The sequence below is a fragment of the Anthonomus grandis genome, chromosome 18 (assembly GCF_022605725.1).
Source record: "Anthonomus grandis grandis chromosome 18, icAntGran1.3, whole genome shotgun sequence".
NCBI lineage: Eukaryota > Metazoa > Arthropoda > Insecta > Coleoptera > Curculionidae > Anthonomus > Anthonomus grandis.
Window position 1 is genome coordinate 7,702,760 of NC_065563.1, and position 121,896 is coordinate 7,824,655.

Below are 121,896 nucleotides of genomic sequence, written 5' to 3' on the forward strand. Positions count from 1 at the left end.
AAAACCTTGCCGCCAGGTGGTAGGCGATCTTCGAATTCCCGTTTTGTATTTTTGCCCTTAAATATGCAGCAGGGTGGGAAAAAAGTCCCTTCTGCGTTTACACAGGTTATAACGGAAATAGTTTCTCCTTTTTCAGCTCTTGTGATACAATTTACCATTTGAGCGCCTTTTGTTACCACAACTTTGCCTGAATTGTTATTCAATTGCAATCCTGTTTCATCTTTTGTGGGGTATTCAATAAATTATTTTCTCTAAGAACGTTTCCCAGTAATTCAAAATATTGTGTACATTCTTGTTTTGTCATGCCCTTGGCCCTGGCAGTAGACATACCTTGAGCCTTACGAACGGCCAGTACAGGGTGTCTTCTCATAAAGGCTAGAAACCAGTCTTGTCCTGCCATTTTCCGTTCAGTATTGAATTTATGTGGAATATTTTGTTGGACCACAAAAGAATAAGCAAGCTTTCTTATATCATGAGCCGTGAAATGCCATGTTTTGTATATATTTGGCTAAACTTGCTTCTTGTTCCATAGTAAGTGAGCCTTTGCGACCTAATGCCACCTTATCCAAATTTCCGGAACGCATTCTTCTCATTAAGGTTCTGACTGGAACATTATAAGTACGACTTATTTCCCGAACCGACCCTTTGCCTGCACGAATATCACTTACTGCATTTCGAAGATCTACTTCTGACCATTGGGCCCTTCTATTTTTCCGAATATAAGAACGTGGCATTGTGTTTATCTGGAATGATAAAAAAATACGAATCACCATGAGCTATACCTATCAAAAAAGTACTTGGGAATGAAAATGCAAGTGCGGCATATTACCCCACGGTGCAACACCAACGTTTCAACTGAAAAGCAAAAACCCGGTGTAAATACAGTCAGCGGCGAAGGTGTTAAATGTTAGGTTATGAATCTCACCTCGCCACAGCAACGTGGATTATTTCAATCGGATCACAAAAACTTTTAAAAACTCCTATCATATATTGTATAAAAATAATTTTTGGTGGGTACTGGTACCAGTTTTTGGGGTTTATCGGGCACTAAATGATGAAAATTATAGGAATTCAGTAAACAGGTTGTTAACTACGTTAATGTCGACAGGTTACTATGGTAGTGCGATGGTGTAACCGCCAGAGTGAGCTATGAGCGAACATATATTCCCCCGCTTTACTCTATTCGCCAAAAAAATCAAGAATTAATTTTTGTGCTTGCTGAACAAATCAATAGTAAGTATACAGATCACAGTAAATGCGGAGGAAATTTAGTATGCAAAAGAAATATTTGGGGGTCATTTTAAATTTAAATTTAAGTTTCATTGCACATGCAGATCATGTCATGAGGAAGTTTGCAAAGAAGGTCAGCTTCATATCAAGAATTGGAACTAACCTATCATTACATGTTTCAAATTTCTATTATACAATGCAATTGCACTGCCGCATTTACAATTCTGCTCGACTTTATTGTTCTCTCTACCTCAGTATAAAATAAATTAATTTCAAATGATCCAGAATAGAGCCATGAGAGTCATTCTAAAATGTAATCGTTATACACCAATTAAGACCATGTTAAATGTTTTATCTGTCAGACCGAAAATTATGTTTAAGGTCTATTTGTTTATACTTAAAACTACAAAGATACATCTTGTACCAGAAATTGTACAGATTTTATATTACAAAATAGAATTAATAGCATACAAATGTTTAAGCTCTATTTTTAACAAGGGTCTGTTGGAGTTTAATAGACTACCTGCCAACATTAAAAACTGTGAAAACCTAAACCAGTTAAAAAATCTATTGAGCGAATATGTTTTAACTGTTTTATTATATTTGTTTCTATTTTTTTGTATTTCTTTTAATCTTACTTTATTTTTTAGTTATGTTATTTTATTTATACATTTTTTATTATTTTTAAGCTACACCAGGTTAGTTTTATATTTAAGTTTATTTTATAATAATAATATCGTTTATTTAGCATAATAGCTACATACAAAAAAACTGATATCAAAAAGAATCTAAAATATACAAACTAGAAAATACCTAAGACTCTAAGGAAAAAAAATACAAAAACCTTAATGAAAATGACCCTAAAATGAGAGTGAAAATGGTACATATATAATGGCAATGACAAAATATTACAATAACACTGACGAACACAAGAATAAAATAAACATGACAATATTTTAACATTTATTTAAAACAAATCCTTTCAGGAGCCGCTTGAACTGGTTCCAATTATCACAACTTTCGACGTCATTAGGTAGCTTATTAAACTCAATTAGGCCCTTGAATAAACCAGTGTTGAGCATTTGACTGGTTAGACATCGATCTACCAGAATAAAATCTGTACGATTTCTTGTATTGTATTCATGTACATCTGCGAATACTCTTAATTTTTGGGTAGTAGGCGTTTCTTTATTTTAAAGATAAACAAGTACACATTAAACATAATTCTTTGTTTTACAGATAACATATTTAGGACATTTAACATAGACGCAACAGGAGTATAACGATCACGTTTCAATACTAATTTCATGGCTCTGTTTTGTATTATTTCTAGTTTGTCCACTACTGAGGCAAACCAAATAGCAGGGCATGCAACAAAATTATAAATGAGAAGTGCCAGGGCGTTGTATAGCTGTAATTTGGTTTGCATAGACAAATTTTTACAGATTTGTGTTAGAAATTCTACTTTTTTCGAAAATGTAAATAAATATTAAAATCTCTCCCAGATACTTAATCTCTTTTTCATATAAAATTTTTCCCCATTCACAATAATCCGCACATTATTCATGTCAGCTTGACAAGTTTTTGATTTCTTTGCAAACATGCAAAATGTAGACTTATTTGTATTTAAGCTTAATTTATTTATACAGAGCCACTGGAATAAATTATAAAGGTCACGGTTTATGTCTGCCTGCATCTCATGTAAGTTCCTTCCTACTACATATAACACAGTGTCATCTGCAAATAAACTTATTTTACCCTCTTTTATTGCATCGTTGATATAAAGGATAAACAATAGTGGACCTAAGACCGTTTCCTGGAGAATACCATATGCAACATTAAGAATTTCTGACATAACATTTTTATATTTGACTCGTTGGACCCTATTACGCAAATAAGATTTTAACCGGTCTAAAACACTCCCCTTAATTCCTCTTTTAACTTGTTAATTAACATATCTCTATCTATACTTTTAAAAGCTCTTCTGAAATCAAGAATATTTCACCAGTATCAATGGCCCTGAGAAAATCATAACTTAAACCAACAATAACTGACTCACATGAATGAGACTCCCGAAAACCCGATTGATTTGGTATTATCAATTTATTCTTAGTGCAAAAATCAAGAAGCTGCTCCTTTACACATGATTCTAGCAACTTTTCATAAATGGGTACTGTGTTTATTGGTCTAAACTCACCGTGATTTTTTGTGTTTGACACTTTGGGAACAGGAATCACTGTTGATAACTTCCATGATTCAGGAAAGATGCCAGTACTAAGAGATGTGTTAATCACATCTAAGAGATGATCACCAATAATATATGCGACGTCACATAGAACCTGTTTCGATATTCCACGCTCACAATCTCCAACATTTTTTAAACTTTTAAGAATCCTTTTCATTTTTGCCATTGTTGCCAATTCGTTGAAAATGTTTGTAGCTTCGATATGGAAAAATGATGACAATAAAACTGCCTAAAATTCGACAAAAAATTATCAAAATCGATGTAATACTGAAAAAGTTATTAAGGATTCAATTAGAACCAAATTTTCGTTTTCCGGTTAATTTTCCGGGCCAGTGTAGGTGTACGCCAATGAGAGTTTCATATTTTCCTAATCACGTCAAGAAGAAACTAAGAGTAGAGAAAGAGAGCGCGTGAGACGACGACGGCGGCGGCAGCAGGTTGCCATAAAAACCTGCGACATAGGGGGCTGACGCTGTCTCTCTCCCTCTCGCTACTCTCTCCGGGCGTCCAGGAGGAAACGAGGAAACCCAAAACCAAACAATCCCTGTGCCTAAAATGTGCCAGGATCGCTTTTACTTTTGAATAAAAAAAAAAAAGAAACGAGAAAATCTTTTAGGCGGCGCGCGGGGGCTGTAGAACCACCACCGCCGCCGCCGCCGTTACCGCCGCCGTTGCTGCCGCCGTCGATTCGATTTTTTATTTTGATATTTTTAATTGCGGATCTGTACTCGTTATATTCTGCGCATTTTCATCCGCGATAGGCGGGGTGGCCTCCCTCCTTTTTCCTGCTGCACGCACTATTTTTTAGTGCCGGCTTATTACAGCAGATGTCTCATGACTATGTCCCAATAAAGAATAACTCTGCCCCGGCCTGGGCCCCCGTCACTTTTTTGCGCGCTCCAAAATTTCAATATTACATATTCGCACGTTGCGGCGGCAGTTCGAGCGGGCCAACCAACCTCAATCTCCCGTGTGTGATTATCAACATCATCATCATCATCATCAGCGTATTTACCTTTTTTTTTTTCGATTAGTTTTTTTCTCGCCAAAGCGAATGGTTTAGTTTGTTTTTGTACGGAAGCACGGCGACACTCGTCGATTTTTATTTAATTTTTTTTTTTTGGTTTCGGCGTGTTTTTTTTTTTTGGTTTTTGGGAAATTTGAAGCGCGGAACTGTGACGTTTTGGTGCGCGTCCACACACATACACACACGCGTGATTTCTCCCGAGGAAATTCGTAAAAGAGCGGGAAAAGTAGTGGGTTCGGATCAGAATGGACTTGTCGCCGTCGTTGGTTGGACATAAATGACTTAAGGACGTATTTTGTACTTGAGCAGGTAATTTGTTGAGATTTTTCGAAAAAAAATGCTGGTTTAAGCAAGTTTTTTATAGGAAATTATTTTAAAGTTTTTTTTAAGGACTTTTGTTCTAATTAATTGAATTTTTTTATACCTAATAAAAAATATGAAAATTTAACAAAATGTAAAAGAAAAAATTATTTACTCTCATGATTCTTTTGCTTTTGGCCTTGATTTGTCAGTTTTCGAATTATTCGATTTTTTTAAAAATTAATTGAATCTCTTTGTGGCCAAATATAACAAAAAAAAATTATTATAGATACAAAAACAGTAAAAATTAATAGAATTTTATTTTCCTGAGAATTCACGTTTTTTTCGAGTATTTTTTTTTAAATTTAACTAAATGTCTATAGCCCAATATTGCAAAATCTTAGTAAAAATAATAAAAAAAATACTTTAGGAATAGAAATTTAACAAATAAATAAAAAAAGCATTTTCAAGAGAGTAAATTTTTAATTTAAGCCCTAATTTCTTATTTTTTCGGGAGGTTTTCTTCTATCTAATTGGATCCCCTTAAAAAATTAAATTATAAAAAAGTGCTAAAAATGTCCGAAAAATAATTTAGATTTTTCCTATTTAACTGAATTTATTTGTAACAAAATTTATAAAAATCCTAAAAAAAAAAATACTAAATATTTTAGAGCTAAAAATTATAAAAATAATTCAAAATCATGGCAATTATTGGAAAAAATTTTTTTGGAAAATTTATTATTTTTCACCTTAATTCATGATTTTATGAGGTGGTTTCTTTCTATTTAATTGAATCTTTTTGTGCCAAATTTAACAAAATTTCACAAAAAATATGAAAAAAATCATTTTAAATCTAATAATGAAAAAAAATAATTAAAAATCATTCACATAATTTCAATTATTTTTAACCCTAATTCATGCTTTTATCCTTTGCATTCCTCTTTAATTCTTTGTAGTCAAATATATGAAAATCTTAGAAATAATTTTAAAAAAATATATTTAGGATTAAAACTTATAAAAATAATTAAAAATCATTCACGTAATTTTAATTATTTTTAAGCTTTTCATGAGAAATTTCTTACTTAGGAAATTATAGTTTTTTTTAAGGACTTTTGTTCCAATTAATTGAATTCCTTTATACTCAATAAAAAATATAAAAATTTAACAAAATTTAAGAAAAAATTGTTTAGGCTCATAATTTTCTCGCTTTTGGCCTTAATTTGTGAGTTTTCCAATTATTCGTTTTTTTTTTTAAATAATTGAATATCTTTGTGGCCAAATATAACAAAAAAAAATTATTATAGATACAAAAACAGTAAAAATTAATAGAATTTATACCCATGAATATACTTATATTTACGCTTATTTTCCTGAGAATTCACGATTTTTTCGAGTATTTTTTTTTTAATTTAACTGAATGTCTATAGCCCAATATTGCAAAATCTTAGTAAAAATAATAAAAAAAATACTTTAGGAATAGAAATTTAACAAAAAAATAAAAAAAGCATTTTCAAGAGAGCAAATTTTTAATTTAAGCCCTAATTTCTTATTTTTTCGGGAGGTTTTCTTCTATCTAATTGAATCCCCTTAAAAAATTAAATTATAAAAAATTTATTTATGGCTAAAATTGCCAAAAAATTAATTTAGGTTTTTGCTATTTAATTGAATTTATTTATAGCAAAATATATAAAAATCATAGAAAAAAATTTAAACAAATGTTTTGGGGCTTGAAATGACAAAATAATTAAAAATCATGGCGATTATTGGAATTATTTAAAAAAAATTTTTTGGAAATTTCTTATTTTTTGCCCTAATTCATGATTTTATCAGGTGGTTTATTTCTATTTAGTTGTACCTTTTATTACCAAATTTAACAAAATTTCAAAAAAAATATGAAAAAATTATTAAAAATCATTCACGTAATTTAAATTATTTTTAAGTTTTTCATGAGAAATTTCTTACTTAGGAAATTATAGTTTTTTTTAAGGACTTTTGTTCTAATTAATTAAATTCCTTTATACTTAATAAAAAATGTGAAAATTTAAAAGAAAAAATTATTTCCGCTCAAAATTTTCTCGCTTTTGGCCTTACTTTGTGAGTTTTCCAATTATTCGGTTTTTTAAAAATTAATTGAATTTTTTCATGGCCAAATATAACAAAAAAAAGTTGTAGATACAAAATTAGTAACAATTAATAGAATTTATAGTCATGATTATACTTATTTTTACGCTTTTCCTGAGAAATTTGTTTTTTTTTTGGCCCTAATTCACGATTCATTCAAGTGTTTTTTTTATTTAATTAAATATCTATAACAAAATATTACAAAATCTTAGCAAAAATAATTTAAAAAAAATTTTAGGACTAAAAATTTATAAAATAAATAAAAGCCCATTTTCATGAGAAATTTAAATTTTAAGCCTTAATTCCTGATTTTTTCGGGTGTTTTTTTTCTATTTAATTGAATCTCCTTATAGCAAAATGTAACAATATCTTAGAGGAAGTATTAAAAAATTAATTTAGGGCTAAAGATGACAAAAAATAATTTATGTTTTTCCTATTAAATTGAATTTATTTATAGCAAAATATATGAAAATCCTAAAAAAAAAATTTTTTACAAATATTTAAGGGCTAAAAACGACTAAAAATCATGGCGATTATTTGAATTATTTTAAAATTTTTTTGGGAAATTTTTTATTTTTTGCTCTAATTCATGATTTTATCAGGTGGTTTCTTTCTATTTAATTGAATCTTTTATTGCCAAATTTAACAAAGTAATCTAATAGTGAAAAAAAAAACCTAATTTTAATTATTTTGAAATTATTATTTTTGGCCCTAATTCATGCTTTTATCAGGTAGTTTTTATTTAAATGATTCCTTTGTAGCCAGATATGTGAAAATCTTAATAATAAATTTAAAAAAATATTTAGGATTAAAAACCATGCCCGTAATTTTAATTATTTTTAAGCTTTTCATGAGAAGTTTCTTACTTAGGAAATTATAGTTTTTTTTAAGGACTTTTGTTTTAATTAATTGAATTCCTTTATACTCAATAAAAAGTATAAAAATTTAACAAAATGTAAGAAAAAATTATTTGCGCTTATAATTTTCTTGCTTTTGGCCTTAATTTGTGAGTTTTCCAATTATTCGTTTTTTTTTTAAATAATTGAATTTTTTCATGACCAAATATAACAAAAAAAAAAAAGTTGTAGATACAAAATTAGTAGAAATTAATAGAATTTATGCTAATAATTTTACTTATTTTTACGCGAAATTTCCTGAGAAATTTCTTCTTTTTGGCTCTAATTCATGATTTTTTCAAGTATTTTTTTTAGATTTGATCGAATGTCTATAGCAAAATATTACAAAATATTAGCAATAGTATTTAAAAAAAATACTTTAGGTTTAAAAAGTAAAGAAAAACCCATTTTCTGATGGTTTTTTTCTATTTAATTGAATCTCTTTATAGCAAAATGTAACAATATCTTAGAGAAAGTATTAACTTGGGGCTAAAAATGACAAAAAAATAATTTAGGTTTTTCCTATTTAATTGAATTTATTTGAAGCAAAATATTTAAAAATACTAAAAAAAAATTTAACAAATATTTAAGGGCTAAAAATGACTAAAAATCATGGCTATTATTTGAATTATTTAAAAAAAAAAATTGGGAAATTTCTTATTTTTCGCCCTAATTCATGATTTTATCAGGTGTTTTTTTTTCTATTTGATTGAATCTTTTATTGCGAAATTTAACAAAATTTCACAAAAAATATGAAAAAATTATTTTAAATCTAATATTGAAAAAAAAACCGTGATTTTAATTATTTTGAAATTATTATTTTTGGCCCTTATTCTTGCTTTTATCAGGTAGTTTTTATTTAAATGAAGTAGCCAAATATATGAAAATCTTACTTTTGTAAAAATCTTACAAAGATAATTGAAAACCTTGTCCGTAATTTTAATTATTTTTAAGCTTTTCATGAGAAATTTCTTACTTTTGGTCCTAAAACTTTTTTTTTCTACATAATTGAATTCTTTTTAGCCAAATATATTAAAGTCTCACAAATACAGAAATTTTTAATTTTAAGCCCTAATTCCTGATTTTTTCGGGTGTTTTTTTGTCTATTTAATTGAATCTCCTTATAGCAAAATGTAACAATATCTTAGAGAAAGTATTAAAACATTAATTTAGGGCTAAAAATTATAAATAATTAATTTCGGTTTTTTTCTGTTTAATTGTATTTATTTATAGCAAAATATATAAAAATAATAGTAAACAGATGCTTTAGGGCTAAAAATGACAAAAATAATTAAAAATCATGCACGTAATTTTAATTATTTTCAAGTTTTTCATAACAAATTTATAATTTTATATTATCAGGTAGTTTTTTTCTATTTAATTGAAAGCTTTGTAGCCTTCGAAAATATGAAAATCTTAGAAATGTACACATCAAAATGGTCTAAGGAACACTTAGAAAAATAGTTTTTTTCGCCTTATAAATTTTTATATATTTATATTTTCATACGGAATAGATACTACCTTTAATATTAAGATACCAACGAAGTAAAATAAATATTTGGGTACAAAAAATCATGCCAGAACAGCGTTTTTTGCTACTTGCACATTTTGTCGAAATAACGCAGATTATAATTTTTAAATTCTAACGCAATATCGCATTTTCTGTGGTTCCAACCGAACAATTGTGATTTAGTTTTTATTCAATAAAAATGGAAAGACGACATTTAACTCGAGAGGAAATGCTAAGAGCAGTCGGAATGCTTGAGGCAGGAACAAGTCAAAGAGACGTTGCAAGAGCTTTGGATACATCTCCCAGTGTAATTAACCGTTTGTGGACAAGATATAGAGAGACAAATGATATTAGAGAACGGCATCAAGGCCCGTCGCGAGTTACCACACTTGCCCAAGACCGTTTTATAACTTTGCAAGCTCAAAGAAATTCCACGGTAACAGCCTCTGTTTTGGTTCAGCAGCTCTCACGAGTGCATAACGTCGAGGTTTCAGGTCAAATTATTAGAAACCGTTTGCATGAGAGAGGACTTCATGCCAGAAGACCCCTAAGGGTTCCTCGGTTAACTTTAGGAAATCGAGGTGCAAGATTAACGTGGTGCCAAGAACATGTTAATTGGAATCAAGAAAGATGGGCCATAGTTCTTTTTACGGATGAGTCTCGATTTTAATTTGATCCTGATTTTGGTAGAATTCGTGTCTGGAGAGAGGAAGGAAATGAACGTCGTTTGCGTCATGCCCGGGAAGTAGTAAGGCAACGTGGTGGATCACTAATGTTTTGGGGTGGCAGTAAACTTGACGGAAAAACGAACCTCATTTTTGTGGAAAATACAATGACTGGAATAAGTTATAGGGATAATATACTACTGCCTGTAATTGTTCCATATTTACGCGAAATGGGCCCAAATTCGTTGTTGCAACGAGATAATGCCCCACCACATCGAGCACGGCTTGTACGAATCGCTATTGAGGAAAATCAAATCAATCTTCTACCCTGGCCCTCTACCTCACCGGACCTTAATCCAATTGAGCATGTTTGGGATTGGTTAAAAAGGCAACTTCTTCAACGATTTAACTTTTTTAAGTGTTCTGGAGCTTCGTCTTGCTGTGACACATGTTTGGGAGGAGTTGCCCCAAGAATTAATTAATAATTTAATTTTAAGTATGCCTAGGCGATGCCAAAGTGTTATTAATAATAGAGGTGGACCATCTGGCTACTAGTTTAATTTGTATTTGGTAAATTTTTATTTTTGTAATTTTTTTTAATAAACGGTAATAAATGGGATTTTCTTCTTTATTTTTATTTGGGCCCTAAATTATGAGTAAATTATAATCTAAAAAAAAAGTTAATAATTATATTGTTATTTTATTCGAATAATGTAAAAAAATTGCAATGATTAACTTTTTTCCAATCTTCTCAAAAATATTAACATATTTGTATGTGTTCCCTAGACCATTTTGGTGTGTGTAAATTTAAAAAAATATTTAGGACAAAAAATTACAAGAGTATTTAAAAACCATGCCCGTAATTTTAATTATGAAATATTTCTTATTTTCGGCTCTAATTCATGATTTTTTCTATTTAATTTAATCGTTTATAATCAAATATATAAGAATCAAAAAAAAAAATCACCAAATGTCAAAAATAAATAAAAAATTATGCTCATTATTTTCAAGCTTTTTCAATTCATGATTTTTCAAAGTGGTTTTTTTCTATGTAATTGAATCCTTTATAGCCAAATGTATTAAAATCTTAGGAATACATTAAAAACAAATACCTATTTTAGGTCTAACAATGTCAAATATAATTAAAAATCATGTCCGTAATGTTAATTATTTTCAAGTTTTTCATGAGAAATTTTTATATTTTTTGCTCTAATTCATGATTTATTAGTCGGTTTTTCTAATTAATTGAATCTCTTTTTGTAACCAAATATTTATTTATTTAAATAAAAGGCTCTCAAATATATCAAAATATAAAAAATATATATTTTAGAAGTATAAATGAAAAAAATTATTAAAAATTTTGCCTATAATTTTAATTTTTGGGTTTTCTAGGTATTGTTTCCTTAATAATTGAGTTCTTTTACAACCAAAAGCATGAAAATTTGACAAAGAGAAAATAATTTTAAGACTCAGAAATTACAAGAATAATTAATTATTCTTTATTTAGCAAATTGCTACATATAAATTACAAAGAGGTTAAAACGACAAAAATTAAATATAAAAAACAAAACATGGGCCTAATAATACAGTTTTATAATATCTACTCTTAATAACCGTTTAAAACTATTTATATTATTACAGATTTTTAAGTCATTAGGCAATTCATTAAATTCGAGCAAACCTTTATACTTAGAGCACGGAATTAAGCATTTGAACGGTGTTACACTTATGAGATAAAATAAAATCAGTACAATTCCTAGTATTATCATTATGGACATCACGAAATAGCACTAACTTATCACATATATAATTAGGTAAAAGACCTTTCTTCAACTTAAATATAAATACATTAACATTAAACATAATTCGTTGATGGACGGTCAACATATTTAAGACATTTAACATTATTTTAATAGGAGTATAGCGGTTACATCTCAATATTGTTCTCATTGCACTATTTTGAATTGTTTCCAATTGAGAGATTTTATATTGCGGTAAATTATATAAAAGAGTTGAACAAAATTGTAAATGCGAAAGAGCTATAGCATTAAATAACGTTATTTTTGTATTCATTGATAAGTTTTGTCCCACCCTATTAATGAACCCTACCTTTTTAGCAAACTTTCTCATGATATAATCCGCATGAGCCTGAAAAGTTAAGTTCGAGTCTAAAATTACTCCGAGATATTTAATTTGATCCTCGTCAACTAATTTTTGTCCATCCACACAAACACTTACACTTTCAATGTCAATATAAGATGTCTTCGACCGTCTACCAAATATACAAAATTTTGATTTTGTGGTATATAAGCTTAACTTATTGTTACAAAGCCAGTCAAACAAATTGCCAAGTTCTATGTTCATGTCGCAAACCATTTGCTGTAGATTTTGACCAACTATATAGAGCATATATAGTATCATCAGCAAATAAAATAATATTTGATTTTTGAGCCACCCTAACCATATCATTAATGTAAAATAAAAACAATAATAAATGAACCCAGAACAGTACCTTGGGGCACACCGACATCGACATTTACAGTTTCAGACATAGCATTATTAAACTTCACACGTTGTAACCTATAACACAAATAAGACTTTAACCACTTTAAAACGTTTAGCTTAATTCCTATGTGCTCTAACTTACCCAACAATATATCTCTATCAACAGTTTCAAACGCCCTTTTAAAATCCAAAAACACAGCCAACACATAATTACCTGAGTCAACTGCCTTTAAAAAATTATCACAGATATTCAGAAGTACAGATTCACATGAATGACCTTCACGAAAGCCAGACTGGTTAGAAACTATAATTTGGTTGTTATCACAGAACTGCAGTAATTGCTCTTTTACACATACTTCTAAGACCTTTTCATATATAGGAACAGTATTGATAGGACGAAATTCATTAGACAACTTGGTATTTGGCACCTTTGGGACAGGAATAACTGTTGATATCTTCCAGGACTCCGGGAAGACGCCATTTGAAAGTGAGGTGTTTAAGACGTCCAACAGCCTCTTTTCCAGCAGCATTTCCAGCAACATGAAAGACATCACAAAGAATCTGTTTGGAGATGCCATCATCACCCCCGCCTACATTTTTTAGATTATTTACGACTTGTCTCAATTTAGCCATTGATATTGGTTCAAAATTCTGGAGAATATTAGTTGAGGTTGGACTTCTTGGGGCATTGCTAACTATATTTTGTTGCGGTATATTTTGAATAATCTCACTGATACTATCTATAAAAAAATGATTAAATTGATTTGCTATTGCTGCCACGTCAGTCTCAATCTTTGTTCCAAAGAGAATTTCGCTCTGTATTGCTTCAGTTTTACCCGGGCAGAAGGGATTTGTCCATAGCTCCCTTGGATTTTTTCGATTTTCATCTATGGTTGCAGCAAAATAATTGTCTTTCTCATTCCTAATTTTACTCACGATAGCATTTCGTCTTGATTTATACTCTGCCCATATGTCTTCAATTTTATGTAAAATGGCTCTTTTATACAGACTATCCCTCTCACGCATTAGATTTTTAATTTCCCAGTTAATCCACTTCTTATCTTGATATTTTTGTTCTGTGACGGCTGGGATTATGGGACACATTTCGTTGAGGCTTGATGTAATAGAGAAGATGAAGGCTTCTGCTTGTGCCCATAATTTTAAATTATTTTGCCTTTATTCATCAGATATTTCTTGTTTTTGATTCATGATTTTTCTAGGCGGTTTTCTTCTATTTAATTGAATCTTTTTATAGCCTCAAAAAACGTAGAAATATTTTAAAACTAAAAATAATTAAAATTCATGCTTATAATATATAATTTTAATTATTTTCAAGTTTTTCATGATATATTTCTTATTTTTGGCTCTAACTCATCTAATTTTAAGTGGTTTTTTCTATATAATTGAAGCTGTTTATATTCTTAAAGCAATATTTAAAAAATATAGGATTAAAAATAACATAAATAGATAAAAGACAATCTTAAAAAGAATTATTTTACGGTCTAATAACGACAAAAATAATTAGAAATCATGCACATAATTTCAAGTTTTTCATGATAATTTTTTTTGATCCCAATTCATGTGTTTTTTTTATTTAATTGAATCTCTTTATAGTCCAATATTTAAAAACTTTAGAAACAAATAAAAAAAATATATTCTAGGAATACAAGAGATTATAAAAGTAATCAAAAATCATGGCCATAGTTTTAATTATTTTAGAAGTTTTTCATAAAAAATTGCCCAATATTGCACCCTAATTGGGAGTTTTCCAGATAGTTCATTATTAATTAAGATCCCTTATAATCAAAAATATGACAATTTAACAAACTGTTAAAAAAAATAATTTCAAACCTAAAAACAGACTAAAAATTACAAACCACAATTTTTTTTTAATTTGAATACCAGGGACGTACAGTGTATATTTTTAACCCAAAACCAACATTTCTCCAATTGATTCCTTCCTCTGAAGGCCACAAAATTCACATGGCTATGCAAAATTATACCCCCAGATGTGGTATTACATTACCATAACTATTCTACCATCTTTTGTCACCAATTCACAAGGATAATTATTGAAAGAGCTTTTCCAGAATAAATGGGAAATTCAGGAATATTTTTTTTATTATTCTAGTCGGTTAAGGTGGATTTAATTTTGTTTCAGTCATAAACTGATTTTTAGGAATTTAACTGCTTTTAAGATAAACGCTTTGAAGTTCCTGGAAAATATCAAACGATACTTCAACACAATTCCATAAAAATAGAACTTTATTTTTCGTCCTTCATAGTATTTGTTTTTTTTATTTGTTCTATTCAGTGTTTTCCTTTTCATCCTTGAATACATTTTTTTTATAAGTGGGTACTACAACGCAGTTTCTTTTAAGCTGTAGAGGTTTTTCCTACTATTTCAGATACTGGAAATCAATTTTAAGTAACCCCTAAAGTGTTTTGGATAATTTATTCCAGGCAGTTACATTATTTGGACTTGCAACAACTGCTTCTAAGAATCTAAAAATTCTTCTACAAATGTCTAAAAAAGATTAAATATTCCCTGGAATAAGTTAAAAAAAGCAGTTTTTATAGACTTTTCCTATTTTTCCAGCTAATAGAAACATACTTTTACAACACCCATATTTTTTAAAATTTATTCCAGGCATTTTTACATCTTTATGTGGCTACTGCCTCTATTGCATGATTTTTTTTTTGTAATTTATTTCAGGCATTTGTTGCACCTTTATGTGACTATTGTTTCTAAGATAATAATAATAATGTTTATTTATTTAGCATATTGCTACATACTGTAGCGTTTTATTTTTCTATTCCTTATGTTCACTAACGCTCCATTGATATTTCATTAATTTCAATAATTACATTAATAATTTCAGTCAACTTCTTTTATTCATATTTCTTTAAATTCACACTGTCAATGACACATTACTACTGTAACGCATCACTCTCCTGTTTTAATAATCCATGCTTTCTGTTGACGGTCCGTCACTTCTCTGATTGGTCATAATTAATATTTTCTCTGATTGGCTGATATTGACAGCTCAAGCGAGAGGTGGGGTCCTTATCGATTTAGTCGGTACTGAGTCCATTTTTCGAGGACTTGTTCCCGTGTCGCAGGTAGGAGCACATGTAAAAGGCCAGTTTTTTATTTCCGAAGTTTGTGAAGCAGGAAGTGGCCAATATGGTTTGTAATTTATAGTCCTTAATCTTGTTCCTTTAGGGAACCGTTTAATTCATAATTCTGGTGCAGGATGCCCAAGATTTTGATGGATAGAGAATGAAACTTAGCAAGGGTTTTACTTTTCCCTTGGTGGGTGTGTGGTGGAAAGTGGTGGAGCTGGAGCCAGAGTTAGAGCTAGAGCTAGTATTAGAGATTCCCAGTCCGGATAGCTAAGCTACAAATGGCATACATTCACAGCCTCGATTTTGAAGACTAGCCGTTCGTTTCATGGAGGAATATACAGGCCAGTTTATTCCATTTTGTTTATTCCGATTTGTCTCACTTATTTAATATATTTTTATTAATATACCTTTTATTTCAATTTAACGTTACAAAAATTTAATCAATGTCATAATTTAATACGTTAATTTCTTATCTATAATATTAGTTATTTTTTGTTCAGTATTTTTCAGTACCCTTTTTTGGTAATTAAGTAGATATAACACAGTTAAGGCAGATATGCCTTAGGTAAAAAGGTTCATGAACTTTCCCCTGCGTAATACAAATATATACAAGAAATTTTAATAATTGCAATATATTTTTTAAGTGCTGAAATCTACCTAGAAGCGAAATCATAAAATAAATGTTACTTTTATCAAATTTATTTTAATCATATCAACATTATTCATATTTTAATTCATAGCAAATTAATAACATTTATCAGATTAGAACATGAGGTGTGTACATATCTTTGATGTAAATATAATTTGGTTGTATTGTTGGGATTTTTTGCCTCTTTAAATTTACTTTATCCAGGGTCATTTAATTGTTAATTAAAACCTATATACCAAGTCTTTTTCTTAGTTTTCTTTCATTTAAAAAAAAAACTAAGTGGCGCCCTCTTATTTAATAGTTATAATCAAGATTATATTCTTTAATAGCCAGTCATAAGTGAACCTTCGAACAATCCCAAGCCTCCAATAATTCTGAGCTACCGTCTGCAAACTCTTGGCAAAATAATAACACTGTAAAGTTAACGCCACAATACAAGTACAATAATATATATTATAATTTTTCAAAACATATTTACAATATCTTGGTAAAACTAGTAAATATAAAAAGTAAGCGAATGAATAATAAGCGAAAGAGTAAAATACAACGTTAAACTACACAAATATTAAAATTCGATATACCCTCCTAACAACCGTTGAAATTCTCTTATATAACTACATTTCTTAATATTATTTGGTAACTTACTAAATTCGTTTAACTATTTATAAAGAATAGAATTCATAATTTCGCTAGAATAGCATCTATAATAATAATAATAATATGTTTATTTAGCATATTTGCTACATACATGGTAATAAGGCAAGATTCGAGAAACTACAAACTCATAATTAACAAAATAAAATTAAAAACTATACTGACAAAAAGTAAAAGGTAATAAGTAATTCTAAGATATCAAAAATGCTTTTAAAAATACCTATAAAAAAAAGAAATATTTCTTAAGAATTTGCTAGAAGAAGTGCAGAAATTACTTTATACAGCAACTATTTACATAATTGACTTGATTTTTCCAGATATTAAAGAACATCTAATTTGCAAGTATTTTCTATTAAGACACATAAGTTCTCATATAACTTATGTGTCGTTAATAAAACGAAAATTCCTCCACAAATGCCTGGAAAAAATGAAATATTCCTTGAAAATTCCCTAGAATAAGTGCAGAAATTGTTCCATGTAGCAACTTTTCCAGGCTGTGTCATAAAAGTGCCTGGAAGAAATAAAATAAGACTTTAACAGCCTTAAAGGCATAAGAGCTACTTTAAAATAGTTTCCTTCAGGCTGTAGACATTGTTAAGGAACTCTTATGTATTTTTTTTATCAATATTCAATGTATCTTGAAATATAGTTTGCAGGAGGTACATTTAAGCCTGAACCGCTTACCTGGATATTTTTCTTGATATCTCAACTGCTGTTAATCTAATGAAAAAAATTCTTAAATAATTAGTATTAAATTCTATTTAAAAACTCTTATTCAACTGTTACATAATACAAAATTCGTACTAATTTGCAATAAATATAACCTAGCGTGAAACACCATTCATATAGCAACTATTCCAGGATGTGCTTTAAAAAAATACTTTAACTGCCTTTAAAAAACAATGGCTACTGCAAATTAGTTTCTTTCAGAGTGCAGAAATTTTCCCAATTTTTCAGAGCTATTTTAAGCCCTTGTAGGTATTCTTTAAAAATTTCTCAAACAATTTTTGAGCTTCTAAGAAAACAAAAATCCCTCCACAAATGCCTGGAAGAGATGAGATATTTCTTGAAACTTCCCTGGAAAAACTGCCAACATTGCTTCATATAGCAACTATTCCAGACTGCCCTCTAAAAGCGCCTGGAAGAAAACAAACATTCCTCCACAAATGCCCGGAAGAAATGAAATATTCCTTAAAAATTCCCTAGAATAAGTGCAAAAAATTGCTTCATATAACAGTAAAATAGGACTTTAACTGCCTTTAACCCTTTCAGTCACGAATTATAAATGCTTTGTGAAACTTTTTTTTGTGGTTTTTTTAACTGTTGCTGTTTAAAACTATTTGCAGGTTTCTATGACCTTGGATAGTCAAGGCCAGAGATGTACACTACAGTGAACGCCATGACCAAGCACTGACAAAGTGTATATAAAAAATACTCTATAACTTACTTTATATCAGTTTATTTAGTATGAAAACCGTGAAAACAGTTTTTTCTCTACTAACGCAAAGAGATATATTACATTTAGAACATTTTATATATGTGCGGGACTTACACTAAGCTTCTTTGCACCTTCCTATTTTGTCACAAAATATAGGAAAATGGCCGATATTATCAAAACGTACATCTAAGACAAGTCTAATTTGTTTATTGGTTTGAGTAGGTATCAACGGAGTGTTTTGAGGACTTGCCGCACCTGAAGAAGTCGTTGGTCTTCCTCGTTTCTTTGTAGGTATTTTTCCACATAATATAAGCCAAATCGAGACGAAAATGAATTAGATCAATGAAATTTCTTTTAGGTACACCAAGCTTTTCAGCATTTTTCTTGTACTCTAACCATGAATTTACAACAGCCATATCTAAGGCATGTGAAATAAGTCCAACCGTCCATTTTCTTGATCTAATAAAGGACCTATAAAGGGAGATCAGAAAATCGCACTTATCCACACCTCCCATTCCATTATTGTAAAGTGACACTACTTTTGGTCTTCGAACTTCTATATATTTTTTTGTTTTTCTTGTTCCATATTTGACACATGTCATATACAGTGCATTTTTATATCTCGGGTCATAGGGTTTTACGTGTAATATTTTCAACCCCATGTCAGAACCTGTTCTATTTAATCGATAGGATTGAAACTTGGAACAAGTGAAGTTTAAGTTAACAGACTTTAAAAAATCCCATTATTTTGCAAAAAAATTTGCGAGAAACCTATCTGCACCTCGTAACCTTCATTACCTTTACACTTCAAAGCAGGTAGACATATATTTGAAAATCTCAAAAATATATTTTTAAAAATCAACAATAAACAAATAAAACCTTTCAAATAAATTGTTTAAAGTGACCTCCAAATTGAGCCAAACAAAAGCCCAGACAGTTGTAGAAATGTCTTCTAACATTTAGGAGCTGCCGGGGAGTAATGGTACGCGAAGTCTCGATAATTCTATTACGAAGTTCTTCGATATTGTTAGGTCTGCCTCTAACAATATCAAACACTTTCGATGATAGATAGCCCCAATAAAAGTTATCTAAAGGCGAAAGATCGGGGCTTCGCGCCGGCCATTTAGATGGCCCAAAACGTCCAATCCAGCGTCCTAGGAACGTGGCATTTAAAAACTCGGTAACAGTCGCTGCACTATGAGCGGGGGCTCCATCATGTTGAAAAATTATCCTGCCATTTAAAACAGCGTTTCCTAATGCGGTAATGACCTGCACCTGAAGTAATTATTGTAAACTAAAACTAAATATTTTGCAGTATTCAGGCTACCCTTTATGAAAAATGGTCCAATTATTCGATCTCCAAGAATTCCTGTCCACACGTTAAGTTTCTGTCTTGTTTGGGTATGCGTTTCCTGGATGACGTGAGGATTTTCTCGCGCCCATATTCGAGTATTTTGTTTGTTGACTATACCATTTGTACAGAAAGTACTTTCGTCTGAAAATAGTATTTTGTTTGTAATTGTGGGGTCGTTGTTAATTCGTTCCATCCACTGTTCACAAAACTGCATTCTAAGAAAATAATCATTAGGCAAGAGTTTTTGAATATTTCTAACTTTAAATGATTTGTATGTTTCTTTTCTGATTGCCTTATAGCAACTACTCCTACTTTTTCTGGTATCTTCAGCAAACTGAGTAAGACTATTTGTTGGATTTTCTTCAACGGTCAAGCATACCTCCATTTTAAATTCTTCGTCTACTACAGTTTCGGTTCTTTTTCATTTTAAGTGAGAACTGGCGATGCATCCAATCGTAATAAATTTTTCATGAAACCGTTGTACAGTTGATCTAGACGGGACGGGACGGTTAGGATAAGACACGGCAAAATTATCTACCACTTCTTGCGCCGACATTCCTCTAATGTAGTTTGAAACCATCTCAATACGTTCCTCCGTAGCGTAAATCGACATTTTAAAGAGTTTTTGAACAATTTCAATGGAGCAAATTAAAAATTATTTTGTGTCACTGTCAGATATTTGTCTATCTGATTTGAAGTGTAAAGGTAATGAAGGTTACGAGGTGCAGATAGGTTTCTCGCAAATTTTTTTGTAAAATAATGGGATTTTTTAAAGTATGTTAAGTTAAACTTCACTTGTTCCAAGTTTCAATCCTATCGATTAAATAGAATAAGTTCTAACATGGGGTTAAAAATATTACTCGTAAAACCCTATGACCCGAGATAAAAAAAATGCACTGTAGAGAAACTCCAACAAAATTGGAACCAAGTGTAACCACACTACTGTCGACCCATGTGGTCAAGGTAACACCGGAATTTTGACACATGAGATTTTCCATGAATCCTCTCTCTAATTTTTTCTTATTTTCCTGGCGGGGTCCGTAAATGGTGGCTTGGAAAATCGATCTTTTCGAATCGTCCCGGCTGCATAAATTTGCTTTTTTAGATAGCCACTCAAAAAGCCAATACGAGCTAAAAAAGTTTAGATTGTAATGGCATCCGTTCTGACAATTGCATAACAACAGCAGGTCCTTGGCCAAATAATTGGTATTCTGTTTTTAATTCTGTAGCGGCACCCTGATAAATGATAAAATCATAAATTGTTCCAGACTCTCCACATAATAAAAACAACTTTATGCCCCACTTTGTTGGCTTATTTTTAATCTGCGGAATTGTTGTCTTCCTCTGTAGTAAAATGCATGTTATTTCTTATCTCAAAAAATCAATTCACAGACATATTTTCAGATAACAGAGATACAGAAAATTTTGGCTCCCAGTACATGCGCACTCTTGGATAACTTCTAAAATTCCAAAAAATGTCTTCAGCGGTTGTGGCTGGAAAGTTAGCTACAACATTTGGTACCACGTAAAAATTTGTTTTCTCCAAACAGGACTCTAGCAATTTGTCAGTAAAATATTTGAAAAAATTTCCAAAGGTAATGGCAAATTTCTTACCTCGGATTGAGAGGGTTGAAAAAAGTGAATTGAAGGTGACATTTCATACATTCCTTTTACCCACCTTATATCTTTTTTTTTTATAAGATTTTGTGAATCAAAATACTGCTTGGCATATTCAGAGGCTGTCTGGCAAGAAGCAACTTCAGATTTTTCGGAGCTTACACTTGGGTCTGGGATGGCTTCATTGAATGAAGAATCTTCCAAGTCATTGAGACAAGGGCTAGTAGGACTCTCAAAAAGTTCATCTAAAATACAAGTAACTCGAAAAATAAAACTTTTTTTATGTTATTATACCTCTTGAGGATACATTAGGTATCTATTTCTTCCCAACCGTCGTCATCCTCTAACCCCTCTAACTCGGAATCATCCCTATTGATGAGTTCAAACAACTCGTTGTCCCCTAATGGTTTAGTCCAATATCTGTCAGTCATGACGTACACTATAGTACATAATTTTAATTAATAATCATATCTAATTATCTAATAATCTTTTTGCAAAATACTATTATTTTGTGCTTACCTGATCTAATAATTATTATAATAAAAATATCTAACGCCTTTTTGTAAAAAAAATAGCGTAAAAAACTTTGTAAACATTAAAGAAGCACGTGTCGAATGAGAATATGCCGGGCAACTGTTCACACAAACATCAATATTATCAAACGTTCATATTTGTACTTGTCGCGACATCTAGAGAATTAAAGTGACACTACAACACTTTCGTGTACAACGTTACCATCACCTATTCGAAACCAGCTACACGGATTAAATCTTATGAAAGTAGGCGTACACTGTAGTGTACACCATGACTTAAAGGGTTAAGGTAAAAATCGTTACTTCAACCTAGTTTCTTCTAGGATGTAATTTTTTTTATCAATATTCAATGTATCTTCTGAAATGATGAAATCTAGTTTGCAGGAGGTACATTTGAGCCTGAACCGCTTACCTGGATATTTTGCTTGATATCTCAACTGCTGTTAATGTAATGAAAAAAATTCTTGAACAAGAGTTAATTAGTATTAAATTCTGTTTAAAAACACTTATTCAACTGTAACGTAATGCAAAATTCATACTAATTTGCAATAAATATAACCTAGCGTGAAACACCATTCATATAGCAACTATTCCAGGATGTGCTTTAAAAAAATACTTTAACTGCTTTTAAAAAACTATGGTTGCTGCAAATTAATTTCTTTCTTTACAGAAAATTTGTCAATTTTTCACAGCTATTTTGATCCATTTTAGGTATTCTTTAAAAATGTCTCAAACAATTTTTGGGCTTTTAACCCTGGAATGCTACACTTATTTCCGACTCTGCATCTGCTACACAGGGGTACAACCGTACCCCAAATAAAACACGTCGTATTTTAGAAAAACGAAAAATTTATTCACTTATAGAAAAATAATAACTTAAACCGAGTCTCTAAGAACACTTTTAACGCACATCCATAATAAAATGTTCATGCGGCACACACTGAGCATATTTTTTTTTGATGTTGCAAACACACGAACTTTTTGCATACAGCACAGCTTACTCTCGATTTTCGATCCTCTCTCCTGGGACAAACCACTTCTTCTGAAGTGGTTATCTTGAGGACCCTACATATAGTTTCACGGAGTTCGCGCCTCAAAGTTGGAGCTTTCAAACGACTCATCATGTGCGGTCGGTCTGACCAGATCAAGGGCAAGCTTCTTGAGGTATTCTCTCCTGTGCTTTACAATTTCTTTATTCACTTCACCAGAGCCAAAAGAATCATTGAATTATATCCCAAAATATCCAACAATTTATAGAACAGACATAATGGCCAGCGACGGGTTTTTCTACCAGTAAAATAAGTGTGGCACAACTGGTCTAAAGTATCCACTCCTCCTTTTGTAGAATTATAAAATTGAATAATTTCTCGTAACTTGGTCGTAAATGGCTCATCATCTTTTTCGTGCATTGTCGAAAGCATAATTACTGCTTTTTTAGCACTCTTGGGTGGACAGTATGATAACAGTGTCAGATGTCCACTGTAGCAAAACATGGCAGAATTTTGATTCCTTTCTTTGAGTTCCAAAAACGACTCAGGAATTTCTTTTTTATTTCTTCTCACAGTACCAACAATGGTAATTTTCCTCTCCAAAAGATGTTTCGTGGTCTCAATAGAAGTAAACCAGTTATCCATGGTCCAGTTCCTATTTGTTCCTTGGACAGAACTGGTTAGCTTATTATAGTAATACTGAGCTACGGGAACATCAGTTGGTGTGGAACCTTTTCCTATATAAATTTTAGCATCAAGTGTAAAAGCTGTTTTGGCATCACAGGACAACACAATTTTGATTCCGTATTTATTGGGCTTTGAAGGGATGTACATTTTAAAAGGACATCGCCCTCTAAAGCCAACCAATAAAGTAAATTCCTAATTATTGTTCCTGTCACTCTACAAGTAATTACTATTTTTTGATTTCTATAAAACTAAATAAATTAATAAATATAAATTATGTTCCTATAACAAAAGAAAAATTCCTCCAAAAATTCCTGGAAAAAATTAAATATACTTTGATACCCTGGAATAAGTTCAGCGATTGCTTCATATAGTAAATACTTTAGGCTGTAAAATGTTCCCAATTGTTCCATATACTGAATAACATCTATGTTGAGTAATTACTATGTGCTCATATAACATGTGTGCCTCTAAGAAAACAAAAATTCCCCCACAAATGCCTGGAAAAGATCCTGGAAAAAAATCCTTATCCAGTACTTTTAAACTTCTTGTCAATTGTTGCATGGACTTTTGACAAATATCCTCCGTTTTAACTTTGTTGATTGTCAACTGTTAAAATCGCAAAAACTAGTGGATCAAAACTTGGAATTTTCTTGTAGAATTCAAAACTACACTAATGGCCAAAAGTAGATTGACAAATTCCATTTTTATGGATATATTTTATCTGAAGCAAAGGAAAAACCGGTTCAGGAATGTAAACAACATAGTTTGAAGAAACAAATTCCATAGATTTTTATTGCTTGCACTTTTTCTCAATATTTCTTTATCAAATTTCAATAATTTTGTTTGACTGCTAGATGGCCAAAATTGGATTGACAAACAACATATTTATTCAGTCTCTGAGTTTTATGCGTTGGTTTCTGGTGATTTGACTTTCCTTACTATTAGTTTTGAAAAATACTCACAATTCAAACCACGTGGTATAACTTTATCGATCGATATTAAGATGCGAATAGTCGACGATTACCGGAAAGGGGTTAAACAGGCGGATATTGCTCGAAAATTTTCTCTTTTGAGGGCAACAGTAAGTCAAATATCTCTGTGGAAGTGTTGTTCCTCTAAAAAAACTGACCGACCAAACAAGACCACTAGTCGTGTTGACAAATTAATTTAGAAAAAAAGCAAAACTTGACCCATTCGCAACTTCAAAAGAAATCAAGCTGCATTTGGAAGAAAAAGGTGTGGGTTCAGTTAGTTGTCGTCCTACTAGAAGGAGACTTCAATATAGTGATTTAAAAACAAGACGACCGGCAAAGAAACCACTGCTAAGTTTAAAAAACGTACGGGCGCGATTGAGCTTTGCTCGAGAACATAGTCACTGGACAGTCTCCGAATGGAAAAAGGTTGTGAACTAAAGTGTCCGCAGTCAAGCATGGAGGTGGTTCCGTGATGGTGCGGGGGTGTTTTTCGGGCTATGGGATGGGTCCACTACACTTGATAGAAGACACGATGGATCGTTTCATGTACAAAGACTGACTGCAGGATGTTATGGTACCTTACGCTGATGAAGTTATGCCACTCAACCACTACTTTCAACATGATAATGATCCGAAACACGCATCCAAGGTCGTTAAGCAATGGTTGACCCAAAAAAAAATTAATGTTATCACCGGACCTAAATCCGATCGAGAACATTTGGGATTACATTGATCGTCACATCCGATGTAAAAATTTCAAAAATAAACAAGAAATTTTTGAAGCTTTGAATGGATATCCATTGACACGTCCTATATTGACAATTTAATTAGGTCAATGCCCAAAAGGTTGGTGAAAGTGAGAAGAAATAGAGGCTATGCAACGCATTATTGAATAAAACCCTTTAAATTTTCTATACTTATTTTTATTTTAGTAAGCTTTGAATTTATCAATTTAATTTTGGCCACTTGGAAATTGTTTAGTTTTTTAATTTTTTTTTAATAAAATTGGGTATTACGAATAAATAGTTTAAATATAATTAAACATTACATATAGGCTCCGTTGTTTTTTAATCAGGTACTGTCCCACCTAATTCATCATTTCCTAAACCGTGGTATAAACAAATTTGAAAAATAAGTAGTTGTCAATCTACTTTTGGCCACCAGTGCATATAGGATGTAACAGTGTTTTAAAAAATATTATGGCATGACAAACAATAATAAATAACATGACTAAAGTGCTTATACAGTCATCAATTAGGCGAAACTATTCGTATATAAAATGATTAGCAAACCGTTGATTCGCCGAAATCTATGTCTAACCGAAAAAAAAACCCACAAAACACCGATAAAACTACAATTCTATTTATAACCGCCTCGACAACTTCATTAGAATAATAAAATAAAATCTATTATACGGGTTTTGAAATGCACTATAATGCCGCTAAATAACAACAAAGAAGTGTGGATTCTTTGTGGGTAGACCCGGCTAGACGTCGGCTAGACGACGACGACGGTCGACCGATTCTCTGTTTATTGCGATTAACGTACGTACATACGTACCGGTAGTTTCCTTGCAGCAAACAACGAACCGGAGGGGACTCTCAAGGTAGTTGAGATGGTTTGGTGCCCTCCTGAACGCCCGATCTGGGGCTTTGCTCTATTTGAAGACAAATATGTGTGTGTCTGGCCCTGACCGGGTATCGCACGGGTCATTCTCCGAGAAAAAAACGATCGGTTAATGAGATTTATGGCGGGTGTAAGGCATACAGAGGAAATGATCATAAGACAAATCGAAAATGGACTTTAAAGGCCAGAAAATTAAATTAGATTTTAGATTAGTCCAGGAATTAATTGACGAACACCTGGGGTATTGTCAGTTTTCAGCAAGAATTTTAAAAGTTATTAATATTTTCTAGTAATGTTTAAATTTTATTTTACATTCAATTTTAACATATATGCAAATGTTCGTCTGAGAACTTTCATTAGTATCACTTTCTTCATCGGTTAGGTGGATAATAAGCTCTGGAACTTCTTCGATTATGACTTCACGGTCATACCAATCTTGAATTAGTTTGTCGGTGTGACACACTTTCGCTTGCCACACTTCTGGCGTACATTTTTTTAAGGCTTTTTCCCACATTTCTAAAACGTTTTCTTCTGTATGCCCAACTTCACCAATATGTGTATTATAATGATGTTTTGTATCTGCCCAAATCATTTCAATAGCATTGAACTGACAATGGTAGGGTGGCAATCTTAAAACTTCAGTCCATTTGCTTGTAATAATTGATCTATTTTATATTTCTTCGGTTTTTTGTGTAACTTTCCTAAGCTCAACAATTCTGCTTATCAAATAGAATTTCATTTTTCTTGAGCCACTGAACAATCTCACCTCTTTTCCAAGAACATGATGGTTGCTTTTCCAACTCAACTAAATGATATGGAGCATTATCCATTACAATTAAAGATGGTTCTTCTAAATTTGGAATTAATTGACTGTCTACCCACTTTGTAAAGTTCTCACTATTCATTTCTCCATGATAATCCATCAGTTTCGATTTACTAGCAAAAACCAAACTGGCATTTTTTATAAAACCACCTTTGTGTCCAGCAAAGCGTTTTCCATCAAATCCACTCTTTACATTATCATCTTGCCATGATTTCATTTCGTTGCCCTTTGAGCAAATACATGTTTCATCGAGAAAAACTAGTTGACGTGTAAATTCTGAATGTTTATTTTCCATATATTTTCTGAAAAATGCTGCTCTCATTAAAGCTATATTAGGTGTCTCTTATTAGTGCTCTTCGGTTATCATCTTTCTTGTATTTAAACCCCAAATCACAAAGCAGGGTTCGTAGAGAACCATAGCTTATATCAACTATTTCTTTTTGGCATAGCTCTTCTTTAAGCCGTTGTATGGTTACATATTTCTCTGAAAGTATAATAACAATATACAATTTTTGCAATTTTTTTAAATCTATATACATATTATATAATACATTCCGAACCTCCATTTTAGTATCCTCATTCAGGTCGAGGGTTTTGGTTTTTCTTCGAGACCTATTTTTTCCAGGTGTTGAAGGCAGCTCATTTTGATCTTTGGATACTTTGATGCCGGTTACAGTTCTTAAGCTGATTTTCAGGGCGTGACACCTTGGCACTGTTGATAACTTCCATGATTCAGGAAAGATGCCAGTACTAAGAGATGTATTAATCACATCTAAGAGACACCAACAATATAATATGCGACGTCACATAGAACCTGTTTCGAGATTCCACTCTCACCACCTCCAACATTTTTTGAACTTTTAAGAATGCTTTTCATTTTTGCCATGGATAATATTTCAAATTTAGAAAAAACTCTATTGTCGTTGGAAACTCCCAATTTAGGATCTATCTAGCTGTTGCTGGCTGTGGAATATTTTGGATAATACTCGCGATATTACTAACAAAATATTCGTTAAATTTTTTCGCAATTTTTGCTTCTTACTTTACTGTTGCTACCTCAAACTTAATTTCATCTGGCATCGTTTGATTTTTTCTTGGTAAAAGAGTTTTTGAGGTTTTTCGATAGTTCTTTTGGGTTATTTCTATGTGCATCAACGCTCTCCTAATAATATTTCTTCTTCTCCCATCTGATTTTATTCACAATACTATTACTTTTGGTCTTATATTCATACCAGGTGTTCTTATTCTTATTAAATAATGGACAAACTCTTTGCGATGTTGTCACTATTCAGCAAAAAATTTAAAAGTACTAGAGGTTTGTTTTTTCAGAAAGTTGATGAATTATTGATTATTTTCCAGGCATTTATAGAAAAATTCTTGTTTTCTTATAGACACACAAGTTATATGAGAATGTACTTAACGTAGATCTTATTCAGTATCTGGAAAAGTTACTTAAGTAATTTTAATAGATTCAAGGCAGTTAAAATATTATTTTATTTCTTTTAAGCAGTTTTAGAGGATGGCCTGGAGTATTTGCTATATGAAGCAATTTCTGCACTTATTCCAGGGAATTTTAAGAAAATCATCTTTTTTTAACACCTCAAATCAGCAGCAAAATGACTAGCATAGTATTTATTGGGGATAAGCTATTGGCAATAACAAAAAAAAATTCATTACTTAAAATTTATTTTCCATCAACCTTAGGGTTTCTAAGTTTAATCTTCGGTACCTTAAAGTTGATGGAATTAATCAGACCGGTATAACTATATTTCAAGTTATTTATTACCTACATACCTGTACCTGTATATGGTAAATGTAGGTAAGTTGGGGTATGATCGGACAAGGGGCAAGTCCGAACGCAGCCTCCAAAAGTCATATTGTTATGGCAACAGCGCGGGAATCATTCTCCGCGTGAAACAAACAATAGCACGCAGTGCCCGACAAGACAACGTTTTGTTTTAAGGTGTTTCATGTAAACTACATACAGTTTTGTGTTTTTTTTTGGTTTATTTTGTGTATTCGAACTTACCCCCTTCGCCAAACTTTGCTTCAAAAGGTAAGTTATTAATATTATATAGGTAATCTCTGTTGTGAATGGTCTATCTTTATAAACTGTTTGGATTAGTAAATCATAACCTCAATTAGGAATGTTATTATGAGTTGGTTCGATCTTTCCCCGTATGTAGAAGTAAGGGGCAAGTTCGAATAACTTTTTCCGATCTTGCCCCAATACATCTACAGCATTGATTTTTTGTTACAGGTCTGACGATGGTTCGAAAATATGTAAGAAAATCCGACAGGGGGAAAAAGTACACCAAGGAGGACCTTGCGAGAGCCATTAATGAATTAGAAGGGGGATTAATAAGCCTCCACGGTGCATCAAAAAAATATCACATTCCAAAATCAATCACTGCATGATCATTCTAAAGGAACCCATGGCACTTAGCAATTTTCTTAGAACATGAAAGGATTTTGGTAAATGGTCTTAAAACACTTGAGAAATGGGGGTTTGGTCTCTCAAGAAAGGAAGTTTTGTTTATTGTAGCTGAGTATGTAACAAAAAATAACATTAAGACTTTTAAAAATAATGGGCCAGGTGCCGACTGGTTTATTAATTTTAAACAACGACATAAACTTTCGATTAAAAAGCCCCAGGCGGTGAAATATTCGAGAAAAAAAATGACCGATCCTTTTATAATCAACGACTATTTTAGCCTATTAGAGACAGTTTTAAATGACTTTATGAAAAATCAAATGATCTTCCACAGCAAATTTGGAATTTAGATGAGACGAGCTTGCCTATAGATCCATCTAAAACAAAGATAGTTGGTGCAAGAGGTGTAGCTTGTTCCCGTGTTACCAGTGGTCCCGGAAGAGAGAACGTTACAATTTTGTCTGCTGTGAATGCTGTTGGTGACAAAGCGCCCCCTTTAATTGTCTTTAAGGGCAAGAATGTATGGGACCAGTGGATGGCAGATCGAGACGGCGAAACAGATGTAGCATACGCTGCTAGCAGTAATGGTTGGATGGAGACAGACATTTTTGTCAACTTCATTAAGAAAACGTTATCTCCTGCACTGGGTGGGCTATATGATGGACACAGTACGCACGTAGACAATAGGGTAGTAACTCTTGCACAGGAAAATGGTATAACTATTTTAAAGCTTCCGCCGCATACCTCCCACCTTTTGCAGCCCCTTGACCTTGCTGTATTTAGGTCATTTAAAACAAGGAACTTGGGACCAAGAATTAGTTACTTGGCAAAGACAGAATCAAAGCGTTAAATTGCCAAAGAAAATATTTTCTGAAAAAGTGCGGAAAATATGGTATAACATAAGCCCAATTGGTATTCAAAATGGATTTAAGAAAAGTGGAATACATCCTTTTAATCCGACAGTTATTCCAAAAGAAAAATACCATCCTGAAACATTAAAAAAGTTTGAAAATATAAAGAATGCCGGTGTAGGCGTAACTGACAAAGCGAATGGTAATAATGACATTCTGGGCAGGGATATATTAGATGCAGAGTCAAGCAGTGCTTCACCTAAAATCACGACTGACGGAGAAATATCTGAGGGACAGTCTGGACCAACAAATGTTTCTTTTGAAGACCTTCTACTTGCAACCGTGAAACAGAATCCCATAAATGCTAAAATCAGAAAAAAAAGACGTGTTGCAACTGGTGATGTAGATCAGATGTTAGAATGCAGCACGAAGTGCCCAACACAAAGAACTAAGAAGCCTAGAAACCAGAAGTGTGGAAGTTCAGAAAGCACTAGCAGCAAAAGTAGTATAGAACCATTGTACGAAGAGTCTGATAACGATTTAGATTTCCTTGACGAAGAACAGAGAGATGAATTGGAAAACTTTAAATTAAATGCTTGGATATTAGCACAGATTTAACTAGCTACGCTCCAGATAACCACTCCAATGTATTTCATTTGTCCCCACTAAGAAAGCACCCGCTTGCTCGCGAACCAGCCGAAAACGGATATTTCGCTCCGATTGTGGCCCTGCGTTGCAAGTTTTAATTTTTGTCGGTAGGTATGTTCCGAGTCTTCGCTTCAATCATCGCATTGTAGCATCGCTTTCGGCGGCCACTGACGCACTTTTTTTCCTCGATGCGACGCCGATGCGACGGGGTTAATTTTATTGACTAAGTAGGTACTGTGACAATAATAAATGACGAATTTTTAAAGAGGTTTGTTTTACTTGAAAAATTTGTTTGCGATTTTTTTATTCGATAGTTTTATATTTTGCAACAAATTAAAAAAAAATTTAAAAGTATAAAAACGAGCGAAAAAGCTGTTCTTTTATTTTTTTTGCTTCTTTACTGTATAATCAATAAAAAGATTATAAATCATAAAAGTTTTTTTTATGTAAACAATAAAGTATATATCCGAAATATTTAAACTATAATAATGCAAGTTTTATGGTATATTAAAGATTTTTAAACGATAAATTCGAAAATAAAAATTTGATTTGATTCCCCCTGCCCCCAGTAGGTATTTCCCAAAAAAATCAAAATAGCTAATCGATGTATTTTAGCTCGGAAAATTCGAAAAGCGTAACAAAAAACCAATTGCATGAGAAACAAAAGACTTTTTGTGCAAGATTTTCTTCAAAATTTTTGTCTAATTTTAAAATTCTTTTACAATTTTTTTTTAATAAGTTTTATTTGACATTTATTTGAGAAGATAGGTATTAAAAAGTTAAGATAGGGAAGTGCAATTTGTTTTTCTTATTTTTAATAAAATAACCTGTAGGTCACCTTTAAAACAGTTGAATAAAAGTATAACATGTGTTATATCAAAGTTTTTAGAATTTTATGAGGAATATAGATAGAATAAAAAAATCTAAAAATGCGTTTTTTATGGGAGGCAATGCTACTCTTTCTAAAAATATATTCAAAACTACCTCTGCATATTTCACCTCGAGAGACTACCCCTAACTTTTTTTTTCAATTGGCTCCCTCAATTTTTTTTTATATTTTAATAGCGTTTTTCAGTTTTAGTAGGTACTACAGTGGAAATTTTTTTCTCATTAAAAAAATGAAAAAATATATTTTCATTTATTTTTTTTATAAAATTTTTATTTATTTCCTTTTATTTTTAATTATTATCAAATAAGTGCACAAATAAATGAAAATTTAATTCAAAAATATAATGAACATGTGCTTTTTCCTTCATTTTTTTAATGAATTTTTTTTTCATTGTACTCGAAAGAAAAATGCTGTCAAAATATTTAAAAATAAATTGAGGGTGCCATTTGAATTAAAAAATAGGGGTAGTTTCTCGGGGGTGAAATACGCAGGGGTAGTTTTGAATACATTTTTAGAAATAGCATTGTCTCCCATAAAAACCGCATTTTGGGTTTTTTTTTCTTCAAAAATGTCCAAGTTCTACGCTGTTAACGTTGTTGTGAGACACGCTGTATAGGAAACAATAAAACTTTTGTTGTAGAAAAATTTTGCATTACATTTTTGATACGTTAGAAAATAAATTGAGTGTAGGGCATCAGACATGCTCACCATTGGACATTGCTCACCATTCACCAAAAGAGAACTTTCTAAACGGAGGGAAAAAGAGACAGAGAGAGAGAGACAAAATCGGGGAAAAAGTTGCGCAATTTTTAGCTCAATAACATGCCATTTCAAATTTTTTTAAAATTCGAACGATTGTGAGGATAATCGAAAAAAACCGAATCTTTGAAAAATCTATTTTACTTTTTTCTGAGCCTATTTTAAAAATACCACCATGTAACACGGAAAAAATGGCAATGCAAAAGTGTGAATTATTATAAAATCGGAGCAAAAATAAGCTTAGAAAAAATACAGATGTTTTCTACTTAGAAAGTTGCTCCAAAATAGTTTTTACAAATTTTAAGTATTTTAAAAAATAAAGAAATTACATCACATTTTCGAAAATGGATGAATTTTGTTTTTTCAAAATATCTCAAATACCAAAAAAGATAAAATTCTACACTAAACGGGACTAAATTTCAAACAAAATTTTTAAAAACTTTCTCTATTTAACCATTTTTCTATCTCTAATGGTTTTCAAGATAGCAATATGCATGTATCACCAATTTCGGACACACTGTATAAGTATTGTATTTCTTTATTTTAGTGTAAAAACCTTTTACAAAAAGCGTTTCATAAAAAATATATTTACTAAAATTCTCTCATTAACACCTATTATTATTTTTTATATTCTCAAAAAGCTCTTTTTTTTTATCCATATAATAACATCGTATTTCTGATTTGAGCGGCTTACGATACGCAGGGTATTTCGTAAAGTTCATACCTACTCAAAAATAAAATTGTTCCATAACAACTTAACAAGTAGAGATTATTCTTTCTAAGCTTAGCTAAGCCCTTAAAATCCTCTTTACAAAAATATTATGAAACACTCTGTATCGTAAGCGACTCAAATTACATAGGTAAACATGATGTTATAATTAAAAATATAAATATTTTTCTGATATATCCACTTTTATGAAACGCTCTGTGTAAAAATGAATAACATCAACTTATTTAAAATAAAAAAGTGCTTCGATAATATTTTATACACAACTAATAACTAAAAAAATAAAAAAATCTAATTACCAGAATTTATTATCCATTGACTACAAATATTTGGATCTTTACTGGGAAACCTAAACATCCTGACCGTAGAGCTTCTATGCGAATTAGAACAATTAAAATATTAGCATTTGCTACCTCCTGGACGTTTTTTGTGATCCAAATTCATCATGTTCAGATTAAAAAATCAAAAGTAAAGCCACAAAACAAAAAGTAACACTGCAATTTACAAAATAATAGTCAAAATCAATTTAAATGAAGTATTACTGGATTAAAAGCCGATCAACGCATCGACTCAACATGCAAGCGACGAATGAACAAAAACAAATGAAAACATAAGGTGTGTGTGACCTAAAAATAAATGATGCCCATGTGCCAATAATAGTCAATAAAAAAAATAATAGGACGCCGACGATACAAGAGGCTCACCGCAACCCCTTAACGCCGTAATAAATTTATGGTCGCCCGAGGTGATCGGTATGGGCGCCCGGGTCTTATTATGTTTGGCAACAGCGCGCAACAAAACGTGCTGTTGGTCAACCGGCTTGAAAAGTCGGGCGACATTTCTGGTGACATTTCTGCCTATGCGAGTGTTTATCTGGAGCGTAGCTAGTTAAATCTGTGATATTAGTCAAATACTGTAGCAAGAAGACTGTAAAATATTATGCGGGAAAAATCGTAGAAATAAACAAAGTTCAGCGCGAATGTGTTGTGAAGTTTTTAAGATTTAAAGAAGAACTCAAAAAATTTGTTTGGCCTAAAACTGACGATATTGACCCTATAATCTATGAAAACATAGAAATATTCTTACCGAACCCTCTACAGAATAAGGAAAATCATTTCGTTTAATCAATTAACGTAGATCAATCAATTTAACGTAGATTTTAGCGCATTAAATATTGCTTAACCTTTGTATTTTTTCTAAAAATAAAGATTGCTACTGTATTTTAGTTTTTTAGGGCTGTTTTTATTTAAATACGGGGTAAGATCGAACACATACAAAAATTATACGACTATGTGTACAGTTTAAATAGGAAGAAATTTGCCAGGGGCTTGTTCGGAATTCGATGTTACCCCGAGGGTGTTCTTTACAGACTTGTATTATAACTTAACCAGTTGTCCGATCTTTCCCCTTCCCCCCGGGACAAATTCGAACTACTGTTTTTTTTTTATTTTATTTTTTTATAATTTTTCCTATTAACAAATATTAAGTTACACCCAGCGAACTCTTTGCTTACATATTAAAGTTGAAACCTGTAGATTGTGACTTATTTTTAAAATCATTTTACGATACTATGATCAGGTAAATTTTAACTAATCTATATTCCGTGCGATCTTGCCCCAACTTACTTATAGCTTATGTCTGTCTTCGTTTATTTAACGATGTTATCCAGTATCTGGAAAAATTTGAAAATTTCTACAACCTGGAAAAAACTACTTTGAAGTAATTTTAATGCTTTAAAGACAATTAAAGTATTAGTTTATTTCTTCCATGTTTTGCTAGAGGACAGCCTGGAGTATTTGATATATGAAGCAATTTCTACACTTATTCCAGGGTTATACAGGGTGTTACAGAATAAGATAAATTATCCTTAAGGGTGTTAATCCTTAAGGTAATTTTAAGAAGAAATTTCAAATGAAGCTAAATGACCTAAACTCTTTAGGACTTCTAGAATTAGAGTTGTTATACTATAATGGTAAAATAATGTACATATGTTTATGTTTTTACATAAGTTTATTAAATAAATAAATTTATTTTATTTTTAGTAATAAATTGACAATATATGAAAATGTCTTAATTTTTTTCCGTGGTGGTTGAAAAAAAGTCAAGAAATTAAATTTGCACTAAAATGAATGGGAATTATAAAAATTATTTTTATTTTACGGAAAAGCAGTGGGGTACATAATATTTATTAAAAATATTTAGTATTCGTTCCTGTACGGACGCCACTGGTTAAACTTTTAACAGTTCAAATAAGAATGATCGTAATAGGCGTTACACATGTAGCTGTCAGTCTTTGAACAACATCGACAGTTTCATAAAAAAAACAAGTATTTTCTCAAAAGCCTTTCCATTACATTAAACGAAAATCACTTCACGGAACACTATAAAGCTGGATTAATAAAATAATTGATGCGTTACGTAATGTACCATGGGGGATGATTGAGTCAGTAATAATTTGGGTAATTAGTAGTATAACGTAATACTTGATCGCTCCTACAGTTGGATATATTTATTATTAGACACAGGCCACAGTCTTGTAAGGTCAATATTCGATTTTTCGATCAGTTTTTTCTGTGATGATATAAAATCGAAATTTTTCGTTTTTTGTATAGCTTTTCTATGTAACCTTTATGTACGGCATCCATTGCAAAAACAAAAATTTCAGTACTTTTTGAGAAAATTGCCTTTTTTAGTATTACGGTTTACTTATGATGTTCTCCCATCGTAGACAAAATAAAATAAAAAATTGATTTTTGGAAGAATCGCTGTTATTATTTACTATTATAACTTTTATTTAAATCAAAACTTTCGTGGACGTACATAGTCCCAATAACTGCTTTTTGTTTTGTTTTTAATGAATTATTGTAAAATACTTTTTCTTTTACTCTCCCATTGCATAAATAAAAAAATGAAATTTCCAGTGCTTTTTAAGAAATATACCTTTTTTAGTTTTGAAGTTTTTCATGATCCACTGCATGTTTCTCCCACTGTATAGTAAATAAAATCTAAATTTATTTTTGTGACCTCTTATGGGAATTATGCCTTTTTTATTTTTTCCTGGTTCTCCTATGGGACATAGAGGCTTATACTATAGGATTTTTTAGTTGGTAAATTTAAAGATTTGGCCAAATTTTCAAAATTATGAAATTTTCTAATCAGTTTTGGTGATAAATCAAAAAAATGGCAATAATTTCTTTCTAGCTCATTTTTGGAGAAAAATCGGAAACAACCTTGTTTTATACTCCTAAAAAGAGTAAAACAAAAATTAAAATTTTGTGTAATTTTTAAGTAAATTGCCTCTTTTGATTTTAAAGTTTTTCTAGATCTTTTATATTTCTTTTCCCATTGTGGATCAAATAAAGTAATTTTTTTACTACAGATAGTTCTTATAGTTTTACATAACTTTACACATTTATAACATATTTTTAAAAAAATAAATAAGGTGATTTAAAAAAAATGGATAAAAATAAATTTTCTTCTAAGTAAACATATTTTTTTTAAGATTTTGCTATTAAAAATAGAGACTTTCTTTATAAAACCCAAATATTAATTTAATCAATAAAAAATATTAATTTACCGTACTTTTCCAAAAAATTACTTGTTCTTAATAACAAGTTTTTCGAGATTTTCTTCCATTGTATCGAATATAATATAAAAATTAATTTTCTTAATGATAGCTTTGCATTATCCATAAAATTTTTATAAAAACCAGATTTTTGACAGGTCCGTAGATTTTTAATCAAAAAATAAAACTTGAATGATCTTTGGAAATATTTGTGGCCAATTTTTCACCATGAATTGTGGGTGGCATTCTTTGAAATTTTTTTTTTCATGTTCAATATAATTTCCAAAAAATAGTTTTTAATCTGACTTTCGAAATTTAAAAATTGCTTTTTAAGGATATAACATTTTTGCCTTAAATAGACATTAAATTAGCATTTCCGTTCGCACGGATTAGTTGCGGCTTTTGTGACCACTAAATTCTCTATTATCACGCTATTTTTGGTCTTTGATAGCAAAACAAATATTTTGATTATTCTATAACTAAAATTGGTCACGTTTTTCTATGAGAAATTAAAAAGCAAGATACTTAGTACTAAAGGCTCTATCTCTCTTTCTCTCTCAAACATATTCAATTTTAAAAAGAAAAACTACAAAAAATTAAAACTCATCAGATAAGTGAAAACTCGCCATTTTCCGGTAGAACGACCCAATTTCCCAGCGCGCCGGTTCCTTTTCCTTTCGTTCTAGGACGCGCGTAACAGTGCGTCCGGATTTTTTCCATCTCCCGTTCTATTTTCCGTGTTCTTCTTTCTATTTTCCCCCCTCATAATTTCCTCCTGTCCCTCCCTTCTCTCCCCCTTAGCCCGGGCAGGGGGTTTCTCGTACCCTCCGCACGTCGCAGCCTCCCTTTTCCTCACGGGGCTGTGCGCGCCCCCCAACTCTGTCCAATCAAATTTTTTTATAATGAACATTTTTAATGATCGAACCCTGAAGGGAGGCACATTTAGGGCCTCGAGGGGAGAAGGGCGGTGATGTCACACGAAGGGAGGCTGCGGGGATTTTTTGAGGACCGTTAGGGGTCTAATAATAAAAAAAGGTTTTTTAGGGCGAGTTGCCGGTGAGGTTTTACGTCTGGTTATGTTTGCCGGATAATTTTGATAGATGTTACTGTTTGCCTGTGTGTTCTGGTTATTGCTGACTATTATGGGGCTTCTGGCTCGTTTTAGGGTGCTAAAGATGCCTTTTTGTACTTTATACATTAAACTAATTAGAAATTGTTTGTGGGCCCGTTAATGTATCTAATGCAAGGTGGCATATGAAATGTTTCATTTTTAAAGTGGGCACTCATTTTCATGAAACTACCCATATAATGTCCAAGAGAGTATGCCCTACAGATTTAATTTAAGGTTCTAAGGTTCTCAGCTGGGTCTTCAAATTTATGAATCACTTCAAACGCTAAAATCGCAGGAACTAATAAAAGTACATATATCCATGAAATAAAAAGCACGAGGATATTATAACCTATAAATTCTTGTTACAAAATACTTTTTAAAAGGTCCAATGAATACTTTCCTAAATATTAATTTTTTAATGTAGCGATGTGCAGGGAAGAGATTTGTCTTTCAAAGCAACCATTCACTTCAAAGTCGCAAATTTGAGCATCTAATAAAAGGATTTATATTCAATTCAACTGAATTTATTTAGTAAATAATTTAAATACAGAAGAAACATTTTAAGAAATTCATGGACTATATCTTTGTAAACTAACAATGTGTGAAGATACTTTAAATACAATATAAATATATAATGTATACTTAAATATTATAACTTTTTAATATACTTAACCTATATTAATAAACCAGTTTAAATTAGTGGCGATTTCAAAAGAAAAGAAAAGGGCATTGCCTAAGTCTCAAAAGGCTCTTTTGAGGCTTGTATGAGTTAGGCCTTACTAGAGGTGGAGGCGCATTATTGGCCATACGTTCACACCTGAGAACCGTGACTATTGATGTTAGTAACCTGTTGATAGTGTCTGCTTTAATTGATTTAGTAGGTTTTAAATGTTATATCAACGATCATCTTATAGTCCACGTTTTTGTGACTTATATTCCACCTCAACTTTCCAGTTTAGCCTTTGAACAATTTCTGGATCTGTTTTCGCACATGGTAAATGACTGCAAAAATGTCCCGGTAACGGGAGATTTTAATGTACCATTCTATGAATCTGAACGACCTAATACAGACCTAAGACAGTAAAGCTCATAACCTAAAATATTTTGCAGACCTCACAGGTCTTACGCAGCTCAATTCAATATTAAACATAAATAACCGTAAGTTGGATCTCATATTCACAAACATATCCGGGATTGTATCTCATGACACTGCACCTTTGTTGGTTGAGGATAATTATCATCCCGCACTTTTAATATCTTTTGATTGGCAAGTAGCTAAACTATCCAATTTTACAACAAATAATTTATGTAAGTCATATAACTTTAAGAGAGCTGATTTACCAAGTCTTTATACATCTTTGTATAATGTAGACTGGTCGTTTCTAAATAATTTAAATAACATTAATTTGGCCTGTCAACTATTTTATGATAGGCTTTACCAACTGCTTGATTTGCATGTTCCTTTATTTAAAATTAATAAAAAGAAGAGGTGGTTTCCATCCTGGTATTCTACTGAACTTAAACACAATATAAAACTTAAAGCAAAATATCACAAGGCATTTAAAAATTCAGGTAGTAACTTCCACTTTACTGAATTTGAAAGATTTAGAACTGTTGTTAAATCACAGATAAATACTTGTTATGCATCTTATATAAATGAAATTCAAAACAGTATATCTACTAATCCTGCTTTATTCTGGTCATATATACAGACAAAGAAGGGTTGTTCAAGAATAACAGGTAGAATGCATGACCATAACGGAGTGTATGAGGAATCGACTCACATAGTAAATGCATTTGCGTCCTATTTCCAAAGTGTTTATACCTCTACAAACAATGATGAAACTGACCATCTGTTATTCAATCCAAATGATAACCATGTAGTTTCAAATCTCTGTGTGCATATAGATGATATTTCTGAGTTGGAAATTGAGCAAACTTTGAAAAATATGAAGAGTAAGTCTAGTTCGGGCCATGATCTTATTCCCTGTTTTCTACTAAAAGATTGTAGTGCTATTTTCGCTGAGCCTCTTAAATATATTTTTAATTTGGCCTTAAAGACATGCACATTTCCGTCATGCTGGAATCTGGCTAGGGTATATCTGATATTGAAAAAGGGGGATGCTTCTGATATTGCCAATTACAGACCAATCGCGATTCTCAGTAGTGTTGGAAAGGTCTTTGAGAAAGTCATATAAAACCGTATGTTTCCAGCAGTTCATAGACTCATCGCCACGCAGCAACATGGATTTATGCCCCAACGTTCTACAATGTCTAATCTGTTTCAATTTACTCAATTTTTAAGTGATGCTATTGATGACGTCGGCCAGACTGATGTAGTTTACACAGACTTCTCAAAGGCCTCTGACTGCATTGATCATTTTACTGTACTTAAAAAACTATGCTCTTTTGGATTTAGTCCATCACTTGTCTCATATTTTAGATCATATCTTACTTCAAGGCAACAATTTGTTTCTTATAACGGCTTTAAGTCTGAGTTGTATTTGGCTTCATCTGGGGTGCCTCAAGGATCGAATTTGGGGCCTTTACTGTTCTTACTTTTCATCAATTACCTTTCCTGCGCCTTAACTTGTGAAAACTTACTGTTTGCCGACGATTTGAAAATATATAGCAGAATCAATAGTATTGACCACTGTGTATTTCTCCAACATCAACTTAATATTTTACACACCTGGTGTATAAAGAATAAACTTAAAGTAAATATATCTAAATGTAAAGTAATGATATTCACTCGGAAACGTAAACCATTAAATTACGTATAGAGTATCAGTTCTGAAGAATTTGAGCATTATGAAAATATACATGATTTGGGGGTTACATTTGATACCCAACTGACATTTATTCCCCACACTTAGTCAGTCCTTTCATCCGCAAATAGAGTTTTAGGTTTCATAATGAAAACTGTAAACAATTCACTAATATTACATCTCTTAAAACACTGTTTTACTCACTAGTTTGATCAAGACTTGAATATTGCTGCTTAGTGTGGTATCCAATATATCAGATTCATTTTACGGCTCTAGAGAATGTTCAAAGAAAATTCCTCAAATTTTTGCATTTGAAGAAAACTGCAGTCTATCCTCAAAGAGGATTTGTTAATGCGCTTTTACTGTATCAATTTAATATCGATTCTCTTGTCGAACGACATAAATGGGAACTATGACATTTTCTTGAAGAGCAAATCTGGTTAAATGCTTGTGAATCTCTGATACAAGTGAATGATCCATTTTTCTTTTATTTAAAATATTATTTTCAGGAAACTAAAGATTGTCCTTGTTCAACAGAATTTTTAAAACAGCATTTTGACAAGTAGATAGTTTTCTTTAATTAAAATCATATAAACTGCCCCATTGATTCCATTCCTTATTGATTCCATCTAGAATCCGTATAATACAGGGTCCGGCAAAATGATCTCCCACATTTTGATTTTTCATAAAAACGCCAATGTAAATGCTATTTATATTTTATTTTTATTAGCTAAAAATATATGGTATTCCATTTTGTTTTTATTAAGTTTTGAAAATTACAGAGTCCAAGTGGCGACCATTTCTTTCGACACACATTCGAAGCTGATTTCTGAAAGTTTCCATTACTCGAGCAGTAATTTGAGGCGATATTCCTGTAATTTCTTGGCGTATTGCTGCTTTCAATTCATCAATGGTTCGGGGATGATGTTAAAAAACCTTCTCTTTCAGGTAGCCCCAAAGGAAAAAGTCGCATGAGGCAAGATCGGGTGAACGCGCAGGACACCCAACGTCTCCACGTAACGAGATTACGCGTCCTGGAAACATTTCCCTTAACAGGTCCATTGTCCTTCTTGCCGTATGAGTTGTAGTCCCATCCTGTTGAAACCACACATCCGGATGTTCAAGTTTCCTAAGTTTTAGTTCCAAAAAATTACGTGGCATGTCGACATATCGATCAGCAGTTACCCCTCCTTCTTCAAAAAAATAGGGACCCCAAACACCAAAAGAACCAACAGCACACCAAACGGTAACACGTTGGCTATGAAGTAGCCTTTCATGGAGCTGCCGCGGATTTTCTGGTGCCCAGTAGCGAAAATTCTGCTTGTTCACACAGCCAGACAAATGGAAGTGAGCCTCGTCACTCGTTATTAAAAGCGCATTTTGTGGGACGTTTTGAAGAATATCATTGGAATATTCTCGGCGATTTTCCCAGTTCACTAAGTTCTGTCAATGATTTTGTATGGGTGGAACTTCAGATCGGTGTGCAAAATTCTTCTTACAAAACGATCTGACAAACGCAAAGCAGAGGCACGTTTAACAGCTGAACGTCTAGGAGATCGTTCAACTGCTTCTCTTACAGCTGCAATGTTTTCAGGTGTCCGAACACTTCTGGGTCTACCAGTTGATTTTCTTTTTAAGGCTGAACCTGTAGCTCTAAAATTTGAAACCCACAACAGTATTGTTTTGCGATATGGAACTGGATCATGTCTACCAAGCGCGAAGTGCAACGAAAACTTCTGCAAAGCTCTTCTGAAAACTGCGTTTGAATCTAAGCTTTTTTAAGAGGAAATAGTGCTGTTAATGCCTGTACGTTTTAAACTATAAAAGGATTTTTATTTAAAAGAAATATAAAATTATTAGTAATACAGTAATACTTTCAAATTAAACTACGAGACAGTTTTACCACTAATCAAAACACGTGTCGAGAGTAAAAAATGAAGAGTTCTGGTTAGTGGTAAAACTGTCTCGTAATTTAAGCATCACACCAAAGGTTCCAACCATAGGACTTCTTTTAAATTGTTGTCAATAAACTCAATTAAGACATCAATAACGATAAAGCATTTATTTCTGTAGAAACTATTAAAATTATAATTGACAGTAGAGCCCCTACAGTCGTCTAGCCTTTTTGGCTGTACGCGCCTTAATTTGCTTTGTTGTAAGACTTTGGCCATCGCACAATTCCTCGAAATGTTGCAAGTTGGAGTTTTGATAATTTGCATGTTTAACAGCAACTTGAGTGCTGAATGAGCTGTTCGACTGCCTTTTAACAACGTAGCTGCAATACCTGATGAAGAAAGTGCGAGTGCAATTCCATTTTGCGATCGAATCGCTGCCAAAATTAATGAGATTAAAAACGTTTTTCCAGTTCCACCAGGAGCATCTAAGAAAAACAGTCCCCCAGTTTCATCGTTGACTACTCTCATCAGCGTATCATAGGCATGTTTTTGTTGTTGATTTAATAGGGGAACGTTTCGGTGAACTATTTCCGTCAATGCCTCAGAATCATATTCGGTTTCGCGTCTTAACTCTTGATTAAATGCGTCGTGCATTAGGCGATTGGGACCTATCATTCCTTTTGTTGGTAAGCATCAAGCACATGTCCTCAATTAAAATTAATGCTTCATTTTTAATTTCTTCGTTCATTTGCAAATCTGCATTCGATGTCCTAAGTCGCATCTGATGCAATATATATTCGGCCATATGATAGTTATATTTGTTCCACAGATTGACGTTGATGGGAAGAATGTAGACAAAATTATAGAAAATAATGTTCGTATTTGCTTAGCATTTAATAAAACTACAGCATCTTCCAGAATGTGGTGCCAATGAGTATCATTTTCTAGCAATCCCATAAGTTGACAGGCTTCTCTGTATGTGCCGCATAATACACCATTAATAGTTCGCAGATGTTGGAATGATGTTGGTCCACGAACATTGATTAATAGTAAACGCAAATAAAAACACTCGTCTTGGTTGGGATGAATTGTGTAAAGACGTCCTAGTGCATCGGCTGACCTTTCTTCGTTGAAATTTCTTTAACGATTGATTCCAGGTATAATACCTTGGCATTTTGGAGTAAAGCAGCGTTCGGGCACATTTCAAAGAAGCTGGTCAGTGTTGTTAGTGGGGGCCTGTCAGCTTGTTGTAATACATTATGTGCTGTAAAATACACTCGTTGCCCATTTTCTAAATGTACCGCCAAGTGAACAACAGTGGGGTGTCTTTCATGCAAAGCAAATGAAAAGATTCGCCACATCGCTTCATTACTGCTAACATAGTGACCCATTTGAAATTAAGTGATTTCATCTCTTGCATTTTCGGCAGTAATTCCGAACACAGCCATGTCACTACCTTTGTTCACATATTTGCAGATGTATTTAATAGACTTTACAGAATGGCAATATTCTACATTTATGTGTGCTTTAAATGTTTTGGATAATAATGGCGAAAATGGAACAACCCAACGATTATCAACCTCCTGTTGTTTCTCGCAACCAATTCGTTGTGGTCTTCCACTAATGGTCTTTTCACCGAATTGTTGTATACACAACGCTGATTAACTTGTTGGGTTGAATCACCCATAAAATAAATTTGCAAAAATTGGTAGTCACTATCTGGCGTTGGCAATATTATTTGTCCCAACTGTAAAATTATTTAAGACCTCTAGTTGGGATATTCAGGATAGTTGGTTGGGACAAATTTCTATTTTTGCTCCAACTAAATTTCATTTTACATTAATAAATTTCTTTTTATGCACTTCATGCTTGTTTGTCCCAATTAAAGCATGTTTGGGAGAGGGCTCCCCCGCCAAACCCCTTCCCCCCAAGTGTCCGTCATTGGCAGTCACATTGCTGCAATTCTTCGAATGAATCTGCAAATTATCCTTGTGGGGTTGATCAGACATTATAGGGCAAAAAGTGAGAAAAAATGTTTTTGAACAATTAAGGTTAAGCAAATTATTTTCCAGCCAATCACGCACGCTAGTAAGATCCATTTCCGCTTTCTTGTATGTTTCTTCCCAAGTTTTTCCATGAAAAAGGAGAACAGTGTCATCCGCATATATGAAACTAATAAGAACGTATGTCCTATAAATATTGTTTAAGGTCTAAAATAGTTCAAGCACTATTTTTATAAATAGAATTTTTTTATATTGGTATTCGAGGAACAGGTTTGGCCTTTAAGTGATCACTGATTTCATAGTTCAAAATCTCAGAAACTAATAAAGGGATTTCCATGGAACGAAATATATGATATTAAGGAAAAAATCTCCTATTTCAAGTCCAAGGAATATTTTTAGAAAATTTCAAGCAATTTTTTCATGCAGTGGTGTCAGGGGAACAGGTTTGGCCTTTAAGAAGAATTTATCTAAATCTAAAAGTGTGATATTCAGAACAAAATGTACTAAAAGTCTTATTGAAAATCCAAATAGATTCAGGCACTATTTTCGGAAATAATAATTTTTTAAGCACCGGTGTCCGATGAAGAGGTTTGGCCTTCAAGGTGATCACTCACTTCAAAGTCCCAAATCTCATAGATTAATTGACAGATTTTTATGAAACCAAAAGTATGATATTAAGAAAATAATATAGTATAAGTCTTATTAAAAGACTATAGTGGTCTAAACAATATTACCAGAAATATTAATTTTTTCATACAGTGGTATACGAGGAAAAAGTTTGGCCTTTAAGATGTTTACTGATTTCAGTATTAAAAATCTCAAAAGCTAATGGAGGGATTTCCATGAAATGAAAAGTATAATATTAAGGTAAAAATGTGCTATAAATATTATTAAAAGTCCAAAATATTCAAATACTATTTTCAGAAATATTATTTTTTTTTATGTAGTAGTACCCGAGGAAAAGGTTTAGACTTCAAGGTTATCACTGACTTCAAAGTCCAAAATCTCGTTAATTAATAGGGAGATTTTTATAAAACCAAACGTGAAATATTAAGAAAAGTGCGTGCTATAGGTTTTATTAAAAATCTAAACTAGTTTAAGAAATATTTTCGGAAATAATAATGTTTTTATGCAGTGGTCTCCGATGAAGGGGCCTTCAAGGTGACCATTCACTTCAAAGTCTAAAATCTCAGGAACAAATTGAAGGACATTTATAAAACAAAAAACATAATATTCAGAAAAGTATTCTGTATACATTTTAATTAATGTCTAAAATTATCCAAGTAATAATTTACGATCTAGAACACTTTAAGGCTAATAGACCGTTAAAACTAAATAATCTCCTGATGAAATCATTTTTCAAGGAATAACTCTCGCCGGATGGGTTTTTTGACACTGCAATCGACTCTCTTTTTCTAAAACAACAACTATTTGTTTGTTTTAGTGTCTGAAGGTTACGTTTATTGGTAAATCATACACGTTGCATTTCAGTACTTAAAAAATAAATAAAAATTTGTTGTTAGAATGGTTTATGGCACTATACCGGATGTTCCTATAAAATCATTTTTTTTTTGTATAAACCTCACATAAATTTTTTTACTTGATTTCAGCATAAAAACCGACGACAATGGTGGACACTCAACATTTTTGTCTGCGCTGGAACAATTACCAGAGCAGCATCACTTCCGCTTTTGAGAACCTCCGTGACGACGAGGATTTCGTCGATGTGACGCTCGCGTGCGACGGTAAAAGCCTGAAGGCGCATCGCGTCGTTTTGTCGGCCTGTAGTCCCTACTTTCGAGAGTTACTTAAGGTAAGTCCGTTTCCCTAAAACTCAGAAAAACATCCGCAAGTTGGCAACGTCGAGAAACTACTCGGGCTCACGTAAAAACGAATTTCGGGGTTGCCAAAGTGCCAAAAATTTCCAAACGTATGACTCAGATTAATTAATTCGAGAGTAAGCGGGGCGAGCGTACGTCAAGCATGCGTTAGTGCGTATCAGTAAGAGGAGATGTTGTCTCTTAAAGCGTTTTTACTGTTAAATAACTTATTATAAAATTCGTTTTTACGGCAATTAATCCAAAAATTACAAAAACATTCTTACACTCACTTATTGCTTGCACAAGCTGGGAACGTCGTTGACAATCTTTGATGCATTCATGAAAATTTAAGATGCGCCTAAGTTATAAAACAAGATTAAAAATAGCACGCGACGTTGCCAGAGTGAAAACAATTTTTTAACATAAAATACAGGATGTCATTATATTAATTAAATTCATTAAAATTTTATCACTCTTACAATCAGGCAACGTCGATAATCGCCTAATACACAGATGCATCCAGGCTTGCCAAAGCAAGCTATAACATGTAATAAAGAACCGCGCGACATTGCCAATGTGCTTAAATTATAAGAGTTTTAACTACTTAATTAATGCAGTAGTATGGACTTCAGGGTGACCACTACAATATGATTTTTTTATGCATTGATGATCTGCTTTAAAGTTCAAAATCTCAGAAACTAGTGAAAGTATTTTCATAAAATAAAGAGTGTTATATTAAAAAACGCATGTACAACAAGTCTTATTATCTTAAATTGAAAGAACTCGTCCATTATCTCAAAGAGACCTACGTAACTAGAGAAAAAAAAATGGAGTTCTTTCAATTTGAAAATGCTTGTCAAGCCAAACTTGTCCGACTGTACAGATCCCACCTAATTACAAGAAAGAACCTTTTACTGAAAATTTGGTTCATGCAAAGTTGCCTGAAATCAGGTTTAACGCTGAAGCTCGTTAACATCAGATGCGGCTCACACACTCTATGTTTACAGAGAGCTTTAAACATGGGAAGACGGATATGGATTAAGGAGGAAATAAAACAACATTACAAAACACTTAACAGAATCAACTTTAAACTCAAGTACTTACATTTTACATTAACGTTAACGTTGTTCTTTGCGGAGTTTCTATCCTTGGATTCTAAATTGAGAGAAGATGTAGAAGATTTTGGTGCCAATACATACCGTAGGCTTAGTAAGAAATTGTACAACTTAAGAATTTCACAAAGACCAAAGAGTCGTGACCATATAGAGCAGAAGCGGGAGCTGGGTAGGAGCAATAGTAACTTATTTCATAAACGTTTTCTTAATTTATCTAAGGTTTCTTTTACCCCCGAAAAATTGAATTTAAAATTTAATTTTTCGCAACAAATAAATCGAAACACTAGAGAGGTCCTGGCAGTGGAGGCTGAGAACATCATTCAGTCTGTTAATATTCCTAACAAAAACATTTTACGATCAAAAATAATTAATAGTTTTTCTCAAAACTTAAGAATTCTCTAGATCGATGTCTTATAACTCTTATAACTAAATCTAACCTATACCCTATGAACCCACGTACTCCTGTGCTCTATGGCTTACCTAAGATTCATAAGGACGGGAACCCGATAAGACCAGTACTTCCCTTCGTAAACTCCTTGCTACAAATTATCCTCTTGGCTTAACAATACTTTAAGAGAAGTAACTGATTTTCGGAACGAATTCTCCATTCAAAACTCCATTGAATTTTCCAATTATCTAAAGCAAATAGATGTTCCAAACAATGCCATTTTGCTTTCCTTAGATGTAAAGAACTTGTTCCCTAGCATACCCTCGTCAGATTGTTTAACATTGGTTAAGATCCTGCTAAACATTGTACTTTGCCAAAACTGGTGGTAGATAATCTTATCCAACTTTTATCATTAGTTTTGGAACAAAATTTCTTCAAATTTAATGATCAATTCTTTAGGCAAAAATCTGGTCTCGCCATGGGTTCTTGTCTTTCACCATTTTTGAGCGAGGTCTTCATGAGTCACTTGGAGGAGAAAATCATGAAAAGTCGTTTTGCGGGCTTTTTGAGAGCTTATAAAAGGTACGTGGACGATGTCTGCGTGTTGTGGGTTGGTGACGAGAATGATTTATTAGATTTCTTGTCATTTATTAACTCCCTTCATAATCAGATCTCTTTTACGCCGGAAAGAGAGACAAACGGAAAATTATCCTTTTTAGATTTTCTTTTATACCGAAATAATAACAGTATTTCTTTTGAAGTATATCGCAAACCTTCTGCAACAGATAATATAATCCAATTTAACTCCAATTCCCCTTATCAACACAAATATGCAGCCTTTAATTCAATGTTCTACCGTTTATTTAAATTACCTCTGTCCAAAGACGCTTTTCAAAAAGAACATAATATTATAAAAATAATTTCTCACTTTACAGCTTGAACAAATTATATTACAAATTTTATAATAAATATAAACTGTCCTATCACATCGTCCACCCACCGAACAACATCACCAACAATAATAATTTTAGATGCCTTAGTTATTTCGGCGGCATTTCTCAACCAACTTGCAACATTTTTTAAGCCTTTCAGCCTTCCCATAGCTTTCAAAACGACTAACTCGCTAAGAAAGAACCTAGTAAAGACGTTGGATAAAAGTGACCCTCTATCTAAATCGGGTGTATATTGTCTTAATTGTAAGGATTGCCCTGCTGTTTATGTGAGACAATCAGGAAGGAGAGTATCCACAAGGATACGGGAACACCTAAGCCTCGTTAATTAGTTCAGGGACGGCGACACCACAGAAACTAAGTCAGCATTTGCTAACCATTTATTATCAACGTGTCATAGTTTTGCCGTCCCTCAAAATGTTTCCATTGTTTTCGAATGCCCTAAGGGTAGAAAGTTGGATCTCTTGGAGAAAATGGAAATCACCAAAGCCAAAAAGAGTCCAATTTTGACATGCGTTAATGATGTTTTCACCTTTGAGCCAGGACTTCTTTAATAATCTTATCTAACCTCTTGTTTCTGCTCACGATACGCATATATGCCTTTGACTCTAATATACGTAAGCAGGGCTGGCCGAGTGGTTAACGGTCTGGTGTTTCACCGAGATCAATCAGTGTGTTTTTCTGTTTATTGTAGGTCTCATGATGCTTTATTAGCGAAACATGTTACCTGATTAATACATAAAAAAATATTTTGAGACTGAGACTTAGAGTTTTCATTTTTTTCTTGTATTATCTTAAAGCCCATAATTGTCCAAACATTACTAAATATGATTTCTTTTTATCCACTGATATCGAAGCAATAAATTTACTTCAAAGTGGTGACTCATTTCAAAGTTCAATATCTCAAAAACTAGTGAAGGTATTGTCATGAAATAAAATATGCTGTATTTAGAAATGTATGAACCACAAGTCTTGTTAAGAGTTCAAAATAATCCAAGCAATACTTTCAGAAATATCAATTTTTTTATGCATTCCTGTCTGAGGAACAGGCTTTGACTTCAAACTGATGATTCATATCAAACTTTAAAATCTCTGAATCTAGTGATGGTATTTTCATGAAACAAGTATAATATTTAGAAAACTATATGTTACAAGTCTCTTATAAAGTCCAAAATTGTCCAAATAGTACTTTTAGAAAAATGACTGTTTTTATGCAGTGGTGTTCGAGGAATAGGTTTGGACTTCAAGGTTATGGCTCATTTCAATTTTTAAAATCTCAGAAACCAGTAAAAGTTTTTCCATGAAATAAAAATAAGTTTATTTAAAAAGTATGGACTGCAAGTCTTATTCAGAGTCCAAAATAGTATACAAGCAATACTTTTAGAAATATGATTTTTTATGGACTAGTGCCCGAGGAAGCGGTTTGCACCTTAAAGTAATGACTAAATTCAATGTTCAAAATCGTAGAAACTAATGGAAGTATTTGCATGAGATAAAAAGTAGTATATCGTCGCCCTAAAGTGTAAACCTGCCAAGTCACATTTTACCTATTTTACAGGAGAGTCAAAAAACCGCCTAAATCAACAACTATATTTTACCTAAATTATTCTATGTTTGCCTTGTTTTATTGGTTTTTATTAAATAAATAATAATATAATAGAAACAATATAAAATTGTGTATAACAAACTGTTTTAAGTTAATAAATAAAAATAGGCAGGTTTGCATTTTGTGCTGGACTTGGCAGGTTATCCCCATAATAATAATTAATACCTTAATATTAAATAAAACCAAAATACTAGTAATCGTTTAATATTTTATTACAAAAAAATACTAAAATTATTTGAATTAACAAAGTAAAAAATAAGTGAAAAATAATAGTATATTCTTAACATAATTTTATCCTAAATTACTTTGTTTTATGGGGCAAGTCATCATAAAATGTGTGCTAGTCCCGGGGCAAAGTTTGTTTTATAGCTTGTAGATCTTCATAGTTTCGGGAAGCTATTTTAATTCTCTCCAAGTAAAGTGGACTTAAATCTTCCCATAAATATGGTCTAGATATTCGGCTTTTCCCTTGTAAAAGAACTTCCCACGAGTCCGAAAAATGAATTTTATAGAAAATATCTTCTTCCGCCATGTATCTCTGTAACTTAATCTGTAACTTAATCAACTCTGTAATCAGTAAATATCAGTAACTTTCAGGTCTCCTTTAACATTACCAGGTCTGATTTTTTTATAATATTGCACACAATTAAAACTTTTAAAAAAGTCATAAGTAAGATAGTTTACATCATACGGCGCAGGAATTTTTCTTGCCTGTTGGCAAACAGAAATATAATCAGCAGGTATATTAATTACTCTATCTTAAAGCTTTTGCTCAATTTTAGCATGAACAGAATCAACTTCCATCTGCGTATGTCCAGGTTCAAGATATTTCTGCTCTATTATAATGTTATGGGCAATAGCAATGTTAAGTAAAAGATTCGACATAGTGCAGTTGCCATTTTGGTATGCATATCCATCAGAATATATAATAAGGGTGACTTTTTCATTAGGATCTTCTGGAGGTGTAATATTTGGCAATTTTTTTTTTCTAAAAAAAATAACCATATGCTTGCAAATTCTTCAGCATTAAGTTCACCTTCAGATTCATTCCATAGAAAGCAATAAGCGTCTGAATTCATTAAATTATAAAAACAAAGATTGTGCACTTGAAGTTTTGTTTTATAATATAAAGTAGACAATTTAGATACGGGACACATTAGCACAGCTTGCAAATCCACCGTAAATACATAATATTTTTGTGTATTTTTATCCTTTTCCTTTTCCTCCCGTGCCGCATTTTTCTTTTGTATGTGACTCTTGTATTCACCTTCCGAGATGTCGCCAACCTTGTAACTAACGCATTTTTCGCATTGATCTTTTTTCGGGTGAAAAATGGTATAATTTTGTTCTTCAAAAGCCTTGGAAAATGTTGCTATAGAAAGCGGCTCCACATTTTTTAATTCGCACCAATTATTGATGTAAAAATCATAAAGACTTTATTTAGATTGCCCCTCAGCTAAAAGGTTTTTTTTTCTGATGTTCATCTGCAGTAATGAGACTCCATGACTGGCAATGATTTTAAAAATTGCAGTAAACATTCACGACGCAATTCGAATGGCTTCTTTTGACCTTCCATTGACTTCTCTCTTTGAACATTAGGCGAACGGGAATGAAAAGACCGTTTTCAATGGAGTATCGTCCAGCGACCTATTCCTAAAGTGGTAATGAACATTGTCCTACAAACTCTAAGGTTTTCTTCTCCTACTCTTAAAAAATATTGAAGGATTTGTCCCCTTTTACTTTCATTTTCTTTTTGTCGGTTTCTGTGTATTTTAGGTGGCATAGAAAAGACAAGAGTGTTTACATAAACTTTTTTTTCCGCCCAAGTCATTTTCCATAAGTTGCCTTTGACCTTCATTTACTGCAGAGCATTTTAACATTCCTTTAGGGTTTAGTTTACATTTTCACCTTTCCTTCATTGTACGAGGTTTTTTTGGATTGTCATAGGTCTATTTTCCATTTTTATTTCAAGTAACTTTGACCCCTTTACTTAACTTTCTATTTTTTTCAGCAGACCACGTTGATTCTTGTACTTGAAAGCGCTTTTTACGTTTTTTACTTTTTGTCGGATAACTATAAGATGAGCCTGAGTCGGAATCCGAATATAGTACCAACCTGCTAGCTTCATCATCGGAAATATCAGAAATTGTAGATATTGGATTGTTTTTTAATATGATTGATTCCTGATGTAGAAGCACGAGGAGCTTCATTTAAGTTGTCCAGTAAAGGAATTTCATTCTGTACAATAACTTCTTCACAATTATCTAATTTTTGCCCCTTTTCGTCAATAAAATCAATTTGCACATTTTCGGCTATTTGGAAATTTTCAAAGGGTTGATTTTCTTTTATGGGAGAGTCTGATATATCCATTGATAACTCCAACGACAGGGGAATTGAGTGTACACCACTGCTTTCCTCAAAAGAATACTCCCAAGTATTATGCTCAGAGTCTTCTTCCGGCTCTGAGTCTTCGGTTTCATTTGCTGTTTGGCCGATACATAAATATTAATTTTTTTTGGCAAACAATTTATTGCTTATTGTGGTTAACACGCTTTTCTATAAAAGTAAATACCATAACAGTAACTTATTGCTGTACTAAAATATTATATTTTATTTAATTTGTCTAATTGTAAGAAAATTAATTAATAATAATATTTAATTTTGTTTTTTGTTTTAGTTTAATTTAGTTTAAGTTTTTTGTTAAGTAGAAAAACTGTTTTCTCCTCATGATATTTAAAAAAAAACATTTAAGAAATACTGGCAAGTCCTATTAAAATAATAAACGATAATTACCGCTGAATAAAAAATAATTGCTGCATGCAATTTGGATGACAATGTTTTAACAACTATTTCAAACGCCCAAAATACTAGACGTAACTTAAAATTAAGAATGTACATTAAACTCAATTGCGACACGTTCTCACAAGATCACCATTGAAAGTGTACATGGTGTTTACAAAGTGGATTTGAGTCGGCGGAAGTTAGCTGTCATTCTCATCGTATAAAATAAGGATTATTATTACACATTTGTAGTTGGCAGGTTAACTAATCAACGTAGAATATATAGTGCTGCCGGTTTTTCGAAAAAACGCATTTTAGCCAAAAATGGACTTAGCAGATTTACACTTTAAGGCGACGATATTGAAAAAAGGATGTGCTACGAGTTTTATTAAAAGTTCAAAGCAATACTTAATAATAATAAATATTTATTTTTTTAAAGAGGGGTTTTTTCATTTCCATAAACTGGAAAGTATAATATTAAGCAAAGTTTGCCGTATATCTCTTGTTAAAAGTCCAAAATAGTTCAGTAGTCGTAGAACGTAGTCGCGACGTTACCAATATGCCTAAAATTTCCAAACTTTCAACGGCTTTTTTCATAAATTAACGTTAAAAGGCTGCATTGCTTGATATTGTATTAGCAATGATAGCGTAATCGCAATTGCAATTTTAATTAAAGCCCGCATTTATAACCCATAAAAAAACTAAAGGTTATTTTTATCTATTACAAAATATGATTTTTTTTGCTCGCATTACCGCAACGATATCGAAACTTTTCAATTCGATATTTGAATAACCTAGAACAATATGTAATATGGGACGCGTGGCTTTAATCTTGCAAAGACGATTAACTTTTTTCTATTGAATAATAATTATAATATTTCTGGCACATAAATAGTTAAACAATAGATTTTTTAGATTATAAATAGCTTGCGAAATGGACCGTTTATTTATACCCAAATATAATGAATTTTTTTAGTCGACACCCTGTAAGCACCCTGTGATAGTACTCCAAGATGTTGCTTGGACCGACCTCCATGCCCTAGTGGAGTTCATTTACCATGGAGAAGTAAATGTCCATCAACGATCTCTGTCTTCTTTCCTTAAAACCGCCGAAGTCTTAAGGGTCAGCGGACTTACGCAGCAACATGGAGATGGAAGAGAACAGGTAAGAAATCCTCTTATTCTTCTTCTTCTCTTTTGTCATCTTTTTGTAATTTCCAGTTAGCACAAGTACAAAGCTTAATAAGATCTCAACAGCAACACCAAGCACCCCCCACTCCCCCGATCCCCAACCATCACACTTACACGGATAAATTAGTGGAGGATGCCCTATTTACGTCCCCCTCGTCCCCCCCACATGGAGCCACTGTCAATCAGCTTTTAAGGAGGGCGGCAATGCAGTACAGACGAGAACGATTTGACAGGTAAATGAATGACATAATCCTAGGCAGACAGTAAGTAACGTTTGGAAATGTTTTCCAGAAGGATATCGTCCGATCCGGAAACCGACCATAAGAGAGCCCGATCAGAACACATTATAGGAAATAACAACAATAACGAATTGAATTTATCACATAATCCGCCTCAGACTCAGCCCGCCGACTTCTCGCCCAGTGCCATGAAAAATAACGCCCTTAATTTGAATATAAATTCGTCTCCGTTGACTAAATCGGAAATCGTTGAAGGTACCACTCGGAATCGCTGTATATGAATTAAGAGTCTATAGTTGTCCTTTTCTATTGCAGGAAATGGCATTAGCAGTACGGACCGAGAGAACTCCCCATGCTCCCCCTCACCCACCCATCCCCTTTCACGGTGTCACAGCGATAGCAATGAGAATAACGTCAAAAATGAACCTATAGAGATGATGTGCAGCACTAACCAGCCAGATGAGAATAGGTAAGCGCAGGAAAAATGTGGCAGCAAAAACGTCGTGTGAATAAATGATAATCGGAAGAATTCGTTTCAAGAAGGAGCACAATAGATTTGTCTATAGATAAATGATAAATACACAACAGATTTTTTGTTTGAAAATTATGTGCCCTGATCGGTATGTAAATTAACTAATATTATTAATATGTGGTAAGCAAAAGAAATGCGCGACAACAGTGCTCTGTTGGTAAGCCTGTTTTTTTTTTAATGAATAAGGGCATATATAGGGGTTTTTGTTTTTTTATGATATATTAATCATTACCGACTAAAATCAGATCGGGGATGTTGGTATTTTATTTGTAATTATATTATTTATTATATGCTTAGATATACACTTCTTAGTAAATGTCGGCCTGAGAGTCCGTTTATTAGATATCTTAATTTTAAAATCTAGATACATTTTAACAAGTTAAAAAAATAAACGTAAATTGTTTTTTCTAAATTAATGCTAAGTTACTTATTATAATAAAAATCAAAGAATAATGACCCTAAATTATTTGTTCTACGTGATCTGCATTCATTTGTACACACATAAGAGCCTTCTTTATTACCAAAAATCTAAGGCTTTGAAAAATATTTGGTTTCAAACCGTAAACCACTTTAAATGATCCTCATTTAAAATCGGAACCATATACACAAAGTCTTTCATACATCCCCAGACTAAAAAATCCAAAGGTGTAAGGTCGGGCGAATGAGGTGACCACGGAACCGGAGCATCTTGACCCCGACCAATCCAGTGATTAGGAAATACTTGATGTAATTTGTTCCATAACATCTATAGCAAAATGAGCCGGAGCACCGTTGAGTTGAAACCAAAGATTTTGTCTTAAATTTAGAAGCAAATCGGGCAGTATTTTTTGGAGAATCAACTCAAATCAAATAACCTGGTAAAATGACAGGTCCTAAGAGAAAGTTATCCACAACACCTGCACCCACACATTGACTTTAAAATTTACTGAATGATGTGTCTCAACTATGGCCCTAGATTCTCTTCAGCCCATATGTGTGCGTTATGGATATTTGTCATGCCGTTTCTCGTGAACGTGGCTACGTCAGTAAACAGAATCGTCCTTATAAAATCCACATTTCTATTATTCATTTCACATATTAAGTCTTGCCTCGGGATCATCGGGTAAAAGATGGGTAAAGCTGTTGACTTCGTAAAATATTGTACACGTATGTTCAACGGCAGTATAGTAGTATAGTAGGATGAAAGTCATAGGATTGAAATGCCGATTTGGATAAGTACACGGATCATAAAGGACTAATAAAAAACGTCCTATGGCACAAGCTTTTATTTCCATAGGAAAACAAGTAGAAAATTAATATTCTATTTTTTTGCAAGAAATCTATGCATCCACGACATTCGGGTAAGATAAAAGTTGCTAGGAATAATCACAGCTATGCATGGAAAAAGAAGTTTTAACTTTATTTTCCATACACTGGGAGAAAATCATAAAAAACTCAAAACTAAAAATGGCAATTTTCTCAAAAAGTACTGAGAATTAATTTTTTTTTATTTTTGCAATGGATGCCCCTTTTAAAAGTCAAAAAAAAAGTCTTTTAGCATTTTTGTTTAAAAACGAACCAGAAAGAAATTATTGGCACTTTTTCGGTTTTTCACTAAAACTGGCTGGAAAGTTTACCAGTTGATCGAGTCAAAACATTTTTTTTCTACATACTGGGCATGAAATGCCAATAAAAAGTCTTATGACATAATAATATGCTCCTATTTCCTATCTAGGAGAACAGAGATAAAAAATTAAAAAAAACTCTGTGTGAAAATCATCCATATATCAAATGGCATTAGGCAAACTAAAAATTATGGAAAATTTAGGGCTAATATGAAAAATAGGCTAATTTTTGATGGGTTTTTATCATGTTGACAAATATTTCAACCAACCATTTTAAAAGACTTTGAGATTTATTTTAATGACGTTTCGTTTTTTTCTGACCATTTTTTAGTCTCACTTTGCAATTTATTGACTATAGTGAATCTTGAATTATTATATTAAATGTAATTGCAAAATTACCAAATTTTCGGTTCAGGTAAAACCAGACACCAGCCACCAGCAAATAATTTGTTATAAGGCTTTATGTGTCTCGGTTTACCCAATATTTCTCATCAACGTTAATCAAATTCAAAAAATATTTTATTTTGGAATGAAATCGGTTTGGGAATGTCTGGGCATATTTCTAGTTGAGAATTGAAAGGGAATTACTATTTACAATAATATTTAAAACTTACCAAACATCAAAACCATATCCGCCATTTCGGATAAGGGTACATTTCTTGGTCTATGTTAGAGTTTCACATTTTGAACAACTGTTAACTTATGTTCCACCAAGTGGCTTTTTTAAAAGTAGATATTTGTCGTAAAGACTTTGGGTATTTTTTTTTCACTAAATAAAGAATATTTTGTAATAAAAAATATAAAATAAAACGTTAATGTAATGCATTTATTATTTTAATTCCAAAAATCTCGAAAACGCTGGCTCGTAGCGACTTTGACCAAGATATCTCTTTTACGTGAAAAAGATAGATAATTTTTTTTTTTTTAAATATTTAACCAACCATAAGAAAATTATTACCCTTTAAAGTATAAAAAACCGTGTATGTAGTGAGAACCCTCGTCGTAACATTAAATTTGAATTTACCATATCAAGTTGTAAGAAAACACACCAAATACAAATATGTAATTAAAAAATGTAGATTTATTTTAGGGGTAATTGAGAAACTTGTTAAGAGCATTAGAAGCGTTTAAATTTGACAGTACGTAAATAGTTACTGGTGCCCGAGGTCAGCCAATTTGTTTAGAAAGAAGTATCTTCATTATTAAATTAAGATATTTAATAAAGAGATTGTCAGGCCGACATTTACTAAGAATACTTTTTTTACAAGAAAAGATTGGATAGTTAGAATTTTTTACTAGAACTTTATTATACAGTGGTACAAAAAAGTTTTGGTATTTTTAACACAAGCAATATACCGCAGGTAGCGCCCTTTGCAAGATATAACAAATCGGTGAACGGATTTTAATTTCTCGTTACAAAAAACCTCCTCACACCAAATTTTAATTTAATATCTTATAAAACACTCGACTTACTTCAAAAAAACAATTTTATATTTCTCATTTTGACGCCCTGTATATTGAATACCGAGCGCCCAATTAAAAAATGGCATAACGAAAGTCGCATTATTTTGGTCCACTTTATATATGGCCGGCGGATTGGCCTCCTTTTTCCGGACACCCTGTATGTGTGTGATACAGAATTTATGTAGGTGCCTTACGAAATTAAATAAAATCTATCAAAAAAAGAAAAAAAAATATTTTTTTAGCGGCTTGTTCCTTAGACAGGCCTAAATTTGTAGGGATTCTTTATGGGAGGTGAATTTATGTTTTTGGTTAGCACCATGAAGTATTTATTTTTTTCTCCTGTACAGGAGAACACAGGGAAACTATTGATCGATAATGGCTAGAGATTTGTATAGTCGGCGAAGGTCGGATGACTCGAAGCAGAGGCCCTTTGAATAATTTAATAGTAGGCCATTTAAACATAAGATCCTTAAATACAAGTTTCGAAGAATTTTCTTACTATCTATCTCAATGTCCTTTCGATTTTTTTACTATTACCGAGACATGGTTAGATGGCAACACAGAAACAAATCGCTTTAATCTGCCTGGCTATCGACTCTTAAGACGGGTAGACAGGGGCGCGAAGGAGAAATTGCTTTGTATTTAAAAAAGAACATTAATATTGTCAAAATAAATCATGAAGCAGACTTATTTGAGAGCCTTGGAATAGCTTTTAAAATTAAAAAACAATCATTCGCACTTGTTCAATTTATTGCCCTCCATCAAAGAGCATACCAACGTCTTTAAATGATTTAGAATAAAATGCTTGAATCCTTGTTTATAAACTATGACTACATATTTCTGGTGGGCGAATTTAATATTGACTTCTTGAAAATAAATTTGTATAGTAATAGGATAAGTTTTATTTTGGAAAGTTTTAATTTGACACAAAATATTGTTGAACCTACCAGAATAGACTTAAATGCAGGTAATGGTAGTCTTATTGATTTCATAATATCTAGAAAAACAATTAATATCCAAAAAAATCACAATCGATTCCAATTTCAGAGATAATATCCGATCATAATTTAATTTTTTTCTATTTTTGAATATGTTTCGAGATTACAATAATTTAAACTACAACAATTTTATCACGGATGGATTAGCCATTCCATGGAAACGTATTTATTATTTAAAAAATATAGACGATAAAATCAATTTTTCAATAAAAACATAACCATGCTTTTAGACAAGCATATTCCTGTTAAAACTAAAATAAGGAAAAATAAGCCATTCTGCCCATGCATCACCGACAATATTAAACTTTTAATAGAATTAAGAGACGGTGCGTATAAAAAATTTCAAAAATCAAAATCAAACCCAGATTTGCAGTATTACGACAATTAAGAAATTATACAAAACACGTAATAATTCGTGAAAAAAACGCATTTTTCAGGAAGGAAATTTCAGATTTAAGACCAATAAGTATACTGCCAGCTATATCTACGGTCATTGAGAAACATATTTATAATCAGATATTTAGTTTTTCCGCATCTTTTAATATAATTCCGGTTTGCCAATCTGGATTTAGGAAAAATTTTAGCACTTCGACGGCTTTATTAATATGTTTACTAAACCACATAAGAATTAACGAGGAACAAAATCGCCCTACTTGTATGGTTCGAATGGTTCTATATGTTTCGAATCGAATATGTACATTAAATTATTTTATAAATATGTAAACTTAATCATGAGGCAACACTGCTTGTGAAAAAATGATAATCGGAAGAATTCGTTCCAAAAAGGAGCGCAATAGATTTGTCTATAGATAAATGATAAAATGTAAGGCAATACCGCCTTCCCGATGAGCATGGAAGTATTGAAATAATTTCTCAACTACAGGGGTTAGCGTTGTTGCTATGTAATTGAAAAAAAAGCGGCAGTTTTTCAAACAACAAGCAACAGATTTGTTGTTTGAAAATTCGTTGCCCTGATCGGTATGTAAATTAACTAATATTATTAATATGTCGAAGAAAATATGTGGTAAACAAAAGAAATGCGTGACAACACTGCTCTGTTGGTAAGCCTGTTTTTATAAAGCATGCTAGTACAAGATAATTTTTAAAATTCGTGTAGTGGAGCAAGCGTTGTTGCCATATGATCCAAAAAAGATGACAAGGAATTGTTGTTTGAGAATACTTTGCCTTGATCGATATGTGAACTAAATCATATGATAAAATATGAGACGTGTGGCAAAACCGCCTTCCAGGCAAGGATGGAAAAGGTCTTTTAAACTTAAACTGACTAATTTTTGGAAAACCTTGCGAAATCTAAATATTTATGTTAAATAAAAAGCTTCAATGCTGATTTTTGCCCTGTTTTAAAGTTTTCTCAATATTACTGATCCTTCTAATAACAGTTTAATTAATAATAAACATCCAAATGTTTTTTATTCATTTAAATTTTCCAATATAACTAGTACTGATATTGATAAAATAATTTCTAAAATGAAAAAGTGCAGACCTGGGTTGATAATGTTGATTCTAAAATACTGTTCTTAGTAAAGCCATGACTAACTTATTACATACTTGATGAAGTTATTGTAAATTCCTAAACTGTTGGACGTTGTCTGATGATATTCTTATACTAAAAATAAATAATTCTAGAGGGTCTTGCCATTATCATCATCCAATATTCTTAACAGAGTTATATCTGATCAGATAAAGCCTTATCTTAAGCAAATAAAATTATTACCACGAACCCGAACTGGGCATAGCATTACCACTACTCTTCTGCATATATAAGATGATATTTTGAGGGTTTGTTATCAATAGTGTCTTATTATTTAAGTGTTAACTGTGGTATTTCCCCAAGGTTAATTTTAGGTCCACTTTTATTTGCTCTATACCCATTTGCAATTTTTATAGGCATTTAGAAAAATGTCGTTCTAATCAGTATGCGGATGATACCCAAATTAATTTGTCGTCTTCCTCTGAAGATATAGCTGGTTCTGTACACTATATATACTCTAAGGCTATGTAATGTCTAAGGCTCATAAAGTTGTTATTAATAGCTCAAAACCAAAATTTATACTATTTAGATCTCACTCTCTCAAGTATGGATTGATAAGGAACTAAACTTTGATAAACACGTATCTCATTAACTTCAGGGTGCTTATGCCAAAACTTAAACTTCTTTATATGCTTAACGGTAAATTATTTAGTTTTCATTAGCAAGATTCTGCTTTATATGTCAAGATTGTATTGTAATGTAATTTATTGGCAGTCACTTAAAAAAAATAATACAGCTTAGAGAAACTTTAACATTTTTGTCTCAAATTTTGCTGCAACGGTAAAAAATTTGAACGTCTTTATTTAAGGCATCCCTATGGTTGATTTTAGGAGAGATATACTAAATGCATCTCTCTACTCTAGCTTATAAGCCAGTTTTTTCAGAAAGTCCTGCATACCTTTAAAAAACTTGTTTCTCAGTTCATAGCAACACAGTTATTTTGAGGTGCACGTTATCTTAGTTAGATGGTTAGATAAAATAGCATTGCTCTCTTAAACTAATACCATGAGTTTACAATTTTTAAATAAAAACGGCATTTATTATTATTCATATAGTTGTTAATGTGATTGAAAGAAAACGGCACACAAATGTTTTATTTGAAAATTCATTAGCCATGTTGATCTGTAAATAAACTAATGGGCTTCACAAATTGACAATTTTTGAAATGACAGATTGACTGGACTACTAGGAGGATTCTTAAATATTTTTATTTTCTCACAGTGTAGCGAACTAAGTAACTAATGGCGCCTAGTTCGAAAAATAAATTTTACAGCATTAAATCCATTACACCATATTAATCAGGTTTACCAGCCATCAATTTGACCTGCTGGAGTTTGTATTAATAGATATCGTTTTCCAAAGATTGGTTCTGCTCGAAGTGGAAAGGCACATTTTTCCAGGGAAGCCTTGCACCAAAAAAATACGTAAATTCCTTTATTAGAAAATAGTATCTATATCGATTCAATAAATTTACCTCAATATTAAAAAGAAATAATTAAAAGGCCTAAAAATCGGACGTAAAAATAGAACTTTCCTTAAAGTGCCAACCGTTGGGTAGTTTGCCATATGTGATCTGGCAGTTACGTAATAAAATCGATATTGGCCTGATACTTCTTTATTACTGTGGTTATGTCCAGTCATGTTTGTCATATGTGTTGGGGTAACTGTTCTAGAAGTGGTGAAGTTCTTACAGCCCAGAGAAAAATAATTAGAACTATTTTATTTAAGCTTTATACATTTTCTTGTAGAACACTCTTTCCAGACTTGAAAATTATGGCATTTCCTTGCCTATTTATTTTCAACTCGGTCATGCATATAAAGCGTAACCTGTCTATTCTTTGTCTTGAGGTACCCACTAGGGTTAACTTAAATTTGGATTTATCCAAACATTAATTAATCAAACAGCCCATTAGTTTTACCAATTAACTTATACAATAATCTTCCCATTAAAATAAAAAAATTTGAATGGTTAATAATTTTAAAGCTTCATTGAAAAGAATTTTAATTAAAAATTCCTTTTATACGGTAACAGAATATTTAAATTGCAGCGTCTCGTCTTTACTCCCATAATTCGTATTTGTTTGTTTGTTAAAAGCTGTAGTTTTCTTATATTCTTAGTTTTTATTTAATTATAGATTTTTTATTGTTTTTTTTTAAAGTTGTACGTTTAGGTCTTATAGTTTAATTTTTTTGACATTGTCCGATACTTATTTGTATGAGTCTATGGAAGTAAATATTAGAGTTTTAAGTATTGAAATCTCCCATAACTTTTCCGGAAGATATGCTTTAGTTAAGCGTTGAGTTAGTTTAGTTTGTGTGTTTTCCAAAAAACGAATTCCCTAAAATAACTTTTAAATTTCAGTAATGACTCGGGAGAAAATGCACCGAATGAAAATGGTCCGAACAATTTACCCCACGGTCCCCACTCGGGGGGCAGTTCGGCGGGGGATCACGATGACCACGACAGCCCCATAGCCCCCTACCTCACCCCATCAGAGAGTAATAAACTATTCGCCACTGCTGCCGGGGGGTTTAATTTTAGTATGGCCGCCCTCGCGGCCGACCCCGCCGCCCTAGGAAGTAAGTTTGGTTAGTGTGACTTTTTTTTATTTTTTATTTTTTGTTTCTTTTTTATTACCGTTAAGATTATTGTTTTACAATTTTTCAGTTTTAGTCAAGATAGAGTTACATGAAAAACAAGAGTACCTTTTTTATTCAAAATTGAACTGCCTTTTTAGATTTTCTAGTCGTTTTAGCCATAACTGATTAGGCAAAAAAGATATGTTGTAATTTTCCTAAGTAACAGGGTGTTACTAACGCCCTGTATAAATAATGCTAAATTCACTACAAAAGTCACCAATTTTCAAGACGATACTGCTTAAAATCACATTAAGAAATTTCAAATTAAAATTCTAACTTTAAATACTCTGTATCTCGTAAACCTGCAATATTTGTATAAGACATGTTGATATATTATGACCGATTAGAACTGAAGCGAATATATTTCCATTGTGCAGCAATACACATTTTAGACTTCTTTTTGAGCTATCTATAAAAAGCCTCCAATATTCAGGCTTATATTCGGTAAGGCCCATATTAATTAATAGTTCGGAAACATTGTTACAAAATACTGGAAAGACTGTCTTCTTCGCTAAAGTAACGAAGAATGTCTTGCTCCCTGGACCTGATGTAATAGTAACACCAGGTTGAAGAGAGTGTTTTTGTGTTAGTCTGGAAGTAAGCACTTCGTCCGATTTTTTTGATAAATTCAAATCACGAATCAAGTCATTGACCTCCTTTTTAAAAATCCTTGTTTTGTAGAACTACTTACTTCGAACTCACTTGCACTGTCGATTGTCTGACAACATTTCAACGTCATCACAGTTTGTAGTAAATGATCCGGAAAACAGTGCAATTGGCAAATTATCGCTGTGCAATACTGCGGGTTTAGACGATTCCGCATTGGGATAAACCCAAGTACAAAGTCCAAAACCCAAATAAACAATCATTAAAATGATTAGTTGGCTCATTCCATATCATCGGTACTCAATATAAGCTCTTTATGTCCTCCTTGACTCCAGTATCGCAAAGATTCTACACAAGATTGGGCACCCAATATTTATTCTTCTGTGTAAGGTGTTTACCCCAAAGTATGCTTGATAGGTCTTTTCAGCAAACTCTGTAATATTTTTTCTTTGCCTCTGAAAATAATATTTGCCACATATATATAACAAAAACCGTTAGGTGATTAAGTTAAATTCAGTTATTAGTCAGTTATTCAGTTGGTTAAACTGAGCACTTCAAGGTTCAATAAAAATATGTGAACTGATTTATTTGTGAATACTTCCAATTATTTCTTATCTTGTCTCCTTTATCTCACGAACGAGAGCCAATACAAAAAAAAGTAAATGCATACTGTGTATGACCAATCTAAGTGTTAATAATTAACAAAATTAATGGCATGATTTTTTTAATTTTTTCCGCAGTGTTATTTTAGAATTCATGTCCCTAATCAGTCTGTAGAACAACTAGCATACATCTACAGGATTTTTCGGGAGGAACGCACCAAACTACAGAGGAGTATTTTACACCTGAAAATAAATTCAAAAAACTCATATGCTTTTATCCGATTCTCATTTGTCTTAAAATTATAGCGTAATTAAAATGTTTTAAATACCTCACTGCTTCTTATTAGAAATGCTGTAGGTACCGATTGTTTATTCGTTTGGTTGTTCTAATATTGTCAGTGTAAGTATATTTGACGCGTTTATTTTCAAGTAAGTACGGGTACGAGAAAAGTCAAATTCAGATTTTTGCGTATTTAAATTTAGAATAGGCAAATATGGTTTTTGTTTACGGCTTTTGTAATAGCTGCTGTTCAAGAATACCGTCGACGATTTCCACACCAGAGAAATACTGACAAAAACGTATTTATCAGAGTTTTTAACAAACTATATGAGACCGGAACTCTGCCTAGTACTAATGTAATACCTGAATAGATTCGACCAGGTTTAGAAAAAGTTAAAAGAAAATATTCTGAACGTGGTAAAAGGAAATGCAACGACCAGCTCACGAAGAATTGCTAGTCAATTGGTCCTTCGCCAAAAAAGAGTAATCAAGACAATCCACGAGCAAGGCTTATACCCATACCATTAGAGGAAGTTTCTCTAAATATCAGAATGCAAATGTACCATCAGCACGATGGAGAGTCCATACATTTCGCCCGTCAGGTCAAGTAATATTTGGAATAAGAGTTTCCAGGACTACAGATTGGTTGCGGTAGTCCTATTATAGTAGTTGGCCTCCAAGATCTCCAGATCTCAGACCACTGGACTATGGCCAGTTGTGCTGACTTAAAAATGGGAAGTACAAAGTAAAAATCGACACTCGGAAGACCCTAATTCGATGCATTAGAAATGTGTTTAGAGGTTAATGGCGGTATTTTTGAATATTAGTTAAAACATCGCTATAATTAAAACCCTGTTAATAAAGGAAATTTAGTTGGTTTGTAATTACGCTATATTTTGAAAACAAATAAAAATCGCATAAACACATATGGGGTTTTAAACAAAAATCAATTGTACAATACTCATTTGGAATTTAGTGCGCTCCTCCCAACTCACTCTGCATATTCAACAAAATATCGTTTTTTTTACATTTCTTAAAATACCACCTGGTGTGTTAATTATTATATCATATCAAAGCAATATGAAATGTTATTTGGTAAAAGTAGCTTTAGAAATATTTAGTCAAATATTCATTACCCTGTTCAATCTGCAAACTAAGGCAACTATATTGCATTAAAGTATTGAGAGTCAACAGAATTGATAAAATCACTGCTAAAATTAATATTTTAGTTACTTATTAATACGTCAATATTTCAGTAAATATCCATTTAGAAAATACTCATCTCATACGCTCAATTATTGAAAAGAAGAATAAAATACACGTATTTAGAAGAAACCTACTATTAAATCTTTAACGTAAGTCTAGTAATTCTTAAACACAATAATTTACTTAGGTACCGTAAACTTTTTGATATAAATCCAGAAGTTGGCTGAGGTTTTATCTATCAACTTCTGAGCCCGTTTCTGCTTTTTAATACCCCACCAAACTTTATTTTCTATTGAAATTGGCAAGGACGAAATTGTATTTGAAACCTATTTATTGAATTAAAAGAGCTAATTTGAACAAACGTATCGTTAGTTAAATCTACTACTGCTATCAAGGTAAATAAAATATATTTATCTTTTTTGTATCTCTTTGATGTTTCTCGGGACAATTAATCAAAGACTTTTTTTTTAATTGACACTTCTTTAACTTTGATAAACTGCTTCGAAAAGTAACAAAGAAAATACAAAAGTTACTTTTTTAATAGTTAAAGGGTGAGAGTCCTAATAAATGTTAATAAATTTTAACTATTTCTTGTTCTATAGTCTCTCTTTAGCAAAGAAATCCGTGTATTATTAAAATTAACCGAATAGCTGTGGATTTTTTTCATTTAACATTATGATTGCTTTAATTAGCGTAATTGGTTCCTTTGTTAAAATTGAGGAAGCAACTCAGTTTATTTTATAGTTATGATATTATTGTTAGTTACTCTTAGTCGCTACTGCCTCGATTATATAATATTAATTTTGCATATAACATAGACCCATTGGATACACAATTTCCTTGCTACTTACTGAAGTAGATCTAGATGGACATTTTTATTAGTTATAATAGTTCTTGTTAAATAATATATTGATTATTTTATGGTTTTAACATCCGTGAAAGTATTGAAAACTCTATTTTATATTTAACTAAATAAAAAATGGGAGAACCACTTAAAGCCCATCATCACCGAACATCTTTGGGATGTCTTAGATGATCGTACTGTTTAATATCATTAATCAAAATCTTTTATTTGTTTCAATTACAACTTTCCAGTATTAGCATCACAAAGAAAAATGTAATTAAATAGGTCAAAACGTTGAAGTTTTTACCTAAAAACATAGCCTACGAATGTTTGTAGTAATATAGATAAACGTATAAACGCAATAATTAATGAAAATTGAAAAATCCAAACGAAGCAATTTTTTTAACAATTAGTGAATTTTCAGGGGTTTATCAAAAAATTCTTACAATACGTAGGGACACAAAAATTAATTTGTTCTTTATCCTTATTTTAAATTTTTGAACTCGTTTTTGAGACTAGATTTTTTGAGTTTTAATTTTTTTTTATTCTTTCTTTACTTTATTTAGTTTTTACCTTGACATTTTTTTGGCTGCTTTAATAAAAAATGAGAAAACTACATGAACATGTCACGTTTTTCTCAAAATTTTTAGATTTTTAAATAAAATTTTCCACATTAACCTCGAGAGACTCCCTTAGACGTACATTTGTGAATGTTTTTATACTCTATTGAGTTTTTTCATTAGTTGCCTTAGGGTGTGATAACGGGAGGTTTAATTATATTTTAATAAAACAGCTTGTTTCTCTCATATCTAAAATAAGTATATCTTTTAATTTAATAATTTAGTACAAAGAATCCAAAATTGCTTAGTTAAACTATTACACATAAAACAATTATTAATAAACATATTTCTACATTATTTGACATAGTTCTGCATATTAACTGGCATGAACCCTGACTAAGCTATTGACTAGTCTATGTAATTATAGTAACATAAAATATTACATATGTACCTACTATATGCTAAAATATAAAATAATTTGATAAACTCAATTCTAAATAATATTATACAACTTAGAGCCTCTATTTTTATATTACAAGTGGAAAATAAATGTCAATTTTTGCTCAAAATGTTTGTAAATGTATTTTTTTCATAACCGCAGTCTTCTATTTCTAAATTTAAAAAAATGCTTCAATTACGTTTTAATATTTTTCTGTTACGGGCAAACTCGTTTTTGCCTGTTTAATAAATAAATAAAATAAAATTAAACGATTAAGTTTGATCGTAATTATATGAAAGCCTCGTTCTTCGAGATTACACATAACGTAGAAGTTTAGAGCTATCAAAAGGCATTTTTGTGTACTTTATTATTTATTACCGCCCAAGTATAATATATAACGAAAATTGAAAAAATAAACACACAACTTAACTCATTATTTAACATAATAAATTTAATTTAATATTAACAGACAACAGAAACTCTAACATTAATAATATTATAATAATATAATAACATGTATATGATTTTTCTTAAGGTTCTAACAAAAAACAAATTAACAACCCTCAAGAATTGACTGAACAAACTCCTGCTCATCAGGAATAATGGGTTTGTTATAAAACTTTGCAAAAACCAAGGAGGATTTTGTCCACCCGGCAGTTTTACGAATCAGATCTAAAGATATGGCATTTTTAAAAGCCTTAGAAGTGGCTGCATGCCTAGAACTATTTCCTTTAAATATTGAAGTATCAATACCACTTCGGAATAAAATGGACTTAATCCATTTACTAATAGTTTGAGCACCAACAGCTTTATGAGGTTTATTGAATGATATAAATAAGTTTTTAACATGTCCTCTAGAGTAGATGTACGTTCTAGATAATGTATTAAAATCTTAGCTGCGCATAGCTCAGATTTTTCTCAGAAAAAAAGGTAAAACTAATATAGGTTGGTCTCTTCCAGGCGCTGAGGTTTTTATCAGACTTGTGATCTCGATTTCAAATTTGGATGCATATATATTTATGTTATTTATAGCTATCAACAAGAACGTTTGAAATCTGTGGTTAGTTATAAGAGCTAACAAAATTACAGTTTTATCAGTTAGCTTTTTAAAAGATAATGTTTCTATTGGAAAATAGGACTTAACAAAATTTAAAACAATAGAAGTGTCCCTGTGTTCTTTTATATCTAGTTTTTGTTGGTCTCTTTCTATAAAGGCCTTTAAAAAATCTGGATACCAGTGGATCTTTCCCAACTTCTCGAGTAGACAATAAAGATACAGCTGATCTAGCAGTGTTTATCATGCTATATGAAGCTCCATTATTAAACAACCAGCTAAGAAATTCAAGTAAAATATTAACTGACACATTATAAGGGTTGAAACTCTTTTCCTCACAAAACTTCCACCACCGCCTTAGAGCTGCATCATACTGTTTTATAGTAGAATCTGATAATGATGCTATTTATACTTCTAAAGTTGAATCCGAAAGGTTTTTTAATAAATATGCTTCCCTGCAACTAGAATAAATTTGTCTGCCAGTGGGTGCCGCAGGTTCCTGCAAGAAGATATTAACAAGTTAGGAGAAGCCTTAAAAATAATTAGTTCTTTTATTAATAAAGATTTAAATAACGCGAACCAAGCTTGAGATTTCCAAAAAGGAACAAGCAATACACCTTCTGCCTTATCTAGGATTATTTTCTTTAAAACGCGCAAAATTAAGGAGAAGGGAGGGAATGCATAAAAATACAGATTCTCCCAGCAAACTGTAAAAGCATCTACTGAGAGAGCCTCTGGATCTCTTTTCCGGGAATAAAATAATTTACATTTCCTATTAACCCTAGAAGCAATTAAGTCAATTCTAGGGCAACCAAATTTTTTTATAATTTTTTGAAAAGCAAAATCTGCTCTCATTCCTTGTCAATATTATTTATACGTGATTGTTCATCTGCTTCTACATTAGCTTTTGAAGGAATATATGATGCAAACAACCAAATACGTCTACACTCACACCATTACCGTATCTGCCTAGCCAACTTAATTAATTCCGGAAATTGTATCCCTCCCATCTTATTAATATATGATATTGCCGTCGTATTATCAAGTTTAAGCAAAATTTCACAATCATTTAAGTTGCCTGCAAAACATTTTATGGCAAAAAATGCTGCAAGCGATTCCAAATGATTGATATGGAACTTCTTCTCTCTCCAACTCCAGAGTCCCGAAGTTTTTTGATTATTACAAAACGCACCCCAGCCGGTTAAAGAAGCATCACTTGAAATTTCACATAAGAATTTAAATTTACGAATAGGATTATAAGGTGTTGGTAACCTTAAAAAACCACCATTTTAAATCTAAAATTTCAATTGTTTCATCATAATTACCACTATTCTTAGCTAAAGCAATGAATTTTTGTCTTTCCAGTTGTTTACAATACATCCAACCATAAGCTACAGCAGGACAAATTGAAACTAATGAGCCAACTAAACTGGCAAATTCTCGAATTGTGCAGGTTTTAATATTTAAAAATTTGGTGATTGAAGTATTAAGATTATTTATTCTCTTTTTAGGTAAACTTAATGAATATTGCTAGGAATTTATAATGAAACCTAGAAATTTACATTTAGTTTGAGGTATTAAACTACTCTTTTTGTAATTAATAATAAATCCTAATTTTGTCAAAAGAGCAATAGTTATTTGAATATTTTGAAAACAGTTTTCATATGTATTTCCAAACATAAAATATCATCTAAATAAATTGTGGAAATATGACCTTTACTTCTAAGTTCATTAATTACAGGTCTTAGGATTTTAGTAAAAGCATAAGGACTAGTTAATAAACCAAAAGATAAACAACAAAACTGGTATTATTTACCATTAAGTTTAAATCTTAAATATGTTTTATAATTCTGATCTATTGGTACTAAGTAATAAGCATCTTGCAAATCAATAGATCCTAGAAAATCTCCAGGAGACAACAGTTTTGACGCAGTTCGAATGTCTTCCATTTTAAACTGATCCGTGTCAATAAATTTATTTAATTGTTTTAAAATCTTTTGCTACCATCTGGCTTAGGCACTAGAAAATATTTTGAGAGAAATTGATTCTCCTCAAAATTACAAAGTTCTATAGCACCACAACTAAATAAATTTTTAAGTGCTTGCTTAATATCAATAATTTCCTTTTTTGACCTTTTTGGTTCAATTGGAGAAAAATCTTGCTTAACAAGTCTGGTAAATGGAATTTTATAACCAGATATGCAAGAAATTACAAAAGAATCGGATGTTAATTCTCTCCAGTGAGAAACATAATTTTTAAGTACACCAGCTACGGTTTTTACCTTAACTAATTCTTCCGTTGGTCTGGACGTCTGCTCTGATAACGCATATGGGTGCTCCTTGGATAAGATGTGGTTCTCACTGGGAAGGGATATCTTGATGCTCCCTGACTTATCTGAGAGCGAACAAGATTTTTGGAGCCCACCTGCCGTGTGTTGTTGTAACGAACAGGTGGGCTTTTCCAGTTTAACTTCTTGTTACCCTGAGTCGATGGTTGGAATGGTTTCTTGATTGTTGACATAGGCTTTAAGGCTAAGCTAGTTTTCTGGATTGCCTTAGCCTCATCAATTTTTTGAGATAAGTCCTTTCCGAAAAGCAAACTGTCAACTTTGTTCTTTTCTAAGGGGGTTTAATGTTCTTATCCATTCCTGGTGAAATAAATGCTCGACGAGCTATTGATTGACGATAAAAAACTTCCGCCATCAGTTTCCCAGCATCATTTAATGTCTCCAATACATAGGCGTGGTCTACTCCCCCCTCCTTATTTTCAAAAAGGGTAGATATTACTGAACCCAATGCTGACATTGACTTTCCAAAGCAATTAAACTCTGGTTGGCTAAAAAGTGCTCATCACGTTTTTTAGCTGATTCAGCTAGACTAAGAAGGATTTCTGGATTTATTTTGGGGGGTTCCAAATTGCAATTCCCATTAATTGGATATTTTTCCAGTAAAACGTCTTTCATTGACGTTGGAATGCCTTCAGAAATCCAAACATTCCAGCGTGATGCTAAGTCCTCCTGTAACCTTAATAATTTATGGTTATTTGCTTTAGGATCAAGTCCAAGAAATCTAAGAATCTCATTATCTTGTTCTTCAAAATTTTCTTCAGGTGCGACATTCTCATTAGTGACCCCACTACAGTCCACTGAAATAAAAACCAAATATTTCAGAATAAAAAACTATACCATCTGATCTCATGTGTCAGCTTATTGTATAGATAATAAACCATAAATTTATGCTACTGCTAAAAATTAACAAAATTGATTTTTAAGGTTTGTCTCACCTTATAGAATTTATTATTTATTATTTCGATTATGTCTCGTCTTAAGATCAAGCTCAATCGAATATTTATTTTAATATTTCCTTGGCCAAAAAAGATAATACATATATGTAAACAACCAGACAAGTATAAAAAAAAACCAACAACTCTAAACGGTTTAAATACCCTAATCTAGAAAGAAAAATAGGAAATACATAAACACAAGAACTAACTTGTAAAATCTTCAACGTCTAAAATACTTTCACTTTTGGCCTCAAGCGACAAAACATTATCGGCTGTGCCCACTATCGTTCTCGGAACCCGAACCCGATGATAGTGGCCGTACTATCCGTCTACGACGCTGACGCTGTTGCTTATTACGCCTTGATAATAATTCTTTTTCTAAACGTTTGATACGTTTAAAAACATCACTAGAAATATGTTCTTCATTGGAAACTTTTCTCTTCCTATTACCCATTTTTTTTTAAATTAAAAAATCGATGTAGCGTCACCCGCACGAAAACAAGTTAATGCGGAAGATCGTAGGGCCAGGTCAGAGTGGTGGGATCGCATGCGTATTTCTTTTTAGTTTTTTTTTTGTAGGGCTTTGGAATTCGTGGCGTCACATGTATAAGTTACAAGGTACTACGTTATGTGTAATCTCGAAGAACGAGGCTTGAAATATAATTTAGCACAAGTACAAGCAATTTTGTGTATTATATTTTATTTTAATTCATTTTGATTAAAATGTTTAACTTTTTGATAGAAATCGTTGTGATTTAAAAACAGTTCCTATCCTGAAAATGTCAAATTTTTCAATTTTATCAGAAAAAACAAATGTTAAAAAATATTTGTGGCAAAAGGTGGTTGACTTAGTTTTATACGCGGATTATCAAAATCTTTAAATTATTCTTCCAAAAATTCTTTGAATAATTGTTTTGTAGTAAAACATTTTTAATAAGATCTTTTTCAGTTTGATTTTTACAAATAATGTTTGCACGGTCATTTAAACATTTTACCACTCATCTCTTTGGATGATTAAAATTAAAATTAAGATATTTATTAGTATGAGTTAGTTTACTGTAAAATCTAGTTTCAAAATTTTATATTTTTTACCTGCTTTTCGAGAGTGAATTTATTGGAGTTACTGTAATATACAAATTGAAGTCTACTTCGTTAAGGTGATATATTAAAAAAATATCATCAATATATCGCCACTATATTTTAGGTTTTTATCAAATGTATTAATAATTTCAGATTCAACATTTTTCATAAATATATTACTCAAATTTAGTGAAAGAGGAGAACCCATAGTTTTTAAATAAAATTCATTATTATATTGAAAAATAAATATATGTTACATTTTATAAATATTTATTTAAAATAAAAGCCATAGGCAGTTAACTGGAAAGTTAACTGCAATAATAACTGTAGACCTCTTCGTTCCAGGTCTGAATCAATCGCTGCAAGGTAACGACACGTTGGCCGGTACGTCACAAGGTAAGCTGCCTTACTAATTTTTTTTTTATTAATTATACTTTGCTAAGAAAAAAATATTTTTTTCTTAGCAAAGTAGAAAAGTAAAGAAACTTTTGGAACCCAATAAATGCTTTTGCCCATGTTTAATGTTTTGTTTGTTCACGTCCAAAAGTGTCTTTCGCTCATATTATTATGTGTTTTACTGTTTCTGTGTTGTTTTTCTGGTCTGGTTACTTTTTTTTTTGTTTTTGTTTTTTTTTCTGCGTGTGTGTTTTTTTCTTTTAAAAATATTTTTTTTTTGGGGAAAGCCAATCGGATGGAAAATTTAAAAATTAACCGTAAAATAAGTTAGAACTGTATAGGTGACAGTGGTACGAGATAGTTAGGTTATATGAATATTAACATTTAATTTGTTGTAAGAGCGTTGGTTTGTTGATGGAGGAAAATGTTGGAGAATAACAAAGGAAATTGATTGGAAAGAATAAAATTAAAAAAGAAAACTTAAGAAATTAAATCAGAAAACTATCATTTAAAATCGATATAAATTTCATTCTAATTCTAAACATTCATTCTTTGCTGCTGATTAACGTGATGAAAGCAGAACGCCATGCTTTGCACAAATTCACAAAAAAATCATTTTTCGAAATGTTTTTTTAAATAGGATACCTTGTATGGTATTACATATTTTTTCTTTAAATAACAAAAATGTATGCAAAAAAAATACGAGATTCTCATTTTTCTTACTGTTGATCGACTTGGCTTTAAAATATGAGAATTTTATTTTAAAACAAACTCCTTATGTATGTCTAGAACCTCTCTTTAGATATGGAAAAAATTGTACTGGCCACGCACAGGTCCATTTAGTACAATTTTAAATGCTCAAAGTACTTTCTTTTTATTGTACTGGAAATCACTTTGAAAATGTATGTATTTTCATTTTGGGAGAATCATTGGTATTATTGAAGTTCCGACTGTACCACTAAATTCCTAAAAAATAGTTAACTGAGAAGGAATACCATGTTGATGAATTTATTTAGATTTTTAATTATTTTTTGGCTTTGGAAGATTAGTTGGTAGTACTAATGTACAATTTTCACTGATTTTTAAAGAAGTTTTCACTGATTTTGAAAAAAATGGCTAGTACTATTGAAATTTTGACTTTTCCATTGAATGAATTCAAACATCAGCTGAAAAAGAATACTATGTCTTGGTATGATTGGTACTACTGTAATTTGCACTTTATTATTGAATTTCTGGGAAAAAAATTAACTGAAAAAGAGTAAATAGATCAGGTAATTTTGAATTTTGAAGAAGTTTATTGATTTTGTGAAAATAATTGGTACTATTTAAATTTCGCCTTTATCATTCAATTCCTGGGAAAAAAAACCCGGAAGCAGAATAGGGGAAGTGTGCCTGTGATGGACCCCTTAAGAAATTATTGTTACCATTTCTTTAGTTTTGTTGTTTTCATTTTTTTTATACAAAAATCAGTCTCATCACTGGATGTCAAATATAGGAAAGAGTGAATTTTGTATTAACATATATTTTTTTTAATAATGAACGCCTTTAAAAAATAAATATGAGGGGTCCATCAATGGCACATTATGTGCCCATGTTGGCCCCTGTTGTAAATAAATATTATTTTATCTTATTAACTTCTTTTTTAAGCTAAGCTTTAATAAAAAAAAATAATTTGTGGGGTACAAAAATATACACATAATCTCAAAAAATTAAGTACATAATTCACAAATAAATGATTTGCAACGGTAACTAACACCCGCACACTCAATGTGGCACCACGATTTACATACTAAACTTTATAGCGAATCCACTTTTCTTTGATACGTGAGTGAGAGAATAACTCGTTGCAGTAAATGCAACTGGCATCATATGTGTCTTCTTTACCTTTTTTAAGGAATTCCTTCATCTTCTCCATCTTCGTCAGAACTGTAATTTTCAATGACAAGTTGCCGTTTTACTGCCCTACCTTGTTGTTTTCTTAGTTTCGTTTCCTTTTCAATAACTTTTTCTTTGAGTTCTTGAATTTCTGGAGTGGAATTTAAATGACCAGTTTTTGCACTTGAGGTGGAGGTAAAATTTCTTTCAGTGACACATTTAAAACTGAAAATGAAGAGGTGTTAAGACCAGAAGTACTTGGTTGATTTTGAGTGTCTAACTCGATGGTACTGAGTTGAGACTCCAATGGAATCTGCCTATCCGTTGCTAAAGCTAGTGCAAACTCCCAATCTTCAAAAATATTGGGATTAAAAGAATAAATTCCCGTCTTTTTGAATGAATTTATTGCGTTAGATGGAATAGCACTCTTCAAAAAGGCTCGATTAAGAAGGCTTGCTATTTTATACTGTGTGACTGCCTTTCGTGGGTTTTGACGCAGCCATAATTGGCCTTTTTCTTGCACAAAAGCTATGCTACCAGCGGGAGCACTATTCATAAGCTCATCATTCATTCTTTGACGAGGATAAATAAGAGCAGGTGGAATATAAGTACCTATGGCATTCAGTGCGCACACTACAGTGACGTGTTGCCCCCGCTATGCACTGCTTTTGCAGCGTAAACTTTCTGACACTTTTTTTGGACTGTGGTCAAACCTGACTCATCCATATTATATATGTTTTCCGGAAGAAAGTTAAACTGCTCTAGAGTATTAGATAGTGCTTGAAAATAGGCTTGGATATTTGGCTTGTTAATAGCCTGGGCTCTGGCCAATGACGTGCTTTCTGGGCATCGCAAAGATACTCGTGGATTACGTCTTAAAAATCCCCTAACCGAAATCCAACCTGCCATTTTTGTTTCCCGATTAAAATCATGTTTTATATTATTCCTCTCGGCTACTTCAAATACCGTCCGTCGCAAATCTTTAGAAGTTAGTCCAAAAAATCGTTTTTCTATTTCAATAATATGTTCGGCAATCTCCTCTTCGATGGCTTTAGAGAACGTTGCTTTTCGTCCTCCCAAATATCCTTTAGAACAGTTCCGCTTAGCCAAACGTCTTCTTAAAGTTGTCTTCGGTACATTGAAGGTTTTGGCTGCTAACTTAAAGCCCATATTGCTATTTCTTACATTCTCAATAGTCTGCCGCATGTCATCCTCATCCCACTGTTGCCTTTTTTTGGATGCCATATTTAAACCTAAATAGAAAAAAATATATCTATAGAATAATTAAATTTGTATATTGTTGCAAACACGAGTACATATAAACAACTAAAGAAAAGCTTTAATCAACCTAACCAATGCGACGAAAATGTATTTGGCGCGGTAAATTTAAATATTTAACTAGTGGTCCATCATGGGCAGGGATCCATCATAGGCATATTTTCCCTACCATATCAATAGTGTTATTTTGATTTTTGAATACACTAATTTTTACTTTATTATTGAATTTCTGAAATAAAACTAGCTGAAAAAGAGTACCATGCTGATAAGGTAATTTTCATTTTTGAAGAAGTTTTTTGATATTGAAAGAATGGTTGTAACTATTAAAATTTTGATTTTACCATTGAATTCCTGGGAAAAAATCATCTGAAAAAGAGTACCGTGTCAATAGCGTTATTTTGATTTTTTGCCCCTTTTTTTAATTTTGACAATTATTGATACTAATAAAATTTTGATTTTGCCATTAAATTCCTGGGAAAAAAAAATTATTGGAAAAGAGTACTATGTCAATGGAATTATTTTAATTATTAAAGAGTTTTTTGATTTTGAGGAAATGGCTGGTACTAGCTTTGCAATTTCTGGGAGAAAAACAACTGAATAACAGTGTCATATCAATAAATTTATTTTAATTTTTAAACTGTTCTTATGTGCTCCTTGTAGTACACAAGACCTATTCACTTTATAGTAGTTACTTCTTAAAGTTTGATGCTTACTTAAGGTTACACAAAAGGATTGGTTTCAAAAAACTCATTCTCATCAAAGCGTCCAAAATGCGGCACCAAAGTCTTCAAATACCTGGTGACATTTGCGTTTTAGTGCACTTTTAATGCACAATATACATTTTTTAAATTGTACTAGAAATGTCTTGTGCGTGGACAGAGGCCTTACATCACTAAGAGTTCATGAGTATGGAATTTAACTCTTTTAAGCCTAAATATTTTTTTTTCCAAAAAAAAGATATTTTTTTAAATAATATAATAAGGTATGCTTAAAAATATAAAAAATAGTGTTTTTTTTGAAAACGGATTTTTTTAGGAAAAAAAAATGAGTCCATTTGGAGTCAGTAGGCGAAAATTAAATATATATACATTAGCATATAAGAATTTATATTATTTTACTTTTAACTTTTTTTAACATATAAGAGATTTACATTCAAGTTAACCTACTAATTATGGAACGTAATAAAACAATGTTTATCTTTTGATAAACATAAAGGCATTGAGTGAAAAAATCCATTAAATCTATTGAACTGTGAACAACGGATAGTTTACATGGAGGCTATTCAATTTCTGGCTTACGATACAAATACTATAAGATAATACATCAATCTTAAATATTAACGTTTAACACCAATTATTATTCGGCACAAGGATACGAGCATATCATTCAAATTAACGCCGCTCATATATCTATTTATTAAACAGCATTTATTGCAAAGCAATTTCTCCAATGGAGACCATCTCTTTATATTTTGTAAAGGCTGCGATCCTGTATAACTATTTGTTACCCTAATAATTAATTACCCTTTCTTTCGAATTCTGAATCACTTTTTAATTGACATCCAGGCTGTTTTGCAATTCTTACAGTTCCACAAACGAGTATTCCCAACCTCTTTAGTTCACCACTGACTTCAGTTTCTACTTCTTAGTGGTTACTGCAGTGGCCATCAAGATCGCTCGATCATAATCCCCTTGATATTTATTTATGGGGGTAGGTACATGAAAAATTTAGTCTATACGCAAGTTTCAATTACAAGGGAAGATTTATTGGAGCATATTCAGTAGGCTGATAAATAAATACAATAAAACAGGGACCAAATACATCATTTAATGGCTTAGAGGCACAAGGCTGAATTCAACAGGAAGGTGGACATTTTGAAATTTTTATCAACTGACCTTATTTTTTAAATAAAATCATTGTTTATTGATTTTATGAATTTTTTATACAACATACATGGGAGTGTAACTTTAAAATAATCAAAAATGCAAATACAAGTTTTTTGCGTTCATTTAACTTAAATAGAAGTGTACTTGACCCTCCCAAAATGTGAACATACCTCTTATTTTTTGAATGGATCAATACAAAATGTTGAAACTTGAGGTAATACAATTGATGAATGAATACTATGTTTTAAAGCGAAATTGACAGATGAAAATTTCAAGATGTCTGCTGGGCGCCATCTTGGAAAAAAAATTAAATGGAAAGGGTGGTCTTGTTGCACATAATTTTGAAGCTCCTGACGAATACTTTATAACCCTAGAATATTCTATATCTTTACCTACTACAAAATGATGGTACATTTAATAATTACCTGAATACACTAACATTTAACTTGTTATATCGAATAAATACATTTAGTTCAATTGAGAAGATGCTGGTTGAACTTCTTGACACAAGAACAGTCGATCCGAAATTTCACACCGAACGTTTTCATATACACTAACATCGATATTTCTACAGATATTCGTTATTTTCTGTCGCAAATCCAATACTGAAGCAGGTTCAGTTTCGTACACCTTTTGCGTCAAATAGCCCCATAAAAAAAAAGTCTAGAGGTGTCAAATCCGGCGAGCGAGCTGGCCATTCCACAGATCCGCGACGGCCAATCCATCGATTGTTAGTTAAATAGTTCCGAATTTGTAGTGTAGTGGAGCTCCATCTCGATGGAATACAATATCTATATCGAATTCATTAGGATTCGTTTCGACAATTTCGGTGATTCCAAATACAGTTCCTTTGCTAAATTTTGTCCGATGAATAGAGACCCCACAATATGGTTTCCCAATATCCCTGCCAAACGTTTATTTTTTTCCGGATATTGAGTATGAGTCTCACGTCTTCCGGGAAAGACGTGAGGATTTTTTGGAACGACAATTTTGTACATTCATCACAAAAAAAAATATTATGGAGATAAGTAGGATGCCGTGCAATGGCAGAATTCTGTTCTTTTATCAGGGTCATCTTCAGTTAACTGATGTACCATTTGGATTTAGTGCGGATGATACTTGTTCCTTTTCAAAAGTGTCCATATAGTAGAAGGACAAACCTCAGGCTCATTCGCGACGGAGGAAGTTGATTGTTGGGGATTAACTATCACCTCACCAATTATTTAACATAAATGAAAAGTACTGTATAAGTTCATAGATATGTTTGTTCCTAGAGATTGAGAGATTTCTGTGCGTGTAGTATTGCAACATATTCCAGTTTGTTGTGTCGAATACAAATCTGTGTCATCAGTAATATTCTGGATTAAACTGTCGTTAAAAATTTACTTAAAATATTTGAGAGGGGTTAAATTATTTTTCTTATTATTTGTGAATAATATTCTTTTCTTACTTGTTATATTCCACTTGCTTTTTTCCATTTTGGAGAAACGTGTACAGTCAATAAAGGGTTTTGGTTTCGAAATGGTTTTTTCCTGCAATTGCTCTTCACCTTTATCAGAATTTGCGGCGTGGTCTACCTATAAATTTGAACTAAATAAAACCGACTCTTCTATTGGAGGTTCTGCAGGATCAGGATCATATTCCTGTAAGCTGTAAGCGAAGGAACATTCTTTAATCAAACTAGTCTTCATCGATGTCGCTTACACCTCCAATATCCGGCTGGTCTCCTTCCAATTACAGTAGAAGGTTTTTCCCTGCTTGTTCACATAGTTCTATGGTTTGTATATGAAATTAAAAGTTTAATAAAAATGTATATATCTAAATAGTAATATTTTATTTAATCTAAAATTGCAGTCAATGAATGCGCATTGATGTCAAACGGAATCAATATAGTAACGATGCTATTTGGAATCATAATTTTCTAAGCACATATTGTCACGTTATGTTATTTACTAAAAACCCATAAAACAAAAACTTACCACGTAAGCACTGTAAACATGAAAATCTAACCTAAAAATCCTAATTAAGGATGTGCAATACGATACGATTTTCTCGAGTACCGGTATTTTTTCTTCCGATACTCGATATTTTGTACCGGTACTTTAACGTACGATACGGTCCGATCCGTTTGAGTTTTATGCAGTACCTATCGTATCCCGTATCGAAGAATGCTATGAAATAAATTTAATTTAATCAAAAAGATACCACATAAATTAATTTGAATGAAGCAGTGAAGTACGGATTTACTCCTGTTTCCTTCTGTCTTTCTGTTTATGTTTATCCGTAGTGTTGGCAGATGCAACCCATTTTCTGAACGCCTATTTTCAAAGGCTGATGCGATAATGGATGAATGCCGTAACAGACTTCTTGGAGATAGACTTTCAAGGCTATTATTTTTAAATTCGTTAGAATTAAGTTACTGGAATTTGTAATTATTTTTCAATTTCTAGAATAATTATTTTTGTCTTACGTTTTAATGTTTTCTGTTGTTCGGTTGTAATTTAAGTGACGACAAATGTCAAATTATCATTTGTAGTTATTTCGAAATAAATGCTGTTAATAAATCATATTTTAATAAATAATACTAAAAATATCATTATTGACCATACCAGTCCGCGCTAATTTAACATTTTTAAAAAATATATATATTTAGTTAAATCGTACCAGTACTTGGAATATCGGTACTGAACTTGTCGATATTGTAACCAACCGGTACTTTTAAAACGATACGATACGATCCGAAATACCGGTACTTTCCTCAGTATCGCACATCCCTAATCCTAATGTCACTCGATAGCGAGTTCTGCTTTGACTTTTTAAAATATATTCTAATTGGAGTCACTACTGGCTTGGAAAGGGTTAATATAAATAAATTTCTTAGTGGTGCGTTTACTACTAAGTTCTCGCCACGAACAAGTCGTTTTAGTATAATTCTAAATGTAAAACGTACCTTTTTTCAAATGTGCTAAAAATGCCTTATCGCATCACTACAGCAGACCGCACACCTACGATACAAATGTTGCGCCACAAATGTATCGGACAGAATTTAACGCGCGCATGTTATTTAATTTGGATCCACACACCTAAGATGCATTTGCTACCAAACGGCATTTGAAGCCACACCGCATTTGTGTTTACTCCCCGGATAATCAACCTGTCCGATATTTGTTGCGGCGTGTCGTGTCACGTTTTAAAATACACATGAAGAACGATATTACACAAACCATTTTATTTATTCAGGAAGTAAAGAAAATATTATATGATCACACTTTGCAGGTAACATTCTATAGGAAGCTTGAGATTCATCATCATGATTTAATAATAGCTTTGATACTTCAAAATTTCCCTTTTTGGAACAACCCAGTAATGACGTTTTCTTCGGTTTTGACTTAATAATTGCCACATCATAAAATCATCGTCATCAGAAGACAACGACATGGCTACAAATGCGGAACAGAACTAAGCCCTGATGTGCGTGCTTGTACCGCATTTGTGGCAAATGTACAAAATGTTGAACGAAATTATGTCGAAAGACAAATGTGGCGCCACATTTGTAACTTAGGTGTGCGGCCGGCTTAAGAGTTTTTATTCTATGGGCATTTAAATCTAAAATATCAATTATTATAGAGTTTCTTTTGGTGCGTAACCTCTGTCTACGCACAGGTCGTATTAATACAATTTTAAATAAACAATGTAACTTTTTTCAAATTGTACTGAAAATTACTTATACGCGGTCAAAGGCCTCGCATCACTAACAATTTTTAATCTGTCTGCATTTAAATCTAAGATATTTCGTTTTATTCCAAATTTCTTAGTAGTTCGTAGCCTATAACCACGTAACGATTATTTTAGTACAATTTTAAATGCACAATGTACTGTTTTTAAATCGTACTGGAAATTACTTATACGCGGTCAAAGGCCTCGCATCACTAACAATTTTTAATCTGTCTGCATTTAAATCTAAGATATTTCGTTTTATTCCAAATTTCTTAGTAGTTCGTAGCCTATAACCATGAACACTTATTTTAGTACAATTTTAAATGCACAATGTACTGTTTTTAAATTGTACTGGAAATTACTTATACGCGGTCAAAGGCCTCGCATCACTAATACTTTTTAATCTGTCTGCATTTAAATCTAAGATATTTCGTTTTATTCCAAATTTCTTAGTAGTTCGTAGCCTATAACCACGAACGATTATTTTAGTACAATTTTTCATGCACAATGTACTTTTTTTTAATTGCACTGAAAATGACTTTACGCGGTCAAAGGCCTCGCATCACTAACAATTTTTAATCTGTCTGCATTTAAATCTAAGATATTTCGTTTTATTTCAAATTTCTTAGTAGTTCGTAGCCTATAACCATGAACAATTATTTTAGTGCAATTTTAAATAAACAATGTACCTTTTTTCAAATTGTACTGGAAATTACTTATACGCGGTCAAAGGCCTCGCATCACTAACAATTTTTAATCTGTCTGCATTTAAATCTAAGATATTTCGTTTTATTCCAAATTTCTTAGTAGTTCGTAGCCTATAACCACGTAACGATAATTTTAGTACAATTTTAAATGCTCAATGTACTTTTTTTTATTGTACTAGAAGAAAATGTGTGGCCATAGGCCTCGGATCCCTAAGAATTTTTATATTTAAGATCATTCAACTTATTCCAAATTTCTAAGTGGTAAACTCTGCCAAGAACACAGATCGTTTTAGTACAATTTTAATAGACAATCAATTTTTTTTAAATTGTACTGGAAATGACTTATGCGTGGTCAGAAACCTCGTAACGCCAAGAATTTATATTATGTCTGCATTTAAATCTAAGTTACTTGAATTTCCGAGTCAATTTCTTCTAAATTTCTTATTGGTAAGCCTTTGACCAGGCACCAGTCGGCTTAGTACAATTTTAAATGTAATCGTTTTTTTTTCAAAAATTTGACTATAATTATACAACTTGTGCATGGCCAGATGCCTCAAAAATCATTTCCTAGTAAAAAAAAATTGCGTGCTGTTTTGGCATTTTAAATCACACTTGATCTCACATTTTCATAAGTTCTTTACTTTCTAGTCGAGAAAAAAACGCATGTAACACTTATTAATTAGAAAATAATTTTCTATGGATTGGAGCAATATTATACAAGGTGTCCCATTTAAAAAAGCAACATTTTTTTCTATTAAACTTGAGCCGTTCAATCGTTCTACCGTATTTACTACGATAATCAGCAAAAGAAATGCGTCAATTTTTCTTACTTAACCATCCTCGTATCTTCAAGATTAAGGGGGTAACTTGATACAACCTGAATAGTAAATTATTTAGTTAAATTATCAATTGGTCATAATTATCCTTAAAAAGCGCTGTGAACAATTTTACAATTCATGACTCAAATCGGTCTAAATAATGACTAATTGAATGTATAAATTTTTTTAGTAAGTAAAGTAATAAATCACCCCAATATGTAATCCGGAACCAAAGATTAAAACCTCAATTAAACATGGATGTCCAATAAATTTTTCCAACATTTTCCGACACTTTAACCCAAACCAAACCGAAACCGGGTGGTCCAAAACCACGTAACTAACTCGGCTGTACATAGTAGCTTAATTTGAATTAAATTAAATTTAAAAAAAAACAACCAAAATGGCACACAACGAGTGAGTGTAAACTGGGGCTTTTGCCCATAGGTATGGAAGATTTCCGCTGTCAGCCGTGCAACAAGAGCCTAAGCTCCCTGACGAGACTTAAAAGACACATTCAAAATGTCCATATGAGACCCTCCAGGGAGCCAGTCTGTAACATATGCAAGAGGGTGTACAGCAGCCTCAATTCGCTCAGAAATCACAAGAGTATCTATCACAGAAACGTGAAAAACATTAAAGGGGACGAGGCGATGATACAGCCTCCTCACCATTCGTTTTATTTGTGAGGTGGTGCCGAAGTGGCGGAGGCCTTTGATGTTAAAATTCGGCCACGTCCATTTATTTATATAAACGTTATAGGCCTCCTTTCGAATAATATTCCTATATAAATTAGGTTTTAGTTAAATTAAGTCTTAAGCTAAAAGCGTACAAAGCACCCTATATATTATAATAATATAAACGATAATATTTATTTAAAATTATATTGTGTTACGATTTTGTTACTTATATTAGGCCTTAAAGTCTGAAATGATTGTACATTTACGCATAATGGTTATGGGTTGTGTTATAACAGGTTTAGGTTAGTTATTATCGTTAGAAGTACACTTATATTAAATGCGTTTTATGTACAGGGTGTTCTCAATTCAAGGGTGATCTCGTGGGTTGAATTTATGGCAGTAATTTGATGTTTGATTATTTGAAAAATTTGAAGAGAAATCAAGAAGAAAACGATATTTTCGGGAAAAAATTTCGGCGCTATTTGAAGCCGAATGAATAGCACTTTTATTGAGTTTTAGACAGTGATGCGACGTTTCGTTTTTTTGGCGATCATCATCATTTTTTTTTCCTTGACTAAGGCTTTAGAAAATACTATAGTTTTTTATAAATACAACAATTTTTGAGTCATTGACTAGTTGGAAAAATCTTGATATTATCAAAAGCTTCAGAAAAATCTAAATATTTTGAAAACGAATGTAACGATTTTATTGATTTTACTTTTTTGTGAAAGTCGATGAGTTTTTTTACCAAAAGGCTCCTTACAATTTTTCGTATAAATGCAACCATTTTTAAGTTATTAAATAGTTTTTTAATAGAGTGAAAAAATGTTGATATTGACAAAGGCTTTGGAAAAATCTAAATATTTCGAAAACTAATGCAACGATTTTATTGATTTTAGTTTCATATGAAAGCCGATGAGTTTCTTAAGTAAAAAGATCCTTACAAGTTTCTTTGTAAATACTATCGCTTTGGAGTTATTAAATAGTTTTTCAATAAATTTAAAAAATATTGATACTATGTAAGGCTTATATTTATTTTTGCCATAAGAAAGAGAGAGATGGGTAGACTATTTTTATATACAAAATGATATTTTCCCTCAAGATAAAAGTGTATTTTTTTTGTTTTTCGGACTTTTTCGGAAATATTGGAATTTTTTTCTAAATCCTCAAACACCTTAACAAGCCTCTAATTGCCTCCAAGAATCCAATGGTAACCCTCGAGTCCGGGACACCCTGTACTTTAGGGACGGGTTTTGCTCGAAAAAAAAAAAGAAAATTTTAAATAGAACTTCAGATGACACCAAAACCGTCAGCAAAACCCCCAAAAGCACCCCGTTAATTAAATTCCCTTATTTCTTAACCACTCAAAACTGAATAAACAAACAAACAACAAATATAATAGCAAAAAAAAGCGCGGGCCTAATGGATGTTATATGTTTTCGGTGGCGGCCACCAGAGGGAGCGAGTAGACGAGGAGGGCCCACCGGGGGATCCCAGCACCGCTGCGACCACTGCGGCAAGACCCTCAGCACCAAATTGACGTTGAAACGTCACAAGGAACAGCAGCACCTACAGCCGCTCAACAGTGCAGTCTGTCAACTGTGCCAGAAGGTTTTCCGCACATTGAACTCCCTGAATAACCACCGTAGCATATACCATCGAAGGCAAAAGTAGTGTTTTTTTTCTTATAAGAACCATTAGGCCCCGCTGGTTTTTTTTTTCGTAATTTAAATCGGTAATGTCGTTTTGTGTGTACTGATGCTTTAAGTACTGGGAGGGAGAGAGATTCATTTTTGAATGTCTCCAAGAGGGTTGGGCTTTAAGAACTGCACCCTTTGTTTCATATAATAATTAGTTTCTAGCTAAGCTTTTGAAATATAGCACTTTGATTTAAAAATTTTGTGCTCTAATTAGTCTGTAACTAAACTAACTAATTTGACTAAAATGGATTTTTTTGGATAATTTATATATTTTTTATAAATATTTTACAATGCCGTGAATTGTCAAAGTTATCTCGTGCCAAGTAGTCACGATTTCTTATTTTTTTCATCCTTTTTTGTCACTGAAATGCCTTTGATTTTTTTTGTAAATTCGTTATCTCAGTCAATTTGTAAGCTAACTAATTTGCTTGACATCGAGTTCAATAGGAATTTTTTAAAATTTTATTTCCTTCTTATTATTCGAGTGATTCCGAACTACGAATAAATTAATAAAAACGAACGAGAAAATAATTTCTGACGGTAGAAATGTTCCATCTGCTCGAATTATTGCACAAGTAGTAGCTAGTAATTCTCTTTCGGCACTTGTGCACTGGTTTAACTGCTTAACTCCTTTTTGTGCTACTATTTTATGAGGCCGCTGGACGGTTGTTGTAGCCGTTTCATCTGAATCTTGAACAACTGATGGGTGTTTTTTATATATTTGCTCTAAATGTGAAAAAAATCGTTCAACATTAGGTTTCGTAAAAGAAGTAAGCCTCGATAGAGAGCAAGCTTCGGGCCTTCTAATGCTTAAGGATAGATTTCTCCTTATAAAAGCCTGTAACCAATCTTTGCTTGCGCACTTATTAGTTTTCCAAGATTCTGACATAGTAATATTGTTTTTAGCAGCCATTTCGTGCGCCAATTGTCTAACTTTTAGGGTATTTAATCCATATGCCATTTTGCTGCAGGTCTTAATGTAAACACACATAATCTTTTTCTGCTCTGAGGTAAATATTAATCGAACAGCATAATTTGGCTCCATCTTGGCTTTAGGGTCATTTTTCTCTTGCATCACATATCGCCTTAATGTGATAAAGTTTATGTCAAACATCTCTGCCGCAACGCGCAGTGAAGTTTTATTTCTTTTCACCTCTTGGACGGCTGCCGTCATTTGTTCGCTTGTAAATTTGGCTCTTATTCGTTCTTTCTTCTTTCTTACCATGGTATACCTGCAATAAAAAAAAACGACAGTATAGAATGATCATAATGGGACACAATGAAACCCGTATCATTGTGTACTACCTGCATGTGTTTCAACGTATACTACTGCATGCTTTAAATTTCAATTCAATGTAAATGCGAAGCCTGAAAAATTTTAGCCCCAATCTTTATAGGTTAAAACTTATACATGACAAAAAGTAAAATGACATATTAATAAAAACTAAATCCATTTATTTGAAGGTAACATACCTTTCTATGTTCGATCCTCTTTTCAATATTTATCCACAAGAAAACAGAAATGACGCAATACTGTATGGGTCGTTCGCGACAGCGCCAGTGAAATTGTGGCGGCAAATTTAAACGAGTTAATAGCAGTGTTTCATTGTGTACTATGTGTCAATGTGTACCACTCTCCCCTATTTTTAATTATTTGATAACACCGTAAATTTCTACCTAATGAAAAAACAATACATTTTATACTTTTTTGCTTTAAAATCAAAAATTATACCAAAAATATTGATAAGCCCGTGAATTTTTAAAGTTATCTCGTTAATCAGATTTCTTATTTTTTCGCCCTTTTTTTTGTCACTGAAATGCCTTTGATTTTTATTGTAAATTCGTTATCTCAGTCAATTTGTAAGCTAACTAATTTGCTTGACATCGAGTTCACTAAGAAAGTTTAGTTTAGTTAGTTTACCTAGTTTACGGTTAGACAGTTAATATAATAAATCTAGTATTTAAACCCTGAAAATTTGGCATAAATTCTTATCATATTATACCTTAAACTCATGCCAAATAAATGCTTAGAAATCTGTTGAATACCATGTGAAACCGAAATACTTAGTAATGGAACTCGTAGTAGTACGCAGCCTTACTTTACAATAAGTTTTTCACAAATATAAATTGAAGGGCACAGGGGTAAAAGGAGCTCATGAGCATTTTTGTGATTTTTCAGCAGAGCGATTTTAAGGTTGAAATTCTAGCTTACGAACGATATGTTGCTTTTCTCAATCAATTAACTTTTTTTTGTGAAGATAAAACAATAAACAAACTCCCTAAGTGTTTTGAGACTGTTTGTATTTTCGTTCAGTACAAAAAAATAATAAAATCGCACACAGGTACAAAAGTGACGGGGGAAAAAGGGGTCCATTTTATTGAAATGAGCCTGTTCTTTCATAGTAATCATAACCTCGATCGTCGTTAGTGCGAAAGGCTTCAAACAATATTCCTAAAAAAATAATAGACATTACTATTGCAGATCTATAAAACCGACCTTATCCTTAAAATTGACCAATTCGTTAATTAGTGATGCGGCAGGTTTGAAAAAAAGTCTTGCGCTGCTTTGTTGCAAAACTTTTTTAAATGCTGCAGGTCCCGAAACTTCTCAGCAGATATTAGAAGCTGCCCTAAATATATAAATAAAATACGTAAAAAACAAATTTAATAATAATAAAAAAATGTGTACCTTCATAACTTAACTCAGGTAGCATAAATTCGTTGTCTTGAAGATGACGAACAGCTAATCGCGAAGACTTTCGGTTTTTTCCTTGCAGCGAAGCTGACTCCCAACATCCATTATATGTAGTGCGATACGATACTGTATCAAAGGTCCTCTATTTATCTTAATTTCTCTGATTGGTCTAGATGGGAATGGTGACTTTTTTGCGTAACTATTGTCAAGAAATTTTCCCCAGCTGCGGAAAAAGGTGTGATTGACCTCGATAACCGTAAATGGAATTGGGGAATGGCGGGATTCTTCCAATATTTTCAACCAGTCTTTGGGAAGATCTGCTCTGTTTTTTTGGTTTACGAGGCCAAAATTCTTATCACATTCCATATAGGAATGTCCTCGAATGGGGAACATGATAGAAGCTGATTCTAACCTTTTCTCGTTGTTGACTAAGTTATGAAGAAAACGAAAAAAGGTAATTTTTTTTTGTTGGCCACTGTATGAATCACAAAATATTTATAGGTGCTTCACTTCTCGATCTAGATGGTTATATATGAAGTTATGAAGCAGTGAGCACACATCATCTGAACCCTTTTTCCCTTGGGTTTCTGGATAGACGTAAAAATACCTCTTAGAGGTAGACAATACGTGAACATTAAATGCGTATGTTGATAGCTGCCTTTTGTAATGGGTATCATTTGTTGGTATATTTGGCGCTGGAAGATTCTTGGCAAAATCCATACAAATTGCCTCTAAATTGCTAAAATGCCGAGTAAATTTTATCATTTCGAGAGTAGACTTCTTCTTGTCGTAGCGTCATAGCTCTTCATGGATCTTAGCTGCATCTACGACTCGTCTCCACCAATCCTTGTCCAACCAGTCCCTTGCTCCTAAGATTTTTACATCCTCTCCAATATTGTCCCTCTATCCGAACCTTGGTCTTCCTAAAGGTCTCTTTCCCTCTGGGTCCTCTACCAATATCCTCTTTATTCATTCGGCAATCCTTATACGTGTGCGGCTCATCTAAACCTTTGTGCTTTTATTCCGTTTACTAAACTTGGTCTTTTGTATATAGGCTTATCCTCATTCGTTCTTATTCGATATTGACCTATTCTCTCATCTAGTGTAGATCCAAACATTTTTCGCAACATCTTTGGGTCAATGCGTCTTAGAATTAGCTGCATTATTGTCCATTGCTAAATAAATCTGAATTTTAGAATTCCTAGATATCAAATGGGGACCTAAACAGGTCTTGTAAAACGAAATAGGCATTCGAAATTGTAGGTGTCCATGGTTATGTTTTGTCCTATTTTGTCCCTTTCTGCTCTCCGTCTGACATGCATCTATTTGATCTTTTAATGTTTGTCCGATACTTCCCTGGTTATGGTGGTCCTGACTTGCCTTAGAACTTTAGTTGAACAATCCCAATCGTCTTGTAATAATAGTACAACAAATAATGATCAAATTTCATGAAACTGGATCTATTATGTCATTATTTGATAGGACCATAAATTTTCACACTTAAATCATAAAAAAACTTTTCCACTTTATTTTCTTATTAAGAAGGCTGTGAAACTGCCTTAGAATTATTTTAATTTTAAGACTCCGGACCTCAATCGATCTGTAAATCCTTGTTTATCGAATTTTTGTTAAATACATATGGATAAGGACAATGAATTTCCTCATTAGTTCCGAAAAACATAATTTTTTTTCCAATTCGCTATATTTTATCATGGATAGCTCTGGTTTGTTAGAATGTTACTTGAAATTCAGAGCCCCAATCAATCTGCAAACAAATTAATTCGTAACATTATAGTCAAATTTTAGAGGAATTTATATGTTTAAAAATATTTGATAAAGACTATAAATTTATACTCTTAAAAAATACTTCTAGATGGTGTTTTGTCATTAAATAGGTTTTCAATTGTCTTAATATTATTTAATTTCATAATTATTTGTCTTAATCAATCTGTTAATAATAAAGAGTTTATTTTCACAATTTAACAAGTTAGATTTACAAATAATTCTATCCTAAACATAATTGTACTATTGTGAAAAGAGGCGAAGTCCAGATGTAGGAAACTTTTACAAATAGGTTCATTTACCCTGCTCTACTTCACCTTAAATATGCATAGTACCTTAATTCAAGAGAAAAATCTTACAAAACATAAATACATACATATTATCATTCGGACATATAAGTAGTTGTACAGGGTGTTTCAGAACTATGGCCACTACGGCCCTAAGACGCGTTTTTAATTTAGAAAAAATATGAATTACCTAAATAGGATCTAATGCATTTATTTTCACCTTTTGTATATGATACCATCACAACAATTGTTCAAAATGTCTTCCTCCAACCTCAATACACCGATTTAAACGCCGCACATGATTTCGGCGGACTACACTAAAAATTTGATCCTCGTTTTGAATGATATCTAAGGCTGCTGTTATTCGTCCAATTAAGTCTAGCTCTGATTCTACTGGAGTTTCGTAGACTAAAGACTTTACATGTCCCCACAAGAAAAAATCGAGCGACGTTAAATCGGGCAACCTAGGAGGCCAAGAAACTGCTCCACCTCTGGCAATCCAACTGTGCCCAAACCGCTGAGTTAAATACTCGCGTACTTGTGGGGGAAGGTGTCCTAAAATGACATACTTTTTATTTAAATATTATTTATGCAAAAACCATTTAAGATAATTAACTCAAAATAATACACCACGTTGCTTTAAATAAACTTTATTGACAAACATAAACAAAAATATTTCAACTCTATTTAAAACATGTAAGAAAATGCATTTTAAAAAACGTTACACTATGTCGTTTTACAAACATGTATATTGTAAAATGACACAGTCGTGGGGTATAAAATAACATAATAGAACTTATAAAATATAGTTAAAGAAAGTAAACTAATAAGGAATTAGTCTTAGCAAATCTCGCAAATAAACTTTTTGACTTTTGGAGAAACTCCAGCACATTCGCAATGTGCCCAATTGTGGCACTTCATACAACTAATCCAAGACTCCCTGGATCGAGAATTTTTGAATAGATCGTTGCTATACAGGCATGCCACTTCATCCTCATAATCCTCGGCTGCAAAAGGATCTTCTTCACTTTCGCTTCGTGCAACAAAACTTGTCTCACCTGAAAGGTTCTTTTTAAATTGACGCACATTTTTTCGCAATTTCATTTCTTCCTTTAGCTTTAACTCTTCTAAATTGGAGGTGGTTGTTAAGACTCCAGTTATAGTTTGTCTGGTCTTCCTTTTTTTGGTTCCTCTTGCTACAGGCACTGGCGAAATTTCCTGTAGAGAAAACCTTTTCCTTAATGGTTGATTTTGTTTTATATTGCTTTCTGTCTGATCACCTCTCGGTTCATTTTCTTTATCGACACTTTTGCCTTGTTTTTGTCGCATTGGTTCTTCTGTAACACCAATTACTGTTATTTCATTGCTTGTTGATGGTTGTTCTGGGCGATGGGATGCTCCCTCTTCTATGGTCGGTTCTAATAATCTATTTGTTGTCTCAGCCGTCTCAAAAAACTCGCCTGGGAAAATATGTGGATTAAATGAATAAATTTCCGTATTTAAAAATACGCTTGTGGCATTTTTAATTGTAGCTGCTTTCCCGTAAGCGGACGTAAATAGTTCACCAATTTGATATAGTGTTATTACTCTCCCTAAAGTGCACATTCCTGGTTATAAAATGTCTTTAGTGGACCATAGAAGCTGACATCCAGGGGCTGCATACGATGGGTACAGTGGGCAGGAAAGCATAAAGGGATTATTCTATTTCTTCTGGCAAACGTCAAGGCATTTCATGACTTGTGGCTAGTGTGCCCATCCATAAAACTTTTGAGTCGGGAGAAGCATTAACAAAAGTCTGAAAATGCTTTAACCACAAAGCAAAGGAATCAGATGTCATCCATCCAGTCTCGTTAAATAATCCCAAAGAACCTGGAGGTAAAGCATCTAAAAGTTCCTCCTTTCTATTTTTCCTAGGGAAAATCAAAGCAGGTGGCACAAAATTACCTACACTATTCATGCAGCAAACACATGTTACATGCTGACCTCTTTCAGCACTGGTTAATGATCCTACTTGTTTTCTTCCAGTTTTGGCAAAAATTTTTGAAAGTCCACAGTGCAATGTGGACAAACCACTTTCGTCCATATTGTAAATCCGATTCACATCAATTTTTTTCTTTTTTTAGGGTATTTTTCGACGTATTAAAAAAATTTTGTGGCCTATTAAATGCCATGGCTCTAGCCGCAGACATGGCTTCAGGCTGCCTTAGAGCTCTCAGCCACTCTCGTCCAGCGCTACAATCTTTAAATCTATTTGGAATGCCATTTTTAGTGGCAAACTCATACGCAAGTTTCTTTATATCTCTTGTTGTTATCCCGAACAATCTAGACTCAAGTAATAGTATATGCTGAACTAACTCTCTTTCTTCGTCTTCATTAAATGTGGTTGGAAACCGACCCAAAACTTTCTGACAGCCCTTAACTCTTGTTTGTATCATTTGCTCTTCGCCTTAATGTGGCTTGGGGGACATTTTCGAGCGAACAATTTCGATACTTTCAGCCACCCCATTTGGCCACCTTTTACAGCGTTAATTGCATTTAACATTGCTTGTTCATCCCACGATTGTCTAGTTGATGTTCTTTCACGTTTTCCCACCATAATGTAGCTAAAAATAAACAAAAAATACAACGTTTAAAAATCTAACGTTTAGTGGAACATTTTTAAGCAGTTCTGGGAGAACTTACTCCAAGAAACGTTATAAATAGGTCCTGTTAACCGTTCCGGTAAACAGTAGTGGCGTAGTGACGCATTTCCGGACATGGATTTCTATACTTAAATGGATTCTTCTGTTGCACTGAACAACCCCCAGAAGTTTGATCCCATAGTTCTGAAACATCCTGTACAACTTAATGAAGTGGAACAGTTGTAAAGCTTTGAAATATAATAGGAAAAATTCCGTAGAGGTGTTATCAAACCTTAATTGACTTAAATAAATATAATTTTTTGTAAATTTTTGCTACAGATGGACAAAGGCATTAACTACCTGAAAAAAATAATAAATGGCTTTAAACAAGTCGAAAAAATGAAGAATGGCGTCAAATGTCTCTAAAAAATTACAAATTATAGAGAAAATTGCTCTAACTGCAGGAAAGTCGTCAAAAATGATTTTACCTAAAGCAGATCTTCAATTGTCTGAAACACATGAAAACAAAGACGTCAATTACTTGGAAAAATTAAAAAATAACATCAATTGCCTGGAAAAATCAAGAAGTTATTGTAAAAAATGGCTCTAACTGCAAGAAAGAAGTCAAAAATTATTTTACCTTAACCACATCCATAATTGCTTAAAAGACATAAAAACAAAGACGTCAGCTATTTGGAAAAATAAGCAATGGCTTAGAAGTGGAAAAACTAAGAAATGCCATGAACATCATGGAAGAAATGATGGAAAAAAGCGCAGGAAAAAAGTCAAAAATTATTTTATAGCAAGGACATAGAATTTCCTCACTAATCTCAAGAAAATTTTTCATTATATTTTTTATGCTTTAAAGTGGTCTGACTTGACTGCGAATTTTATTAGAAACCTCGTTGCTTTAATCAATCTCTAAATTATCTAATTTTCTTTACAAAGGTAACATTTTATAGGAATTTATGTATATTTTTGTTAAGTTATAAGGGCAATAAATGCTGCCCTAACCTTATAAAAAAATAACATTTTCCAACTTTTATCGTTCAAAAAGTCCTGAACTATAATTCACAAATTCGTTACCCTAATCAGTCTATATAGCAACTAATTGATATATAGATTGTGGAAAACTGAAATGTAAAATTTCGACCAAAAGAACCACATTTTTGACAGAAACTCTTGCTGGGTCCACACAAAACGACATTTAAAAAATATAATTATCCATGCTTAGAAAAATAGAGTTTTTTGGCTCACGTGCTAAAATCGGTGCCGACAAAAATAGAGTTATAATTAATTTAAGGAAGATCACGTGTCCTGAAGATGCAACTGTTTTATTTTATTTTTTTTTATAAAAGGTTTGGAGGAGGGAAAACGTGAGAAATTCTTATTCTAAAAATTCTCTTTTCTCCGTAATTAGAAAACACTTTAAATATTCTAATTGTGAAATTCTCGAATAGGCGCGAAAATTATTACGAAGACTGAGTTAGGTAGGCGAATGTTTTTCAAATTAATCAAAATTAGGGTTTAAGGTGGCTTCTTTTTGGCTGTGATGCACGAAAGTATTATTTAAGGAAAAAAAATCGAATATTTAAGTGTGTTTTCTAATTTAACACTAAATGGCAACGTTACATTATTATTAATTATTATTTTTAGGCTCTGTGATATATATATTTTTTTTGTTATTATACTACAGATTTTATCATTTCGAATATAGTAGATGTAATGTTGTCTTTCTATACATATTTTGTACAGACTATAATATATATTTAAAGGCTTTTTTTTATATACTTATTATTATATAATTTTATTTTTAGTTGGGGGGAGCGGTAAGTAATTATATAAAATTTTTCGGTAAGCAAATGCAGTATATAAACGAAATTTGTGCAATTAGGCTCGGTTTACACACTAACATACTGCATTTGTTTATAATATAATATAGTAAGCAATAATATTTAAAAAAAAAAAAACAAGAAAATTTATATTATATATATATATATTTAGTACATAAGAGGCTTTACCACCATATAAGGGTTCTTAGTTTATGTAATATTTATTATCTGTGTATTTAAACCTATTTTAGTTACTCGATATATACAGGGCGTGCACAACATGCCCTCCCACAGTTTTTGACAATCTTGACACATGTCGCCCATAAGGGTGGGGTAGGGGTGGTGCGCACTGTATGTAGCTTGAATTCGTGTTATTTACTTGATTATTTTATAGGTTATGTTAATGTTCTATATACATATATTCAAAAAAAAATACGCCCTGTTTATATAATATATTATATATTTCTTAAAGAAAAAATGGAGAGGACAGGACTTATATAAGTTGTTTGACGGAAAGACTGAAAAATTTTTCGTTCGAGACTCTAGTAGGTATTCTTTAAGACTGATGAAGAACGTCATGAATTTTGTTTTCGACTGATTTTCGAGTTTAAATTCTTTTATTTATTTTAATATTATTAATTATTATTATATTCGAGGTTTATTATATTGGCAACCCCGATTTTATTTTCTTTTTAATTTGATTTTTGAAACTCAAAAACTATAAATCTAGCGAAGGGTACTGGAGGTAAACTGTTTTTCGAATTTAGCAATAAAATTATGAGAGGGATCACCATACAGCTTGGCAACGTTGCACGATAGTGGTCCGATAAAATGCGATGATGCCATTATGTACAAAATTATTATTTTAATAATTTCTTGTTTTTTTAAATTTGCTTGTTGCCTAAATAAAATTTTCTGGTTTTTACAGCAAAAGGTTAAATCTGGCACAAGCGCAATTTATCATATTTTTTTTAGGCACTCCTAATTCAAAAAAAAATTATTAAACCATTTTAAAGTGACAAGCTCTGACAGAAGTTGAATTGGCATAATGCGACGTTGTCAAAGTTCTTAAAATTGCCTACGTTTCAACTACTTTTTATGTTATATATATATAGCTTTTTATGTTGTTAAAGTTCTTTTTGACACCTGAATGGTTTTTAGATTTTTATTTAGTTAAAACTGGCAACGACACAATTTTCTAGTGTAAATATGAATAGGGGTTTCTAACTCATGCAATGATAAATCAAAGGAGAACAACACAAAGTCTCAAAAATTCTTTAATATACCGTTCAGTGTGTGTGTATATTTGACCCAGTCAGGCGTGTTTTTAACCTTCTTGAGGTCTGATGATGCTCTTAGGAGCGAAACACGTGTCACCATTCCAACAAATTAAAGAATTTTTGAGACCGAGACTTTGTGTTGTTGATTTATTAATATCAGGGTCTCTTTGAGAATATGGACAACTTCTTTCAATCATGCAATGATGCCATATCGTGTAAAAAATCTGAAAATAAAAAAAAATGTGTATCAGGAAAAGTTTTGAAATTTCAGAAATAAATTCAAATTGCGACGTTGGCAACTGCATTTTTAATTTCAATAACAAATTTGTAAAGCGACGTTGCCAATGTGGCTGGAAAAACTTTTAAATTTCAAAAATAAATTTGTAATGCGACGTGTATGAAAATTTCAAAATTACAAGAGTGAATGTGTAAGGCGATGTTGCCGATATGCTTAGAGAAATGTTGAAATTTCAGAAAAATACTTGATTTGCGACGTTGTTAACGTGCATGGAAATTTCGAATTTTTAGGAGTGAATTTGTAAGGCGGCTTTGCTAATATGCCTGGCAAAATATTGAATTTTTAGAAAAATTATTCAATTGCGACGTTGTCAACGTGTAAAAAAATCGAAACTTTAAGAGTAAATTCGTAGGATGACGTTGCTGATATGCCTGAAAAAATGTTTAATATTTCAGAAATAGATTTGAATTTTAATGTTTCTAACGAGAAAAAAAGTTTGAAATTATTCCGATTTTTATACGAGTAAATCTGGCAAAAGCGCAATTAAAAAAAGTTGTTAATTTAAAATTTTCAACTCATACGATGATGCCAAACCTCGCAAAATAAACGTAAAATTCAGAAAAATAAATTAGGAAAGCGACGTTGCCGATTCGCCTGGAAAAGTTTTCATATTTCAAAAATAAATTTATATTGCGACGTTACTAACGTGCGTGCACATTTCGTCGTGTATAAATTTTGAAATTTCAAGAATAAATTTGTAATGCATCGTTGCCAACATGCGTAAAATTTTCCGATTTTTATATGACTAAATCTGGCAAATGCGCAATTTTTTACGACAAAAAGTGGATATTTAAACAGACACTAACTCATGCAATGATGCCATTTTAAAAAAAAAAATTGTAATGCAACTTGGATGGTATCAATCTGAATTGTTCTAGAATAATCTTCAAATTTAAAAAAAATGAATTCGTTAGGCGACGTTGCCAATGTGCCTGGAATTTTTCGATTTTTATATGTAAATTTTAATGAGGTCTCTTAAAAACGAGATCAATCAATGGCGCAATTTTGATCAAAATTGAAATTTTCCGATTTTTATACGATTAAATCTGGCAAAAGCGCAATTAAAAAAAGTTGTAAATTTAACTTCTTCAACTCATACGATGATGCCAAATGTCGCAAAAAAATCGTAAAATTCAGAAAAATAAATTAGGAAAGCGACGTTGCCGATTGGCCTGGAAAACTTTTCATATTTTAAAAATTAATTTATATTGCGACGTTACTAACGTGCGTGCACATTTCGTCGTGCAAAAATTTTGAAATTTCAAGAATAAATTTGTAATGCATCGTTGCCAACATGTGTAAAATTTTCCGATTTTTATACGAGTAAATCTGGCAAAAGCGCAATTAAAAAAAGTTGTAAATTTAAATTATTCAACTCATACGATGATACCAAATCTTGCAAAAAAAAATCTTAAAATTCAGAAAAATAAATTCGGAAACCGACGTTGCCGATTCGCCTGGAAAAGTTTTCATATTTCAAAAATAAATTTGTATTGCGACGTTACTAACGTGCGTGCACATTTCGTCGTGCAAAAATTTTGAAATTTCAAGAATAAATTTGTAATGCATCGTTGCCAACATGTGTAAAATTTTCCGATTTTTATATGACTAAATCTGGCAAAGGCGCAGTTTTTTACGACAAAAAGTGGATATTTAAACAGACTCTAACTAATGCAATGATGCCATTTAAAAAAAAACTTGTAATGCGACTTGGATGGTATCAATCTGAATTGTTCTAGAATAATCTTCAAATTTAAAAAAAATGAATTCGTTAGGCGACGTTGCCAATGTGCCTGGAATTTTTCGATTTTTATACCATTAAATCTGGCAAAAACGCATTTTTTTAAGAGAAAAAGCGTAAATTTTAATGAGGTCTCTTAAGAGCGAGATCAATCATGCAGTAATGCCATATCATTCCCAAAATCTTTAAAAGTCAAAAAAATTAATTCGGAATGCCTGAAAAAAATTTAAAATTTCAAAAAATAATTTGTATTGCAACGTTGCCAACGAGCATAAAAACTTCTGCGTGCATAGGATTTTTAAATTTTAGGAATAGGTTTGTAACGCAACTTAAAACTGAGAAAATTAAAGCAATGATGCCATATCGTGCTAAAAATCTTCGAACCAAAAAAATTCTTTCTGCGACGTTGCCTAGAATTCTCTAATTTTTTTCTCGTTAAATCTCGCGAGTGTGTAAAAAGTGTCAATCTGAATTGTTCTGGAAAGAATAAGAATATTTAAGCAGTGATGTCATTCTTGCAAGAAATCCTAAAATTAGGATATAAATTAATTCGTAATGCAACGTTGCTTGAAATTTTCTGATATTTTTCTTAAGGGTTAAATAAAGTTTGTATTGTTGTGACAAATTCATAATTCATTCCTTATAAGTAACTCATTAAGGGTTTATTATCTGGCAAAGGCGCAATTTTGATCAAAATTGAGATTTTCCGATTTTTATACGATTAAATCTGGTAAAAGCACAATTAAAAAAGTTGTAAATTTCAATTCTTCAACTCATACGATGATGCCAAATCTCGCAAAAAAATCGTAAAATTCAGAAAAATAAATTAGAAAAGCGACGTTGCCGATTCGCCTGGAAAAGTTTTCGTATTTCAAAAATTAATTTGTATTGCGACGTTACTATCGTACGTGCACATTTCGTTGTGTAAAAATTTTGAAATTTCAAGAATAAATTTGTGAAGCATCGTTGCCAATGTGCGTAAAATTTTCTGATTTTTATACGAGTAAATCTGGCAAAAACGCAATTAAAAAAAGTTGTAAATTTCAATTCTTCAACTCATACGATGATGCCAAATCTCGCAAAAAAAATCGTAAAATTCAGAAAAATAAATTAGAAAAGCGACGTTGCCGATTCGCCTGGAAAAGTTTTCGTATTTCAAAAATAAATTTGTATTGCGACGTTACTAACATGCGTGCATATTTCGTCGTGTAAAAATTTTGAAATTTCAAGAACAAATTTGTAATGCATCGTTGCCAACATGGGTAAAATTTTCCGATTTTTATATGAGTAAATGTGGCAAAAGCGCAATTAAAAAAAGTTGTAAATTTAAATTCGTCAACTCATACGATGATGCCAAATCTCGCAAAAAAATCGTAAAATTCAGAAAAATAAATTAGAATAACGACGTTGCCGATTCGCCTGGAAAAGTTTTCGTATTACAAAAATAAATTTATATTGCGACTTTGCTAACGTGCATTCACATTTCGTCGTGTAAAAAATTTTGAGATGTCAAGAATAAATTCATAATGCAGCGTTGCCAACATGCGTGCAAAAGCAATTTTTTACGATAAAAATTGCAATTTTTAAAGTGTCTCTAACTGATCAATTATGCCATATTATTCTTCAAAAAATCTTGAAATTCAAAAAAATGTATTTGGTAAGCGTCGTTGCCAAGATGCATGGAAAAAATTTAAAATTTCAAAAATAAATTTATATTGCGACGTTGTCCGCGTGCAAAAAATTTTCAAATTTGAAGAATAAATTCATAATGCGATGTTGCCAACATCCTTGAAATTTTCCGGCTTTTACATGATTAAATCTGACAAAAGCATAATTTATTTTACGACAAAATGGTTAAATTTTAAGGTAATGATGCCTTGGAATTTAACCATTTTTTTAATTTCAAAAAACTTTAAAATTAAAAAAAATTTATTTCGAAAGCGACGTTGCCGATTTTCCTGAAAGAATTTTCAAATTGAGAAAAAAAATTGAATTGCGACAGGGGATTTCAGTTTGGAATTTCGGGAATAAATTCCTAATGGGACGTAACAAATGAGAAACAAATGTAAAAAAGCAGCAAGAGTCAAGCATAGATGCCAAATCGCACCGAAAATCCGCAAAAAAATTATACATTCGGATCGCGATGTTGCCAACATTGTTATAATGTTGCCATAATGTTGCCTGGAATATTTTTGATTTTTTTCCGTTAAATCTAACGAGAGAAAGCATTAGAAAAAGCTAGCCTAAGCGTAGATGCCAGATCGTATCGAAAATCCTTGGAATTTTTGACAAATTTGGAATGCGACGTTGCCAATATGCCAGTAAAAAGCAATGATGAACATTTAAGCAATGGTGCCATATTATGCGAGAAGTCTTTGAACTAATTGAAAAAAAATTCATAATACGATTTTGCCTGGAATTTTCTGAAATTCTGGTTATGGTTAATCTGGCAGAGCCGCAATTATCTAAGTATAAAGAATTAGGAAAATCTAAGCGTAGATGTCATATAGTGCATCCATGCTTCTAAAGGTAGTTAAATGAAAAAAAATCATGTTGCCTGGAATTTCTTGACTTTTCTGGAAACCGACTTTTCTTCGAATTGTCTGGAAAGAATGAGAAAATTCAAGCAGTGATGCCATTTCAGCCAATAATCCTTGAACTAATAGAAAAACTTAATGCGACGTTGCCTAGATTTTCGTGATAATTTTCTTACGGTTAAATCTGGGAAAGTCGTAATTATTTACAATACAAGCAGAGATGCTAAATCGTGCGAAAAATCTTGAAATTTAAAAAAATTAATTTGTTATGCGACGTTGCCAATATGCCTGAAATTTTTAATTTTTTTTCATTTATAGTTCAAAATATTTACGAATACGACTTTAATAATTAAATTAATTTTGCAACGTTGCTTATATGCCAAGAATTTACTGATTCTGGCCAGTCTATCTTAATGACTTTAAGTAATCGGGACTGATGCAGCGATGCCATGCCGTACAAAAACTCTTAAATTATTAAACAATTAGACAATAGTTTATTTTGAAAATTAGGTGTAAATATACTAGTAACCTCTTGGTAACTTTCGCTAGTTCCAAAATTCAGTCCTGTGTAGTGACAATTTCCTTTTTTTTAGTGTTTTGCACTTTAAGCATGCGTCGATGTTGTTTGAATTGCAATATTTTATTATATTTTATGTAACTGTTGTATAACCTTTATTTATGTTTAAATATATTTTTACAATTGCAACGAGCTTGGGTTTTATTTTTTAACGCTTACTAGTGCCTTTATTTGTGCCCGTTTTGTGTGAAAACCTTTTCAAACAGAAAAAAGAGGTTTGTACGCAAAAAAACACTAAATTTCCCTTAATGTGCGTGAACTTTGTATGCTTGTCTGTTTCATTTTCTTAAATAAAGGAGCCATTTATATATTTTGTTTTATATAAATGGCTCTCAACACGGCGAGTGTTGCCACCACAACCTAAATGATTAATAAAATCGAGAAGTCGCCAGCCATTTTTTCAAACCGCACACTCAAAAAAAAATTCCATGGTTGCCAAATTTACATCCGCTTTTATTTGTACAAGTGTTAGTTTATGCCAGGGTTGCCATCTAACCAATATTATTAAGTTAAATGTATAGTTCGGTGGCAACTTTTGCTATATAAAGGTTAAGGGAAAACACCGACATATCCTTAGGACGTCCAAAGTACATGCGCACCTTCTTGGGAATGCCTCTTACTTGGTAATTTCTGAGTTCGTTCTTACGCTTCGTCCCACCAGAAGAGTCCAATCAAAAAAAAAAAAAAAGTGGCGACTCAACTGGCGCGAGTGTGTGGTCAGCAATATGGCTTAGCGGCATAACTTCCCGAAAAGAGTTTTCTTTTTTTTTTAAATTAAAAAAAAAACTGGTGGCGACACTCGCGAAAGTACCAGACCAGGAGAGCCTATTTTTGACCGCTCTACTCAAAAAAAAAAAAAAAAATTGGTCCAGAATAGACGCTCTAGAACGAACGAAGTGTTTACTTTTGCAGGGGTATCGCCCAAGAAGGTGTTCACGTGTCAGCTCTGCGGTAAAGTGCTGTGCTCAAAAGCCTCCTTGAAGCGACATATCGCTGACAAACACGCCGAGCGACAAGAAGAGTACCGGTGCGTGATTTGCGAGCGGGTCTATTGCTCGAGAAATTCGTTGATGACGCATATCTACACGTATCACAAGTCGAGACCTGGGGATATCGACATTAAGTTTTTTTAGCCAGAGCAAGTCGCTTTGCCGTCCACGACAGACTTTACAGGTATAACCAATGGTTTCGATTATATTTCAAATAAATTTATCGTCGCTATTAAACGTGCAGCAGTTAAAAGTCTATTGATCGGTCCTGGTTAATTGTTTTTCAGACCCCGATCAATTTTTTGAAGAACTCTGATATACGTGTTTAATATTTTCAAATAATAATAATAATAATAATATCCTTTATTTGCCAACAAAATCGAATACAGGACAAAGCAACGTCATACAAAGGAGGATCTAGCTCCCATAGGATACATTAATTTTTCTTATCTGGAATTGGAGCTGCAAAAATGGAGCTGCCCCCCTTTTGCTGCAAGGTCCTCAATTCCTGGAAGAGATTAAAAATAACTGAAAAGACTTAAAAATTAAAAATATTTAAAGGGGCAGGATGAAAATTATTGAAATTCCAGGAATGAAAAATCATGTCCGTGAAAGGTAGAAAAAATATACCGAACGCGCAGTAAAATGCCTGAAGGAGATAGAAAACAATTCCAAAAGCCTGAAAGATTTATATCAGATACCTGAAAAGAGTAAAAAATTATCTAAAATATGTGGAATTTATCTGGAAACTTAAAAATAACGATTGATTTTATTTCAGGCTTTTGGAGTAATTTTATATTATGTTCCAGGCAATAAATAAGTTAGTCCATTTGTACTATCTTGAAAAATAATAAACCTGGAAGAGATAAAAGTGACTGTAAAGGCCTAGAATAACCTAAAAAATATTTAAAGGCATGCAACAAGGCTCTAACTCTCTTAATTTTTATTTTATAGGGATAGAATTTTTTTTAAGTGACCTCTTTTCAATTTTTTGAACGCCATAAATATTTTCGAAAAAACGCTAAAATAGGTGTTTACCCTGATACAAATTTTCAAGGGTCTAACTGTTTTTGAATTATGAGCATGTAATAATAACAGTAATAATAATAAAATATTGATTTACCAGTAAATTCCATTTTTTCACTATAGGAAAAAAACTACCACACTTTTTATTTGTTCACAAAGAAAAAATGCAAAAAGGAAGTTTAAAGCAACTTTAAAAAAATATGTTTAATCTCCTGATGAACTAAATTAACTAAAAAAAAATTGATTAAATATACAAAAAATTGCTACATTAGCATCCAAACCTTTCACTAAGTAACAATTCTATAATATCAAAATTTGCCCAAATTTAATACCTTTCACGAATTATTTTATGAGTGTTGATTCAAACCTAAATCTAAATACTATATTAACCTAGAGTGCGACAAAAACAAAATCATAACAAAATGCAATGCCCCATGGATGCAAAGATTGTCAGCTAAAGTTTATCGCAGTAATGCTAACTGCCTTATTATTAGAATTAAGGGTATATGAATATAATTTAAAAGAAAAACGCCAATTATTAAGATTTTTCTTTCAGCGCCCTGTATATTTGCATACATTATATCGATACCAATATTCTAATAGGATGTATCCCACAAAACCCAAATTTTTCAGGAGGAGGAAAAAACCGTATATTTATTTAAGTATTTAGGAAAAAAATGTTTTTTTTTAATACCTTTTTTCTATTATTTGTTTTAGATTATGAGGTTTTTTTCACTAATTTTTTAAATTGGCGCCAATAAGTGGGTTAGTCCAAGGTAATTTCTTTTTGTCTTTGTGGTAAAATTGCATACGGGTCGTCGTATTTAGTTTTATACAAGATTTCCCCCGAAGGTAAATATTTTAGACATCTTTAGTCTGCCACCTTTAACGGCCTGTTTAATTTTCCTGGGCGAATTGAGTTATATCTCATCAAGTTCTGGTTGTCAAAATTAAGAAAGTACGAGTGGTCTAAATATTCAACTTCTAAAGGCATTAGGTTTTTTCTGGCATCTTTTATAATATTAATGTAGTCTGTAGGTAGAAAAATATATTTTCCCTTCAATCGTCTTGCAATAAGGCTATGAGAAGAGTCACACTCCATTTGAGTGTGACCCTTCTCAAGAAATTTTTGTTCAATCTCAATATTAAATTTGGTTGCAAGAAAGGACAATGCATTGGACAGAACGACATTTTTATTTTGATAACCGCAACTGTCCGAGTATAAAATAATAGGTTTTTTGTCTGCCTCCAAAGCTGATGTCAGATGTTTCGTGATGCAGGTTACAAAAACTGAACACCTTCGTTCCCCTTCTGTTTCATTCCACAGGAAATTTTTCATTCATGGCTTGACAAGTTGTAGATGGTAAAATTGTGTATATGCAATTTTGTTTTATAGTACAAGGAGCTTGCTTCTAATTGAGGACATAATTTGACGGCCTTTACCTCCATTGTAAAGCAGTAAATGGACTGATCTTGTGCTTTCTTCTTATCGAAGTCTTTTTCCTTGAAGAAAATATGATTCTGATAAACATTTTCGTCAATCTGATTCATTTTGTATCCACAGCATAAACCGCACTGATCCTTTCTAGGCTTAAACAATGCAAGATTCATTTCGTCAAACTCTTTTAGAAAAGTACTCATTGACAAGGGCAGCACATCTTCGTTTAGAAATTTGTTTTTATAAAGTTGAAATATGTCAGTTTTTGATTTAAAATCTTCTAGATATAACTTGTTTGACTCTTTACGGCAGTAGTGACTTTTAATTTTAGGCAAACTATCTAAAAATAGGTGCAACTGTTCTAGCTTTTTATTTTGTTCAACTGAATGTACTGATGTATTTTTTTATTAGTCTTATTTTTGTTTATGTCCTCCTGATTATTTTGTGTTCCAAACACTGATCCCTCATTAACCCAGTGCCTAACCATTCGTTCTTTTATACCTAGCGTACCAAGAAATGTTTGCTGCTATGAGCTAATTATTTAAAAAGCAAATATTGTTACTATCATTTTATAGTATAAATAAATTTAAATGCGTTAAGAAAATAATAGATATTACAATGTAACCTACCTTCGACATTTTGAAAATATAGACACTTAAGATACTCTTTTTAATTGTAATAATGCAACAAAGTATATACTATCAACACTCACTTAGTAAAACCATAGAGCGACTGTGGTATACGACCTATTAGAAAAAAATCAGCTGTTTTATTTACGACATATTAGAAAAGGCGCCTAACAAATATTTCTAGTTAAATGATTTTTACGATGTATTAGAATTCGAAGGAACACAGTGAATTGAAACCATTTTTGTAAAAAACGTAAAATCGGAAATTTGTGGGATACGTCTTATTAGAATATTGGTATTGATATTCAGGGTGTCCCAACTCTATTTAAACACGATTTTTCCACCTCTGTATGGTATGAAAAAAAAGCTAAGATAAAAGTGTTCGAAAATACTAATTTTGTTGACAGTATTGGTAAATGTACAGAGTGTCTCAAGAACAAAGTTTAAATTGTCAAGTAAGTTTTTTAAAATGGAACGTCCTGTATATTTTACGAAATTTTTACTCTTTATTTAATTCTACATTAGGAATGTATAATACACTATGTATTAAATATTGTTGGTTTTCGAGATATGTTACTCTAGCGTAACATGTGGCTTCAACAAGATGATGGCCCACCTCTTAACTCGCAAATGGTGGCCAGCCCGGTCACCTGACTGAACACCGCTAGATTTCCTCTTGTGGGGATATTTAAAGGGACAAGTTTACACTGAAGAGCTAAGAAATTTAGAGGATGTAAAAAACAAAATTATAGGTGCTTTTAGAGCAATTCCAGAAGACGTAATAAGAGGCGCCTGTACCACTAAGCTAATAAAAAGGGTACGAACTTTGTCAAACCAAGACCGGTCACCAGTTTAAACATTCACAATAAGTTTTTTAAAATTATTCTAGTTTTATAATCGTCTTTGACTGTTTGAGTAGTAGATTAAATAATATCATCATTATAAAAAAGGCCAAATTTTATTTTAATTATTATTTCCAAAACTATTGATTTTAGTAACTTACTTTCAATTACAAAGTTTTATGATTTTCTGTGCTCTACAAAACTTGACCTTTAATTTTTTTTTTATGACGTTTGATATATTGGGAAAGGCTATCAACTTCTTTTTTTTTTAATACGGACCTGCATTTTTTATAACTTATTTTATAAGCATTTTTTATTCCCTTTAAAATAATGTATTTCATTTAAACGGTTTCCCAACGTTTCGACATATTAATAACCGCCATCAGGATTTTTGCCTTAATGCGAGCCTATTTTTTTTTATTGTAAATTAATTTCTTAATAATACAGTAAAAAGTTTATCTTTTTGGTTGTTATTTATAAACGCTAAAATAATATTAATAATAATTCCATTTTAGACACAGAATGTTTTGGTTTTTGAAATAACGTTTAATATAGTGTACAATTGTTTAGCTGTCATCATTTTATTTATTCAATAATCATCTGCTAAATAACATTATTGGTACTAAATGTTAAACATCAATATTAAAAGGAGGTATTTAAAAAAAATAAATATTACAACAATGATCTGACTAACTTGATAAATCTGGTTCGTAAAAAAACCCCATATGGAAAAATTAATAGGTGTTATATCAGGCGGTCTTGCGGGCCAATTCAGAGGACCGTTATTATCCAATCCAACAAATTGAAGGAACTCGTCCATTTTCTCAAAGAGACCTACGTAACTAGAGAAAAAATAAAAACTGTAAGTCTTAGTCTCAAAATATCTATCAATATATCAAGAATAATCAACATATATCTCAAAATAATTATTTTGAGACTGAGTTTTTATTTTTTCTCCAATCCAACAAATATTAACATGAATGATTAACATGAACAACTGGCGCAAAAGCTTAATGACTTCTGTCAAAAACATTATTTTTGTTTGGTAATCATGACAACTTCAAAGACTTCAATTACTGTCACAGCCAACTAAATTGAACGGATAATATCAATAAGTATCATAGTTTAAAACTACAGTTTTTAACATATTTATATCCGGGTTCATCAGGTTTAACACAAATAACCACTAGTATAATAAGCTTAAGCTTTTAATTAATTAAATTTTAAATCATGAGGATTCTAAACATTTAAAAGTATCTAAGTTTTTAGAAATTAAAAAAGTCAGATCCGCACTAAGGAAAAATTTCTGATGATGGTTCTTAATACGTTGAAACGTCTCTAAAAACAATAGTTTTGGAAATAATAATTAAAATAAAATTTGGCGTTTTTTATAAATCAGCCTCTAATTCACGAACTAATAAACATTTTGCAACGCTGTTAAAGGATTTAGAATAAGTTGAGGCATCTTTTTCTAATTTAACCGCCCTCGTATCTCCTATAGTTTCGGAAATAGCAGTAGTCATACATAGCAAATAGGACACCCTGTATAGTGTATTATACAGCAATGAAGAGTAAAAATTTGCTAAAATATGCAGGGCGTTCCATTTAAAAAAACTTACTTGACAATGAAAACTTTCTGTTTTTGAAGGTGGTAGACAATGGTACAGTGAAAACATCTTGTCGAACTTGCATTGTCTTATTTATTTAATGTAACACGACGTTTCGGTTGGTAAGTATCTCCAACCGTTATCAAGTGTAAACTGACAGCAAACTACTATTCTATAGGCTTATATACTAGATGTGTGCAGCGATGTGGAAAGGAAAGTCATCCGTGAAAAGAGTTGGGGGGAGGACACGCCTCTCTCTAGATCCTACACTGTCCTGAGAGTAGAGGCTTCCAGATGTTGGGTATATCGACGCTTGGCTGGGTGAAGATCCCCTGATTCTGTGAAATGAAAGCTGCCTCTACGAACTTCCTCTTCCGCCAGTGCTGTTCCTTGTGCAGAATCTTGGCTTCTGACCAATGGATATTGTGTCCATTATGCCACGCGTGCTCTGCTATTCCGGATTTGGAAACCTCTCCTCTTTGGGTCCAGCTGCGATGTTCCTTCGCTCTGACTTCTAGGGGGCGCTTCGTTTCACCTATGTATGAGTCACCGCACTCACATGGGATCCGGTAGACGCAATTTTTGGTATCCAACAGGCCATCTGGTTTGGTCTTTGATACCACGCTTCTGATAGTGGTGCTAGATCTAAAGGCAGTTCTAATATTGTACTTGCTGGCAATGCGTCGGATTTGTTCCGATGTACCCCTAATGTGGTATGGGTAGAAGTCTGGTTGTCGTGGTGGCCTCGTCTCTGATTTGATTTGGACGCGTCCTTTGGATGGTCCTACTTATTAGCTTCTTTGGATATCCATTCTGTTGTAGGTCTTTGTAGATGGTATCCACTTCAGTCTTGAGATCCTCGTCGCTTCTACAGATGGTTCGAGCTCTATTGTAGAACGAACGATAGAATAGAACGAATAGAATCTACGAACTTCAGTTTATAGAAAACCAACACACACGGGCCAGTATCTTCACTATGAGTCCAACCATCCTGCAACCACCTAAGTAGGCATCATAAGATCACTCGCTGTCAGTTTACACTTGATAACGGTTGGAGATACTTACCAACCAAAACGTCGTGTTACATTAAATAAATAAGACAATGCAAGTTCGACAAGATGTTTTCAATGAAAACTTTGTTTTTGAGACACTCTGTACATGTATCAATACTGTCACCAAAATTAGAATTTCCAAACAAACACTTTCTATCTTAACTTTTTTTTAATATCATTTACAGCGGCAAAAAAAATCATGTGTAAATAGAGTTGGGACACTCAGGCCCCTGTATATCTATGGGGTGACTGTTTTTCTCAATTAATCACACAATAGCGTCAAATATGTCAATTTCGATGAAGCTGCTGCACGTTTAAAAGCCTCAATAGGGTGACCAAATAAAAGGTAAGTAAATTACCTAAATAATTTTCTAAAATATTTGGGCACCAAAATTAAAAAAAAAACATCCTTTTCCACCAAACACCCTAAAAGAGAAAAAAAAGCTTTATGTATTGCTCCCTCCCCCGTTAGCCAGCTACAATGTTGCCAAACGTACTGTGCCGCTTGCCGCCCGCTTGCCTTATGACGTGACATGCATGTCCCCCACAGAACCCCCCGCCACCAATCAACAACATTCATCATCACTACTTATAGGACCGATGAGAATGCCGCCCCCGACCAGCGGCGGCATCAACGAGCCCCAAGAGTGTCCGTACTGTAGGCGCACCTTCAGCTGCTACTACAGCCTTAAGCGGCACTTCCAAGACAAACACGAACAGTCGGACACGCTGTACGTGTGCGAGTTCTGTCACCGACGGTACCGCACCAAGAACTCGTTGACCACCCACAAGAGTCTACAGCACCGGGGCTCCAGCGGGATGCTGAAGCGGCTGTTGAAGACCACCGCGATCAAGAGCGTGTTGGGGGTGGCGGCCAGCGTTAGTCCGCCCCACGGCGGCCAGAGGCCGCAGTAAGGTTTGAGGTTGTTTGATATGTTCGCGATTTTTTTTTCTCTCTTCTTGGTTTTACGTTTCAAATTTTTGGCGGGGTTTTTTTTTCTTTCGGCTGAAATGACATTGTTTTAAGGAAGGGAGTCTGGCAACATCGGTTGTTTTATGTCAGTGTTGTCGGATGTCATAAGAGTTATCGCATGCGCTGTTTTAATCATCGTAAGTTTTTATTGAAGAAGTCCATTTTGGAAATGGAGTAAATGGATGCTAATATTGTTTTAGGAGTTATGGATTTCGATGAGATCACTCATCATCATTGGAATCTAAAATATGTTTATAATCAAAATCGTACAAGGTTTAAAAAGTCATTACAAAGGTGAAATGCACAATACAGTCTTGTACTAGAACTACAAATTAATTTAAAAGAACTTGATTGTTTAAAAACAATTAAAAGCATAAATATTAAAATTGCGCAGAAGGTGATGGCATCTAATAATTATTAACCATTGATCCAGGCCAAATGTCATTTAAAATATATTGCGAAAGGTTGAAAAATGTTGAAGCTGGAGATAAACAGACCATAATATGAATCACTTATTTGAGAAACCCCACATGTTCAAAAATCAAGATTTTAAGAAAAACTGCTTTAATTAACTTAAAAATCTAAAAAAGCAAGTGTCCCAAAATAAAGTATGGGTACTTGCTGTAAAGTTTTTAGCAAAAATGAAAACCAAAATCTTATGGTCTTGTGAGAAAAAAATTAAAATGGCCGTGGACATGTGGGGTTTCTAGAATAAACATACAACTTTTTTTGAAAACGAGTTTATGAAGTCGAAATAATATCAAATACAATACAAAATAATAGAAAAACTCTGTCAATCTTCATTAACATTGTCATCGTCACCACCAACAGTTGGCCATTCAAATATTTGCCGATAAAGGTTTTCAATTTCTTCGCCTTTTCCTTCTATAAACCTCTCAAACTTTTTGATATTCAACATTTTTTTTGCACTGATTGGGATTTTTGTATTAGGGGGGTATGCAACGACTGCTGGAACAGTTCTGACAACGGTAAATGTTCCTAACCTAAATTTATGCTCTACAAGGCCATCAATAAAGTTTGGGGCAGTCACGACGCCTTTTTCGGGTTCACCTTGGCAAAATCCCTGTCACATGGCATGTAGGAATGTCCTCTTATGGGAAAATACTGGTTCACACTTTGAAATCGTCCGAGGTCTGTAAGGCCTAAGCACATCCTAACAACTGAATGGTTTTTATTCTGGCCACCGTATCCGTCAGAAAAAATATGGAAATGTTCAATGTTTGGTGGAAATTCACTATTTATAAAATCCATAATAAAGGAACAAACCTCATTTGGTCCTTTTTTGCCTATACCTTCATGGTATACATAAAACATTGTTTTTCCAGACTGAAGGTCGTGGATATTAACACTTAGAGACAAGCTAAAACGTTCCTTGAATATCTTGCGATAAAAGCTGTACTTCACAGATGATTCGGGATATTTGTTGATAAATAACTCATGCATTTTTTTGATGTCCAATTTTTCACTAAGATAGTGATAGTGTCGACTGCCATAATGTGATTTTTTTTAAGGGAAATATACGAATATGTTCCTCTAATTACCTGACCACCCCTCCAGGTTTTGCATTTCCTGGGGTACTTTTACCTCGTCTATTGTTAGGTGATTTTCCCAATGATAATAAACAAGTGTCGAACATGGTCTACGGTGACGCCACGGATACTAACAAAAGATTTGCAAGGTTTTGCAAACACTAAACTTTCCTGAACTAGAAGACACCGTATTTATATGATTTGCTTTTTGGTATTGCATTACTAATACTCTAGGTCGTTTTCTTGAAATTTCTGAACACTCGATTGAAGTCTGCAAATATGCATCTTGTTCATTTTTCGTTTTAATGCCGATCTCCTTTGGGAATTTTATGGAAACAGCGTTATCTACATCTAAAAGCGAAAAACATAGTAAAATGAAACTTAAATCGACAAAAATAAAATTATTTATCTTACTGGCATGGTTTACCTATTGCCCGCTCCTTTACTTTAATGCCTCTGTAATTCAGATATTCTTTGCTTTCACTTCATTTTTATAAATAACTTGTTTAAATCCCTTTTTGCGTTTTTTAGGAATAACTTCCACAGAAACATCCTCCTCGGATGACGACATTGTCAAAACTAAATATAAATAAACGCAGTACGCAAGGCATGCTATTTGCCACGTAGGCGTTTATTTGAGAAACACCACGGGCCGGGACTTTCAAATTAATTTTTTCAAATAAATACATATTTTAAAGTAGCGCTGAAAGCGTTATATGGGTTGGACATGTGTGATTTCTCTGTAAAATATGCGTCTATTATAGAAGACATTACGTTTGGCGATACAAACGTCTAGAGGACGCCACTTACAGCATTTTTTTGGTAATTCAAATTAAAATTTTTATTATCCAAAATTGACACAATACAGTGTATGGAATTCGTCTATGTTCAAAGAAGCTAAAGTTTCAACCATTACATAGCTAAATCTACACTATCACTAAACCTAGTTTACACACTCAAAAACATGATTGAGCCACAAACTTAATAAATATACCTGGACTGCTAATGCATATGGCCACCATACCCAAAAATGACCACTGTCTGGTGGCCGCCATTTTTATAGTGGTTGTGTCCTTTTGGAGTTGGTCACTCTGAACATTTCTAGTGTTGCCAACAAAAAATATATAAATAACGGTAATGAAGTTGACGACACTAACGTTTGACGTGTGACCTGTCACGAACTAAATTAATTTTTTTCATTGTCATTGTTTTTAAACCATCATTGGGATTCTAAAATCACGACTCGACACGATCACTCGATATGACTTCTAAATAACATTCTCAATTGTGAGTATAGCGGATTGCCTAGTTTTTGGCGATTTTTAAACGACGCTTGGGTATATCGTCTGCAACAGGCGATGTAGCTTTCTCCTTATTTAATATCTGGATATTGTATCACCGTCCTTAATTAAACGTATTTGGTTCACTGCTTCTCAAAACCGAATTATTGTGAATTGTCTGTCTGTGTTGTTTATGATAGAATAATATATAGAGTTGTTTATTTTTACTAATATAAACCCTTGCTAATTACAAACCCTCATAAAATTATCTGAGAATTAATTTATTTTATAAATTTTAATGAAATTCTTGAGGTATAAGAAAAATCACAGATCTAACGCAACTATCTTAAGTTCTTTAAAATCACTGCTGGGGACGAAAAAAAGATGTTCTGACAACACTGGAGCGGGTATTAAAGTTTATTCACTACTCAATGACAATTGATAGACTAGACATGGTTGCCGGCTCTATTTTAAATCAGTCTTATCGAGAAATTTCTTTAATCAAAATCAACAGATTTTTACGTTTTTTGTTTAGCATTGTTGCCGCTTCGTTTTTTTTAAGAAAGTGACAGGCAAGAACCAGCGTTGCCTTCGTTTATTTTTTGAGAACTACTGGTGAGAAAACTAAGACGAATAATGAATACATGGTTCGATATAGGGTAGAGTGCGCACTTAAGGTTTAATCAGGTAAAAAATCCAAACGAATTGCGTTGAGAATATATATTTTTTTATTTATGACTGGTGATACTTAAACAACAAAATGAGGTATAATTCGCAAACTAAACATCAGTACTTCCACAGAAAAAATTAAACTTAAAAAAAGTGATTTTGCGCACTCTTATAAACCTGCTTTTTAAGAGTACGCATTTAGTATTGTAAGAGTACGCACGCAATTTTATGAACATAGGTCACATGTATAAGAACCAGAACCCTCGTAGGCACTGCAATTTTTATGCCACCATTCAGCACACAATATGCACTCAATCCAGTCTTCTGTAACAGGTACTTTAAATGTTTTGTTGCACCCTGGACAGCTCCACATTTTCTTATGAGGCGGTGATTTTGGCTTCTTCAAAACAGCTTTTCCATTTTTCGGTGTATTCTTTGCTCTCTGAGGTTCACAGCGCATTTTATTTTGAAACTCCCTTCCGAAAGCTCTTGTGGTGGTGGTAGGTTATCGCCCATATCTAGTTTGACTATGGGTTTCGGTTTTTTTTTTCTCTTTTTCTTCAATTAGTTGGTCCTTATATGGGGAGCTGGTGATAATTTCCGACTTTTTGCTTCTGCGACTTGTTGACCTGAACGTAATTGATTTGGGTAATGGAGAAATTGTTGTTAATTTAACATAAGTTGATGATGTTCCAGAACTGTTCGATAAATCAAATGTTTTGGTTTCTGGCGCTACAGCAACTGTTTGTTCCAAAGTTGAAATGATTGCAGATGTATTGGAAACCAGCTCTGTAGGCTGAGGTTAATTTTTCTTAGTAGTGGAACTCTCAAGAACAACAGTTGGACTGTCAAGAACTTTGGAAGCATTTTCAGAGGCTAATTCAGAGATTTGATAAGGTTGAATATTGATTTTAGATGTTGAGTTATCAGCGACTTCTAATTGAATGTATGGCGCTTCTACTTGCGTAGCTACTGTAGCTGTAGCAGAATTTTCTCGTTCTGTGACTAAAGTGGCCATGCAGTCAGCTTCGGTAAATATATCATCATTAAAGGGACATATCCCTGTCACTTTAAAACCTTCAATCGCATTCGTTAAAGTAGCAGCTTTAAAATATGCAGGTGCAAATATTGAAGCAATTTGGTAGACCGTAATTACCCGCCCTGGATGGTTCGTCAACCATTTTTCACACTCGTTGGAATAAAACTTTTTTAACGGGCTAAAAAAACATCGGTCAAGTGGCTGCATACGGTGGCTACTATGAGGAGGAAGTGTTAATGCGATAATGTTATATGCGAAAAAAATCAACTGCTGCAATAGAACAATAGAAGTGTGGTTATCCATTGTCATTAGTACTGGTTGTTCCTTTGTTGGCTTAGCATGATCTCGAAAATGTGTGGCATAATCAACAAACAAATCCTGATTGATCAAACTACTATCAGATACCATTCCAATTGAAGATGGCGGAGCTCCGTCCAAAAGTTCTGCCTTCATTCTTTTACGTGGATATATAAATGCGGGAGGAATAAATTGTCCACTAGCACTAATTGCACATACAACAGTAACATTGGTTCCCCGTTCTGCGCTTGATATTTCATTGACACACCTTTTTCCTTTTGTAAAGAAAACTTTAGGGGGTTTGTTTGGGACAGTTAAAAATCCCGATTCGTCCATATTGTAAATTGCATGTGGCGGAAAAACGGCGAGAGGTTTTTATAAAACCGCTCACACTGTGGTTTATTAAACCCAACAGCCCTGGCGACGCTTGTAGCGGTGGGTTGCCTTAATGTAACATCTTTGTGCCGTTTTAAAAATCCACGCAGCCAGCCCTTGCCTGCCATTTTTGAAGTTATATTAAAACGATGTTTTAATTTGATTTTTCAGCGAACTCAAATGCTAGACTTCTTAGAGCTCTAGAAGTTAACCCGTAAAACATGTTGTCTATTGTTTTAATATAATTACACAACTCTTCTTCCATTTCTGCTGTTAAAGTAATGTCGAATCTTTCTGGTTTTGTAGCTACAGTTGTCCTTTTTAGCCTTTTTCTTAACGTGCTTTCCGCCATTCCTAAGGATTTTGCCACGCTTCTCTTACTTTCTCCATTTTCAAGCCTCTGTCTTGCTGCCTCCATAACCGCCGGTGAGCATAAAGCACGTTGAGAACTTCGTTTTCTGCCAGACATGCTGAAAAACAAGAAAAAATACGTTTAATCCGTTAGAACAAAAAAACTGGTTTGTAAGAGTGCGCGCGTACTCTTACAATATTAATGATTGCGCACTCTTACAAAACGAGCGTGTTTTAAAAAGCGTCAGTACTGCCTCCATCTTGGTTCGAAATTGTAAACAACGGTATGATTTACACGATTCTTCAAGGTTTATTGTAAGCATGACAAAATATGACCGCGAAATTCTTGAAAACTACAGTTGTGTACAATATCCAAAATGTCAAAATATAATAACAAAACAGATAAAATTCCTTAAACTTACTTAATAACGTTATTATGGCTATTCATTTGCTTAAAATGCACAAGAAACATGCAGATACTCCTCTTAATCAGTACGAACTAACACCTTGTTGTTGTCGACAACGTGCTCCAAAAATCGACGAGTGCGTACTCTTATTGACTGCGCACTCTTAGACCACTGTACCATAAGCATAATTTTATATCTATGAAATCAATGACAAATGACAGGTAAAACATTATTGCCAATTCTATCGTAAACGCGTTTTCTCGCCAAGGTGTTTTTGACAAAAGTAACAGATTGTTTGAGAAAATTAATGGAAGAGAAAAACAATATTTTGGCAACGCTGGAACTGTTATGTAAGTTTATCCAGATTTGTCAAAATTAATGACAAGTAAAGTATAAGGCGCTGTTGGCAATAGTTTAGTTTAAAACTAAAATTTCACACACTCAAATTCACATCAAGTATAATTAAAGTTTTTTTTTTGCTGGTGAAAGAATTAAATTCAGTTGTGGAAACAATAGATCGAAAGCATAATCGTCAAGACGTTTGGGTGATCTGACAAAACCAATGACAAGTGACAAATAAGACACGATTGCCACATCTACTCAATATTAGTTCTATTAATATTCATTTTATTAATATAAAACGGAAAGGATGTTCTAACAACACTGGAACACTAACTGTTCTAACAACACTATTTTAAGTTAGTTTTGGCAAGCCTGGAACAGTTATGTAAGTTTATCCGTTAATTTGACGTCAAGATCTCTCGAAATTAATAACAAGTGAAATATAAGGCGTTGTTAGAAACTCTACCAAGAAATTCCTGTGCAAGCACTGTATCGTTAAAAATGTAACTTTAGCAACCAATTCTTATCAATAACCGATTTAAAGTTTTTTTGCTCATGAGAGAATTAAATATTGCAATTCAGTTGTGGCAACACTGGATCGAAAACGTAAACGTCAAAACATTCAGGTGATTTGTCACAGCCAATGACAAGTGACAGATAAGACTCTGTTGCCACTTCTATGTAATATTAGTTCTGTCGAAATATTTTTTTTAATAAAATAGGAAGTTTTCTAAACGGTAAAAAATATTCTTGCAACACTGGAACAGGTATAAAAGTTTATTCACTACTTCAATAAAAATTGAAAGAAAAGCCATGGTTGCCAGCTCTATTTTAAATCAAAATGTCATTTCAACGAACCCGCCAATATATATTTAAAAAAAAAATCATACAAATCACACAGTCACTGCCTTAAAAGTGACGGCCTAGCCTCCACGAAAGTACAAACTAAAAATAGTTAAAAAAAAATGAAAAAGAAACTTATTGTAGTTTTATAAGAGTATCTCCTTGGTATCGTTATAAAAAAAAATCATATATTTATATAACGTAACGATTGTCAAAATTTTGATGGAGGTTTATACAAAATAAAAAGGAAAAATGTTATATTACGACATATCTTAACCATATCATAACGTTCTCACGGTATCCTTAGGCATAATTATCACAATATTTATCACAAAAGCTGACAGACTATCACGATCATTATCCCTTTCTGTGTTTCTGTGATGTTTATGAAATTGTTAATAAAAGAAAAAAATAATAATAAATTCTTCGTCGTGGCCAAAAAAAAAAAAAAATTGTTAAGGTATATAGGCAAAGTGCTCATTGTAATATGTCTTTTTAGCATCGGTAAGCGTATAGGTGTACAAGCCCTACATTAAAAATGTACGGCTTTAGTTGGTAAACATTATTTGTAAATCTTACTTAACGAAAGAAAATGTTAAATTATGTATGTTTTAATTGTTAATTTTTAAGGAGGACTCCCTCTTGTGTCTGTGAGTGTCTCACTAAAATGGGTATTTTCCGGTTATAAAAGTGGGGCGTGCTGGATATTTTCGATTTTTTCCTACAAAAAAAAACTGGATAATCCAATCCAGGATTACCATTAGGCAATGGTTTATTTTGTATGGTCTTCCAGGTATTTAAAGTAAATTTTTTTTAAAAATATATTAATTGCAGTGTTTCAATTGAAATAAAGACGTTAGTGGGCAGTTTTGAAGAAAATAGAGGCTTACTTCGTTATTTTAAATGGAACACTACATATTATTACAATGTTAGATTCTATAAAAAATGCCATATTATTTTGATTGTACTGGTCAATTTTTAAATTTCATTCAAAATTGTGAGTTACGCCTTGTTCATATTTAATGGCGCTAAAATTGAAAATATCCATCAGGACCGACTGAAAATATTCTGAACAAACCTACATATCTTCCCAGGGTTAAATATAATAATTATCAATTTTTTTGTATATAGGATAAACATGTGCCAATTTTTAATTATTATTAATAATAAACAATTTTAATTATTAATTACGTTTAAAAACAAACAAACAATAATTAATTTTAAGTCTCTGAATGCCAAACGAATGGGTTTTTTCGGCGCTTGGGCGCACCGGAAATGAATTGAAAAAAAAATTAGTTTGGGCGCGGTAAGATGTTTCGTTTTTTTTATTTTAGGCAAAATTTTAAGCGCCCAAACGTCGATTGTGATTTTGTTTTTTTTTATTTATTTATTTTATTTATTTAAATCGCTGTGATTGTTTATTAGGTTTAACGGGTTTCCGGTGCGGCCGTCGCCACTTTATTATTAATTTAGTCTCGAGGAAAATTACTGATGCAAGGCCAAATATTACAAAAAAAAAATTCAGAATTTTTTTTTTGTACGTTTGGTTTGATCTGAACAATTATAGGCACGCTTATTTGTATTAAGCATACATTTTTGACGACTGTATCTTTAGTGCTGTGACTTTTATTACTATTTAAAAAAAAAATAATATTTTTTGTTTGGGAAAAAGCAACGTCTGACTAGGTTAAAAGAAAGGAAAAGAAAAAAATTTGGTTTAATTTATTTTAATTTTGTGATATGGCCCTACCAAAGACGCCCTTTTCGGTTTTATTTTTTTGAATTTTTTTTGTTTATTTTTGCGTATTCACGAGACGTACTTCGAAACAAGTGTGCCATCGATTGGAAATAATTCACAGGTCTACAAACGTTTTGTTGTAATAAAGCCGGGAGTCATTTCCAAAATATTTTTTAACGTAGAATCCAGTCTGAGGTAATGTAACTGCAAAATTGCTTGTTTTAACAACATTTGAGGTTATGCGTATGATGCAAATATATTTATGTGACCAAATTTAATTTTAAAAATTATTATTGGAAAGTCGGGAAATCAACATTTCAGTATTTTTTATACAAAAGAAAGAAATCTGGCAAAACATTAATGAACGAGGATATGTGCAGTTTTAAAGAAAATAGAAGGTAACTTCGTAATTACAACTTGTATATTATTAAATTTTCGGATTCTACATAAAAATGCAAGAAATTCGATGGGTCGCATGCCATAGGTACATTGGTTGAATTGTTTTCAAAATATAAGCAGTTCAAGTTTAGAAAAAAAAAATTTACCGTTTATATCTTGGAAACGGCTTAACAAAAGTATGACTATTAGGTAATTGGATAAGGCGCAATTTGAAACGATGATGTAGCTGAATATGGCGAGTTTTGATTCGTTTTGTAATACAGACCGGCTAGGTATTAGCACAAGGAATAATAAAATACATTTACCACGATTTTTACGAAAAATGGATAAGACGAGTTTTGATATGGAACGCATCATATAGCGGGTGACACAGAAAACAGAGAACACTTAATAACTTTTTTACTGTTTAAAGATAAACAAATGAAATTTGGTACATCGATAGAATAGTAATTATAAGAGCATCTTTTGACATATTCTATTGTTTTCCATCACTTCCAGTTTAACAGGAAGAGACACTTACGCAATGCTGCAGAGTGCGATATTTTGGATTTATTCTCGCATTAGCAAGCTCAGCACTATCTATTCCAAATTCTAATTTTAACTCGTGAAAATTGACAGACTCAGTCAATCTCAACCCATCACTAAAATATGATTCAAAACGTGATCTAACGTCATCTCTGGGACTAAAAAAAGAAGCTACCTCTGCAGTCAGCTTTTTCTCGTTATCTGTCTTTTCGGAAACTTTGTGCTCTTTTGAGGGATTCATTGGGATTGGCGGTACTGCCGTTTCCAAAAGTTGCATGGTAAGATTTTCTTTGAAAGTCGTTATTGAAATTTTTTTCTCGATAACCCTTTGTGGACGGCAGTGCAACTTTCAGATAAGAGCACAGATCGTTGTCATCTATACCATGACAACCATCCCGCTCGTTCGGTAATTACCGCCGATTCTCCGTACAGCTCGGAGGCTAATTTGCATCGAATATATTTTATGGGACTTGATAGGTTTATTTATTGTTATTTGTTATTCTAATTGCCTTACAATATTAAAATTTAGCGAAAGTATAAAAGATATATTGAGTAAAATAAAAAAATAAAGTTTTAGTAAATATTTGTAATATATCATGTAATAAATGGCAGCAAATTTCTTTTTTTATCGGAGAGCTTTTTAATATACTTTTAGAACATTTTTTTTTATCAAGAAAGTTAAAAATAAAACGCATTTTATAGTTTATAGGAAAGCATGATATTTATTCTAAAAAAAAACAAAAAAGAACACGTATTTATCTGTAATTTTCCTCGGTGTGATATTTCTCAAAGCACTCCCCGGGATGCAAAGCAGGGTGGTCTTGACATGTTTTGCAATAATAGGTAGTAGTTTTTCGGCCACCTTTTTTTGATCGATCACTGCAAACTTTGCAATCGGAATTATTTTTTCTTGCATAAATGGCATGGAACCTATTATTTAGACGAGAAATATCCTCGGCACCATAAGCTGATCGACGTCTGGATGTATTTCTGTAGTTTCCAACTAATTGAATAACTAATTTTTTCCTGAAATTCCTCGAACGAAGTTGCTGATTATTTGTTGCTATTTTTTGTAATATAAAGGCATTATTTATCGACACATCTAATAACCAGAAAAATACTTTTCGCCACCATTTACTTGTTTTTCGCAAAAATTGGTAGCTTGCTGCATAATGATCAGCAACGTCAACCCCTCCCATAAATTTGTTATACTCATATATAACTGTAGGTTTTTCTATGACTTCTTCAATCCAACGCCCTTCAGCGGTCTTCGTTCGCCTGGTTATATTTTGTACTGAGTTGTCATATACACTAGATAACATAAGAACAACTCTTTAATCTTTCCATGCCAGTACTGATATAGAAT

General features: G+C 32.4%; 1 protein-coding gene across 4 annotated transcripts; it reads left to right on the forward strand.

Annotated features, from left to right (window-relative positions):
- Nucleotides 1-4,325: 4,325 nt before the first annotated feature.
- Nucleotides 4,326-121,555, forward strand: LOC126746992 (broad-complex core protein isoforms 1/2/3/4/5). 4 transcript variants are annotated; one of them, XM_050455460.1, is made up of 10 exons: nucleotides 4,326-4,811; nucleotides 46,233-46,435; nucleotides 54,259-54,447; nucleotides 54,504-54,706; nucleotides 54,768-54,967; nucleotides 55,028-55,181; nucleotides 63,225-63,442; nucleotides 73,801-73,851; nucleotides 103,072-103,332; nucleotides 110,338-110,473. In XM_050455460.1, exons 2-9 carry the CDS (start codon nucleotides 46,250-46,252, stop codon nucleotides 103,290-103,292), a joined length of 1,422 nt encoding a protein of 473 aa, XP_050311417.1. In that variant the 5' UTR covers nucleotides 4,326-4,811; nucleotides 46,233-46,249; the 3' UTR covers nucleotides 103,293-103,332; nucleotides 110,338-110,473. The 4 variants fall into 4 exon arrangements, with proteins under 4 accessions (XP_050311417.1, XP_050311413.1, XP_050311414.1 ...); XM_050455456.1 differs by lacking the exon at nucleotides 103,072-103,332 and having other exon boundaries at nucleotides 54,765-54,967; nucleotides 73,786-73,851; nucleotides 110,338-121,555; XM_050455457.1 differs by lacking the exon at nucleotides 103,072-103,332 and having other exon boundaries at nucleotides 110,338-121,555.
- The last annotated feature ends 341 nt before the right edge of the window (nucleotides 121,556-121,896 follow it).

What these genes read in the sequence shown, in the direction of transcription:
- LOC126746992 (XM_050455456.1), top strand. Translation starts at nt 46,250, where the DNA reads ATGGTGGACACTCAACATTTTTGTCTGCGCTGGAACAATTACCAGAGC. An exon ending in CGACCCCGCCGCCCTAGGAA is followed by an intron (nt 63,443 to 73,785) that starts GTAAGTTTGGTT and finishes TAATAACTGTAG; the next exon opens with ACCTCTTCGTTCCAGGTCTG. An exon ending in GTTGGCCGGTACGTCACAAG is followed by an intron (nt 73,852 to 110,337) that starts GTAAGCTGCCTT and finishes CACTACTTATAG; the next exon opens with GACCGATGAGAATGCCGCCC.